The 144,179-nt window shown below is 40.3% G+C and overlaps 1 protein-coding gene across 1 annotated transcript; it reads left to right on the top strand.

Annotated features, from left to right (window-relative positions):
- Positions 1-30,632: 30,632 nt before the first annotated feature.
- Positions 30,633-138,694, top strand: LOC145440219 (uncharacterized). The gene is made up of 118 exons (XM_080317789.1): positions 30,633-30,843; positions 30,947-31,028; positions 35,209-35,287; positions 35,346-35,571; positions 36,468-36,641; positions 36,708-36,873; positions 37,829-37,950; positions 38,012-38,125; positions 38,180-38,254; positions 40,102-40,245; positions 43,009-43,152; positions 43,468-43,636; positions 43,692-43,798; positions 43,854-44,025; positions 45,232-45,360; positions 45,424-45,556; positions 46,022-46,162; positions 46,221-46,476; positions 46,534-46,728; positions 47,347-47,552; positions 47,655-47,793; positions 48,259-48,411; positions 48,473-48,622; positions 53,657-53,900; positions 54,578-54,808; positions 54,866-55,001; positions 55,413-55,986; positions 56,044-56,193; positions 56,577-56,697; positions 58,606-58,760; positions 58,822-58,951; positions 59,304-59,412; positions 60,147-60,272; positions 61,122-61,368; positions 64,198-64,420; positions 65,022-65,247; positions 66,141-66,303; positions 67,510-67,794; positions 68,919-69,158; positions 69,743-69,904; positions 69,964-70,132; positions 71,829-72,007; positions 72,236-72,621; positions 72,734-72,971; positions 75,267-75,497; positions 76,453-76,617; positions 77,354-77,513; positions 77,574-77,674; positions 78,877-79,041; positions 79,362-79,534; positions 80,000-80,193; positions 80,253-80,377; positions 81,558-81,719; positions 82,476-82,631; positions 85,072-85,251; positions 85,312-85,425; positions 86,890-87,030; positions 87,718-88,842; positions 88,906-89,032; positions 89,098-89,217; positions 89,668-89,809; positions 90,318-90,495; positions 91,517-91,762; positions 92,790-93,076; positions 94,228-94,345; positions 94,751-95,133; positions 96,254-97,359; positions 97,813-97,955; positions 98,408-98,902; positions 99,513-100,417; positions 100,878-101,123; positions 101,190-101,356; positions 102,261-102,382; positions 102,600-102,741; positions 103,601-103,811; positions 103,873-104,084; positions 104,375-104,580; positions 105,135-105,412; positions 105,775-105,897; positions 106,367-106,511; positions 107,041-107,310; positions 107,807-107,959; positions 108,015-108,203; positions 109,619-109,912; positions 110,816-110,949; positions 111,182-111,839; positions 114,228-114,445; positions 114,956-115,075; positions 115,705-115,830; positions 115,983-116,132; positions 118,232-118,417; positions 118,903-119,031; positions 119,692-119,841; positions 120,214-120,279; positions 120,630-120,779; positions 121,435-121,539; positions 122,156-122,332; positions 122,944-123,141; positions 123,574-123,724; positions 124,099-124,376; positions 125,124-125,363; positions 125,448-125,532; positions 128,921-129,063; positions 129,130-129,246; positions 129,994-130,233; positions 131,061-131,205; positions 131,265-131,425; positions 132,004-132,139; positions 132,301-132,521; positions 132,849-133,084; positions 133,712-133,838; positions 133,991-134,086; positions 134,547-134,669; positions 135,453-135,689; positions 136,381-136,584; positions 137,086-137,240; positions 137,301-137,470; positions 138,178-138,694. The coding sequence occupies exons 1-118, from the start codon at positions 30,771-30,773 to the stop codon at positions 138,291-138,293; spliced, it is 23,991 nt and encodes a 7,996-aa protein (XP_080173915.1). The 5' UTR covers positions 30,633-30,770; the 3' UTR covers positions 138,294-138,694.
- The last annotated feature ends 5,485 nt before the right edge of the window (positions 138,695-144,179 follow it).

The following is a 144,179-nucleotide window of genomic DNA, read 5'->3' as shown; positions in this document are numbered from 1 at the left end:
CCTAATACAGACTTTGATGCAACATAGGTTGCCCGGTTTCGCCCTCAATTAGGCTATAAATCAACACAATTTAATTAATTTCCAAAACTGATCAAATTTAGCCTGGCAGGACAGAACGACGCCTTGCTCTCTGTACTCACTACCAGCATCAGGATTAGTCTCAGGGTGACCTACCTTGAAAATAATTAATGGATGTCTTGTTCAATGTTTTTTTTGTTATTTTCAAACAAGTTTGGAGAAATTTGTCACCAATGTAAAAGACTCAACAACTGGAATGCAGATTCAAAATTGGCGTAAGATACACCTTATGTATACTATTAGATCAGGGGTGGGCAGCCTGCGGCCGTAGAAGGGAGCTTGAGCGGCCGTCGACGCCTAATTCAATTAGTATGTGTTGGCGGCCGTAGACAAGCAAATTGCAATTACGAATTCATTCCCGAATTTTCCAGAGATTTTAATTAATCTTGAAATTTTCTTCGCCCTCCGCGCAATTCAACAAGACTTCATTTTTCGATTTTAATGCAGTAGCGCCCTTCTTAACCTGAGCCGGAATGGGAATTGGCAAGAAATAAGAATTCGTTCGCGGCCTTAAAAATTTTCGCGCTCCGCGCGACAATATGCAGCCCCCGGCAACTATTCATAACATTGCCACTCGCGATTTCGATGCGTACAATAGGCCATTGTGAAAAGTAGAATAGTCCGGAGTTCACCGGGAATGGATATGGACAGTTTACCATAGGAATTTTGCGTCCAGATCGTTCATTGCGGCCATGCCCTGGAATGCGGCCTTACGCTACATAAGCAATTGAAATGCGGCCATGATTATCAAAAACGTTGCCCACCTCTGTATTAGATGATGTGCTCTTTTTGACATGACGATAAATGCAAGGGGCGTCAGGGGGGGCGCGAGTTTTTTGATCATCTCCAAGGGGGGCGCGTGTCAAAAAAGGTTGAGAACCACTGGTCTAATCGGTTTTCTAGACCGCTGAAAATATGTTGAGTTGTTCTACTTTCGCCTTTTCGAACAACCAGCTCGATTTGTGACAGACAAATTGAAATTATACGATCTATATAGCCTACATCTAAAATCGAAATTATTAATTATATATTAATTATTTAATTTTGACTGTAAGCAAGAAAACGATCGGAATATTTCAATATGAGCGATCAAAATTTACCAAAATACTATTTTAAATTTTCGCAATTAGAAAGGTATCAGTTAAATTCAAATCAGTCGGTATATATATTATATAGTCTGAATCTACAAAATAAGCCTATCCTTCATACCGTGAAAACTGGAAAATTTTTGTGCGGGAGGTTTTTGTTTAACCAGTCTTAACTTTTGGTAATTTTGCAATCAGGACACAGAAGTTCATCGTTTGCGACTACAGGGCACACAAAATTTTGAATTTTTGTTCTAGTCATAACCCAATGTGCGCACCTACAAAACTTACTCGACTTCGATAACTAAATTACCACGCTAATCAGTTAGTGGCAATCTTGAAACTTGCTGCAGTGTTAAATGACATCATCAAGATATACACTTCGAAAGCTAGTCGCTCATCTCGGTATTCAGCACAATCAAAATCAACATAGACCGATACCGGCTTTTGCGAAAAATCCGTTATTGGCTAGGCTGTGCGCACTGCGCAGCTATACAATACATACTCGACTTCGGTGACGAAATTACTAACCCAACTGTGTAGGAAGAGCCTTTAAATTTCGCACAGAGTTAGAGCGCATAATAGATACGAAATCTCGTCATTGCTCGCGCTATGGAAACACCTTCAAAATCTATAGAGCAACACAGGTTTTTGCGTACAATCTGATCCGTAGCTAGGCCTATAGGCTGGATGCAGGAGTAGTTAGTATGATCGGTCGTGAGCGGCTATTGAGGCTTATCGGTGCGGCGGTGATTCGCCTGGGGTTGTGTTGTGATTCGCCTTTTTAAACCCCCCTTTGCTGGTGAGTCGCCATGTGTTCTTATGGGCGCGGCGGTGTGTCGTACTTTCAAGCAGGGCATGGTATCTGGTATGGTATGGACAGGGCCGTAACAGCACTTCGTCAGGCCCCCCCCCCAAACTTTGGTCTTGGGCCCCCCATAGGGTTATAGACCGAACTTCTGGGGGGCTTCGCCCCCCAGACCCCCCTCCGGCGATACACTGTTTACCGCTATTCATCATATTCATTGGGAGGTTGTTTAGTGTATCAGCTTTTGCCGCCTAAGCGCGCGAGGCGCGAAAAATTTCCAGAATTCATGATTTCATCGGTCAGTATGATCAGGAATTGCATATTGCTATCAATTTTTATCCTCTCTCTGCTCACGTAATCAGATTTGCCGGTTGAGCCGAGTGAGGTGTGTTTGAAAAGGTAGGACCACTCAATAATAATTAAACATCTTCGGGCGTATACCCGTTGGCAGGAACGAAACAGCACCTCGTCAGGCCCCCCAAAACGTGGGGCTTGGGCTCCCATGGGGTAATAAAATGACCCCCCCCATCACGTTGTTCGCGTTTGTCACGAAATTATCTGTACTGTATTGTGTGCCAGCGCGAAGCGCGAAAATTTTCGATTATTTATGATACAAGTGGTCAATCAGATCGGCAATTGTATATATATTATGCTATCAATTTATTGTCCTCTCTACTCACGCTGAGTGAAGTGTCTTGAAAACGGGAGGGCCCGTGAATAATGATTAAACATCTTCGGGCGGGCGGACCCGTTGATATGACTTCGTAACATGATGTTATTTCGTGACTTCCAGTTTGCTATATCAAAAAATATAGAATCGCCCAAACGTAGGCTTCTAAAATAAGAGACGCACATGATTTCAAATTGGTATTTCTTCACTGGCATAAAATTTTTCCCAGCGGGATGGTATTTGTCTTGTGAGGTTCAGATTGCAAAGACAGGAACATTCGGCGCCAGTCATTTAGGCGCCTATGGACAATTGAACCTAAATATATTTTGTATAGGCCTAGCCTATATAACGAAGTGTTCGGTCTGCATAAAGGCATAGACCTTTTCGGCCAAGCTTTTCTCGCTGCCGATCGTTCTGACACACTTCTTGGAGTTAAATTTATATGGCCTGAAACTTGAATGTATGTCTTGTGGGTCGTGGCGCGGTAATGGCCCAATACCCAATAATATAGATAAATGGCTACTTGAATTCGCGCGCAGCGCGAAAAAATTTCGAAAAAATTGCATTAATTTTCAAAAAATACTCTATGATTTATGCTAATTCACGAAATAATTTTAGGCCCCCTTCGAGCTCGCCCCCCCCCCAATTGGGGGGTTTGGGGTGCGGCAGTTACGGTGCTGGGTATGGAAGCAGTGGTGGCCCTACGAACGGGGGGGGCTGGGCGAGACTTACCGGGTGCCCCTATAAGTATCTATCCGTAGCTTCTGGGGGGCTCCGCACCCCAGAACCCCCCTTCCCATCGGTTATTCTTATCTTTCTTTCACCACCGCAAAGGTTTGCCCAGGTGCTGGATTCGGCCATGTCTATTTTGCATGTGTGCAAGGATAGACTACATCAAAACTAAGTAATTCTACCGCATGCAGAGACGTGATCATTATCGGGATACGGGACTTTTTTAACAAATGCAGTGATTTGATGATGATGATTGACACGTCTGTACGGAATCATATTCTTGCTTGGTGCACGGATTTCCATGTTTATTCGTCATTCTCCTTGAAAAAAGCGCAAAATCCAAATAGGGGTGGGGGGCTTCGACCAGGGGGGCCCGGGCGACCACCCACCTCGCCCACCCCAAAAGCCACCACTGTATGGAAGTATGGTATGGTATGGAACGACATCTCCATACTTCCATACTTTGGTGTTTTATACATTTTATCGTGATATGTGCAAGCTTCAAGAAGCGTACGTTGCTCGCTGTTAACGGATTGTGATCGCTTTTGTTATGTGTGAACGTGAACTATTGAATGCTGTGTAGGATCAAATACACGCTTGTGCAACGGTTTTACGAGCACTTGGAATGACATGATTTTGTGATGTAATAATGACAACAGTAATGTTGATCCGATATTATATTGAGTCTAGACTAGGGTTGCCATACGTCCGGAATTTCCCGGACATGTCCGGAATTTCACTCAAAAATCTGCGTCCGGGAGGAATTTCTAAAATATGCCTAAATGTCCGGAATTTTGAAGGCTTGAACCAGGCTCAAAAGTTTTTCATAAATCAACATAAACAATACAATTTTCAAGCTGATTTATGCTATTTAAAATCCTCCTTCGCGCCGCGCGCGAGTTAATACAACGTATAATGATATTAGTATGGGCACCAGGCACCACCCTCACCGAAAAATGATATCAAAATAAATATAAAGAAAACATCATTTACTGAAATAAGTTTGATTGTAATTGCAATCATAAGCTAACGGTGTATTCCTAGAGTTGGTTAGGGCCGATTGGATGCTTCAGTCACAGACAGTGGTTCCAAATCGTGGGGTCGTTGCCTATATCTGGGGATCGCGATGATGTTGGACGTAATCAGCTTCCTAGGCCGCGAGTAAGTTTGGGCAAGCTGAATTTTTTTTAGTAATCAGCTTATCAAGTTTTGAGCTTTATTGCCACGGAATATTTTCAAGTTGGAAATGAGGCCGTGACCATAAATAGTTGGAAAACACCGGCGAAACCGGCTGGTGCATTTTATAGTAGCCTAATACATGGAATAATCAATATTATTGACAGAATTCATACATAATATTTAACAACCAAATGCATATACTAAGTGCACATCAAGTTAAATCGACTACCCTATGGTGGGCCCTAGATCAGTACTTTTTGGGCGGATGGGACAGAAAAATGTTGTTTAGGACCTGATTAAACACATAACCAGATATAGCCACACTGACCAAACAGTATAGCAGGGCTGTCAAACACAATCCCCACAGGCCAGACACAGCCCACCAGTCGATTTCATCCGGCGCGTGGAGAAATCTATTGTAGACCCTAGCAAGTAGCAATCACCAGAGATCACATTACATATGGCACAATTCATGACCTAAGTTACACTCCATTCTTGTGTATTATACAGTCGATGGGCAATGCGTGTCTAGTGTGACGTCATATTGACGGATAATGTGCTACACCTCATTTTAAAATCCGCTAGTGGGCGCTAAACAGTGTCCGGAATTTGCTTCACAAAAATATGGTAACCCTAGTCTAGACACGACGTCTCCGAGCATAGTCCATCATATGACGCAATAATTGGTAATGTTGGCTACTCCAACTACCTCATTCCTTGAGTGACGAGAGCTTACAAGCAATCATGATGCAACGTACTTAATGCTCAATGTGATTGATAATTACATTTCTTCTGAACATTATCCGCACATTTATACTATTTACATACCGTGATATCTTATTGGTCATATCTCAAACGCCCTCGCATTAGGATTATAGATCAGGGAGTGGGGTAGATCTAGTTTGAAATTCTCGCCACACTAACCCCAACCAAAAACTGTACTAATAATCACGCAGATCGCCTGCAGCTGGGATAATTTATGGGTGCGCCTATATTATAAATTATTTTGCGAGTATTTACTTCAAACTTGCATGTGCCTCATGCCAATGTACCGGAAATGCGATGATATTCTTATGGAGCAGGGGCGTGCAACGTCTCCAGTATAGGCGGGCCGGATATAGGAAAATTAAGTACTTGGCGGGCCGGATTACTGAAATCGTATTTCTCGAATGTATTTTATCGACAGCAATGTCACTTCAAAGCCATTTCTCGCCAATAATGAAAATACAGTGTGGATTTGAGAACAGCATTGTCATACAGGCGCCGCCATGTCTGCTTCTCTCTGATCAACTAACTCACAGTGCAATCCTCAATTAAGATTTCAAAGCGTTTGATAAGCCCCTTTACCCAAAATTTACCAATATATCAATTCATTAGGGTTGAGTACATCATAAATGCCGATAATGCAAGTCTTCTCGCTTCGAAGAACTTATCCGTAAGATCCACTCTCGCGCAGTGCGCAGACCTATATAATAACATGCAGTCACTAATATCTGATGTTCAGGCAAGTAGTGGGTAGAGCTGGGCACAATGATTCGAGTACTCGAATCTGAATCGAGTAATTATTTTATTGATTCGAGTCGAGTAGCAGAATACGATTTTTTCGAGTACTGAAATCATACGCTCCTCGCCACTGAAAGTTATTTTATCGACAAGTAATATATAGTTTTGGTACCATTTTGCATTGTGGAAGCCTTGAAACATTTATTGGCCGTATTGTAGCATACCGAACATAGTACAAAGCTACGAACGTTACTGGAAATAACACATTCCCAAAGTCATGATCCTCCCACAACATTTTCACAAAGTGAAATGAAATCGGTATGGTCGAAACAACACCAAAGTATAAGTAATGTGATGAATAACCGGCATTATATTCTTTGTTGTGGCGTAAAAGGTATACATTTGAACCTTGGAATCTCATATACTGTTATTACATCATAATAAGTGATACTCGAATACTCGACTCGACTCGAAGCATATTACGTGATTCAGAATCGAATCACTCAGGTACTCGATTTTGCCCAGCCCTAGTAGTGGGGAATCTCGGCAGAGTGGGGCCGCGGACCACATGATCACGTAAGACGGGAAACTGTCCGCGGGCCGGAAAAATCTCGTTGCGGGCCGTAGGTTGCCAGTCCCTTTTGTGGACATTAGTAGTATATTAGATCGGTCGTGAGGTGGCAGGGGTTCTTATGGGCCCGCTCGTGACCTGCCTCGTAACTCGTATTGGTGACCAGAGTTGGATCAATTGTAATTTGTAATTGAGCTGAATGTATTTAATTACATTTTTCAATGTAATTGTAATGTAATTGTAATTGAAGCATTTTTATTTTGTGTAATTGTAATTGTAATTTACAAAAAATTTGCTCAATTACAATTTCAATTACTAAGTTTATAAATAAACTAGGTGAGTATTGCGGGTCTATTGTATACCACCCGCTAGGCTCAGTTTGCAAGGACACGACTATTCGGCGTCTGGACACATCGATATCGAAGGTCTCCGATAATATGCGACACTCATTTTGTGCCTACATTTCACCGTCGACGATTTTTATGCGAGCTCAAACGCGAAAAGACTTTCTTCCGTAATTGCGAATAGACTCAATCGGGCAAATTAGGCGTTTTTTCATTTTCAGTAGGGGGTAGGCTACCAAGCAAGAAATCGCGTGACAATTAAACACGCGAAGCGTGAAGAAAAATTCGCTACTATTTTAGTTTATTGTAATGTACGACGATTTACTGATAATGTAACTGGACCCTGGATCTGCCAATGCGTCGGAACTGATATTTTAGTCATCAACATCCCAAGTGTCGCAGCCACAATTGTAATTTTTGGTTGGCATTGCAAGTTCACAATCTGAGCAATTCATTTACCATAATATAATGGGACATTACCTCGCGGGCCACGCGAAACCCTCTCGCGGGCCGCATTTGTGGGCCACCCCTGATATAGACAGGAACATTCGATAATTTCAGAGCCGGAGCCGGAGCAGTGGTTATAATGCGGCTCCGGAGCTGGAGCTTATGTATGAAAAAAGAGAGCTCCAGAGCCGTTTAAATTTCCGGCTGCTCCAAAACCCTGCTTACTATACACTACACACCCAGGGAGAACCGGGAAACCTCGACTTATCGTAATTAATGGTGATTGCGAACTTTTCGCCAATTGGTTTCTTTGGTAATTGGTCTACTGGATAAGCTCCTAGATATAGACTTCGTGTATCAGGATGGTTCTAGAGAATACCATTGATCTCAGACGTATTCATATTTCGACGACTTGTCTTTTTTGATTCAACTGTAGAAGATGTTGAAACTCCATCAAACATACCAAGGTCATGGAGGTTGGTAAAGGCTTCCAGATGCACAGTTCCTGTTTTATGAAGTTGATAACACCCCAAACCAATGTTCCCTCTAATTTTTCACGAGTCTGCGCAAACACGCCAACTCACTGCGCAGGCCCTTGGACAACTGTGCGCAACCAGCCTCCCATTGATTTCTATAAATCAAGCGCATTTATTCTTGGAAAAGGGTACCCAATAATCAATCGCGCCTAGCGCGAAAAAAAAATCCAAAAATATACACCATGATTTACGTTATTTAACGAACTTATTTTGGGCCCCCTTCGAGTTCGGCCCTCCAATTGGCGGGTTTGGGGTGTGGCAGTTACGGTCCCGAGTAAATTTTACGCAATGTTCATGCCACGCGGACAAGACTATTCGTTAGTTTATCACAGAATAACTTCGAGCTAGCCCATTGTTATTTATAACTTGGTTAAACCATGTTATTGCGCCATCCCCAGAAAATAATGCGCTATTGAAATGATATCTATATCGCTCACGCGAGTAGTGTAGTCGATCGGTCGTGACCACACCCCCTTTTGCATGGGGCTCTTATGGGCGGGGTGGTGACGGGCTGGGAAAGCGGGGGTGGTGAGCGGCTCTTATTTCTTATGGCGGGGGTGGTGAGCGGCTATTGCGTCTTATGGCGGGGGTGGCGAGCGGCTCTTATTTCTTATGGCGAGGGTCGTGAGCGGCTGGGAAACCCGGGGTGGCAAGCGGCTTTTATGTCTTATGGCGGCGGTGGTGAGCGGCTATTGCGTCTTATGGCGGGGGTGGTGAGCGGCTCTTATTTCTTATGGCGGGGGTCGTGAGCGGCTGGAAAACCGGGGGGTGGTGAGCGGCTATTGCGTCTTATGGCGGGGGTGGTGAGCGGCACTTATTTCTTATGGCGGGGGTGGCGAGTGGCTATTGTATCTTATGGCCCCTCTCGATCGGTAACCCTTTTCGATATAGGGCTCGCTCGTGACTTGCCGCGAAACTCGTGTTGGTGACCACACCCTTTCAGACCCCCTATCGCTCGTGATGCGGCATTGTTTCTTACGGGATCTGTGGTGACTCGCCATTGGTTCTTATGGGATCTCTGGTGATGTGTCGTTGTTTCTTATGGATGCGGTCGTGATTCGCACTTTCAACCATCTCTCGCGTGGTGTTGAATAGTCACCAACAATAACCGCACAAACGGAAACGTGGCTTGCAAGAGGATTAAGCAGTGCGTGCGACCTATATTTCGAATGACCTGCGCGCTGAATTGTTTCCGTGCAGTATCGATTATTACACTAGATCAGTCAGTGTGAAATAGTTTGCTAAATCTAGGAATCAGTCGCATGGTGTTACTTTAGTAATTAGTTTACCACAGAGCCGGCGTAGCCGGTGATTCGAATACCGACAAATTTTCACTTATTTCTGACCCAACCCTAATCCTCTGTGAAGTTGACGCTTATTCAAAAAGGTGTGAAATAATTGTAAAAGCCTAATCCGAAACCGATTATTTCGACTTTGGCGTAGTGCGCATTGAAATAGGATTGACAAACATGACTAGCAACTTCCCCACAGTCCCGTTTCGATATTATACACACATTGATTTGAAACAAGTAATGTAACATTACAACTCTATTCCCGATCCAGCTTTCCGTTTGTCAAAGAGACATTTTAACATCTTACCATACTCTAAAGAATTATTCACAACATTACCAATTGTTAAAAATCTAGTTTTCACTTACTTGATTATATCATAATGTCTCGGGCATAACCATTTTTAGTGACTTGGTGTTAAAGACATACCGATCGCTCACAAGGTGATATTTCGGTAATTAGTTTGTCACAGAGCCGTCGCAGACGGTGATTCGAAAACCAACAATTTGACACTTTTTGGTGGTTGCTATATGTTTTGACACTTCGAACAGCAGCTGACTTTAGTTGCACGATAAGAATTATGAGAATATTCAATCAATGTGTCAATTTGTCAACTTGAAATGAAACTTGCTACACCGCAGCTCAAGTTGATTCGTATCTGAATGTGTTAATTCGGTACAATTCTAATTATTTTGAGAAATCTTTTCGTGATCTTTTGATTCGACCGTAACCTGAATATTACTGACGCCGACTTTCAGCCACATCGAATTATTCGCACATTCCACGCCGCTGTTTTAACACTTATAGAATCAATACCAACTATCTCTAACCCGATAATATTCAATCATTTTGGTAATTTGTCAACTTTAAATCCATTCGTCAGATGTACTACAGGTAAACTGAGATAATCAAAAATGAAATATTTTGACTTGGTGTAGTGTGAATTGAAATAGGATTGACAAACATGACTACCAACTTTCAACCCACCCATATTTTGAAATTATACGCACATTGATTTGAAACAAGTAATGAAACCATACAACTGTATTCGCGAGTTGGTTTTCCGTTTGTCAGTTTCAGTAAATACTATCGCGATATTTTAATGTGTTACTACACAAAATAGAGTCAATTAATGAAATATTGCCCGTTGTTGAAAACATTTCCAACTTGACAACCGCTTGCACATAACGCGATCGAGTTGTAATGCGATGAGTTGAATCGGAATATTTCAATCTATTTGTCGAAACCTTGAACAAACTGTCTGATTATTTTTTGTTGCAATTGAGTTAACGGAAATAGTATTACGCATCGACATCTTACCATCTTACCATACTCCAAAGAGTCAACAAGGAAAAACCTTGCCAAGTAAATCCGTTTGTAACTCACCCAATCAACTCAAAAAGCATCAGTATGAAAACACCCAAGCATACACGAGTCCACACAATCACTAACACCTAAAGTCCGTAACAAGCTCGGCTGTATTCATACCCCTACGATGCGTCTTTTTTCAACTGTAAAAGTCGTTACTATTTTGCAAGACAAAGTAATTACTACTCGATATATTTTGTAAGACAAAAGTAATTCCTACTCGGTGCAGGCGACTTGAGGTTAACATAATATATTGAGTATACGAGATTTGAATGTCTGACCATCGTAGTTTCTTACAATCGAACGGTGGTGTTATATCGAAAATTATCGTGATGTAAACATAAGGATTGTCACATCGATTTGACATATGGGATTTTGTAATGGTCTATCATGACTTGATTATCAAATTATTTGCGTTAATTAGACCCGGCGTTGTGGTAAATGTCATGACAGCAACAAACTTTTCAGTACCAATGTTATTAACATATTAAGCTGTAAAACTATGTGTGTCTGAAATGTTCTTGATAGGAAAATTACTCCACCTTGGTAAAAATCACTCTGCGTATCGCGGATATCAGAAAATATTTCCAGTAACCAAGACTAAAGATGAAACGGTAATATCGGTAATATTACATTCAACAATCAGTACAATTATTAAAATCTATCGTTTGCGATAAACAGCACTAAAGATGCAATAATTCCAGTATTCATACATTGAACATCCGATACAAAATGCTTTATTATCCCGATTCCCAACGGGTAATTGAAACGACTAAGTGTAGAATCAGTATATCACAATATCGTTACTATTGAATCCAACGATTTATTGTCGGAATTTGTGACAGAGAATTGAAACATATGCACTTTACAGAGTATGAAAATATCACTTTGAGTATCGAGTACCGTTTGAAGCGTGCGATCAATACATAATTCCGTTCGCACTCTCTAAGACGTTGTGAAGTCTACAGATTTACACTTCAAGACTTTGATCAACACAGAAGCAATTTGGAATATCGTTACTGGACGGATCCTATTCTACTAGACATGAGTAATACACAAAACTCTAGCATTAACAAAATCGCAATAGGCGCTACACTGGAATCTACTAAATGTGATTGTATTGCTCAAAGTAGTGATCATAAATTATCATTTGAATAAGTAATTGTGATCATAAATTATCATTTGAATAAGTAATTGTAATCATAAAACCAAACTTGCCAAAGTCATTACCATAACAAAAGAATATTGTAGGTTGCTTGCTAAAGGTACGCCAGAAATATTTTTAGAACGCTCACGACCAAAGAAATCGGAAATTTCCCTCATTGTCATTCGTCAAAGTAAATGTTGTCACAATACTCAACCCGTAAAAGATCTTACTTGTATGTGATTGAATCGCCGGTAATTAACTCGCTTAATCAAACCATAAGGAAATTTCACTCACTCATCAGATATGAAACAGCGTCGCTTAATCGACGTAGAGCGTTTTTCTAAATGCAAAGCATACCTGACCAACAGAAAACAATTTTCACTCACCTTGTAATGAAACCAAGTGGTGGGCCTTCGTTCAATTTTTTGTTTGTGTCAAATACTTTGCAATAAACACACTGGAGTGGTTGAGCTTTACATCATCAAGCTGTCATCTGTAAATCGAGATCACATCCGACTTGTAACTGTATCGTTTACCTAACCGAGTTGTATGCACAGTTTCATATTTTTATCATTTAGTGATTGCTGAACATACCACTTCCGAAATACTGCGTTGATCTCAATTCCCTTTGTCGTGATAACCGAAGTACATTTGTTTCGAATTCGTAACAGCCGACTTTTCTATGACACGATAAATTTTGACAAGTTATGCTTAGAAGATTGGTTGCATATCGCGAAAAATAACATACTGCTCATATTGATACTGTTAATCGGTATTTTCACGCGAGTCGATTTTCAAATGAGTAAAATTTATTACATGAGTTTCTCCGCTTAATGTAAATGAAAACTCAGTCGTCTTTTAACATCACAAAGACATTGATAAAAAGTAAGCAATCAAACACAACACTTTGTACGACACTAATTATTGTTCCACACATCTCATTTCATACTAAGTGTATACGAAAGATATTACAGGAAAATATTCGCTCATGCTACAAACCTGTACGATGATTGGCGGTGTAAGTCCAGCACAATTGTGGTATCCATACGAGTTTAGTTAACACAATTTACGACACCGAGGTCGCCTCATCTTTCGTAAGACAACAAACCAAGGCTTCAGGATATGTCCATGTCATAACAATAAATCAGCTACTCCAACAACAGAGTACATATGTTTTCTAGCACGGTGCTTACATCTTACACACAATTCATCACATGGTTGTCATCACAACTAAAACATACTATCATACAAAATGGCCGTTATAGTCACCAACGATACATCGTACAAGTAGCAAGTCTCGAGAATCCAGTTATTCAAAAAACGTGAAAGTGTTTCTACGCCAAGTCGGTATGTTGACGAAAGCGTATATTGTAATATCATGATCGATTTACATTCGTTGGTCACAAAATGTCACTACTCTAAATAATTATTTTTCACTCAAAGCCTACTTGTCACCATTCGTTTCATCAAGCACGAGTTCAAGAAACCTGCTACGACATGAATTGTTATTTTTATGTTGTGTAAATAGGTAATAATTAATTTTAGTAACACTATATCAACATCATCGAGTTGCGCGAATAGATTTACATGTGGTCTTGTGGTTTTAATCGAAGTATACAGCACGGCCTAATGTAGAGTCATCTCTACTGTACAGCAACTCGGTAATCGAAATGTATTAAAATTTAAACAACGATCTTGTTTCGTCGCACCAAAAATATGTTCACTATCGCGATACTCTGCACAGGCCGTGTAAATCCTTTTCACACTCGTAATAGTATACCAACAGCTACCGGCGACAACGTTTAACAATACCAACGACACTAAAAAACGATACCTACCCAAGTAAAATTACCATTTTCACCTGGAGGTCGGTCGTTACCCGAGTAGAAATACCATTGTCCTTTGGAGATTTATCGTTTACCCAGTGTAATAATCCCCTTTTCACTTGGAAATCTATTTTTGCCCTGGATAACAAACCTTTTTCACTTGGAAATATATTTTTTCTCTCGGTAACAAACCTTTTTCACTTGGAAATATATTTTTTCTCTGGGTAACAAACCCCTTTTCCTTTGGAAATCTATTTTTTCTCTGGGTAACAAACCTTTTTCACTTGGAAATATATTTTTTCTCTGGTTAACAAACCTTTTTCACTTGGAAATATATTTTTTCTCTGGTTAACAATCCTTTTTCACTTGGAAATATATTTTTTCTCTGGGTAACAAACCTTTTTCACTTGGAAATATATTTTTTCTCTGGGTAACAAACCTTTTTCACTTGTAAATATATTTTTTCCTTGGCTAACAAACCTTTTTTCACTTGGAAATATATTTTTTCCTTGGCTAACAAACCTTTTTTCACTTGGAAATAAATTTTTTCTCTGGTTAACAAACCTTTTTCACTTGAAAATATATTTTTCCCTGGGTAACAAACCTTTTTTCTCTGAACAACAAACCATTCTCACTTGGTGGTCCGTCGTTTAACCGAGTAAAAATATCATTTTCCTTTGGAGATCCGGCGTTTACCCGGTGTAACAATACATTTTCACTTGGAAAAATACTTTTACCTAGAGTAACTAATCATTTTCTCCTGGTTTACAATCCCTTTTCATCTGGAAACTATCATTTAACTGAGTACCAATACCGTTTTCACTTGGAAATACATTTTTTCCCTGGGTAACAATACCATTTTCGTTTTGAAAACTGACAACCACACCGGTCAATTTGATATTTTTGTATATTGTTACAACAAACAGCGACGGAAATATACACAGACAATCGGTTTCAGAGTATACCACATCAGTCGTATCACATCAATATCATCGGTTAACCACATACAATATCCTCTTGTACACAGAAATGCATGTTTCGAAAATTGGACAATAGACTTCGATAGTTCTGTGATGTCCAGGTTCACGCTTTGGATTTTCCAGAGTCAAAATGTCTGAATAAAATACCTCCTCGACGATGGTTGGTATGTGGATAACGGTATTCGGAAAACGGTTGGATTTATGTCACCCATCGCGATAACAACTCCAGGTCGAGTTTTCCTCCGCATGTTTACTATATTGTGTCTTTATTGGTCATGTATGTCTCGACATTCAGTTTGAAATCGGAAACCCTGATAAAGTATGTAACCGGATCCGGATATCAACTCTGAATCGATAAACCAATGAACAATATTCAAAGTAAACATGTTACACCCTGTGTTTCCACGAAAAAATACCATCCAGACATACGTCGCGCTTGTTTGCCCACATCAGTATACGCGTAAATGGAGGTGTGTGACATTGCATGCAATGTGTTGGTATACAAACATCGATCCACAGACATTATCATAGCCGGTAGTTTTGATGTAGATCGAATGTCACCCGATAACAATACCAATAAGCCACATTGCAATGACTCTGAGTCAATCTGAAGCATGACATACAGACACACAAACACGGAACCGTAATATGGGTATTCGCACGACGACGAAAGTGAACTGTACAGTACATACCAATATTGCGTTCACAGTCAAATATGCGAACCGTGTACAATCATATAGCCAGATTTTTGTTGGATATGTACGAAACCGATAAATCGATACATTTCTTTTCCTTCTACGTCAATAATACAAGCGTCATTCCAATGCATCGCTCGAATGTAAGGTTCGTCGGGTGTAAAATCCATATCAAATAACACCAAAGTGTGCCTTCCGTGTTTTATCATTTCCACCATCGCATCTTGTCTGTGTCGTAACACTATGGTGCAGGGACTTGAAAAACGGTACATTCTAAAACGGATTGACATGACCAACCGAATCGATGTCAATAGCCTTGTGACGATGTCGTCTCAAAATGTTACCGATCTCTTGTGGCGATGACCGTTTCGAAATGTCGCCGAACGAGCTAGACCCTTACGAAAGTGTGTTTTATGATTGCGTGTGAAATCACGAGGTAGTGTTCTATTGTGGTGTACGATTGCAGTCTTCACAGAAACATACCTTATTGGATCACAATATCAGTCCGACATTTGCACGATATTTATCCGGAGTCGTTATGTGGGAGTAGCGACATCCATGCATCGTGATTTAGTGAAAGACTGATCGCAATCATTTCGAGCACCGTACTTCGATAGTTCACCTAGATCAAACGCTGCAGCAGAAAACTTCGGTGTCGACAACACGATGGATATTGACCGATGTATGGTATCTAATTGATCGGGGTGATCTTTCCGGACATAGGGTCATGACTATCTTGTAATGTTACAACGCGATAAAACCATCGAGTAAATCAGTGAACGGTATCGAAATATCGATGTAATAGCACAGACTCAGAGTCATTGCAATGTGGCTTATTGGTATTGTTATCGGGTGACATTCGATCTACATCAAAACTACCGGCTATGATAATGTCTGTGGATCGATGTTTGTATACCAACACATTGCATGCAATGTCACACACCTCCATTTACGCGTATACTGATGTGGGCAAACAAGCGCGACGTATGTCTGGATGGTATTTTTTCGTGGAAACACAGGGTGTAACATGTTTACTTTGAATATTGTTCATTGGTTTATCGATTCAGAGTTGATATCCGGATCCGGTTACATACTTTATCAGGGTTTCCGATTTCAAACTGAATGTCGAGACATACATGACCAATAAAGACACAATATAGTAAACATGCGGAGGAAAACTCGACCTGGAGTTGTTATCGCGATGGGTGACATAAATCCAACCGTTTTCCGAATACCGTTATCCACATACCAACCATCGTCGAGGAGGTATTTTATTCAGACATTTTGACTCTGGAAAATCCAAAGCGTGAACCTGGACATCACAGAACTATCGAAGTCTATTGTCCAATTTTCGAAACATGCATTTCTGTGTACAAGAGGATATTGTATGTGGTTAACCGATGATATTGATGTGATACGACTGATGTGGTATAATCTGAAACCGATTGTCTGTGTATATTTCCGTCGCTGTTTGTTGTAACAATATACAAAAATATCAAATTGACCGGTGTGGTTGTCAGTTTTCAAAACGAAAATGGTATTGTTACCCAGGGAAAAAATGTATTTCCAAGTGAAAACGGTATTGGTACTCAGTTAAATGATAGTTTCCAGATGAAAAGGGATTGTAAACCAGGAGAAAATGATTAGTTACTCTAGGTAAAAGTATTTTTCCAAGTGAAAATGTATTGTTACACCGGGTAAACGCCGGATCTCCAAAGGAAAATGATATTTTTACTCGGTTAAACGACGGACCACCAAGTGAGAATGGTTTGTTGTTCAGAGAAAAAAGGTTTGTTACCCAGGGAAAAATATATTTTCAAGTGAAAAAGGTTTGTTAACCAGAGAAAAAATTTATTTCCAAGTGAAAAAAGGTTTGTTAGCCAAGGAAAAAATATATTTCCAAGTGAAAAAAGGTTTGTTAGCCAAGGAAAAAATATATTTACAAGTGAAAAAGGTTTGTTACCCAGAGAAAAAATATATTTCCAAGTGAAAAAGGTTTGTTACCCAGAGAAAAAATATATTTCCAAGTGAAAAAGGATTGTTAACCAGAGAAAAAATATATTTCCAAGTGAAAAAGGTTTGTTAACCAGAGAAAAAATATATTTCCAAGTGAAAAAGGTTTGTTACCCAGAGAAAAAATAGATTTCCAAAGGAAAAGGGGTTTGTTACCCAGAGAAAAAATATATTTCCAAGTGAAAAAGGTTTGTTACCGAGAGAAAAAATATATTTCCAAGTGAAAAAGGTTTGTTATCCAGGGCAAAAATAGATTTCCAAGTGAAAAGGGGATTATTACACTGGGTAAACGATAAATCTCCAAAGGACAATGGTATTTCTACTCGGGTAACGACCGACCTCCAGGTGAAAATGGTAATTTTACTTGGGTAGGTATCGTTTTTTAGTGTCGTTGGTATTGTTAAACGTTGTCGCCGGTAGCTGTTGGTATACTATTACGAGTGTGAAAAGGATTTACACGGCCTGTGCAGAGTATCGCGATAGTGAACATATTTTTGGTGCGACGAAACAAGATCGTTGTTTAAATTTTAATACATTTCGATTACCGAGTTGCTGTACAGTAGAGATGACTCTACATTAGGCCGTGCTGTATACTTCGATTAAAACCACAAGACCACATGTAAATCTATTCGCGCAACTCGATGATGTTGATATAGTGTTACTAAAATTAATTATTACCTATTTACACAACATAAAAATAACAATTCATGTCGTAGCAGGTTTCTTGAACTCGTGCTTGATGAAACGAATGGTGACAAGTAGGCTTTGAGTGAAAAATAATTATTTAGAGTAGTGACATTTTGTGACCAACGAATGTAAATCGATCATGATATTACAATATACGCTTTCGTCAACATACCGACTTGGCGTAGAAACACTTTCACGTTTTTTGAATAACTGGATTCTCGAGACTTGCTACTTGTACGATGTATCGTTGGTGACTATAACGGCCATTTTGTATGATAGTATGTTTTAGTTGTGATGACAACCATGTGATGAATTGTGTGTAAGATGTAAGCACCGTGCTAGAAAACATATGTACTCTGTTGTTGGAGTAGCTGATTTATTGTTATGACATGGACATATCCTGAAGCCTTGGTTTGTTGTCTTACGAAAGATGAGGCGACCTCGGTGTCGTAAATTGTGTTAACTAAACTCGTATGGATACCACAATTGTGCTGGACTTACACCGCCAATCATCGTACAGGTTTGTAGCATGAGCGAATATTTTCCTGTAATATCTTTCGTATACACTTAGTATGAAATGAGATGTGTGGAACAATAATTAGTGTCGTACAAAGTGTTGTGTTTGATTGCTTACTTTTTATCAATGTCTTTGTGATGTTAAAAGACGACTGAGTTTTCATTTACATTAAGCGGAGAAACTCATGTAATAAATTTTACTCATTTGAAAATCGACTCGCGTGAAAATACCGATTAACAGTATCAATATGAGCAGTATGTTATTTTTCGCGATATGCAACCAATCTTCTAAGCATAACTTGTCAAAATTTATCGTGTCATAGAAAAGTCGGCTGTTACGAATTCGAAACAAATGTACTTCGGTTATCACGACAAAGGGAATTGAGATCAACGCAGTATTTCGGAAGTGGTATGTTCAGCAATCACTAAATGATAAAAATATGAAACTGTGCATACAACTCGGTTAGGTAAACGATACAGTTACAAGTCGGATGTGATCTCGATTTACAGATGACAGCTTGATGATGTAAAGCTCAACCACTCCAGTGTGTTTATTGCAAAGTATTTGACACAAACAAAAAATTGAACGAAGGCCCACCACTTGGTTTCATTACAAGGTGAGTGAAAATTGTTTTCTGTTGGTCAGGTATGCTTTGCATTTAGAAAAACGCTCTACGTCGATTAAGCGACGCTGTTTCATATCTGATGAGTGAGTGAAATTTCCTTATGGTTTGATTAAGCGAGTTAATTACCGGCGATTCAATCACATACAAGTAAGATCTTTTACGGGTTGAGTATTGTGACAACATTTACTTTGACGAATGACAATGAGGGAAATTTCCGATTTCTTTGGTCGTGAGCGTTCTAAAAATATTTCTGGCGTACCTTTAGCAAGCAACCTACAATATTCTTTTGTTATGGTAATGACTTTCGCAAGTTTGGTTTTATGATTACAATTACTTATTCAAATGATAATTTATGATCACAATTACTTATTCAAATGATAATTTATGATCACTACTTTGAGCAATACAATCACATTTAGTAGATTCCAGTGTAGCGCCTATTGCGATTTTGTTAATGCTAGAGTTTTGTGTATTACTCATGTCTAGTAGAATAGGATCCGTCCAGTAACGATATTCCAAATTGCTTCTGTGTTGATCAAAGTCTTGAAGTGTAAATCTGTAGACTTCACAACGTCTTAGAGAGTGCGAACGGAATTATGTATTGATCGCACGCTTCAAACGGTACTCGATACTCAAAGTGATATTTTCATACTCTGTAAAGTGCATATGTTTCAATTCTCTGTCACAAATTCCGACAATAAATCGTTGGATTCAATAGTAACGATATTGTGATATACTGATTCTACACTTAGTCGTTTCAATTACCCGTTGGGAATCGGGATAATAAAGCATTTTGTATCGGATGTTCAATGTATGAATACTGGAATTATTGCATCTTTAGTGCTGTTTATCGCAAACGATAGATTTTAATAATTGTACTGATTGTTGAATGTAATATTACCGATATTACCGTTTCATCTTTAGTCTTGGTTACTGGAAATATTTTCTGATATCCGCGATACGCAGAGTGATTTTTACCAAGGTGGAGTAATTTTCCTATCAAGAACATTTCAGACACACATAGTTTTACAGCTTAATATGTTAATAACATTGGTACTGAAAAGTTTGTTGCTGTCATGACATTTACCACAACGCCGGGTCTAATTAACGCAAATAATTTGATAATCAAGTCATGATAGACCATTACAAAATCCCATATGTCAAATCGATGTGACAATCCTTATGTTTACATCACGATAATTTTCGATATAACACCACCGTTCGATTGTAAGAAACTACGATGGTCAGACATTCAAATCTCGTATACTCAATATATTATGTTAACCTCAAGTCGCCTGCACCGAGTAGGAATTACTTTTGTCTTACAAAATATATCGAGTAGTAATTACTTTGTCTTGCAAAATAGTAACGACTTTTACAGTTGAAAAAAGACGCATCGTAGGGGTATGAATACAGCCGAGCTTGTTACGGACTTTAGGTGTTAGTGATTGTGTGGACTCGTGTATGCTTGGGTGTTTTCATACTGATGCTTTTTGAGTTGATTGGGTGAGTTACAAACGGATTTACTTGGCAAGGTTTTTCCTTGTTGACTCTTTGGAGTATGGTAAGATGGTAAGATGTCGATGCGTAATACTATTTCCGTTAACTCAATTGCAACAAAAAATAATCAGACAGTTTGTTCAAGGTTTCGACAAATAGATTGAAATATTCCGATTCAACTCATCGCATTACAACTCGATCGCGTTATGTGCAAGCGGTTGTCAAGTTGGAAATGTTTTCAACAACGGGCAATATTTCATTAATTGACTCTATTTTGTGTAGTAACACATTAAAATATCGCGATAGTATTTACTGAAACTGACAAACGGAAAACCAACTCGCGAATACAGTTGTATGGTTTCATTACTTGTTTCAAATCAATGTGCGTATAATTTCAAAATATGGGTGGGTTGAAAGTTGGTAGTCATGTTTGTCAATCCTATTTCAATTCACACTACACCAAGTCAAAATATTTCATTTTTGATTATCTCAGTTTACCTGTAGTACATCTGACGAATGGATTTAAAGTTGACAAATTACCAAAATGATTGAATATTATCGGGTTAGAGATAGTTGGTATTGATTCTATAAGTGTTAAAACAGCGGCGTGGAATGTGCGAATAATTCGATGTGGCTGAAAGTCGGCGTCAGTAATATTCAGGTTACGGTCGAATCAAAAGATCACGAAAAGATTTCTCAAAATAATTAGAATTGTACCGAATTAACACATTCAGATACGAATCAACTTGAGCTGCGGTGTAGCAAGTTTCATTTCAAGTTGACAAATTGACACATTGATTGAATATTCTCATAATTCTTATCGTGCAACTAAAGTCAGCTGCTGTTCGAAGTGTCAAAACATATAGCAACCACCAAAAAGTGTCAAATTGTTGGTTTTCGAATCACCGTCTGCGACGGCTCTGTGACAAACTAATTACCGAAATATCACCTTGTGAGCGATCGGTATGTCTTTAACACCAAGTCACTAAAAATGGTTATGCCCGAGACATTATGATATAATCAAGTAAGTGAAAACTAGATTTTTAACAATTGGTAATGTTGTGAATAATTCTTTAGAGTATGGTAAGATGTTAAAATGTCTCTTTGACAAACGGAAAGCTGGATCGGGAATAGAGTTGTAATGTTACATTACTTGTTTCAAATCAATGTGTGTATAATATCGAAACGGGACTGTGGGGAAGTTGCTAGTCATGTTTGTCAATCCTATTTCAATGCGCACTACGCCAAAGTCGAAATAATCGGTTTCGGATTAGGCTTTTACAATTATTTCACACCTTTTTGAATAAGCGTCAACTTCACAGAGGATTAGGGTTGGGTCAGAAATAAGTGAAAATTTGTCGGTATTCGAATCACCGGCTACGCCGGCTCTGTGGTAAACTAATTACTAAAGTAACACCATGCGACTGATTCCTAGATTTAGCAAACTATTTCACACTGACTGATCTAGTGTAATAATCGATACTGCACGGAAACAATTCAGCGCGCAGGTCATTCGAAATATAGGTCGCACGCACTGCTTAATCCTCTTGCAAGCCACGTTTCCGTTTGTGCGGTTATTGTTGGTGACTATTCAACACCACGCGAGAGATGGTTGAAAGTGCGAATCACGACCGCATCCATAAGAAACAACGACACATCACCAGAGATCCCATAAGAACCAATGGCGAGTCACCACAGATCCCGTAAGAAACAATGCCGCATCACGAGCGATAGGGGGTCTGAAAGGGTGTGGTCACCAACACGAGTTTCGCGGCAAGTCACGAGCGAGCCCTATATCGAAAAGGGTTACCGATCGAGAGGGGCCATAAGATACAATAGCCACTCGCCACCCCCGCCATAAGAAATAAGTGCCGCTCACCACCCCCGCCATAAGACGCAATAGCCGCTCACCACCCCCCGGTTTTCCAGCCGCTCACGACCCCCGCCATAAGAAATAAGAGCCGCTCACCACCCCCGCCATAAGACGCAATAGCCGCTCACCACCGCCGCCATAAGACATAAAAGCCGCTTGCCACCCCGGGTTTCGCAGCCGCTCACGACCCTCGCCATAAGAAATAAGTGCCGCTCGCCACCCCCGCCATAAGACGCAATAGCCGCTCACCACCCCCGCCATAAGAAATAAGAGCCGCTCACCACCCCCGCTTTCCCAGCCCGTCACCACCCCGCCCATAAGAGCCCCATGCAAAAGGGGGTGTGGTCACGACCGATCGACTACACTACTCACGCGTACGAGACCATACTAAAAAATCTCTTCCGAGAGGCGCTCGTGATTGTAAATTCTTATTCCTTCGCCGAGCGCAAAATTTACCTTTGCGGTCCGCACTTGTACGCCAGTTTCAGACTTCAGTGATAACACACTATTTGGCCCTGGCAATGTTCCATCTAATTTTTCACGAGTCTGCGCGCCTGCGTGGTCCATTGGAAAACAGTGCGCAACGACTAAAAAAAACATGACTTCGTATTTTTTGTGCGCAGCGTAGATTTTCTGTGCGCAGAGACCGTTTCAGCACTGCGCTGTGCGCATTTGCGCACGTGCGCAGCTTAGAGGGAACATTGCCACAAACTATTATCGGGCGTCAAATCGAACACAAAAAGAGTGTATCGATTAAGATAATCTTTACGTGGAATATTAAAAGGTACACCTCGCATTCCCAGCGACCCGTCTGAGAGAATATAGTGTCATATAACATTCGAGTCCGCCATGTTTATCAAAATCGAAATGAAATTCGCGTCCGTTAATTTGACGCCCATCCACGCTTAAAGAAAGATTTTGAACATCAAAGTGTTTAATGTTGAATGGAGTTTGTTCCGAACACCGGTAAATGTCGTGGTCTCGACTAAACCAATTACGATCTTCTTCAGCATGGCACTGCTAACTAACTCTCTATCAATTTTCGATGAACCCGCTGGGAATGTATGAGTCGACATTTGCAACCGTATCCACGGATACTCGGCAGTATTCTTTTGTAACACAGACTTGAGTGATAAGCTTACACTTTCAGCGATCTCCATCTGTTTGGCATACACTTCCATTTCGAGTAAAACAATTTTTACATTCTCCGCGTCACCAAGCAGACAGAAACTATATCCTCGTTACGTGTAAATTTTAATTTCATGTCGACATTACGCAACATACATCTAGCTAGAGCTAGACTGTTAAAAAAGACACATTCGAATTTTCCGACCAACTACAGCGGGATGCTGTTTTTGTAAGGTATTTTCGTTTAACATATCCAGCATTCGCTGCGCCAAGAACATCCATAGATCCAGCGACATCCTTATAAAAACCTTGACCTTGCATAAAACTCCCCGAGGCGCCGTGTGCATCATTCAACAACCGAGAGATATAAGCTTTTGTAGGCATGACAATTATCCGAATTTCTGATAACCTCATTTGAAATAGTTACCTCGACCAAGCCCACTTGCGCGTCACTTGCTAAATCAGTTCCATCGCGTTTAGTGAGCTTCAAACCTAATCTCAAGAATGTGTTTTGTAGATCCATCATACCGATCTGTCTTTGGCAATTGTACTTCCCTGACATTACAGAATGTATTAAAGCTTAAAATTAATACATATACTGGAATGGTCTCAACTGAGTGAATCCTGAACTATAACTACCATGTATGCCAGAGGTCTCAAACTCAAATGTGCTCGCGGGCCAATTTCCTAGTTTTGATGACGCCGCGGGCCGCAGCATCAATGATAGGGATATTTAGTGGCCTATTTGACGGGACCTTGCAGACAGGCATTCCACAGACATCATGGAAATGTAATTTACTATTGTACTATTAACGCTTTTTGACACGGAAAAAAATCACATTTTCAAATATTTGAATAAAATCGTTTTTGTGCCGGGCAGAATTTTTTTAATTAACGAGTTATAGACGTCATATGAGAGGATGCATTCATGACATCGTAAAACTGTCGGGTCATAATATTGCAACTAGTGGACCTATGACGAGCAACAACTTTATGTAGACTATTTTAAAATCTACTGAAGATTGATCTGAAATCACAGCATTTGAGCGGTGTAGCCTAATCCTATGGTTTTGATATCGTCTTTGTAATTATAGGCTATTGTTACTGTCATTGCCAAACACAAATTAAATAAGCATAAGATTTAGCCTTCGATATATCAATAACAACTTAAATACACTCATTATTGAGCCATAGTAATAATAGCATTGCTTCTTAACCTTTTTAGTGATCGTAGGCTACCCCTTGTGCTTCCAATAAGATTTCTCGTAGCCTCTGTCCATGTTCAACACAATTTCTGATGGTACCTATTTAAATCAGAAAGCCCATTCACATAATCGCGCGCAGCGCGAAGACTATTTTCCAGTTGAATAAATTGGCCAAGAAAATATTCCACAGCATATGGGCCTACAAATTCTACAATGCATCTCTTACTCCCTGATGTGGTGCTTCGTACCCCGATGGGGTCTACGGGCCCTGGTTAAGAACCCCTGGAATAGAAATGTCCAATCGGCGTAGAATTCGTTGGTGTTACAGCTGTAGAGCGTACTACCACCTTATACTCGCCACTGATAATTACATGGATGAAGAGAAAAAACAACATACAGCGTTTAACCAACTATATAGCCTACGTCACGGGGGTAACAGAATACCCATGGTTACCATACTGACCTGAATAAATATCTGTATACCCTAGGCAACGCAAGCTACGACCTTTTGATTTATTACTATTCCCCATGAAAGTTGCATAGATTGATGCGTCCGTAGGATTACCAAGTCACCATTCTGAGTCGCAAGTCCTTCTCCGATTTCAGCGTTTGACCCGACTCAACTCGAGTCATTTTTATTTAATCACCCAGTAAATCCGAAATCAAGTAATTTTACGAGAAGGTCGCACCCGACCAAATCACAATTTTCAGTCGCGAATCATCAACGGGTCATGTTTTATCATCATGAACTAGAAATGCGACGTAATAGCTGATCTTCTACCGCATGGTAGCTTTTAAAAGTGATGTGATAGTGATGTTTGTTGGGATTTCAATGATTTTTATAGTAGTTTTTGCGTGAACTTTAAGTTCTTATATCACTTAAATATATTGTTGATTACGTGAAATTCCAAAATGCCGTCGCGGGCCGCACAAAATCCTCTCGCGGGTCGCATGCGGCCCGCGGGCCGCGTGTTTGAGACCTCTGATGTATGCAAAGCGGTGACATTTTATACACGCGAAAAGTGAAGAAAATCCCCCTGTTGGTTGTCGAGTTAATGCCACTTTTCAAAATTCAGGGTTTATACATGGGTCATAAGGTCGCCATTGTAACTCGAAATTTCTACTACTTCATAGCTTGATTTCTTTTGTAAGGGACAAATGACTAATGAGTAGGGCAATTTTTTTTTGACATGTCAAAAAAAGTCAAAATTAGGTCAAAATTTGTCAAAATTGTTTACAAAGTCAAACATTTTTTGACCTCTGCATTTCGTTTGTATCGTAGATTTTGTGCTGTCGGTGAACTTATCATTTGATATTTTACAGCTTGTAGCCTACTTTATAGGCCTACCGTTGTAAACGGACCATCGTCTGCTCATCGTGAATCATAAATGGTCACATGAAACAAATAGTGACATGGTTTTATGGTCAACGTACCGCAATATCCTAGCTGAAGCAAGACTGCTTGGACATTGCATGGTTCTTATATCAAGAAGCGCAAGCTGAAAAATTGTGATATAGACAACATTTTCAGAATGAAGCAACACGGTTTGTCACTAGCAGTGTGCACGTGCACACAACTTGAGTGTTGTGTTGTCAGCCAACAAATTCTGCTGTTGAACGTTCTTTCTCCGTTCTTGGCAAGCTACGTAGTAAGGACAGACACTTTCTACCCGAGAATGTAGGAAAGGATCTTTCGTTGTACTACAACAAATTTTAATTATTTCCACCAGAATACGTAATGTAACTACTGGAATTCTTCATAGGGTCAGATTTCGTTAAAATACTAGTTTTTCATGTAAAAATCTGTCAGTTTTTGAGCCAAAAACGTTTTTTCAGGCCAATCTACTTTGTAAGGACAGACAGTTCCAACCAGAAATGAAGATAAGTAGTACAATTTTAACATTAAATGCGAAAACACCTAATTTGCATACGTGAGGTCAAAATTTGGTCAAATTTCAGTTTTTTTAGGTCAAAAAAGGTCAAAATTCAGATTTTTTAGGTCAAAATCTTCAGTTTTTTAGGTCAAAAAAAAAATTGCCCTACTAATGAGGGACCAATAACCGTGGTCCCGAATAGATTTGCTCAACAGACGATAACAACTGATGGAAAAATGTCGCCAAGAATTAGGGGGACACAAAATTGTGTCCCAATTTTTTTCGTACCCCAACTGCTACAAAAATGAGTACGGTTGTCTCCCAAAGTAGCGTAAAAGGTAATTATATATTAATGTTCAGTGATTCCATCGGGAGATAAACTAGGCTACTTGACGAAGGTTGCTGTACAGACTGCCTTGAAGGCTGATTGCTATCAAATTTCGCTTGAATGACGGATAAATCGCTATCACTGTTTGACGCGACAATGTCAACATCCCTGATCTGATCTACATGAATTCCTCGCTTGCATATCTCCTTATTATTGACAGACTCGCAATCAGACATGGGGTAATCGCGATTAGTAATCGTAATCGATTACGACGATTACAGCATTTTGAAGTAATCGTAATCGCAATCGATTACATTCGAAAAAAATCCGAAGTAATCGTAATCGTAATCGACTACTTCCCATATCTAATCGATTTTTTGTGAAAGAACGATTACTTTTTGTTTGTACAAGGACTATGACATAAACTGAATATTCGTGAAAAAGAATGAGATAATATACCATGTTAGCGATAGCACAAACGTCTGTTTTCAAACGCCACTGCTCATTATTACGTCAGAAGTATTAGCTCCGCTCGTCATTGCGTAAGAAGAATCCACACATAGTAAACAGACATGCGATGGACATTGTGGTGTGATTGTAAGAACGCCCCCCGTGGTGTATATTAGGTTATCAATATACTACAGAAGCCCCTACCTCGCATCAGGATATTGATCACCACTATGCCTATAGTTTCAAATAGTAACTTATGTATTGATGTTTGGTTGTGCTTAGTTAAACGCAGTTTACCGTTGCTGCTTGGCGAGCAGGAGGCCTACGTACGCACGTGCACCTGACGAAGATTCGGAATTTTGTACTCGTCGAATAAAACATTGCAGTTTCCACAACGAATTACAAATATACAGCTGCTGATATATATCATAACCGAGCCGTGCTCAGCCGTTTCTCGTAACAGCAGCTCGCAGTTTATGTATTAAGTTGAAGGCAGTATTTTTATGTTCACTATATATTATTCTCATATAACGACTTGAAACGGGCGTCAATCGTTATTTCACAGTTCGTCACTCAGCATTTGGACCTGCCGCCATAACCATTCGCTTATATAGCCTGACATGTTAGCGTGGGTTGTAGCTAGAATCAGAACCAAAACAGCAATTCGTCCCCCAGTCCAACCGTTGGTCAATTTTCAAAACTGAATTTCGTCAATAATATTGGTAATTGCATTATATTACTATTCCTTTATAACCTCTCTCAGCCCCGAGTGTCAGATTTACCTGTAGAGCTGGGGCACGTAATTCATAATTATAGCATCTGGTATGTTGTTATAATTACTTTATTGTATGTTGTTAATTCGCGACCTCCAGTCTGTTGTATAATCAAAAGATATTGTACTCGCCCAAACGTAGCAGACTAAAAGAAGACGAAGATAAAATTGACGAAATACTTCGTAATATACAAAAGAATATCGAGACAACGATACAAAAAAACGGGTGGTAATGAAAAGAGCCGGGAAGCCATAAGATAAAATGCGTAACCTAACTCGCACCTGCCTACCCACCTTGGAGTAGGTAAGGCCTTGTAAGGACGCACAAAATCCTCAAATGCACAGACTAAAAGAATATCTTTCGTGAGACGCACACACAAATTGTCACGGCTTTATTCTTTTGTAGATGCGCCGGGTGACATTTGCATTGTGGGCCCAGATTGGAAGGACAGGAGTTATTAGTCATGCCCACCCAGCACGGCTATTGGCAATGGACGAATACTCTAAGTTTCGACCAACGTAGCCTATTTCTTTGGTATCACATCCCGCGGAGTTGCGTGTTGCCGAAACTGCACATGTCTTTTGGTGTGTTGTGGGATCGTGGCGCGGTAATGACCGGGTCCGAAATGCCTGTTACCATAAAAGAGCCTATGCATGTTTTTCTTGAGGGGAAGAGGTATGCATTTCAAACCCAGCTATCTACTGGAGCAGGGTCACCAACCGTTTTGAAACAAAAAGCTACTTCTTGTGTAGTGTGTACTGGTCATTGCGACGACCGACGGGTTACCACTTACTCCCGCCGTTTATCCGTGCTCACTTTGTTTACAGAGAGCACTGGGCCGGATTTCCGCCCCTTACCAAGAACAAAAAACGCCCACTCGCCAGGACTCACACCAGCTCCTCGGGGCTCAGTTGCGTAGCTGCAGTGCGCGCCGAAGCGCCAGTCTCCGCGTCGAGACTCGGGAATATTAACTATAGATTCCCGTTGAGCCGCCGCGTGGGCGAAGACGAGCAATGCCCCGAGCGACTGCGTTCGAATGTTCCTTGGGATCGGCCGACCCATGTTCAACTGCTGCTCGTATGAAATCAGCTTCAACTTTCAAATCTCTCATTTGGACATTTGCGACAGCGACCGCGGGTGGCTCATTTGGTCCGCGTTGGTGACCCCTGTACTAGAGACATTTGAATCGCAAAGCTCGAAGAACATTTTCAAGAATTAATTAAATTCTCAAAAATACTCTATAATTTATGTTGGTTTACGAAATACTTTTGAGTCCCCTTCGAGCACGCTCGAATTTGGGGTGCGGCAGGTAAAGACCTGGCAATAATGCAAATCGTCCGTGCGATAAGTCATCCCCTATAAAGTTGGGCAATTGGTATATTATGACGTAATAAGCAAATGACCCATGATATATGAAGAGAGTTCATATCTCATTAAGCCTTTTCATCGCAATCCTTGTATTGTCTTCCAATATATCATTTAAGATTATAGTCCTAAGAAGCAAAACAAATGTAATCGTGAGTAATCGTGATTACATTTCTGATGTAATCGTAATCGTAATCGACTATACTTCCTGATTTTGCTGTAATCGTAATCGTAATCGTAATCGCGTGATTCTGAAGTAATCGTAATCGCAATCGATTACATTCATGAAGTAATCACCCCATGTCTGCTCGCAATATGCGATTGCTCGAATGAGGGCTGAAGAAAACGTCCTTCCTGACTTCGATTCACGACGACGAGCGCTAATAAATTTATTAAGCCCGTAAGGTGGTAGCATAGAATAAAAATCCAAACAACATTGTAACCACTAAGTATCAAGGTACGCCAAAACAACAGTCTGGTAATGCCAGGCATAGCATAGCGCAGCACACCATGTATGATATGGCACTATGGTATGGTGACGAACGAAATGTAGGTACAACATATGGAAATCTGTAAATAGTGTATGAAAGAAGAGTTTAGTGTAGCCTGGAAGAATGTTGGTATGGTGTGGCACCTGAAGGAAGAGGTATTCTAGTATGTAGTACGGCAAGGGATTAGTTTGTTTGATTAATTAGGAGTAAACTGAAATACAATGTAGGTTCATCAAGATATTAGCAAATGCAACGTCTTACCTCAAAAATTGACTGTGTGACTGTTAATAGCAATGTTTACTCTCCAACTTATAGCAAATTGTTACTGATAAAATGATAGAATTACAGCCGTAATGCTACAGCAATACCATTGACGTTCATGATCATAATCAGGACTTTGATGCATTGATATCGTGTATATATCCACATTGTTCCCTTATGTATCACACTATTATTGTGACATTTGAATTTGCTGTTATCGTGTTCAAAATCCGAGATTTTTTTTCAATGTTTCTGTACATCCTAATCTTTAATTGAAATTGGTAAATAGCCTACTTGCTTTCAGCTTTCAGTACCGTTGTTTACTATTGATAGTTATATATTTTGTGAAGCATAGCTCATCAGTATCAAAGCCTGCGACAACAAAGATACATTTGAAGCATGATTGACTGTACTTGCTGATATGAAAACCATGAAGAACACACTTGTCTCATTGGTGGTGTTTCTATTTGTGGGGGTCCTCACTTTTAAATCGGGTAACTAGCATTTTGAACTGTAGTTAATTGGACCATTCCTTATGTTGTATACCATCATTCTAGAGCACGACTAAAGTTAATGAAATAACACTTTAATTTTCAGTGCTGAGTGCCGAGTGTCCACCTGGTCAGTACACATCCGGAAATGCATCGTGCGAATGTCTTGAATGCCCGGCTGGTTATTCGTGAGTATCTTTTAAAGTTGAAACAGTCATAGTGTGCGATACACCTTTTGTAATAACACTTCTGACAAAAAGAACTGGCCCAGTAACATTAAGATGTAGCCTAATGTTTGGAATGAATTTTCTGCAACAGTGCTCAAACCACAACAGTGAATCAAAATGAATGTCTCAAGATTCAAACACATTTTATGGCTTTATGAGTAAATTAGAAGTGAAATGAATTTTCTGTAATCTCAACAAGATTGCTCTACCAACTTCTTCAGAATTTTTATCTATTCATGCTTGTTAGTCCCTAGTGCAAATTGATACAAGTGGGTTACACTTTTGATACCAACGCTATGTATAGGCGTACAAGTGTTTTCATAAAAAGAATGTGATTGTCGGTTTTGATGATAGGGATTAGCCTACAAATGTAACAGAAACCTAGGGAAATAAAGGTTTTCCAAGAATTAGCAATTTTGGAGTGTATGAAGTTGATATCGTTCCAAACACCTAGTGAAGTCCGAGGGTTGTTGAAGAAGACCCACTTCTAGACATTGCAGTGGTTTATGAAAGCAGGATTTGGATAAGGTGTGGTAGGCTATAACCAATGCATTTTTATTTTAATATACCAACCCTACATGTGCAGTCGTTGAATGATGTATGTGCGACCATATATTTTGTAATGAGGCAGTTCACATACTCTTACTGAAATTGGTATTTTTGCACATTGGCCTATTTGTGCTGCTTTTTACAGATATGATAGTCTTAGTGACAAAATATTTACAAGGAATATTGAGAATAGCTGAACGACTTGGAAATATCTGCTAAGAACTGTCAAACAGTCACATCCGGAAGTTCATTTATTTTGCTGGGAAAATATTAGAATAAGTTCCAGAGTAGACTGAGATATCACATACTGCAAGGGTCACTAACATGCATGCCACATGTGGCCGGGCCCTGGGGTCATATTTTGCGGCCAGTGATCTCATTTGAGATTTCTCGAAGAACGTCAAGTAAAGCATTTTGAAATGATGAAATTGAATCCAGTTTCAAGATGTTGTTGTTGTTTCAAAATAAGCTATTCTCATGTGCCCAACATCACTATTCGTCACTATCTGAACCGACTTCTACATTGGCGACAGCATTCTACTGAGGGAGAATCGGCTCAGAGACTGCCACTATCAAGACATTTCGAAAACGACTTAAGTATTCCCCACAAGATCCTGCTTTGTCGAGAGATAGTACTGTCTCTAGCTTGCCCCTCAACATCGATTCCTCAGTTGCCGGGAAGTGGTGACAGGTATCGTGCACAGCTCATTGTTCAAAATAACATGATAGCAAAGATCGTTTTTGTATTTCTTTTAAAAAATTGATTGTTCTTTTGTGGTGGGCTAACTATGACTGATGTAAAGTTTTAAAACGTGGTTGCTAAACTGTGTGGCCTATTTTGTTTCAATATTGAATTCTTGCGGCTTGTGGCCTCTACAAAATTTGAAAGGTGGCCCGGAATCCGTTTTGAGTTGACAATCCCTGATCTACTGGTGCATTTATAAGACGTTTTAAGCGACTGGTACATGAAAATATTTAGCTGCTTGTCCAATTTGCCAACCTTTGATAGGCCCACATTACTCAACAAGTGGTCAGGATGTCTGCAGAGTTTTATATCGATCGAGGTGGTCTACGAAGCGATTTCAGTTAAATTCCGAATGGAGTGATTCCATTTGTTTGCAAAAATCAACATCACCTGATGTTTGCTTACATTCGGAGATGTTTATTTTCAGAGAAACCATTAATGAATCTCCTTTGAATCCATCGAATGCCGATGATGATTGATCAGTTGTTTAATGAATAGTTGACCTCAATGATATTTACCCTATCATCACTAAGCAAATTAGCCATATTCCTACTGCTCTGTTTACATCTGCTTTGTGTAAGAGTCCTGGAACAAAATGACAACAATAGCACCCGTCTTCGGTCATTATCCATGTATTGTGTTGGTTTCGCATCTATTTGCCGGTTTGTTACGTTGCACATTACGACCACCATCCCTGTCTATTTTGGTTGAAACATCTAGATACGACGGATTGTCTATATTTCATTATTACGAAATTGTAATTAAGGCGTTTACATTTAGCTTCTGATTTTGAAGTTGCAAATTGTCAATATTCAGGACCAATCTGCGCCACCAACAGTCAAACTTTAGATAACAGTTACCAGTAGCCTAGGTAGTGCAAATAACTACAAAAATAGCACTTTCACTTTGAGTATTGCGAGTTTAAGTGATAGTTTATTGTCCAAATACTCATTTCCACTATTATGCAATAGCTCTTGGATCGGTTGTATGAATTTGCCTGGTCCTAATTTTTGGTGACATAACTGTGTAGCTATAAGTTGATTTTACTTTATACAATTTAGCTAAGATACCCTTTTTCATGAGGTTGGCCCAGAAATACATAATTTTGACTGAGAATAGTGAATTGTATGCTCTAAGACATTGTTATTGAATTGCTATTAGTATAACAGAAAAATCGAACAGCCAATTTTGTTTCTTGTATGAGTTCGCTATATGAGACTCTTGTAAATTTCATACCCAGAATTGGGGGATACGCTCATATTTGATGCCCATTCTAAGTTGGTCATGTCCAATAGTTATACTTAAAATGAGTCTTATTTTTATCTAACAGAAAATGGTACAGTAGGCCTACATCTGTTCACCATCTAATATGATACCACCATTTCACCCTATATTTTCCAGGTCAGCCATTCATTGTGCCACCCTAAGAGCATAACAATGGCTCAGTGTTGGATGGCTTTATTATGTATTATCAGTAAATCCCCATTCTTGAATATATTTCTCAATTGGAATATTGCCTTCTTGTTTTCTCAGCACTATTCATACCTTTGTATGTTTTTGTTTTGTTGTTAACTACAAGTTATATTTAGATGAAGTAACACTTTGAGTGTTTCACAAAAACTTGTGCTAGCTATTAGCAATATATCAAGGCTGATGATTTAATAGCTCTATCCTACACGGCAATTACGACGTCATTTTGAATAACAGCGTTCGTTATTTTTGATGTGATTTGCTTTGGAAACGTCTCAAGGCATTGTTTACTCTGACGCACTTAAGAAATGAAATTCCGTTGACACAGAATTTGTTTGACGCCCAGTCTTTCTCCAATATTGACAAAACTCGGGTTCTTGTTTGATCGTAGGAAAGTACGCCCCGTTACATGTGTAATTCACGGAATCTGTCGGTATATTGTGATGTTGAAGTCTACGTCAATTTGTAAACTGTTATCCGGTTGCGTGGTGTTTTTTATTGCTTTGAACTTGTGATTTTATTGCGACGTCATGTCGAAAATGACTTTCGCTGAGCGGGCAACGGATGGACAACATTTTCATCTCGCCCTGCCGCCAATTTTAGTTTTGCATAGCTCCTCTTTAATATCCCAGAAAATGCAATGAACACCGTACATCACCAGGCTGCTTTTGTAAATTGCTTTAGAACCAAATATAATGTGAACTAATATAGTACGGTATGTGAAACAGGAGTTTATTTACTCACTGATGTCAGCAGCATCACAAGACACCAAGACACAAGATGACAAAAATGCTTAATATTTTTTTTGCAGAATTTATTAGTAAAGTTTTGACTGCTACTGAATACCATAATAGGGGCAGTAACATTTGTAGTAAGCCTATAACGAAAACATTAACAATACCACGTATAACCTTATGATATGTCTATCTTCGATTTTAAATATATAGCCTACCTTTTCTGATTTAGAATTTTTATCGATCTCAATGTTTGATTTCTGTTTATAATGTTCAATTATAATATGCAATTACAGTAAGCATTGATAACAAAACTATCTTTAGTGGTATTAATTTTCAAAAACCATACTCCTTACTACTTAGAACTCCTTGTCCCGGACAACAGATCATTCAGTCCATATTACTCGGATTCTAAACGTAAAAAATGGACTTGACATTATATTTTTAAAACTTTCGTTAGGCGCTAGAATCAAATTGACTCATATTACATAGGGAAGTTGCGGGTAGCAATGTTGCTTGAAAAAGCGACAGAGCGGCCCAGCCACTAAAATGCATTGATTATAAAAAGTTTTGAGTAAAATTATATTAAGAAAGGACGCTACTCAACTTTCTTTATCGGTAATATTACAAACTTCCACAACAGTTGCGATGGCGGAAACAACACAGGCAAGAACCCGTGCCAACCGGGCAAATACAGCGATCTCGGCTCAGACAGCTGCACGGTAAAACACCAAACATCTTATAATTCATGACAAACTCTTGCATGATTTTCTATCTCAGCCTTGCCAAGCCGGCCAATATTCGAGCGCCGCTGCTTCTAGCAGCTGTTTGACCTGCGAGGCTGGATATTTTTGTCCGGCCGGAAGCTCTGTGCAGTACAGCTGTGGAGGAGGTACTTATTCTATCCCGGGATCGGACTATTGCGAGCTATGTCCGGCCGGAAAAAGTTGTGCAAACACATCCGCTATTCCCATCGATTGTGCAGATGGAGAATGGAGTGTTATTGGTAAGGATTCTTACTTTAAGCAGACTTGGGATAACTAGATAATTAGACAAGTTTATTGTAAAATGCCAGTAATCGAATTGTAATCTAATTCGTAAATTGTTCCCATGCATTAATTTTAACTCCCAATGTAATTTCTAGAATGAAAATGCTGCAGGAAAACTGCTTAGCCTATAGTGCGAAATGAGTCAAACTTTAACTCAGATTTGATAAGCAATATGAGCTAGGGTTGTAACCAAGTCACAATGTTTCGAGTCACAAGTAATTCACAATTTTATAGTTTTGACTCGAGTCAAGTCGAGTCATTTTCAGTTCATCACCAAGTCAAGTCCGAGTCCAAGTCAGCTAGTAGAAGGTCGAGTCCGAGCCAAAGTCATTATGTTAACTGTTCCGTTTCCCATTTAATATCATAATTTTCTGCAGTTTTAACAGTTTTTGGCCGTATTTTCCAATTCCGGATCCAATCAGGACTAATATACGAAATACCAATAATGGGGCCCTGTACTATTCTTCGAAGTTATGATGAAATATTTGTCTTGGCCGTCCTAGTGTTGAGTCAACACAAAAATGACTTGAGTCGAGTCATTTTGCGAACTTGAAATATTGACTCGAGTCGTTACAACCCTGCTATGAACTAAACTTAATTTTTGTTGTATTTCTTTCTAATTGGGAATTTAATTTAATTTCTTTGTGCATGTGCAGTAATTTTAGTTCCAATCTAATTTGAGAAAAAAACTGTAGCTAGAATTCTAATTCTCATCCAATTTGTAAGAGTCAAAAATTTCCTAGTCCGACTCTATTTCAAGGATGACTTATTTTGATAACATCAAAATATTTGAATCGTATATTCAATTCATATTCTCTTCCAAGAAGCTCATTAAAATATTTATTTCACACAGGTCGAGATACATGCAGGCCTTGCAGTGCCGGTTATGAATGCCCAGACAAGACAGGAGAAACAATTTGCCCGATCGGTACATTCAGTCCCGACCTTGATTCGGCATGTTACGATTGCCCGTCGGGGCAATACGCAGCCACCGCCGGGGCAGAAAATTGCCTGACTTGCCCGGCAGGTAACAACAGAATAGTTGCAATCAGAAAAAGTATCCGGGTATAATAAGTTTTTGCTTAACATACAGGGAGTCAGTGTAGCAACTCGGCAGTTCCACCGGTGCTTTGTCCGGAAGGTACATACTCTGATGCCGGTGCCGACAACTGCACCGCATGTACTGATGGGACGGTGTCATTGAGCGATCGTACCGGTTGCGACGATTGCCCCGCCGGTCATGAGTGTCCTTCTTCCAGGTGCAGTCATCTACTTATACCATTGTTAAATATTTTATAAGAGCATGAAACGAAACCAAAGTAAGTTATTGAATCAGTGCTGGCTGGTATTTTTGAGTGTGAGGTTGGCTTGTTGCTTGAGATGCGTTCTAGCCTTGGCTTAGGAACTAGAAACTTTCTGTCAGATTCATCATCATTTTACATTATCTCTGTGGGTGTTTTAGCTCAGTGGTTTTTAATATAGGAAATTTGGGCTGATTTTATGCGATAAGAGGGCAGTCCAGGAGGTGGGAAAAGCCATGGGCAATTGCGGAGCCGGAAAAGATGAACCGAGCTTCTAGTGAAGTTGAATTTTTTATATCATAGGTCATTGATGCTATCACAATAGGATTGAACTAGTTTAGGCTATATCTTACAAAATTTGGTTTTCATGGCGAGAGATTTTAACTGCATAACCTACCAGGGCCTAGGCTCATCTGCTGACTCATTCCCTCACTTGGCAGAGTTGGGTATGTAAAAATTTCTTTTTTAGCACCAAAATAGTAGAAGTAGTATACAAATAAAACTAGTTGAATAGCCTATGTTCTACGAGTACCGGTATATAAAAACTACTTGAGCACTTGTCAAGAGTAGAGTTACTTTGCTAATAATGACATGCTGCTTTTGGGAAGGCAATAAAGACATGTCAAGCTTGATAAGAACGCGATGAGTCAAAAAAGTTTGAGAACCACTGTTTTGGCTTAACTTAACTTACATTACTAAGATTACCAATCACTCCTGCTGCTTATAGTATTTAGGATGATTATTTGCGTATACGACATAGGTAGAAAAAAAAGGGAGCGTATATGTAAATAACAAATAATATTCTAATAATTAAATTGCAGTGATTGATCCATAATCTAAAATTGATGCCATAATGCCATATTGAAAATATACCAAAACATAGTTTTGCACAAACTACATACTTTGCTTCTAGTGTTGGACCCATACCGTGTCGTGCAGGATATTATTCTGCCTTGGGTGAAGCTACTTGCACGATTTGCTCAGCAGGTTATTACTGCGTGTCCCAGGCCAATCAGCAGGAGCCTTGCCCTTTGAGTAAGCGGCATGAATGTGACAAACTTATGACTGAGAATTTGACAATATTTTCTCAATTAAGATCAATATGCCGATGCAGTCGGGCAATTATCGTGCATGGATTGCCCTGCCGGGTTTTCCTGCACAAATGATACAAAAACAGCATGCCAAGGCGGACAGTACAGTGCAGAAGGAGGTTTGAAACCTTTGTAGCATTGTATCGCTTGTTCTCACATATGAATGGTTACAGATGCCGCTTGTTATAACTGTTCTGCGGGTAGATATTGTCCCGCTGCGGCCGGGACAGAATTTCAATGTTCCGAAGGTGAGACACGGCTGTATGACATTTATTTATTTATGTGCGATCGCTCATTTATGTCATTCTACATAATATCAAGCTTGCTATCGAGATGAAGAATTATCGAAATGAAATGATTTGATTCACAAAATTACTGGAGCAACTAAATTGATAATGCAATGTTATATTCTACTTCAGTTCTTTTGGCATTGTAACTGCTTCCAACTTGAAAAAAGTTTCATCGCCACATTTTAAAGTAAACTCGAACTTGACAAATGAAGCTCTTTTAATCAAGGTTAATGTATTCAAATGGAAAGGGAGTAAAGAAGGAATGGCTAGAATACACCAAAAAAGTGGGGTGTGAAAAGTAGGTCGTTCTCTAATAGTCGTCACCTGTAGCTAGTGAAGATTGGAGAAGGTAACTATACAAAGAAGAAACACAAGTCAAAAAGTAGTCAAAAAGTACCCCTAAACTTATAATAGTTACTACCGGCGGTGTTTGGATCGAGCTCTACCTTCGAGTCACTAGTTATCTCGAGTCATTTCATATTTTCACTTGAGTCAAGTCAAGTGTCAATTCACAATTCAGGTCAAGCTGTCTTTGCGAAATACAAAGCATGATTAAGTAATTACATCTTGCTAGTTCTGTTTTAAATCTAGAATGAGTCACCATTTTTCATCAATTGAGGAAGGAATATAGAGTTTCATATACATGCAATAAGGCGTTACAGGCCTATAGCTCACGCATGCGTAGAATCGCTTAACTACGTAAGTAACTGTTTACCCACCGTCTATAATTTCCTGCCAAAATAGGGAATAGAATAAGAAAGCTCAGATGGTTGAAACGAATTGATATAATGCACTACCAAACTACATATCCATGAGATAAAATTTAAGCCGGCCAATGGTTGACGAGTAATATAAACTTAGAAACTATATTCAAATTCAACTTATTTAATACAAGAGTTTTGCTTTATGGTATCACCGAGCACCGATGTCCAGTTTACAGAACAGAGATAGATACTTGGCTATTATATTGCTTTCCTACTATAGTTAATGACAACCTACGTTGTAAGCTCCAATCACTTTGCAGTCAATTTATATTTGTGATAGGACAACAGAGGTTCAGTGAAATGCAAAATCATTGAATGAATGAAATTGGTCGCTGTCACGGGTCACACCAGCGTATCGGGAACACATATGCAAAATACAGCGATTTTTATCGTCGATGATTAATTGATGATTTGAAATTAACTCGTAAATTTTGCTTTGAGTCACGAGTCAATCCTCATTTCTGAAACCACGAGTCAAGCCGAGTCATTTTTACAAAGTCAAGTCACATGATGATGTTCAGGTTTAATAGTGTTTGTCAATTTTAATCCGAAATACACTGACCGTTTTGACTGAATTCTCTATCTCTCTATCATCGATTTGTAGGCTATAAAATAGACTCAAATGAGAATTTCGAGCTAAAATCTTTTATTGTGCTCTGCTCTGATACATTCAAGCCCCAAAATTTGTGATGAAATTTTAGACACCGCTAAACAGCAATCGTTTACACTGTACAAACAGTGAGTGAGTAAAAATAAGTAAAACAAGTATGAGTATAATTTGGGCAATATGGCAAAATGTAATGCAGATAGTGTTTTGACTGCTTCATCTGACTCTGGCCCAACAGACTCAAATTTCACACTCACATGAATATGTCACAATCCTACCCCTAAGACTTCTGGGTCTCTGAGCTTCAGCATTTAAATGACTTGGATTTGAAAGAGGTAAGACATATTATGTATGATTAAAGGACAGAAAAGGCAGCTATGCTACTACCTTTGCCTTATCACTAGCATTAAGTAAAAACACCTTCAAAATTTCAGGAACATACAGCACAGGGAGGAGCGTAAATTGTATCACCTGTCCCGCTGGCTACGAATGCCCCGATTTTACATCTGCCATATCCTGTGGGACTGGCAATTATTCATTTGGTGGGCAAAGATTTTGCTCCGTTTGTGGGCTTTCTGGTAAGATTGTGCTCGGGTGTGCAATAAAATGAATCCTCAATACTTTTAGGCATTCAAATCCTGCCTTTCAGCATGGTACTCAATTGATTGCAAACTCATTGTCAGTTTGTCAATTGTTTGTAATATAGTTGTAGTACAAGGTTGTAGTTTGCTAAAATAAATGTTAGCTGTATGGAATTTGAGAAACTTGCCATCAGGATAGGATTATGGGCTAGATTTTGCAAAGAAGGACAGCAGTTAGTGTTACATTGAAAAATAGCTTAGTGAAGAAGATTGATGTTTAGGAATTTTATATGTCATCTTACTATAGCTTGGCTCCAATCATTATCGATAATGAATTTTTTCTGGCTTGTAATTGGCTTATTGCCGAGAGTGACCAGGCAAGTGCGGTGATTACATGGGGGTTAATTAAATGTAGAGAGAGGTGATGCTGATTCATTATGCTTTTGTGCAGCAGATGCAGTGGATATGGAGATTATTGGATTGTGCAGCCTCGAAAAGTCAGGTGTAAAACGACATGGTTGAGGTATTCCTTATTAAGCAAAGGTCGTTTCATATTTTTCAGAAATCGGCTGCTTGCAATAAGCCATTAGGCCACTCTATGTGTTTCAAGTGTTGTTGATGTCCAGCCTAATCATTCTGGTATTGTTTTCTAATTTTATGTGGACACTTGATTAACTCTCTCTCTCTCTCACTCTCTCAATAATTGATCCTGGTCTAATATACCGCAATTTACCTGGATTGATCCAGCATTGAGACATCATCTAATACATTACCGGGAAGTTTTATTTTGTGTTGGTCAAGACTTTGCTTTCTGTTAAGGGGGCACTTCTCTTTAAAAGTGATTTTTTTAGGTGTTCACGTTTGTAGTCATAAATTCCCAAAGGTAGATGCGAGCCCCATGATTCATACATTGCTGGAAAGGGCAGGAAATTTCCTTTCCAAATATGGTCTTTATGTTGTACCATGAGCATGTACCCCATCGGTACACTTACTCAAAAAAACATGAAAATATTGAACACGCGTATTAAAAATCCTAAAAACTCAAAAGTCTGTCAAGATTTTCCTTCAAATATTGTTGTAGTAATAGTACAGGTATATACCTACAAAATAATGGAGGGATTTTCAAAAAAAGGTTTTCTAACAAAATTTATTAAATTTTTGTCAGCGAACCCTAAATTTTCATTTTTTTCAAGATTCTTTCCCCTGTAAAAATTTTTCTGGACAAAATTTTGAGAAAACGCTCCATTATTTTATTATACGTACCCTAACCATCATTTGTGCAAAATTTCAGATGAATCGGACAAGCAGGTGCCGAGCAGATACAATTTTTGTGCAGAAAAAGTATATTTTGAGAAAAACGCGTTTAAAAAATTAAAACTACAATAACTTCGAAAAACAAGGATATGAACACTGATCATGACATCAATGGCCACATTAGTTGATTTGCATCACACATTGAACCATATATAACACAACCTGAGCATTAATAGCCGCCAGGCACATAGTCTGATGTGTCTAAGGACTCTTGAACTCTTTAAATTTTTCACAGCGAGAGAGCGTCGAGATGCAGTCTGTCTTTTTTTTCGCTTCAAACCAGTTCCATTTTTGTGAACGTGTTCACTGGCAAGTTTAGGCTTTCAAGAACACTCAAGTATACACTGCATCCAATATTCCAGTTCAGTACGGACATAGCTACAGCACGTTTTACTGCCATAGTTCATAAGTACCTTTTCTTCAGGCACCTTGGCCCTATGGTCGCAACGAATGACTCATTTTGGGTTTTGGTGAATCCACCAATGCATCTTTCCATTTCAAAGATTCTTCTAAAACTCTAAATTTCCTTGATCGACTCATTCTAGGCATATTGATAGCTAGAAATGAAAACCAATCCAAAACAGTTATCAAAAAACAATACATACTACCCAATATTGTCAGTCAGCAGTTAATGAATAAAAAAAGATGAAATAGGACAACACACAACCCCCATCTGGACCATTTCCTTGGTACTGAATCAATGAAGCAGCCAAGTATATGAAAGCAGACATGCTAGAACACTTATTTATAAGCAAACAATAAATACTACCCAATATTGTCAGTTATCAGTCAACAAATCAAAAAAGAAATGAAAAAAACAGCCTCAACTCGCCTGCTTACTGAATCTGGGAAGCAGCCAAGTTTATGAAGGCAGACTGGCTAGAACTATACTAGAACACTCATTTCGAGCTCTACAGCATAGATTTCACCAGATGGCGCTATTTCTCCCAGCAAAGGCGAATGTTGGATTAGAATGAACACGACTGCAGCAAAAATTGGGCTGTAATTCTTTTTTTTTTATAAAATGGTCCCCAAAAGAAACTAGTTTTGGATAAGAAGGAGTTGGAATATCATAAAAATAATGACATATTTGGAAAGAGCGTGAAATTTCCGTTCTAGATCGATGAAGAAAAAAAAAACACAAAAAAATTATTTCTAAAGAGAAGTGCCCCCTTAAATAGCTAGCTATCGATTGTTGAATTTTAGTGACTGCTAGCGTTAGTATCATACAGCTTATGTTTTTAACAATCCAGATAGAAAGATAAATGTATTTAGCAGACCATTGTCCTAAGACAGCGCAAACATTGTAGCCTGTGCAGCATTTTATTCCATCATAATTGGAATCAATTCACTAATCAGAATTTTGTAGTTCTACAGATAAGTGAAATACTAGCACACTTCCGTTTCTGACGGCGGAATAGTAAAATTTATTTTAAATATTTCCAGATACGTTCATCGGATGCACTCTTGCGGTAGGCTCAACAACATGTCAGTACGGGGAATATGACAATGCCGGCACATGCGAACCTTGTGTACCTGGGCAGTATTGTCCAGATCCCAGCGCTACTAGCCCGCTCGACTGTCAACAAGGTGATTCTCTCAATGATCTTTTGTGCATACTTGGATGGTTAACAGAGGTTAAAAATTAATGTATCAATTGCATAAAATGGATTGACATATTGTATGATGCAATTCTTGATCGGATAATCAACAAATCAAAATGCCTGTCAAGCTTGCTTGAAAACCAGTAGAACTTTGCTGGTTATATAAACCATGTTAGATGCAAGGATAACGTCAAGCATTTGGCTGTGGGCGTATGTCTTCGTGTTACAGTTGAAGTCAGATATGATAACACTACTCAATCCTAATTGGCTTTTCATTTCCTGTGATTTTTCCCTTTTACAGGCTTTTATAGCGACATGTCCGGAGCGATTTCCTGCACAAGATGCCCACCCGGTTATGAATGCCCCACGAAAACCGCCTTAGGACCTCAATGCTCTAATGGTACTTATTCCAGCGGAGGAGCCACCAGTTGCAGTACTTGCGCAGAAGGATTTTACTGCCCTTACACAGAGTAATATGGAATAGTATTATTTCATTGTCTCTTCAATAACACTGTTTGCATTCAGTCGAAGCGCCGTTATACCATGCCCACCAGGCACATACTCGGAACAGAATAGCCCCGAATGCGAACCCTGTCCGGCAGGAAGCGAATGCCCATCTGCCAATGCGCCACGTAACGTTTTGCTGTTACTAATACCTATGAGATTGTTGCATATTGAATGTTGCAGCTGATCCGTGCCCGGATGGTAGTTACAGTCAAGGAGGCGCTGTTGCTTGTACTGAATGTCCCGCTGGTTTTGCGTGTCCGTCCACTGATACAAGATCAGACTCCTACAAATGTGTTACTGGTAGCTATTCGGTCGCTGGCCAAAGCTCGTGCGAACCGTGCCCGGAAGGAAAGTAAGTCTCATAGTGGACTCTCTCTGGAAAGTATTTTTTGTATCAGAAGCACCTCAATTTGGTGCTTAGCAACAGACTTGGACAGCTAGAAAAATTTCATCTTTTCCGAATTAGATTAGAATTAGGATTAGATCCACACAAGTTTTTCCAAAGTAGATCAGAATTAGAATTAGAGCTACACAATTTTTTCCAAATTGGCTTGGAATTAGCATTAGAATCGCTGAATTCGCAATCTCTTGGAAATTGAATGAAATTGTGATTAGAAAATAAATGCAGCAAAAATCAGTTCAAATCAAATTGCATTCCCATAACCATGACAATAGTTAACGTCTGTACACCAAGCTAGGCAGTGTCACCGCAATCGCAGCCAGCGATCTGATTTGTGATTTTGGAAGAACGTGAAGTAAAGCATTTTGAAATTCTAAAATTGATTTCAGTTTCCAATTATTGTTGTTATTGCAAAATAAGCTACTACTAAGTACAGCGTTGTACTAACGTAAAGTTTTAAAAAGTAGGATGTTGTTCGCAGTCTACAAGCTACTATGCTAGCAGGCTAGCTTGTTATTCGTCACATTATCTACTATGACTGTACGGTGCATATAATACAATGACGGCTTGGCACTTGATTTCCCTTCGCGTGAGATATATTCTTGTTAATTCGCTGCAAAATGCCGCGGACAAAGGGGCATTTTTAGGAAAACAATAAATTAGATTAGAATTGAAAATGCAGCATAGAAACATTTCACAAATTAGATTAAAATTAGATTACTGGCATTTTGCTCTAATTTAGGGGAATTAGACTACTAGAATTTTCTAGTTGTCCAAGTCTGCTTAGCAAACCGTAAATGAGCATTGAAAATTTATTGCAGCCCATTTGGCACTTGGTGAATTTGCCATTAGGTGTCAGGGTTAGGTTTCAGGGTCTGGTAACTTTGAATTAAGATTACGGACTGCCGAGTGCCGATTCCCAAAGTCCTGAAATCACCGGTAACCGGTCATACACTATATATTTACTATATGGTGCCTAATTCTAAAAATTCATGTTACTTGCAAAGTATGCATACTTTTCGGGGACCAGTAAGGAACTCCTTACAGACTAGACGTTGTCCACGACTGAGATAGACGACATTTTGGAATAAAATTCATATACAAACCTTATTCTAGTAGTTACGGCTGATATGTGTACACTTCAAACTATTTCAATAGATTCTGCCCGTCTACCGACGATGACACAATGTTCGACTGCCCAGATGGATATACATCCGCTGGAAATCGCTCCATATGTCTCCAATGCCCGGCAGGTTATGAATGTCCAGATAAAGTGGATGAAGAAGGGTATTGAGCATTAAGTTAGACATGGACATGTTGTGTGTTTGACGTATATGTTCTTTGTTCAAGGACACCTTGCAACCCTGGTTCTTATTCATTTGGAGGTCAAATCGCTTGTACAGAATGTCCTCAAGGCCATCAGTGCGCGTCAGCGATAGCAGCGCCTGTTCCATGCGCCCCAGGATATTACGCTGATACCCAAGTATGTAACAAATGCATTAGTGTGTGATTGTTTCATTTGATTTCAATTCATGAATAGAGGCTTGGAAAATTTGGTTTCAATATATAAATCTGCCTGCTTTTTTCGTAGTTTACCATAGAGTAGAGTTACCTATTGTTAATTTTTCTGTTGTTACCTGTGAATTATCGAGCAACGTAAACTCGAACCTATGTATTCTCACCATTGATGAATCTTTTCTTATAATATTGCCGTCATGCCTAATGAATGTCACATTATCAAGTCATAAATCTTTTGTCAATCGCAATCAATCGTTTCATTTCAATACTTCATAATGTTGCAGTGTACTTGAAAGGTTTAATAGTTTCCGATCAGTCTAGTAATTCAAGTCTTATCTGAAGCAACAATAGCATTTAAAATATTGGAGTCCATTCTTAGGTAGCCGACATGTAAAAGGTCGTGAAGTCTTTACGACATCACTATTTACAGGGCAATGCGAATTGCACCGCGTGTCCGGCCGGATCAGAGTGTTCCAACCCTACTATAGCACCAGTATTATGCACGGACGGCACGTTTTCGCTCAACTCGTCGGTGATTTGCCAGCCCTGCAGTCCCGGATATACATGCTCGGTAAAACACTTTTTAAAATCTCAAGTTGTAACCGTTCAGTATCTATTTCCTTCTTCAGAATGGCGCTGAAATTCCAAATCCTCCGGACGATGTTTGCGAACCCGGAAATTGGTGTGATGGTAAAGATGCGTTCCCTTGCCCAGCTGGAACTTATAATGACAGAGAAGGTGGAACCAGTCAGCTAGATTGCATTCCATGCCATGCCGGGTATTACTGCTTAGGCAGAGGCGCGACTTCCGGTAATTCAACCGAGTGTCCAGCCGGATATTACTGTCTCGAAGGAACGACTAGACCACGAGTATATCCATGCCCAGGTATAGCGGAAACTCACCCACTCTATTGGACAGTATTACTTTATTTCTCATTTTTAGGCGGTACTTACAACGACAGTACTGGCGTGGGCAGTGAGAACGATTGTACGATATGTCCGGCTGGTTTTTACTGCACTGAGGGATCTTCAGTTCCCGAGCCGTGTGAGCCTGGATTCTACTGTGTGGCTGGTCAAACGACTGCGTTTCGCAACCCTTGTCCCGGTGGTACTTTCACCGGTAGCAATGGATTGACTAGTAAGATTGATGGTTTTGTTTCTTTGTAAAATTTGATTTTGGTTTTAATAACTTAGAAACTCAAGATAGCACAGGAATTTTCCAACTTCTAGATTTGGGTCCTTCTTAACACTCAATTGTGATGTTGTGAAAGAATATTTGTCGGTATTTGTTGTATAAAAGTATTAGCCAGTGTATTTGTTCAAATAGAATTATGTATAGTTGCATGTAAGAATGTTGGAGATTTAGACCAGGGGTCTGCGAGTGTGCGATCTTTTTGACAAGCATGACAGGTATTAAAAATACAGTGAAATTAGTTGGCCATAATTTTTAAGTAATTGAAATGTAATATGATTTAGAAACGTAAGAATGTATAGTTCTACTTGGGTCAAATAATTGAGAAGCAGTTGTAAATGTTATTCCAGGTATTTATCGTATTAGTTATTGTAATTGCAGACGTACGAATGTAATTATTTATTATTGTGATGTAATTGATTGTAAAATCGTGTAATTCGTCACATTCTGCTATTAATGGAACTAGACAATATGTGCCTTGGTACTACAAAATAGTGGGTATAATTGGCTACTGATCGCCACTGGATATGAGAGAGCGTCATTCATGGCATCTTTTTATTTTAGACGCGACAGAATGTGAGACGTGTCCCGTTGGACATTATTGTCCTTACGGTAGTGCTAACACGCCGTCCATCACTCCATTGGAATGCCCGCCCGGGAGTTATAACCCCCAAAACCGGAGTATCGATTTATTGAGTTGTGTTGAATGCGACCCTGGAAGATCATGCAACGTATCTGGCCTTGAGAGCCCAAATGGGGATTGTGATCAGGTGAAATGATGATAATATTATATAAATTTTAATTGGGCCAACTTTATTAAAGAGTCTTGTGAATTTTGCATTTTCCCAAAACTCATCAATTTCATGTTACAGGGTCATTACTGTCCACTGGGGACCGCATATCCGTCCACTTACCCTTGTCAACCAGGTCGATATACGGATTTGACCAATCTCACCAGGTCGGATGAGTGTTATCCTTGCCCAGCCGGGTCCTATTGTACGCTGGGAACAGGTAATGTAATGGAACTGTTTGATTGCCCGTGTAAGAGCGTTAGAAGGTCGTCAGTATTGCAATGTCTCAAATAGATGTTGCTCACAGCCTGTCTTCATTCATTCCGAACAAATCAGAATTATTTTCACACATCCTGTATTATACATTCTGGTGGCAATAGTGTTAGATCTCAAGATATTTTCATGTCATAAAGCTTCGAGATTTCGGTTTTCTGTAATTGAAATTGTCTTCCTTCGCATAGGCTGTGTTTTCTGAACACTCACTATCATATTTGGCATGAAATTTTGCCAGCTCGATTGTTATATTGTTCTTAGCAGGACAGGAAGGGCGCTAGTTAGAATTCACCATATCACAATGCTCCATTGACATACTATAATGGTTTTGTTATGCTTTTCTGTTTGATATATGGATCCGTGATTAACCATCCGGTCTCCTGAATGACTCTTCGAGACCCTCCTGTTGCAGCGAATCCATATCCATGCCAGCCGGGTCATTACTGTCCAATGTTCACCCCATTTCCAACACGTTACGCTTGTCCACCGGGCACCTACTCGAACCGTACGGACAACGAGAAATTAACAGATTGCACAATATGCGATCCTGGATTTTATTGCTCAGGTATAATTGGCGATGAATCTTTAAGTCGAAGTCAGCTTACAATTCAGATTTTTTGTTTCAGGAGGAGAGTCGGGTGTCACTGGATTTTGTCCACCTGGTTATTATTGCCCAAGCGGCACTGTGGCTTCAGACCAATTCCCTTGTGATAACACAACGTATAATCCTACGTTTGGAAAAGATGCTCAGGATGATTGCAAGCCATGCACGCAAGGTATGTCAATTAAAAATCCCTGAGCAACATATTTTTAAGTGCAACGTTCATTTTCATTTAGTATAATGTCTCAAATATAGAGCCTTCTACAGCAGCTCTAACTTTAGTTTAAAAATTTGACTGACCACTTGTAAATGCCATAAATGTGCTTGAAACTCTGCTTAAACTTAAACACAAGCTCAGTGGGTCATATGCAACAACGTTGAATGCAGTCAATTTTCAACGTGTAGGCCTACTCTGCCAAACATCATTCTAGGGGTTCCATGGACTAATTTAAGGGGTGAAAGGTCTTTGTTTAAGCTAGATCTATAAAATTACATCGTCCATATTTATAAGATCTGTCATTGTGTTCACTGTTCAGTTTTGAGTTCAATCTGGTTCAACCTCCTTTTTTCTGCTCTGCTCGAGTGACATTGAATGGCTCGCATTCATAATATAGTAATTTTCAGTCGTAACAGTTTCTGGCCCTATTTTCCAAGTATCAGGACTGATAGACGAAATACGAATAGTGCGAAAACTTTACACTATTCTTCAAAGTTACAATGGAATGTCTGTCTGGGCCGTTCTAGTCTCGAGTCATACGACTTAGTTCGAGTCATGCACATTGCACAGTGACTCAGTACAATTCGAGTCAATACAAAGATTGACTTGTGTCAAGTCATTTTACTCATTTGAAAAAACGATTTGAGGCAAGTCGAGTCATCTAAAAGTCGCGACTTATGTCGAGTCATGACCAGACATGGGGTAATCGCGATTAGTAATTGTAATCGATTACGACGATTACAGCATTTTCAAGTAATCGTAATCACAATTGATTACATTCGAAAAAAATCCGAAGTAATCGTAATCGTAATCGACTACTTCACATATCTAATCGATTTCTTAGTGAAAACACGATTACTTTTTAATTGTACAAGAACTATGACATAATCCGAACATTTGTGAACAAGGAAGAGTGGTTACACCAGGTTCATTGATAGCACAGAATTCTGATTTTCAAACGTCACTGCCCATTATTACGTCAGAAGTGTTAGCTTTGCTCGTCATTGCGTAAGAAGAATCCGCACATAGTAAATAGACGTTCGATGTACATTTTACATTGTAGATATACGCCTGCCTTGCTGTATATCAGCTTATCATATACACTCCAGAGTCCAAACGCCACTACCTCGCAGCAGGATAATCATCACCAGTCTGCCTAGTTCCAAATAGTGACTGTGTATAAAGTATATTGATGTCTGGTTATGCTTAGTTTAACGCGGCTTGACCGTTGTTGCTTGTCTGGCAGTAGGCCTATCTGTATACAAAGTACACCGGAGAGAGATTTGAAACGTTGTACTCGTCAAATGAAAGAAACACTTTGATTTCCACAATGAATCATTAAAAACCAACAGCTGCTGATAACGGAGCCGTTGTTTGCAGTATCTGTATTAAGTGGAAGGCAGTATGTTCATGTTCACTTATCTTCTTCTCATGTAACTCTACCTGAAACGGGCGTCAATAGTTATTTTGCAATTCTTTACTCAGAATTTGGACCTGTCGCCATAGCCATCCGCTTATACACCATGTTAGCATTGCCTGTAGCTAGAATCCGGACCAAAACAGCAATTGGTCACCCACTCAAAACGTTGGTCTTGGGCCCCATATAGGGTGGTCGATTTCCAGGTTGATGACTGAATTCCATTATATTACCGTTCATTTGTAATCCTCTCTCAATTCCCGATGGTTAAATTTACCAGTAGAGCTGGGGGCATGTAATTCATAATTATAATATCAAAATATCTTGTAGTCACCCAAACGTAGCAGACTAAAACTTTTGTGAGACGCACACACAAATTGTCATATTTTCATTCCTTTGTGGGTGCACACTGTGGCATTTATGTTGTGGCGCTCAGATTGGAAGGACAGGACTATTCGTCACGCCCATCCAGCGCGCCTATTGACAGGGGACAAATACCCAAAGTTTCGGCCTAGGTCTTTCTTTGGTAGCATACTTCGTGGAGATTAGGGCTGTTCAAAAATAACTTTTTTTCCTGAATCTTGCTGGTTACTTGATTAAATCGTTAGGTTGCCTTAAAAAACGACGCATACCAAATTTGAATTCATTCCGACAAATATTCGCGGGTTACGTAGAGTTTGAAAATTTTGGATTTGCCCAAAAACGCAAAAAAAATATTTTCTCAAATTTTTTTGCCAACCCCATGAAATTGTTGGGCTGTCTTCAAAAACTATGCAAAACAAATTTGACTCAATTCCAAGCTGTAGAACCGGAGTTATTTCAGTTTTTATTCGATAATTATGGGATTATCCTTGATTGGTGGATAATCCAAGAATTATCACCGAAAAACTGGAATAACTCCGCTTCTACGGCGTGGAATTGAGTCAAATTTGTTTTGCATAGTTTTTGAAGACAGCCCAACAATTTCATGGGGTTGGCAAAAAAATTTGAGAAAAATTTTTTTTTGCGTTTTTGGGCAAATCCAAAATTTTCAAACTCTACGTAACCCGCGAATATTTGTCGGAATGAATTCAAATTTGGTATGCGTCGTTTTTTAAGGCAACCTAACGATTTAATCAAGTAACCAGCAAGATTCAGGAAAAAAAGTTATTTTTGAACAGCCCTAGTGGAGATTCATGTTGACCGAAACTGCGTATGTCTTTTGGTGTGTCGTGGCGCGGTAATGACTGGCAACAAAATGCATATTCCTATTGATTAGGCATGTTTTTTTTTTCTGAGAGCGAGACGTATGCATTTCTAATTCAAGTTATCTAGAGACATGAAATGGCGAAGCGCAAAGAACATTTTCAAATTAATTAAATCTCTCGAATATACCGTAAGGGTTGCATTTGAAACAATATTAAATTTAAAAACATGTTTGAAACAAGACCGTTGTTCAAAACATGTTTTTTCAATTTTATTTTTTCAATTTTAAGCCATGACGTACCAAACATTCAATTGTGATGTCATACTGGATCGACACTAACAATTGAAAATGTTTGGTAAATATTGCTCATTTGACGAAATATCTGTAGTATTGCCGTTAAGCCGACTATTTAAGGGGTCCATTCCAACTAGCGTTGGGACCCCGGGAAATCCCGATCCCGGGATCCCGGGATTTGAAGCAATCCCCATCCCGGGATTACTCCGAATGAAATCCCGGGATTTGTAAAGAGCATTTTTCAAGGCTTACGTAGCGCCATATCTCTTATTTTGGTAATAAAGCAATGTCACAAACTCTGCTGATTGTCTAAAACAATTTACAATTATTTGATATTAAAGCCAGCTATGGCATAACAATGTACTACGCCAGGGGCGGGCAACTTCTCCAGTCGGCGGGCCGGATATAGGAAAATTAAGTACTTGGCGGGCCGGATTGCTGAATCGATACATTATTCGCCAATTTATCCACATATACAAGGAATAAATCGTATTTAATGAATGTATTTGAACGACGGCAATGTCAGATCAAAGACATTTCTCGCCGATAATGGCCAAGGCAATGTGGATTTGAGAATAACATTGTCATGCAGGCGCCGCCATATCTGTTTCTCTCTGACCAATCAACACACGGTGAAATCCCTAATTAAGATTTCAAGGCGTTCGATAAGCCCGGTAACCCTAATTTACCAAGCCATCATTTCATTAGGGTTGAGTAGGTGACGAGATAGCGTCGTTGTTCAACTGTGTGGCCTAATAAATCTCGATATTGAATTCATGCGGCCTGCGTCCTCTACGAAATTTGAAAAGTGGCCTGCGACCCATTTTGAGTTGGCTACCCCTGGCATAACCGGTGCCTTACAAAAGCCTAGAAGTGTGCCGTGCTACAAGTCGGCGGTTACGGAATCAAAAATAGGAAATATCAGCCTGGTGTAAATGACCATTGTAGCCTCGCCTCAATGAACTTCTTAACCAGTTAACTTCTGTGGACGAGTTAATATTTATTCAATTACCCAAAGTGAGTGAATTCGTCGGGCCTTCAAGGCTTATGGCCATCACTTGTCAAGATGTCGCAAACGTGACTTGGTGATCGAGCACAGCAAGTATCCGTAAGTGTGTGGAAGAAGAGCTTATGGCAATGAAACGCAGCATTGGACGTTTTTCGATCACGTTTGACGAATCAACTTCTACAATCTACACGAAACAGGCGGTACATGAATTTAAACGCTCATTATCCGGGTGGCCTTCGGTCGCTGGGTTTCATTAATATTCACGGGAGCATGTTTTTTCGTCAATACTACAAGGAATAAATGTTGTGTGTGTAGCTTGTATGGGTATTTTACTACTTTGCTAATCCCGGGAAATCCCGGGATTGAGAAGCGCAAATCCCGGGAAATCCCGATCCCGGGATTTCAAATTTGATCCCGAAGTCCCAACCCTAATTCCAACCATCCCATATCGATATACGTCGGCTATATCATGTGGTAGTAGTCCGTAGGTTCATACAACAAACATACAACATACTTAAAAAATAATTTTGATTTAAAAAAAAAGGCATTTGTTTAAAACGCCGTTTGTTTTAAATGCAACCCAACCTGCAATGTATGTTGATTTACTAAAAACCTTTTAGTCACCTTCGAGCTCGCTCTCAAGCTACTGAGGAGCTTGGGTTGCGGCAGTTACGGACCTGGCAAGAATGCAAATCGTTGGGTGCGATAACTCGTCCCCTATAAAGTTGGGCATTTGGTACATTATGACGTAACAAGCTAATGACGTATTATCTATAAATAAAATTGTGTTCTCATTACGCCTTTTCATCGGAATCCTGTTGTTGTCATTCAATATATCTTCTAAGATTAGTTCTAAGAAGCAAAATACATGTAATCGTGAGTAATCGTGATTACTTTTCCATTGTAATCGTAATCGACTACTTACTGATTTTGGTGTAATCGTAATCGTAATCGCGTGATTCAGAAGTAATCGTAATCGCAATCGATTACATTCATGAAGTAATCACCCCATGTCTGGTCATGACTCTAGTCATTGCCCCCTGCGAACAGACTATGTATTTCAGCTCATCGTGATTTTCTTGTCAGGTCATTACTGCGAGAAAGGCACCGTGAATCCTGTGGAATGCCCCCTCGGCACGTACATGCCATATGGTGCTACCAATGCATCTGACGATACCAGCGTGGTCGGGCAGCCCGCCGGCCGAGAAAGCGATTGTATTGAGTGCCCGGCCGGATCTTTGTGCATGAATGGTGACGTCACAACCACGGGGTGTGGTTTGGGAAAATTTTCCATGCCCGGCAACTCTGAGTGTGAAATCTGTTTGGCGGGGTAAGGATGTTTTGTGCGTACTGAGATTGTAATCTACGACTTACATGCATGCCACTTCCTCATGTCTACCATAATATCAGGTAAATAGATAGATTAGGTTAGGATTCAGAAATAAAAAAAATGGTTAGCTGATAATTGTAGTCCTGAATATTTTTCGTAATTTTCCTAGCAATTAGTTACAAAACTGTGATTTGGGGCTACTGTTCCTACGTATGAGACCATCCTTTCCAGAAAAGCGTAGCTTTTGCTATAAATAGCCAATGTGAGTTAAGAACCCAGTTACACTTATTCTTGATGACTGCTATCTTTGGATATTCAAACTGTCATCTATTTACATTTTCACATACTCTCAAGTTTTTAATTATTTAGATATTGTTTGAAATCTTAGTGCTTGTAGTGTCTATTTGAGTGGTAGACAGTAGACACTACCTATTTTGTACTATACAAAACTTCATGTTTGGGGAGTGTTAGCATTGTTCACTTATTTGTCACTTATTTGTCCCCTAACAAACATTTATTGTTGAAATAACCCCTATTCTATTGCACAATTGCTATATCTGCCTCATGCAATTCATCTTTTTTGACATAAGTGAAAAATTCATTAGTATTTGCTTGTGTCTAATTAGATTTGGCTGTATTGAGCGGCTGCACTCTGCTCATTCCTTTATGTCTCACAGATATTATTGTGACAACAACACCACCTCTTACGATGACATGATCAACAACAAAAAATGCCCCGCCGGTTATTACTGCCGCGCTGGCTTACAATCGGAATCCAATAAGGAGGACTGCACGAAAGCACATTACTGTCCCGAGGAAACGCCCGTTGAGGTACCCTGCCCCACTGGAACCTACAACCCTGATACTACCAAAGGCAATATTACAGATTGCTTGCCTTGCACTGCCGGGTAATATTATGGTTTGAATGTCACGGATCTGTGCGTCATTGTGTGATTTTTCTGCAGATATTTTTGTTTGGAAAGATCTTGGAGCACATCGGGCAATTGCGATCCTGGCTATTTCTGCCCTACTGAGATACCGAACGTGTTTCCTGATACGATGGCCGAACTGCCCTTGATTGGATCTTATGGACCCCGTCAGGTAATTTTGTACATCACACCATTTGGTTTTTCAAACTAACCAGCAATGGAGAAATCATATAACAACATAATATGTGACCACCATAGGCCTACTTAAGATACACCATGTGCAATTGTCGACTCATATCAGCGGAAATGAAGTCAAAAATGGGTTTGACTCTTTAAAAAACACAATACGGTATTCTACTATTGTTGTGAACGACTAAAACTGGTTATACGTATTAGACTCAATAACACAATATTTTAATGTTGATAAGAGATGACAGAAAATCATTGCTGCTCTGTGTAAGATGCAGTGCTTGAAGAAAATTTAGTTTATAGCACGGGTTCCCAACCAGTGGGCGGTGGCCCCTAGGGTTGAAGTTGAATTTCAATAACCCCTAGCTTACTATGTTTATCGTATATATTTCAGATCGCGTGTCCAGGCGGAACATATCGAGACACACCTAACGCTGAAGTAGTAGAAGACTGTGCAATATGCCCTGCGGGCTGGTATTGCCCATCAGGGTCGGTGAATCCGTTGGAATGCACTCAAGGGTATTACTGCGTCGAGGGCCGCGAAGTACCGGAACCTTGCCGAAAAGGCACGTACGGAAACTCCGCTGGTCTCACATCGCCAGACAACTGCACTTTGTGCGACTGCGGGTATTACTGCGACAGCGAAGGAATGGTGGTGCCCCGAGGGCAATGTGACGCAGGGTACTTGTGTTACTCGGGTTCGAATCAGTCAGACCCCATCGACGGGACTACCGGGGAATTGTGCCCGAGAGGAGGTTATTGCGAGCAAGGAAGGTGTAATCAAACGGCTTGTCCGCCTGGGACTTACAGCAACTCCGCGGGACAAACTAACGCTAGAGATTGCAAGCAGTGCGATGCAGGGTTTTACTGTTCCGCGGCATCCAGCCCGGAACCGGATGGGCCTTGTGCCGCTGGGTACTTTTGTACGACAGGGTCTAGCACGCCGTTCCAGAACCCATGCGCAAACGGTATTGGAAAGTCTTTCCATTCCAGCGAATAAGATTTTATTTGGAAATCTTTTCTAGGCACTTACTGCCCAGTGGGGTCGTTTGAACAGACGGAATGCCCGCTGGGTACCTACCAGCCGGAAGGGACTTCGGAAACGTGCTTGCCTTGTGAGCCAGGGTTCACCTGTCCTTATACGGGAATGGCGACTGGCATACCATGTCCCGCGGGTAAGTTTCGTTCATTCGATTTGATCAGGTAATCTGAAAGACGCTGGCCAGTTCATTTCAATTAATTAATATGTATTCAGGTGAAATAGGTAGCTGTGGAGAGGAAGTAAAGGAAGTACTGTTTACTACATGCTATGCTACATAGTAATTTTCTATTGCTGCTTGATTTCAATGATTTTACTCAAAACCTATAACGCGGAAATTTAAGTCGTGTAAAATTAAAGCCGACAGTAAGTTGGGCAATTATAAAACTCATTCCCGATTATTTGAAAAAAGTTGAACTACAGTATTAGTAACCACTGCTGGCTGCTGCGACTGTTTATAGCTGATAGACAACACACGGTGCATCTGCATAGTCGTTAATGAACTAACCTTACTTGTAGGAAGCTACTGTCCATCTCCATATCTGAACGCTACATTCTCGTACAACAAAACAGTGGTTGCCTACATCGGAACGTACAACGAACGAGGCGATCTTTGCCCCCTTGGAACTTATAATCCTGCGTGAGTCATCTTTCAATTTTTCCATTTATATCAAGCCAATATTCATTGTTGATGCAAAGTACAATCAAATTACCATAAATATGCCTTGCCCGTTGTGATGTGGGCGAGTAGAATTTTTTGTTAAAAAATTTTCACTCTGATCATTTTAGCTGCGAGCAGAAGGTCGAGTCCGAGTCATAGTCTTATGATTTGAGTCCGAGACCAAGTCATTGTGTTAGCTGTCCAGATTCGAGTTGAAGCATTCTTAAACCCACTTTTTACAACTCTGCTTGGTGATATCGAACGCTTTCCATTCATAATATAATTGAACAGTATATTCATATGGAAATGAACCCGAATATTTTCAGCTGACACTCGTCAGGGGTAATCGTGAGCAACTACTGTCAGCCGAAAATATTCGGGTTCATTTCTATTTGAATATACAGTAGGGCTCTTCAAAAATGACTTTTTTTCTCAAATCGTACTGGCTACCTGATAAAATTGTTAGGTTACCTAATTTAAGCCTACACACAAAATTTGGTTCAATTCCAGCAAGCAACCACTTTGCTACAGGAGAAGTAAGTTTCTATTTAATATATGAAAATAAATAATAAAAAATTTGAAAATTTTCTGTTCACTCCATGAAAGTGTTAGGCTGTCTATAGAAACGATGCTCACCAAATTTGGTTCAATTCCAACCAGTGGAAGCGGAGTTATTGCCGTCGAAAAATTTGGATTTGAATAAAATAGTATTCACGGTGAGCACAATTATAATAAATAAACAAAGAATCGGTCACCGTAAATACTATTTTATTCAAATCCCAATTTTTCGACAGCAATAACTCCGCTTCCACTGGTTGGAATTGAACGAAATTTGGTGAGCATCGTTTCTATAGACAGCCTAACACTTTCATGGAGTGAACAGAAAATTTTCAAATTTTTTATTATTTAATTTTATATAATAAATATAAACTTTCTTCTCCTGTAGCAAAGCGGTTACTGGCTGGAATTAAACCAAATTTTGTGTGTAGGCTTAAATTAGGTAACCTAACAATTTTATCAAGTAGCCAGTACGATTTGAGAAAAAAAGTCATTTTTGAAGTCCCTCCAAGAAGCTATTCATAATATACTAATTTTCCACACCTTTAACAGTTTCTGGTCGTGTCTTCAAGTACGAGTACTACTAGTGGAAATACTAATAGTGTGGTAACTTTATTATTCTTTGAAACTACATTGATGTGTCGGTATTAGCCGTGCGAGTCTCGAGTCATATGACATAGTACGAGTCATGCTCAATGACTTGAATACTAGTAGAGTCAATACACAGAAAATGACTCGAGTCAAGTCGAGTCACCAAAAAAACGTTATAATTTACCTCAAATATAAAAGTGTCTTATACACATGATACACGGAGATACATTTCGAAACCTATCATGCAATAACGTCTGCATTAAATTCTGTATGTCTTGGATAGTATCTGTTGATTTCAAGAAGATTTCGTACACACATGACAGGACTTCCAGGTTTTGTAGCCTTTTGGCTAAACCTAATACATTGGTCAGTTCTACTTTTAATTAAGGAATAAGTCTTCTTATCATGCTGCCTGTAGTACTTTTGTGTTTTTTTGTATACTCTTTCGCCTCATCATTTAACAAATCATTCTCTGTTCTTGCAAATGTGTGTTGGTGTGAAAAAGAAATAGATAAACGTCTTCTTGCGGTAGGACAGGATTTTGGATGCTAACGTGACTGAAATTTTTGCAAATCAGATAAGATAGAAAATCACAATTTTTCCCGGAGTAATTTAGTGGATCGAGTTGATTTCAGCAACAAAATTCAGATTTTGATTTGATCAATATTCTGATTTAATGGGCCGCATAAAGTACACGTAGCAGTGTAATTTGTTCAACTTTGCCATTCTATTTTACAGCACAAACCAAAAAGACATCAACGGTTGCGAACCATGTCCACGCGGCCAGTATTGCAATCAATTGGGCGCAACGGAACCCACTGGCAATTGCTCGGCCGGTTATATATGCTATAACGGATCAAGATTGAGCGAACCATCACAACAAGGCGATGAAGGTATGGTAAAAAGGAGGGGTTTTTACTCAACAGAGCATAAACAATTACATATCCCGTATAGCTGTGAGTACGTCCGAAGGCGAAAGATGCTATGCCGGCATGTACTGTCCTGAACGTGCTACCGCTATGCTGCCCTGTCCTGTCGGGACATTCTATCCAAATGTTGGAGCAGGCAGCGAGGATGAATGCGAGTATGTATGCCGCGACTTTTAATAAAAAAAACAGTGAATTTCTTGACAGTACTTGAGTACTTCAAAAAGAACTTAGAAATTATGGTTTTAATAATAGTCTTCAGTACTCTTTCATTAGTTGCTTGAATTAATTAACTTGTACGTACAAGCTATCTCTGACTATGTTTTAAAATAATATGCGATGAATATCTATCTCAAAATTTCAAAAATTCCTGGCATGACCATGGCAAAATTGCTAATGGCACTACAATTAAATGGGAGTTTTAAATCTGCATCACTCAAGAAGCCTCCCGGTGCTAGCATATCCAATCGATGAATCGACTTCCATTACCTTGTGCTACTTGCAATGCAGGCCTTGTTCCGCCGGAAAGTACTGCAACAGTACTGGCCTTACCACCTTCACCGGCGTTTGCGATCCAGCATTCTACTGCGTGGGAGGAGCCTCTTCACCACGGCCTCTGGTAATTATTTTCGCAAATTTAGTATTGTGGGATATTTTGCAGCAGACATAGCTCTCGATTATATTGTTGGGCTTGGAATTTATATTAACTACCCTATATTGCTCGATACAAGTAATCTTAATGAATCAACAATGTTTAGGGTAAAGTAGCATATTTTACTTCTCTTTGGGTTGCGAACTAGGATGTTGGATAGTTTCCTATGTGAAACACAGCAAATAGAAAATGGGAAGCAGTTTGGAAGAACTATACATGGGTAATTTATCTCCAATTTGATGATCTGAAGATGAAAGTGAAGTATTTTTATCGGGAGATAATTGGCATCATTGATAGCACGGTTTAGCGCAGAATTTGCCTGGTACCCTTGGCTAATTCCAAGTTATTTACTTACAATTTACCCATGTTTAATATAGACCGATAGCACATCAAAAGTATTCTAACCCCAGGAGTTATGCAATACTTCTCTTCTGACTGACTCTGTAAAGAGGAAATGTGGTGCTTATAACCCTGTCAGTTATCATGCCGTGATTGTGTAACGAAACTCCATGAACATCAATATATTTTGTAACTGTTTTCAATCCAGGCCGGTTACCAACCTACCATAGACTTTTTACGAATTCCCATTGCTCTGCTGTCTTGCGATATTTTCAAGTAGTAGAAATGCATGCATAAGCTCAGGACATTTATCAATTAATGGCATCCTTTTGGCTACTATTTACCAGTCAATTCATTCACAGGATCTAGTCACCGACGGGGGAAGCATATGCCCAATTAACAGTTACTGCAGTTGCGAGCCAGACGGCTGTGCCGCGCCCACCCCTTGTTTAACCGGACTCTACGCCAACGAGACTGGATTGACTGAGGTAAGTTATCTTGCTGCATAACTTATATACCGATAGATTAGGATCACAGTAGTAAGCACTGCTATTGAATTAGATGTAGAACCAATGCAGTGAGTTTCTACTAAATTACAAGTAGAAGAAATGATTTTCAAGATATGTTAAAATTACTTTAAGTAGTGGTGTCGAATGATATGATCTGAAGAATTCTCAAATATGTATAGTTTCAACCAGTTCCTTTGCTTCATAGTTTTAGCAAATAATCGGATGTGACTGCATTCGATATTGCAAGAAGAATATTTGCGGTGGATGAAAAACAACCGCAGGGTGACGATAAGCGCCTGCTACCCGGGCAGTCTGGGTTCGGTTCTGCGTCGGAGATTCAGCTAGGCTTCTTTTCCTCCACGTCTCCACTCACAGGCAATGGAAAGAGCCGCGGAATAAAATCGAAAAAGAACTGTGATATCGGGCACTAGGTCCAGGTGGCTGCTAGTTTAAAGACCGTAAATTGTCATTTGGCTTCCTCTTATCTAATAAGATGAGAATATAATTTGAAGATTCTAAAAAATAGTTGCAATATTCGAAATATATTCAGTAATCATGATGCGAGGACTATTTCAAGCGGTTCTTATGACAATTTCTACTCATTAAAGTGATGCTAACTAAACTCCAAACTACTTTTCCATACCTGAATCCTAAAAAGTAAGTAGTTTTGCCTAGAAACAATTCAACTGAGAGCAGTCTAAAATATAATAACTTGATTAAGAAGTACAAGTGGAAAAATATACTCGAGTACTCCCAAAAGGGGATAAGAGCTTCGTTACTCACCATCTCTGTAAATAGCACTCCTTGCATGAGCTGTGAATTTTACAGTGTGTCAACTGCGAACCGGGGTACTTTTGCGTGATGAACCGAAGCCCGGAGCTTTGCTCGGCCGGACATTACTGCATAGGCACGCAAGGCGACAATCCCGACCCGTCGAAGCGGCAGTTGGAAGACGTTGAAAAGCCGTGTCCCGTAGGAACTTATAGTAATGTGACTGGCCTGTCGGCAGAAGCGGATTGCAGGCCGTGCGATCCCGGATACTTTTGTGACGAAACAGGTCTAACTGGACCGCGAGGTGGGTATTCACATGGAGGTATTTTTTTCTAGATCAGGACTGGATTGTAATTTTCAAATTTATGAAAATGAATGTATAGGTTTTGTTACTTTACATCAGTGGTTCCCAATGTGTGGTACGCGAAGGTGTTCCAGGTGGTACGTGAGTAGATTCTGTTTTTTTTTCTCAACCGACCGGAGTTATTAGCTCAGGTGGGGTTGAACACAAAGATTGTTCTCCAATAAACCTCTGACTTAGCGTGGCTTCCTCGTACTCGACGCTAGCTTCTCACGCTATTCCCCAGCTGCTAATTTTCCCTTCTACGTGTGAGTCAAGGATTTTCATCCCTGATGACTAGCAAGTCAAAGAAACGGAATCGACTTCTTGCGCCCATGCGTGACTTTCGATGCGCTGTTAGCATTGTTTCCTATATGGTGTCGACACAAGCAAATCTCACGGCTCAGTGACATTGGTCTACGTCACACTTTCCCGTTTGGTCAAAGGCATTTTGACGGTAATTTTTGACCAGCTTGCCGAGCATTAAATTTGATAAAATGGGTATCAATGGGAAGCTGCTGCGATACTGATTGTAAAAATATAAATTTTATTCTGCTCGTGGTCCTGGAACCCCCCAAAATCAGCCTCGAAGCGAATGTTGCATTGTAACGGAGTTTTGTGTTGTGACGCAACCATGCCGTCTGAGCAGATCAGGAGCAAGTGCGCACAAGAGTCAGAGTGTGAATGCTCAATCGGTTGCGCAACAATGGCCAATACGCTTGCTGTTTGAGCTGCTCCTCACCTGCTCACAGATGGCATGGTTGCGTCACAATACCGAACTCCGTTATAATGCAACATTCCAGGCTGATTTGGGGGGATTCCAGGACCAAGAGCAGAATAAAATTTATATTTTCGCAATCAGTACCGCGGCATCTTTCAATTGATATCCCTTTTATCACATTCAATGCTCAGCAAGCGGGTAAAAAATTACCGTCAAATTGCCTTTGATCAAAATGAAAGTGTGACGTCGTAAACCAATCTCACTGAGCCGTGAGATTTGCTTGAGTCCACACCATATAGGACACTATGCTGTCCGCACCATAGTGGACACTGTCCTGTGAGCAAATGTGTGCCACGCATCGACCAGCTAGTGAAAAATAAACAAATGTAGTCATCGCATTAAATAAATTGACTTTTGTTGCTTGTTGTTATTTCATTATGTTGTTCTTCTTGTAACTGGTGGTGAAAAAACAATTCCATGCATCCCATCAACCTTGGCTGATAATACCTAGTTTATTAGAATTTGGTATTACAGCTCTCATAGGTCAAATACACGATTGTGACATCATAAATACCACATTTGGCGCGTGTAACAAATGTAGGTGGTACGCGAGCACTGCATAAAACCTCGAAATAGTACGTGGGTGGAAAAAGGTTGGGAACCACTGCTTTACATGATCACAACTCAACCTCACCTCTTTCTGCGGTTCATCACATATTTGCAGTATCTTTAGAGAGAAATTATTTATTTCCATTTGCATTCCAACCACAGTGTTGCTCATACTTTCGCTACAACTATGAACTCCGTCTCTTCTGTATATCGTTATAGTTGTTCTATTTTATTGCACTTGTGTGCAGTACCCAACTTTAGGGATGGCACAATCCTATAATTGGTACTCTAAGAATTGTTATAATAATATATTCTTTATTCACAGTAAAACTGGTAAATACGCACACAATCTGGGCAGGAACCTGATTGAAGCCTACAATTTTAAAATTTCAGTAATACAGTCTAACGGATTGCGGTAGATTAAGAAATTAAGAGTCCAGATGTAAATCAGTTCAGTGGTATATTCAAGCTCTTCTCAATATCATTGTCATTGCAAATAATTCAAATTTAGATTTATGATGGTTGAAGCTACATGAAGTGAAGAGTAACGACTATTGTGTAACTCTGTAGGTCGTAATATATATAACCAGAGAGGCATCTTGAGAGAAGCTTTATAAGCACATTACATATTTCTTACATTAGCATCAGGTGTATTGATGTTGGACATGGACATGATTTTTTTTACGGTGTCTTAAATTTAGAACGAAACATTCATCCGCTTTGGATGAATATTTCAAATTCGAACAGTCCGAGTGTGGAACCTCGAAATCTGTGATATGTACAGATATGTCATCGCTATTGTCGTTTTGGCTTTCATGAAGGAAATTTGAGTGTACAATTCAATAGTATATTCATATTGAAATGAACCTGATTTTTCGAAGTTTCATGCCGGTGATATTTTCATTTTTTAGCCGAAAATACCCGGGTTCATTTCAATATGAATATACTATTGAATTTTATATTGAAGTTCCATACCGCCAAGAATCTCTTGAAATTTGAGTAATAGGGAAGTATTTAATTCCCATTACACTGATCAATATATCAAGTCGAAGCAAATAAAACATACATATCTCATGAATTCTTTCTATCATCATTACAATGAATTGCTTCATGATTATTCTGTAATACCGATCACAGTTAGATAATAAGATACTGATATCACGTTAAACATGTAGCACATCGCAGGTAAACCGACACTTATACAATACCTCTCCGCTATGACACTTGTTACACTTACAACGTTGTCTGAATGTTTAGGCCCCCTTCCAAGTGTATCACAGTCGTATTGCGGTACACAAGAGAAAGGGCTTTGAAAAAAGGTTAAAATCATTGTACTTTGTCAAATTGCTGGAGATATCCGTGAGAGAACCAAATTAAAACACTTCATTTTCTTGTAAATAAATTCACACACTCGTGTCTCGCAGAAATCTGTTCCTAGTTCAACCATTCTGCTGCCAATTTAGGTCGGATCGCTGCAGGATTTTACTCTAACGGTACAGCCGGTTCGATCAATCCGTTCTCATGCGCCGTCGTTGACTCGTTCGACACCGTCTATGACTGTGGACCATGTCCGGCTGGATCGTATTGTATCGAGGGATCGCCGGCTCCAGTAAGGTGCCCCAGAGGAACATTTTCTGACGAGGGACAGCTCAAATCTCAAGATCAATGCAACACGTGTACTCCTGGGTATGTGTGGAGACTAATTTTACCTGAAATAGCTAATATGCGGCTTTGATCTTCATATGGACCCACAAAAGCTTTGGAGATGACATGCAGTTGGTAAAAGTAGTCAGTAATTCTACTCAAACGGCAGCACAGCTGATATTGTAAATCTCAAACATAAGTCGAGGTAGTAATTTCTAATACAGACATCGACTGATTCAAGTAAAAATTGGAGAAAAAATTGGGTCTGTGGTGTAAGCAGAGAAGCAGCGTTTGAGTATTCTATAATGTAAAAGAAATTTGCTACGTTCCACCTCTGATATGACCAAACTATTTTTGATACACAATTTTGACGTCTAAAAATCCAATGATCCAATGATGTTCTTCCATATGTAAAACTGCATGCCGGATGAAACAGAATCCTACTTTAAAATCAAAGGGCGAATACGGTTTTGTAACATCTCAAATACAACTCTAACTGAAATAGTATATCAAATCATCGTCATATTTACAGGGACTCAAAAGGCGAGTAGACATCATTTTTAGTCCCAGTGCTTTTATAAAGATACAAACAGCTCGATTTACATTTTATTTTTACACACCAAAAATCTTTCTCTGCACACAGATATTTTTGCGATGAGCTGGGAAGAACAACGGAGACCGGCGAATGCGACCCGGGTTATTATTGCACCGGCGGTTCCCAAGTATCCGCCCCCAACGCCAGCACAGGATGGGGTGATATATGCCCATTTGGGCATTTTTGTCCGGCAGGAGCAGAGGTTCCGATTGCGTGCGAATCCGGGACCTATGCTGACGTATTGGGACTTTCCGCTTGCAAAATATGCCCGGAGGTAATATTATCCATAGGCCTGGGCACAATGATTTAAGTAATTGAGTCTGAGTATTGAGCATCATGATTCAAGTCGAAAAGCGAGAGATAATTTTTGGAAATATATTTCCCTTTCGATAAGAATTTTATTATCAAAGAAAATTATAGTTTTGATATTTTTTCCCAACTGTGCTGTAAACCTCAATTGAAACCTGAACTGTAACCAGGTTACAAGGTTCCGAGTCACAAGTCAATCTCAATTTATAGTTTTAACTTGAGTCGTTTTCAATTCTCCACCGACTTAAGTCCGATTCCAAGTCAGCTAGTTTGAAGGTCGAGTCCGAGTCATAGTGTTTTGAGTCGAGTGTGGATCAACCCACTTTTTTCAACTATGATCGAGTGATATAGAATGGCTCGCATTCATAATATAGCAATTTTCCCCAGTAGTGACAGTTTCTGTCCCTATTCTCCTAGTATCAGGACTGATAGACGAAATTGTAATAGCTTCGTGACTTTACTTTAATCAAAGTTAAAATGAAATGTCTGTCTTGGCCGGTTATTACTCGAGTCATTACAAACCGGCTTGAAACCGTTGATTGTTAGCGGATATGAATTTCTGTGAAGTAGTGATCAATACCGTTACAAATCGCAAAAAATAGGAATGGTCCAAATTCCCCAAGTTATAATTTTTTGAGGTGGATAACTGGCATTATTTCTTTATAGTTGCATAAAAGACATAAATTTCATTCCGTCTTATTGGTACTTTATGCCATGTTTATAACTAATACTCAATTCTCGACTTGACTAGAAGCCAGATACTTGATTGGAAATCTAATCACTCAGGCACTCGATTCTGCCCAGCCCTGGTTGTCGATGCTTGTGTCTAAAATGTATTTACACACCTTGTTCTTCCAGGGATTTTACTGTGTTGCAAATGCAACTGCTGGCGAGCCGTGTCCAGCCGGAAATTATTGTCCTAATGGGACAGAGTCGAGAAATCAATTTCGCTGCCCGGCAGGAACATACAGCGGTATCACAGAAGCAAAAAGCTTGAGTGACTGTACTGCTTGTCGGCCCGGTAAAATCTTGTTAATCTTCTAATGAGTTGGATGTGACTTGGTATAAATCCTAGCGAATCCTCATACTATTTTCAGAGCAGTATTTGTTATTTAGCTAAAGGATTGTGAATTTATGTGTATTGCTCTTTACTACTGTTTCGACGCGACACTTCGTTGTCAATGAGTGCCGATTTAGCAGGCGTCAAATCCTGTCTGCACTAAAATCTGCTACCGCGGACTCGGCAAACCTTGCGTATCAGTCTTGTATTCAATGTAACACAATCAAGCTCTCTAAATTGAAACAAGGCTTAGGTTGAAACACGAAGACGCGTAAGCAAGATTCGCAATAGTGCTTGCTCGTCCGTTGCTCGATGGAAAGGAGCGCCGAGACAACGGTAACGAGGGCAATTTATACACTAGCGAAGAGATAATTAAAGAGTAATCAAAATCACTGAAAATCGTACAAATCACTAAAATCGCAAAATTACAATGATTGGAAAAACCGAATACAAATAAGGACAGTTACATTGGCGAACTGATTCCTCTAAAAACGTACTCAAATATAAAGACTAGCAAATAACAAGCGCAATTGAAAACAACTGCGGTCTGCGAGACTAGCCCCGCATGGGACTTGTCAATAGTTCAGCGAAAACTGATTATTTTCGCATTCCTTTTGTACATAAAAAGTCATACTGCAAACTCATTGACGTTTGTTAGCTTGATTGTGTTACGGTTTTTATTTCTCGAATGTTACGCATTGATGACAGTACGACTGTCCTGAAGTCTGCTTGTAAGTTCTCTGAAAATTAGTCTGATTTAAAATGATTATCCGTCTTAAAGCTGTTTAAAATTCTGATGCCAACTTTCCAAATTTGTTTACTATGACAAGTGTGCTTGAACAAGTATACGATAATAATTTGATCTGATCTTGATAAATTTATTATATTCCTATATTGATTATAAATAATTAATCAGTTCGCAGAGTTTTACATACAAAAACCGGCTGTATCCAATTTGTGTCCATGCTCTGCTATCTCAGAATTGAACCTCAATACATTTAATTGCTTCACTAGGCCTTTCAGCATGGTTCTGTGTTCGTCGCTTTGCGATCCTGTAACATTCGAAGTTCATAAAACGACAAATCAAACCAATTAACAAATGCATGATCTACAATTATTTTTGGTGTCGACGTGTTCCGTATGAGTTGATCATCTTTTCATTCCCAGGTCAATACTGCACGACTGGCTCCAGTGAGCCGACCGGCAACTGCTCTGCCGGTTTTTATTGCACTTTAAGCGCCACCGTGGCCGAACCGTACAATGCAACGGATGGTGGGGGACGATGTACTGCCGGATTTTATTGCCCATCAGGGGCAGCCGCACCGATACCCTGTACTGCCGGGTGGTATTGTGATATAGATGGATTGAGCGAACCCGCTAATGAATGCGACGAGGGGTTTTATTGCTCCGGTGGTAGCGCTAAAGCTAATCCTGATGGAAGTGACTCAACAGGTATAGAATTTGATTGAGGGATTTATTTCAGTGGTTCTCAATCTCACTATCATGAATATCAGGTGATGTGACGAAAGTAATCATTTATGATTACTAGAGCTGGCACAGTTCTTGAATTCGAACTGAGCAGATCATTAATTGCAACAATTTGAGTCGATTGAGTCACGAGTCAATCTCACTTTTATAGTTTTGACTCGAGTAAAGTCGAGTCATTTTCAATTCACCGCCAAGTCAAGTCCAAGTACAAGTCAGCTAGTACAGTGTTTTGACTCAAGTTCGAGTCCAAGTCATATATAATATAGTAATTTTCCTTCAGTCTTAACAGTTTCTGGCCCTATTTTCCAAGTATCACGACTGATAGACGAAATACCAATCATGTGGTAACTTTACTATTCTTCGAATTTACAATGAAATGTCTGTCTTGGCCGTCCTAGTGTCACGACTTGGTAAGAGTGATGCACAATGACTCGAGTACATGTCGAGTCAATACAAAAATTGACTCGAGTCGAGTCATTTTACGCATTTGTAAAAAGGTCAACTCAACGGAAAGTAGACACGGAAACCAGTTTTGCGAGCACCTACCACCTCAGAAAAAATGACCTATTTTTGTAAATTCACCAACGATCACAGTTGGCTGGATAAATTTCCTGATTATATGTCCTCTTTTTCGAATCCGTAAATATGGGGAGCGAAAATTTGTGTCAAGATTGATATGGGGGCGATGAGTCGAAAAAAGGTTGATAACCGCTGATTTAAATACTTCAGTCTGATGCGGAGACTTTGAGACATCTGAAATATGTTGCACAAAGCTGTGCACGTTGGCATAAGTGACATTTCTGTCAAACAGTGATTGACCAAGAAAATTCTCATAAAAGCATGTGATATGGATATGATCGAAAAATACCAAATTGCCTTCAAAGTAGTGTAAATGGTATTATGTTATTTGTGGTCGCATCAAAGTTACATATTCGAAATTTCAAATCCATACTGTTGTGATTTCATATATTAGTGTTACTCTAATACTTCTAGTTCAATCCCGTTGAAGCAAATTATATACAAATTATGTGACTCTTAATATCATCCGATATGTGCTATTGAGTTTTGCATCATATCTTTTTACTTAGGTGGGCCTTGTCCTCCTGGCCGGTATTGCCCGAAAGGATCTGACTTCGGTGAAGCTTGTCCGCCTGGGACCTACGTCGACACTTGGGAAAGCAAAAATATATCGGACTGCAATGAATGCGATCCTGGGAAATACTGCAGTGGCCACAATCTAACTGAAGTATCTGGGAATTGTTCCGTTGGATATTATTGCCCAGGCGGCCAAAGCACATCTACACCGACGGAGTACATTTGTAGCAGCGGTAAGGTTTTTGGTAGAAAAGAAGATAGCCTACTTATATGTTATCACTAGGACACTGTAATTTCATGTCATTTTTACCGACTCAACCTCATTTTCCGTTTAGCCCTGATTTATTGGCAGATTTAAGTATGCAATGCCATCTGTGTAGTTTGTATGACAATAATTACCTCTTCCGACCAATTATCCTGGAAATTTACAGTTTGCTGTGAGATGATGTAGTATAATATAAGTTTGGAAAGTTTGAGGTAATATGCATGTCGATAGCTCTCTCATGCCGATATTAACAATATTTTATAAATTTAACTTTAAAGACAAATATTGCACAAAGCTATACACAGATTTATTTCAGAAGAATTGAATTCGGTATCACCAATTTCAACAGTGTGACACTTTGGAAGAACTCATTTCAGCATTACTTTATTAATTCATGTTCATGTGTGCAATATTTTCCGGATTAGGCGTTTGGTTTTGCATTTGAGGCAGAAAATGAGATTGGGAACACTCAGTTATCGTATTTGTCTAGATAAATTGTTCATTTGTGCTTTTCCAGTATATATGTGATATGCCGAATTTTCTCTACGTAAGGTTATTTTTGCCCGTCCGGATCATCGCAAGAGCTGCCTTGCGGAAATGGAACGTATCAAGCCTTATCACAGCAGGGAGAATGCGAGATTTGCCCAGAGGGATATTACTGCGATGCCACACCTGGACCCGTCATAACGTTCAACAACACAGAGTGTGTGAAAGGTACATACTCTTTTTGCTAATGGAGATATGGCGATTGATTGGCAATTTCTGACTTTCAGGGTATTACTGTCCGCCCGGCACTGCTTTTCGATACGAGAATCCCTGTCCCCCTGGGAGATATAACAACAAAACTGGAGCAAAATCTGAAGACGAATGTAATTCCTGTTTCGGTGGTTATTATTGCAATGAATACGGAATGGAGGAACCGATCAATTTGTGCTCGCAAGGGTATGAAATGTCATTTATATGATGATAATTGACTGGCTTTGAAGTACATACAAGCTGGTGGATTATACTTGCATTCTTATGCTAATCAGTAGGGCGATTTTTTTTGGACGTGTCAAAAAAAGTCAAAATTAGGTCAAAATTTTAGCGTTAGGTCAAAATTTGTCAAAATTGTTTACAAAGTCAAACATTTTTTGACCTCTGAATTTCGTTTATATCGTAGATTTTGCGCTGTCGGTGAACTTATCACTTGATATTTTACAGCTTGTAGCCTACTTTATAGGCCTACCGTTGTAAACGACCCATCGTCTGCTCAGTGTGAATCATAAACGATCAAATGAAACAAATAGTGACATGGTTTTATGATCAACGTACCGCAATATCCTAACTGAAGCAAGACTGCTTGGACATTGCATGATTCTTAAATCAAGAAGCGCAAGCTGAAAAATTGTGATATAGACAACATTGTCTGAATGAAGCAACACGGTATGTCCCCAGCAGTGTGCACACAACTTCAGTGTTGTCAGCCAACAGCTGCTGCTGTTTAACGTTCTTTCCCCATTCTTGGCGAGCTACTTAGTAAGGACAAACACTTTCTACCCGAGAATGTAGGAAAGTAAGCTATCTTTCGTTCGTTGTACTACAACAAATTTTAATTATTTCCACCATAATACGTAATGCAATTACTGGAATTCTTCATAGGGCCAGATTTCGTTAAAATACTAGTTTTTTCATGGGCTTCTTGGAGGTACAGAGCTTCAATATACAATTGAATAGTAATTCATATTGAAATGAACCCGAATATTTTCGACTGGCACTCGTCAGGGGTAATCGTCAGCAACTAGTAGAGAATTGGAAAGAACATGGTATATCAACAATCGTATCACAAAATATGACGTCACCAGCACGAAAGAGAGAGCGTTCAATGTACTATTTTTAGGTGGTACACGAACTCCTTTTGTTGACAGAGTTTTGGTTGGTGTATTTTGATAAAAGTCGACTCCAAGTCACACAAATGACGTCATATTTTGTGATACGATTGTTGATATACCATGTTCTTTCTAATTCTCTACTAGTTGCTGACGATTACCCCTGACGAGTGTCAGCCGAAAATATTCCGGTTCATTTCAATATGAATATACTATTCAATAGTTTTTTCATGTAAAATTTGCTAGTTTTTATGCCCAAAACGTTTTTTCAGGCCAATCTACTTTGTAAGTACAGACAGTTCCAACCAGAAATGAAGATAAGTAGTACAATTTTGACATTATGTGCGAAAACACCTAATTTGCATATGTAAGGTCAAAATTTGGTCAAATCTCAGTTTTTTTAGGTCAAAAAAAGTCAAAATTTAGATTTTTTAGGTCATAAATCTTCCGTTTTTTAGGTCAAAAAAAATCGCCCTACTAATCAGTAATGAGCGGTTTCAATAATAATAATAACAAATTCAAATCATGATGTCATTTGTATCATGCTCAAATTCCACTCCTTATCTAGAAAAGATTCCAGTTGATTCAAAGTCTATAGATAATGGGTCGCCAACTTAAAACGAGTCGCAGGCCACTTTTCAAATTTCGTAGAGGCCGCAAGAACGTAATATTGAGACAAAATAGGCCACAGTTGTACTACTCGAATATAACATTCGAGCTTCAGAGAATGGATCCATAAAAAATACAATTTGGGAGTATGTCTCGTTCAGGTATTTCTGCAACAGCGAAGCAACATCGGCAACGCCGTCTGAAACCTCTACAACAGGAGAATGTCCTTTGGGATTTTACTGTCCCGAGGGCACAATAAGTCCTTACCCATGCCCACCGGGGTCATATGGATCAAACGGGAAACTTGGCTCCCGGGATGAATGCCAGGAATGTGACATTGGTGAGTCGCGTTCATGTCTAAAATAAGCTCAATGCATTTATTGCTGACGAACACTCCTGAAGAGTGTCAGCCGGAAATATTTTTGATCATTTCAATATGAATATACTACTCAACTGTATATCGAAGTTCTGTACCTCCAAGAAGCTCTTTGAAAGTCTAAAAGTTGTTCGTTACTGACAACGTCCGTCCGTTATTGTGCTTTTACTAAAGTTTTCGTATCATTTCCAGGTCAATACTGCGCGGAATATAACATGACCGGAACATCAGGCTCTTGTGATGCTGGGTATTTCTGCCCTGCCAATTCCACCAGTCGCCAGCAAGAGGAGTGCGGCGCCGGTAAATACTGTGCAGCAGGAACCACGGAAAGAAAGGATTGTCCGGTGGGAAGTTATTCCAATGCGACAAACTTGAAGAGCGATACGGAATGCTTGCCGTGTACGGCCGGGATGTATTGTGATGCCCCAGGGCTGGAAGAGCCAGCCGGACAGTGTGCGGGCGGATTTTATTGTCCGGAAGGCAGTACCACTGCGACACCCAACACCACGTACTGTCAAGGGAATTTTCGATGTCCAAACGGATCTGCGGCTCCGAGGCCGTGTGAAGACGGGACTTATGTGAGTAAAGTGGTTTTTATGTTTACATTTTTAAAATTAGTGAAGATGGCGCATGTCCGAGTAAACCACTCATGTCGTTTTGATTTTAAAATCATTTCCCGCTCGTTTTCAGGTGGATTGGGACAAAGCTGAATTTTGCCCGCCCTGTGAGGAAGGATTTAAATGCACTTCGGCTGGCGGTATAGTGGCGTGCCCGTACGGACATTACTGCCCTGCCGGGACTGGCGACGATGAAATCGCTTGCCCAAAAGGCACTTACAATCCAGACACGGGATCGGCCAATATATCTCAGTGCTTGGCTTGTGATGCCGGAAAGTATTGCGAGACCTCAGGCGCTAGCACGTGGACAGGTGAATTGAAAATAGGGGCGAATATACTTTCTTATGCACACCGAGAAGTGTTACCCATGATCATCACCAATCAGTGCTCCGCATGAATGTGTTACCATTTATATCAGTGGTTCTTAACCTTGCCTCCAGCGCCCCCCAAGGGGCGCTGGCGATTTGGAAGGGGGCGGAAACGCTCAGGGGGGCGGTATGGGGGGCGCTGGAGAAAAATGGCTTCGCAGTAGAGGATGTGGTGGTAGGACATATCCCTAATGAGTATTCAGAGCAAATTAACACCGAAAACTTCGACATATAGGTTTAAATGTCCATGGGCGCCTAAATGACTGGCACCGAATGTTCCTGTCTTGGCAATCTGAAGCCCAGAAGACGAATTCCATCTGGCAGGGAAAAATTACATGCCAGTGAAGAAATCCCAATTTGAAATCGTGTGCGTCTTTTAGTTTAGTACGATTGGGCGACAGGGATATCTAAAGCTAGATATTCCTGTTGGGCGATATCCCTGTTGGGCGATTCTATATTTTTTGATATAGCAGACAGGAGGTCACGAAATAACATCATGCAACGAAGTCATACCAACGGGTTCGCCCGCCCTAATATGTTTAATTATTAGTTACGGGCCCTACAGTTTCCAAGACACCTCACAATGTTCGCTCTACGTTTTGACGAGTCTGCGCACACTCAACAACTCACTGTGCAGACCCTTGGACAACAGTGCGTAACGACTAAAAAAAGGTCATAACTTCGGATGTGTTGTGCGCAGCATAGATTTTCTGCGCGCAGAGACCGTGTAAGCACTGCGCACGTGCACAGCTTAGAGGGAACATTGCACCTCACTCAGCTCTAACGGTAAATCTGGTAACGTGAGCAGAGAGGACAAGAAATTGATTGCAATATATATGCAATTCCCGATCTTACTGACCGATTTTATCATGAATTATCGAAAGTTTTCGCGCTTCGCACTGGCTCGCTAAACAGTGCAGCTGATTTCGTGGCTAAAGCGAACAACGTGATGGGGGGGGCGGTCGGTTTATCACCCTATTGGAGCCCAAGACCAAGTTTTTTCGGGGGGCCTTACGAAGTGCCGTTTCGTTCCTGCCAACGGGTATACGCCCGAAGATGTATAATTATTATTGAGGGGTCCTACCTTTTCAATCACACATCACTCAGCTCTACCGGTAAATCTGTTTACGTGAGTGGAGAGAGGATAAAAATTGATATCAATATACATGCAATTCCCGATCGTATTGACCAATTTAATCATTAATTATTGAAATTTTTCGCGCTTAGCGCGTCTAGGCGAGAATAGCTGGCTCAGTAAACGGACACCCAATGTAGATGACTAGTATCAGCAAATAGCGGATAGCCGAAGGAGGGTCTGGGGGCGAAGTCCCCCGGAAGTCTGGCTTATCACCCGATGGGGGGCCCAAGACCAACGTTTTTTTTTGGGGGGGGGGGGGGCTGACGAAGTGCTGTTACGGCCCTGGTAACGAATTAATCGTACCTACGGGCACGCCCGAATATGTTAAATTAATCATTACGTGCCCTTTATTTACCCATACAACAGCTCACTCAGCGCTACTGGTAAATCTGATTACGTGGGCTGAGAGGATAAAAAGTTTATAGCGACTTATATATGTAATTACCACCCATTCATTCATGCATTATATAAAATTTTGGTACCTAGGACGACAGGGCCACACAAACTTTGCCTACCATCGAAATCACGCTACGGCGTTCTTGGGGGCGAAGCCCTCAGAAGTTTGGTTAATCACGCTATAGGTGCACAAGGCAATCGTTTTTAGGGGGGTTGACGAAGTGCTGTTACGGCCCTCCTTCTTAGTCATTGTCTTTATTACATTCCTTACAATATGAGGTTGGGGGGCGCTGGAGCTCGATAATTTTTGAAAGGGGGCGCTGGACGAAAAAAGGTTAAGAACCACTGATTTATATGATCTCATGTGGCAATCAACTGTGCAGTCCATGAAACTCGATATCTGCATGTTAGCGATTCGATTTTTATTGTTGGTTTAAGTTAGGTGGTTGGGTAGGGTATGATAGAAGCATCCATAACCCTTATTACCAGCCCTAATCCTACGACGTCTTAATCCCGGCCCAACAGTAACGTAATCCTCAACCCAAACCGAACCCTATCCATAAATGTAGATATGTTGATGGGAAACATCAATTGGTGATTGATGTCGCTTATCTACTTCTCAATGTGGATAAGAAACCATGTTATATCCTGAAAAAGTGTTGCGATTATAATGATCTGTATCCACCCTTCCCATTATAATGCAGGTGATTGTGACCCGGGCTATTACTGCGTGTCTGGAATGGACAGACCAAGGCCAGACGGGGACAACTCCACTGCTATCGACGGTTGGTGCTTTGATGGTGTCCAGCGTGGTTACGGGGGTCGTTGCCCACCTGGGTCATACTGTGTCGGAGGCTCATCATTCCCTGAACTTTGCCCCGCCGGAAATTATTCTGCGGGTTACGGATCGGACAGTTGTGAGCCTTGTCAAGCTGGTAAGTTGGCTTGTATACTGTGCTTTATTATTTAACAGGGGGTGTGAGATTTAATGTGAACGCACACCGATTTACCAACTGAATAAAATAATGATTGACTCAGACCATTGGTAATCAATATATTACTGCCTAATGCCTATGCAATGATGGCCCTGTGAACATGTACTTGTATACTACTTGTACAGTAGTACTGTTCCATATCTTGCTTGCTAGGCAACTAAATGGTCAGGTTGCCCTAAAAAACAATGGTCACCAAATTTGGATCTATTCCAATCGGTAATCGGGAAGCTACTACGGTATAGTTTTAAAATTTTGAATTTAATATAAAATATTTCAGAAATAAAATTTCAAATTTTACTGGCTACCCCATGAAATTGATATGTTGTCTACAAAAACGATGCAAAACAAATTTAACTCAATTCCAACTGGTAGAAGCGAAGTTATTGCAGTTGGAAATTTTGAATTTGAAAAATAGCATTAACGGTGTGTAATCACAGAATTATCAACGGAAAACTCAAATTACTTCACTTTTACAGCTTGGAATTGAATCAAATTTGTTTATTTTCAAGGGGTCCACAAAAGGCCAGCGTTGAAACTACAACCATAAAACTGCATAGTCCTTATTTATAAGATCTGTGATGATCTGTTTTTATTTATTAACTAGACCAGATGGAAATGGGGCAGTGATTACCGCTGGTTGAGACTGCTGACCTTTCCTTTAATAACCAGTTTTCCTAAATTCCTGCTAAAAGTATGCTTCCACTCAACTAAATCTACTTCTCTCAAGTACTAACTTGAGTCATTTCCTTTGATTTTGAACTCTCACTTGAAGAAATGTTTACATGTCTTACAAATTACCGCTTCTATTTGAAGTTAAGTAGATAGTTACTCTTCAGCACGTCTGCCAGTAACTTAATTGATATTTCGTAAACACTTGTGTTTTTGTCGTTTTCAGGCTACTTTTGTGAAGAAGGTACATCAAATTTTACCAAGTCATTTTGTCCCGCCGGACATTACTGTCCCGAAAGCACGTCCAGTCAATATCAATATCCGTGCCCTGCCGGGACTTACAATAACGGAACCCACAAGACTTCTGAGAACGACTGTGTAAATTGTGACGGTATGAAAATATTTTCTCTGTCATGTTACTAGAATATTTATTATTAATTTCGTCTAACTGTGTTGAAATGCTTGGCATAGCGCAATTTTCAGATAATAATCCATGATTAGTTGAATAAGGATATCCCAATTTAATTCGTAAACACATGTCAATAATTCGTTAGCACGATTTGTTTTCTTGGTAAATTAATCTTTGAATGGAGTAAGCAGCCTGCTGCAGTAATTTGGATCAGTTGTTATTGTCAATTTGGTGTAGTTGCAACGATTTCGAGTGCTCAAATTCGAATTTAATATTAATTGCAATGATTTGAGTCGAGTAGTGAGGGGTAAGTTTTTAAGTAAGTGCCGATAACATTCTGCTCTTTCCACTTCAAATGATATTGTAGGAAATATAGGTTCAATCATTCATTAATTGCTCTTGTCACCGCATCCAAAACATTTGGAATATTGCGTGGATTTCTGTGAAATCATGATTAACGTTGTATGCAATGCAATACGCAAGGAAATAGGTGTGGTCGAAAAATTACCAAATTTTATTTAGAACTTTATTTTCTTTGTGGTTGCATAAAAATTTTAAATTTGAACTTTCCATATGGTCCACACTCATTGTAATTAGCCTGATTCGCGATTCAGAATTCAATAACTCTAAGTACCAAGCTCTAGTGTTAAGTGATGCTAAATTGTTGCATTAAAATATGTTTTCGAATCAACTAATTTCGTATTGCTCTACTATCAAGGTGGAATGTATTGTCCGAGCAATGGCACTGTCCAACCCACGCTGCCATGCCGTGAAGGTTATTTCTGCCCAGAAGGATCGGTCAGCTCTACTGAATTCGGCTGCGCAAGCGGACACTATTGTCCCGAAGGCAGCCCCAATCAAATTCCATGCACAGCTGGGTAGGTGTTGCTGTACGATTGCTTTGTTTTGAATTCTTGTATTTTGATATTGGAGTTCAGGTATTATTGCGACGCACCGCTGCTTGATAACGTAACTGCGGAGTGTGATGCTGGGTTTTACTGTGAGGTCGGATCTTCCAAAGCAAACGGCAGCGATTCGGGTAATGGTTCATTCACACTCATACTGTGCCTAGTACTTGCTGGTGTTGCTGGATTGTCCTGCAACGTAAAGGAAGTGAATTTTACCTTTCTTCCACATTCTATCTGGATTTTTATGTAAATAGTTGACTATTTTAGCACCGCAATTTGTATCTTCAGTGAAAACTCTAATGATAGAGAAGGCGTGACTTCTGAGGAAGGGGGGGGGGGGGGGGGGGCAAAAAAAGTGTTCCTAGGGTATTTAACATTGCAAAGACCCACAAACAGAATAACAATAATATTCGCGCTACGTAGGCCTACGTAGTACCAGGCCAAATACAGACCTAAAGCAACCCATATCGGCACATTGCCCTAGTTTGCCTTAGTCATAGTGTTTTGACTCGAGTCTGAGTCCCAGTCGTTATGTTCACTGTTCAATTTTGAGATCAATCCAGTTCAACCTGTGTTTCTACAACTCTGCTCGAGTGATATAGAATGGCTCGCATTTATATTATCGTAATTTTCCTCAGTCCTAATCCTAACAGTCTCTGGCTCTATTATCCAAGTATCAGGACTGATAGACGAAATACCAATAATGTGATGACTTAAGCATTCTTTCAAGTTACAATTAAATGTCGGTCTTCGCCGTCCTAGTCTCGAGTCATATGACTTGATTTGAGTCTTGTAAAATGACTTGAGTACAAGTCGAGTCAATACACAAATTGACTCGAGTCGAGCTGAATCATTTTACGCATTTGAGAATATGACCCGAGTCATTAAAACCCTGATGTAATATCATGTGAAATCTTATCTGCTTCTCAAAAAAATTGCACACACGCCTCCTGTGTATAATAAGATGCATCACCGCAACTTCTTTCCCAACTAATGATACATATTAGACATTTGTATAATAAGTAATTAGGTATTTCACAAATCTGTATGCTATTACGCTTTCTGTTTGCTTACTCTCGATTTTTGCCCTTCTTTCCCCCTCAACTATTGACATCGTTTTTGTTGATGTACAATGAACTCCTTACAATATGTTTTGATACAAAGATTTTGTGTCTGGTTATTGGTTGACTAGATGTTATTTTGATCCCCTTGCCACAACCAGGTTCCATATCATTATTCACTTTAGTTGTTTCTTTGTATTGCACACACATTGCCATACCGAATAAGCATTATTCTGCTTCTGATTCTCATACAAATATTGACTCATTTTTAGGTGGAATTTGTCCTGAGGGACATTTCTGCGTGAGAGGAACTTCTTCACCTCAACCATGCCCTGCTGGTACATATCGCAATGAAACAGGAGGTGTATCAGAAGATGACTGCGTAGCATGCGACCCCGGGTATTATTGTTCGGAAAATGGTGCCAATACCCCCAAAGGTAGTTTAGTTTACCCTATTTTCTTTCTTGTGTTACAATATTGAATATCTTACGAATTGTGCTGTATTTTGTAACCTGTAAAATCTGCTGTGACTTGGTTTAATTTGGTTACACCATTCCTATTGGCACACACATCGCATTAGTGGCTACTTTGATCACCTATATAGGTGAAGAAATGTGTAACTTCAACGCCCAATGAAATTTATTATCTGACCAGAGTATCGTTAGTACTTCATTAGTTGTAAATCAAATAAACATGCAATATCAAGTCTCCTTAAGCTGTTTCAAAGCATTTCTATGCAACACGGCCTGACTTTTAGATCTCTGCGATCCTGGATTTTACTGTGACGGTACGACGAAAGATATCACCACTGCCACGCCTCCGTCCTACAAATGTCCGAGAGGCCACTATTGTCATGCCGGGTCTGTTGAAGCCGTTCGGTGCGATTCCGGGTATTATCAAGACGAAGAGGCACAGGCAACTTGCAAAGAGGTTCGTTCTGGGCGATAGTATTCGGTACAAAACTAGAGTGTGCCTTTCAATATTATTTCGGTGCAACAAGATCATGCATTTTTGACCATCTTGACATTCTAAGACCTTTATCTGAATTTGGTGTGCTCCAAATTTCTAAATTTTTGCAAGTACCAATTTTACTCATACGTATTATCATCAGAAGACAGAGAGAATCTTTATTTCTTAACTGTACAAATCTATAGCACATATCACAAAAATGCAATCGATTGAAATATGATATGCAGATAAGTCCGATTAAAGCTTAGCCACCCAGTCCATGAGAAACTTACTACAGAAGTGGTTGCACTCCAAACTTGAAATTAATTATGAAAAATACAAACGTAGAAAAATGATGATCAACGGCATCATAGAAACTAGTAGAAATTCTTTTGATAGCATAAGCAACCACAATTTAGCGGAAGCTAACCTAATATCTCATTCCAGTGCCCAGAGGGATACTACTGCAATAACTTCATGGCTCCCGTGGTCGTCTACAACGAATCCTCGGCGTGTCCGATGGGACATTTCTGTCCAAACGGAACAAAATTTGATAACGAATTCCCATGTCCGGCTGGCACATTCCGAAACGTGACGGGGGGAACTAACCAAGATGCGTGCTTTCCGTGCATCGGTGGAATGTTAGTATACACGGGTACGAGTTCGAAGCATGTTCTCATCATTGACTGTCTCAAAACAGGTACTGTGACACTCCTGGATTGCCTGAGCCAAGAGGTGATTGTGAACCGGGGTACTATTGCAAGTCTGGGGCGTCGTCTTCGGCCCCAGCCGCATTCGGTGATGAACGGGGTCCCTGCATTCCGGGTGAGTTTTGAAAGTTTCTGCACTCTGAAGCTTGAAATTGAATGTTTAATTTTATAAATTGAATTGTATCTTAATTTAAAACTGTTGGAATCTCTTTGAGAACGAGGTGTGTTTAGAAAGAGTAGCTGTGGTTGCATCCAAATTCCAGGATTAGACATAATTTCTGCAAATTTCTGTGTTCTCTGTATATGTTCTGAAGTTTTGGCTAAGGCAGTGGCTCTAGAAGTGTTGATTTGGGGTGACCGCAAGCTTCATAGCTAATGACCACTTCATAAGATTAAAAAACGATTGACATTCTGTAATTTTGAGGGGTTGCCCCTAATTTATGAGTTGCTTGCCCGCAAAATCAGCAACACAAATTTCAACTCTCTTATTAGAAAAATGATGTTTTATTCAATGCCTATAACTATTACCATAGAGATATACAGATACGTCATAGTATATTAATAAGGCCAATGCGATAACAAGATGTATCTCTAATTACCGCATGATCTGGCTGAATATTCACTCACATAAATGCGACCTGACAGTAATTAATTTTATAACCGGGATATTATTCCAGGTATTAAATTAATCACACTTCCATTTACTCTGTATTGATGTATTTTTTCTCGGGCAAGCTTTTGATTAAGATACGAAAGATTAGATCATCTCTCATAAAATAAAGTTCGGCGTAGTAAAATCTGTGCATGACCAAGCAGATGATTCCTTGTTGCTCAGGCTGGGTAAAATGATTCGAGTATTTAATGTATCAACGAGAATTGAGTTCCGATACTATTTTCCACTGAGGAAGCCTTGAAATTTTGATGGGCCATATCGCAGCATGCGAAACACGCATTGCAAAGCTACGCATGTTAGCGGGGATCATATTTCCGTGAACTAGTTACCAATCAACAGCAATGTCAAGAAGTGCACCGACATAGGTATGGTCGAAACTATTCTAAATTAATACTTAAGGTCATGTAAAACTGGCATTGCCGTCTCTGTGGTTGCATGAAAGGCGCATATTTGATTCCACACTATTCGTTCTTTTATGACATTTTAATGTGAGATACTAGATTAATGGTACTCAACTTGAGTAGAAACCAGATACTCGTTACTATGCATCCATATGCGTGAAGGCTCGAGTGATCGTTTTGAGCACATCTCTGCAGTCCTACGATAATTCTCTGTTTTATAGGTTTCTATTGCGAGAGTAGGACCACGTCTCCAACTCCGTGCGTGACCGGTACCTACAATCCAATGCCTGGCTCGACCAATTCTTCTGCCTGCTTGCAGTGCACCCTAGGAAACTACTGTCCTTTCGAAAACATGACGTCGGACGGATTTGTTTGCAAAGAAGGTACCGTTAGCATGAAATCATGGCTGTAACGACGCGAACCGCAATTTCCCATTGACTCGGTTCATTTTCTTCATAATGGCTTGAGTCGATTTGTGCGTTGACTCGACGCCACGACTCGGGTCCCTGACTTGAATTCGAACTTGTGTCGGTGGTAAATTGAAAATTACTCGCCTTGACTTGAGTCAAAACTATGAAAATAAAATTGGATTGTTACTTGGAACCTCGTGACTTGGTAACAGACCTGTATGAAATCAATTACTTGTATTTTTAAGCTGTCCGAGTTGTATCCTAAATTATCTCATAATTGTTACAGTAGTTTGTTTGGTTTACCTTGTTGCTTCTTGGATTCATACACGGCACTAATGTTGTTATGGAAGAGTAGCCACGAGAACCACATACATGGCTTACTATAATAAGAAGTGGTCAAAGAAGTCATTCATACTGCCAAGTAGAAGTGCAAGTAACGCCTTAGATATCTGCTAATTTCAGCAGAGGTAGTAATTTTTAGACCACACCAACTTCAAGTTGAAGCATAATAATGATAATTTATGATAATTGGTAATTTAAATAAGTGGATTGCGACTTGGCGTCACAGACATTTGTTTCTCAATGCCTCTCTGAATTTTCCAAATTTTCAAGACTTTGCCTGTGTTTACTTTTTCTGACAAATTTTTACTCAAGCGAAATCAAGGCTGAATATAAATATTTATAATTGCATCAGTGTTCAACTATGCCCCCTTTTTTTTATCTCTTTAGGTTATTACTGTCCGCTTGGATCTACGAGTGAAACAGAAGTAGAATGCGAAGCGGGTTTCTTCTGCGAGGCCGGAATGCGGCCGCAAGAGTGTCCGCCGGGCACTTGGAGCAACAGGACTGGCCTGGCCTCGGAAACGAATTGCACAGACTGCCCAGGTAACCAAGCCGTTGCAATCAGAGGTTGTTTGAGTCAGTGGTTCTCAACCTTCTTTTATCTCGCGAACCGGTGAACCTTCAAAAATTAACGAACACTAAATTTAATGACGAAAACGTATTGGCTACAAATCAATTGTAATCTTGGAGACTTCATTTAATGCTACCTTTTATATGTTGGATTGTTTTGCGTGATTTGATTGAAGTTTTTTGAAGGCTTAGCTCACGAAGTCAGCTGCTAAAGAGCACTAAATTGATTGTGATCATTTGGTATCCTTCAGAAGAAAGGCTACTTTGCCGTTTGCTATGGCTCTGTGATGTTGCCAATTCTTGCACTGTCTGAATTGAACAAAGTTGTTTCAAAAGTATCTGTAGCTTTAACAAATTGTCCGAAACGAGATGTAGGCTACTTAAAACAATTGTAGGGGAGAGTGGGCCACCAAATCTTACAAAGCTATAACTTGGCCAAACTTGGTCTAATATTGCTAAATTTCGGTATGTACGATCATTAGTTATATGGCTAACTATTCCTGGTAGAATTAAGCTAAAATACCCATGTATTTGGAAGTGACATCAAATTTTGTAACAATACATCATTTTTGTAAATGAAAAATAGGCTACGAGGTATTGGGCGGGGGGTGGTGAGGTATGGGCCACTGTCTGTATTGAATCAATAAATACCATTCATATCCCGCAAACCTCAACTCTTGTCACAGTTACCAACAGTTTGTATATACTGATATAAAGCTGTGCTGGAAGTGGACAATCCATATATTTCAATTCCCGTATTGATCGTAAGCCATAAAGCATAACGAAACAAGATATCTATAAATATGTAACATGAAAATCAGTACTAAATCATGCTTCTTTCGCCTCAACTAACCCATCAAATCCAAATGTCACAGCTCTATCTCTTATTTAAGTGGTAGTGTCAAACCATGATACATATTTGAGCATATGATGACATACTGTGCTAACAAACTTTTTTCTTCTTCATTAAAGACAGTACTGGAAAACGATTTTGAAATCTTTTTTTATATGTGAGACTCATCCCCTGTTTTTCCATATACCTGCTTAATGTAGCTCTACCAATTTTGTACTGACGGCATGCTTCTCTTTTTGATACCTCCCACGCTTTAACGTTTCATATTGCCAAGCTTAGATCTGATTTTGAAAACTTGCCTTTTTATGGGTCTCATGATTTACTTTCAAGTGATTGTATATGGGAGGGATAAGACCAACACCTTCTGTATTCTAGAGATAAATATATTTAATAGGATCCATCAAATATTGATTTCAGGTATATGTTATGCTGGCCCATACCACAACCTATTGAGGTATGGGCCGGCCCATACCCCAATCTTCTAAAAGGCCCATACCTCAAACACTCCATCTTGGGGATTCTTACCATAATTTCAAGATCCGAGAGATTGACAAAGCATTAAAACTATACTCTATAGATAGCATATTTCTATAGCTTTCACACCATAAATAAGTCTAATCCAAATATGCACATATGTGGACTCAAACCCAAATTCCCTATTTTCAAATAAATTTACTTTAGACCGCAAAAATTATATATCTCTAGCTAAGTCTAAAACTCCGCTGGCCTCATGGCTGTGAGTAACATGGGTGAGTCTGAAGCCTTTTTCTAACAATCACACAGCTTGTCAAGCAAATGTGATGTCACAGTCACCAGATATGGTAGTGGCCCACACCTCAACAGTGGCCCATACCTACCCACTCTCCCCTACTATTCTGACCTATGCTAAAAGTAGACCATGAACGCTCTAATGCGACACCATGCAGTAAAATATGTCGCAAACTACTACGTTAATTTTAACTGATGTTTATTTCGATGAATATTGGATGTGTCCTACTTCTTGCATTTTTGAATTGAGATAAAAATTTTGAATATATTGGGCGGGTAGACTATATTTTGAATCTGGATTACTCATACGACGTACGTAGGTTACGTAATCATGGTGCATAAATGAACTAGAATTCAAAGTAAAGGCATTTTCGGTTCAGTTTATATAGACTATAGTTTTCGTCCACACATTAACATTAATAAATAGATTTTGTGGTACAATTTCCGTGGAACTTATCACAGCCTGCTCAGAATCACGTCACGGGCCGCACAATGCCCAAGTCTGAGTTTATTGTCTGAGTTATTGCAATACAAAGGTATTTTAAACTACTTTTATCCCAAAACTACTTTCTACTTTCTAATATTGTAAATTTCTACTCAATTACATGTAGATTTCCAATTAGGCCCAAGTAAAGGAGTATTTATGATCGGGATTTACCTAAAATCTCAAAACTTGTAGGTAGAAGTGCAATTTAATAACCACTTGAGTAACTAATGCAGATGGGCAAAGCCCTTTTAGTACTCTGATAGCGAAATTTATTTCCACCACTTAATCAATATTTTCATGACTAGCCGGATTTTACTGCCCTGATTTCGGTCAAACCAGTGTCGATGAGCCATGTCTTGGAGGATATTACTGCCTCGAAGGACAGAGCAGCAGTTACGATAATGTATGCCCGTACGGTGTTCGCTGCCCGAACGGTAGCGAAATATACAGAGAATGCGCCGATGGAACGTACACCAACACGGAAGGTCAGTGGATTGCGTTTACGACCCGCTGTGAAATCGTGACCATCTCTTTTTGTTTGTTAGGTCAGTCGTCTTGCGAACTGTGTCCGGAGCGCTTTTATTGTATGCCTTCACCTCCCGATGATTTCACAAACATACTCGATTGCCCGGAAGGGTATTACTGCCCCAACGGCACAGGTGGGTAGATGGCGAATCTATTTATGTGTTTAAGTTGCATTATGATGTTGAATTTTTTGTTTCCACTTGGTGAACTGAAAAATTCGCATTTTATGTTGCATTGTTTTGGGAACAGCAAATATTCACTTACACTTGAACTAGTTGGAGAAAAATACCACTAATCCAATTTTAATCTAATTTGCGGTTTCCCTGAAACTGCCCAATGATAACTGTATAGTGTAGAACGATGCAAGCTTTCGGTACAGAGATTTACCATTCTTGTGCTTATTTGAATAAACTCTGATTTTATATTAACTGGACTTTGGTCGTATTTCATTCTAATTTTGCTTCCATTAAATTCCCATTTTTTTGCGAAATCAGTAATATAATTTGGAAAAAACAGTGTGGCTATAATTCTATGAAAATCCTATTTGGATTTGGAAATTTGTCTAGTCTTCCATGTCATACTCCCAGTCACATATGTACGACACTGGGTGGTTTGTTGCCACTTTCAGGTAAGGTATGTGAAGCCTGAAGCTTGAAGTGGTACATTTTACTGGTCCTTACTTTATGACGATCCCTTGATAGGAATTTTGCTACCATCTATTCGTGCACTGCTTATTCCACAAACCAAGGATCGTTTTTGGTAGATTTACTTTGCATACAGCTCTGTTATAGTCATTCACTTAAGTTTCCTATGAAGTTTGGGTAGTCGATTCCAAACGTCTGATTTGTGACACTTCGGCTTTCTGCTAATAATTGTCTGTCAGGCGGAATGTGTGAGAGTTATTAAAGGGTTACGCAATGAAGACAGAATGTCGCAACCGTAGAATATTTAAACAGATAAGGGCGAACGCACGATAACAGTAAATAAAGCTTTTAAAAGTAATACTGCTTGCCTTTTATCAAGAGTTACAGGTGCGATAAAGTAAATAGTAATAAATGCAGTGATAAATAAAGTAAATAAAATTCAATTCAAAACCAAATTGCGATTTCTGATGCAACAATGTCGGGTTTAGAATCACCATCATTACATACCTATCCTCGCAACAAAAATATAACGTAACATAGCAATGGGCAGCGTAAAACAGTAGTGGAGAATCGTAAATAATAAATAAACGGTATCAAAGTATTTTTCTGTATTACAATGTAGTGATTGATCATTGCAGATAACCAAGGATAGACAAGTGCAAGAATCCCGTCTGGTGACATAGGTTTTGTGTTATTAACTTTGATGAATTTGAATTCCAATGCTCATTAGCAAAATGCATATATATCTGTGGATAAAACAGAAAACATAACCTGCAAATAATGAAAATGGCAGTTGTGCACACGACGGAGATATACATTTTTAGTCGTGAATTTCCATGCATATCAAATATCAAGCAATTAATCGCGATGTAGTTAGATGCGTCATTATATTGTATGGAATTTTTAATGGCAATTGCGATTAATTGATTACTACTGTTCTTTTCATATCGGTAGGACGTGACTGGAAACCGTGCCCCGCCGGTACATACAGCAACGTGACGGGACTGTCGGATGCACTCGAATGCCTACCGTGCGAAGCTGGTAAATACTGCGATGGTACCATACTGACCGCTCCAAACGGAGATTGCGACGAAGGTATGATAGGTCCATTTCTAGCAGTATTCAATTTATCATTGTCACGTGCTGTTAGTGATTAATTAGAGGTGGCTACTTCCGCAAGATGTATCTCCGTCACTAACTCAACATTAGAGTTAGGTGCAATCTTGTGAAGTTGGATTTAGGGCTATTTTGCTGAGTAGTTATGACCAAATATTCATAAAACCGATGCAAGCATATCCGAAAACTTTTTCCGTTCCGTTATAACTCCCATGAAATAATTTACAGTCAGACAGATGCAATACAGCACAGTCACAGCTAGTGGAAGAATTCACGTTATTTTCACTTCCTAGTATCATTTTATAGTGTCACTAACTTTAATTAAAGCTAGTTCTTTAAATCTGTGTTCTATAGTGGTGAGAGCAAGTCAAACTCAGTGGTGAAGGTTTTCGTTAGTCAAACAGATGCGTGATCTATTCTTTATACAGTTCATGCTTGAAAAATCTGATTCGCAGCTGCAAATCCACAGTAATGAATTTGGCTTTGGTAAAATCTGATATGAAACACTGAGACAAATGAGGTCTAGTTAAGTCAGAAAAGCTCCTGGCTAATACATTGTTAAGCAAAACACATCGTCCAATACAAAAGAGTAGAAGTAATCCCTTTCAGATGACATCCGTGTGCTACAAAACCGTATGGCAATTAATTCCCAATTTCGATTAACAGGTTACTTTTGCACTGTCGGGGTCAACATTAGGGCCCCCGCCAACGGGACCACGTCCGGAGAAAACTGCACTTGTTCCGCAAATCAAAACACCGGCTGGGGCGGGATATGCCCGAGGGGCTTCTACTGTCGCGGGGGGTCAACATCACCAGTGCCTTGCGAAAATGGAACTTATGCTGACGAACAGGGCCTGTCCGAGTGTAAAGTTTGTAAGGCCGGATTTTATTGTCCGCCTCAAAGCGAAACTTATTCGGACAAGCCGTGTCCGAGCGGTCATTACTGCCCCGCCGGGACTGAAATCGGGGAAAAGTACCCTTGTCGACCTGGGTATTTCAACCCTAATATACAATCTGAATCGGAAGATTTCTGCGAACTATGCTTACCGGGAGAATACTGTACCACAAGCGGAATGTCGTCCACAGATGGTAACTGCTCGGAAGGGTATTACTGTGTTTCGGGCAGTGATGTGCCCATGCCTTCAAACCCGTCGATGGGTGGCGAATGTCAACCTGGATTTTACTGCCCGTCCGGGGCTAGCTCACCATATTCATGCCCAGTCGGGTGGTATTGCCAAAACAGCAAATTGCCTGCCCCAGAAGGTGAATGCGCCGCTGGATATTATTGCGTCATGAATGCCACTCGACCACAGCCTGACGGTAGTGACCCGACTGGTTACCCATGCCCTGAAGGAAATTTCTGCACCAAAGGGACTGACTCAATAACCCCATGCCCCATCGGAACTTACAGCAATACACTTGGACTGCGCTCCGAGTCGGAATGTAATAACTGTTCGGCTAGGATGTTTTGTAACACAACTGCCGCGTTGGACACGGCCGGGCTTTGCGCGGCTGGGTATTACTGCCCGGGCAGTAATATACAAGCGGACCCGCCTGAAAATGCATGCCCGGCGGGCTACGCCTGCCCAGTGGGGTCGGACCTGCCTACTCCTTGCGATTCCGGGTACTATCAGGACGAAGAAGCCCAGTCTGAGTGTAAATTATGCCCGGCTGGTTGCGTGTGTAACGCCACGTTTGGCCCGGTAACCAGTTCATGTGCGGTTTTGTGTCCAGAAGGTCATTACTGTCCTAATGGAACTAGATATGCGGAAGAGTTTAGGTGTCCAAAAGGTAATTTTTATTTATTCAGTGGCAAGGCTTATTTCTAATATGCACACATAATTTCACGTTCAGGCACATATTTTAACGGTACTGGATTACAATCGGAAGACGACTGTTTACAGTGTCTTGCCACTTTTGCTTGTGACACGGAAGGCTTGGACTACCCTACCACCAAGTGCAGCGCAGGGTATTATTGCAGGTAAGATATTAGTGGGTTTTAAACAGTTGCAGATCGATATTAAGAGATTGTCTGCTGTTTTCAAGGTCATCTTCAGACTCGACAACTCCAAATCTTGCTGCAGAACTAGCCAACGAGTGCCCTCCAGGGTTTTATTGTCCGGAAGGCACTGCTGAACCGATGGGGTGCCCGATAGGAACATTCAGGTATGTTCAATGTTCATACAAGCCCTGATTAGGATCTTTCAAAATGTTGCAAGCGAATGAATTTTGGCAATTTACCCCCGTACCTAGAAGCCTTGTTGGGAATTATTTTACTTGGTGCCTATGAAAAACTAGAATGCATTATTCACGAGTGTATTCATAATAAAATATACCATCATATTTGGCGGCAATGGTTCGGAACCACATAAAATACAACATTTTTGCATGAGAACAGATGGCACTGCCTATTATGACATCGAAAAGTACAAATGCCTTTACTCATAAAATAACTCAGGCCCATCCAAAAACTTTGTCTGACTCCAACAATTTCATAACTCTATGGTAATTTTTGTTTAAAAACTTTTACAGCACATGTAATTTATAGGCAATAGCTACTCCTAAAATATGAAATACCGTACGACGCTAGCAATTAATATTAATACTCAAATTTAGCTCCGCGTTTGGTTTGATGAACGAAACCGAATGCACCCAGTGTACGGCGGGATACTTTTGCGATTCGACCAATCTTACGTCCTACGTCGGGCCTTGCAGTCCTGGATTCTACTGCCCGGTCGGGTCTTCCAGTGCGGAAGAGGTATAGTGTCTATAACATTGTTTCAAAATGGTATGCATTGCTGGCGATATGACACCATCTTTTTTTATTGTTATATTTTTATGAGAAAATACTAGTACTAAAGTGGAAAGTCATTTTTGGATAGCCATTTATGATGTCATTAGTAATTTTGTGTCTTCCACAATGAAACTTCTTTCAATGTCAACGGTAGTCAAATTTGATAAGTACTAGAAGTTTGTAACACCTAAACCAAATCTACATTTTATTACTATAAACGTGATTACATGAGCACCATGCGGACTTTCACTTTCAGAGTTTTATTTTTATTTAAAATTATGTTTAATGATAGCAAGTGAAGTTTTGTATTTTTGGGAAAAAACTCAATCTTGAAAATTATGCCTGCTGCAAATAGGAATTTTATTCAGTTAGGTGAGATTCCTATTTTTATAATTCATCTCATGCTAATTTACATATATATATGCAACCGTGCCGATGGCATATTTAATTTTTCTCTTTGCTTTAAATGCAGATCGAATGTGACCCTGGATCGTACTGCCCCGGCGGTACTGGCACTCCTCGGCCATGTCCAGTATCAACTTTTTCCAACGCCGCCGGCCTGAGCTTGGCGAGCCAATGCTTGAATTGCACGGCAGGGTTTTACTGCGAAGACAGAGGTCTGACTAACGTCACCGGCGCTTGTCTGGAAGGTACTGATTATACAATTCCATTGAGAGAGAGAGAGAGAGTCTTTATTTTCATCCGATCAAAATACATAACAACAGACGGCAATAATGGTGGTACAGAAAATATGCATGCACAGTATTCGGTATTGGATAGGAATGACTGGCACGACCTTGAGGGTCTACTAGTCTGATCACACCAGCATCAAACAGTTACACTTGGATGATTGGTTGGCACAGAAGTATTATGCTCTTCGTCGGCTGATCTAAAAAACCTTGTAAACCACGATAGGTAGTGTGTGACCTAGTTTATCATCTCGTGGCCAGGCAAGTGTCTCAATAACAAGACCAACACCATGACATAAGTAATTGCAATAATGCAGCATCTTAGAGGTACGGAAATTCAATACACAATTGATTAATATATTCATATTGAAATGAACCCGAATATTTTCGACTGACACTCGTCAGGGGTAATCATTAGCAACTAGTAGAGAATTGGAAAAAAACATTGTTTATCAACAATCGTATCACAATATCGAGGCGAAGAGAGCGCTTAAGATCAATGTACTATTTTTAATTGGTAGCCTGCACAACAACAATAGTAATTATTTTTTTAATGATCAAGTAGATTGTCTACCTGTATTACCGAAGCGTTGTTTTTTAACCCATACCTTCTACTGTGCCCGTTTACAAAGCCAGAACGCTTGCTTTGAAGATGTCAAATTCTTCATTTTTATAAGGAAAATCTTCATCAAAATTTGCTTCTCAAATAAATTGGTGTTCCAAACAGACATGGTATGAGAAATGTAAACATTGCCAACACTGTGTATCAATTACTTTGCTTCTACACTTAAGGCGATCAAGAACTCAATCAGATTATCAGATAATATCATATTCACAGTGCAGATGCCTTTGAATAAGTGCTGTTTGCTGCCCGGAAAATTAGTAATTAATAGTCAACTATTCACTGTTTTCAAGTGAACAGATTGACTAATGCAAAATTTGGCGATCGAGTGTGATTTTGAGCACTATTTTCCGCACACAGGTTTTTATTGTCCGTCGGGAAGCTCGTCTGCCACGGAGGTAACATGTCCGATAGGCACTTACTGCCCTGGTCAGTCTACCGATCCCAGAGTTTGCAAAGACGGCTTCTACGCGCCGACGCAGCAAATGGCATCTTGCGAACTATGCCCGGAAGGATTTTACTGTTTGTCGTCCGATGTTATCCCGGGCGATTCCGACTCTGTGAAAACGCCGTGCGCTGCCGGATATTTTTGTCCTAACGGGACTGGTATGTATTTTCAGGAAAATATTCGTTCGTTGTGATTTACTGGTTTTGTAGGTTGTCTCGATTTGCAGAAATGCATCCCTGAATTTAGGTTCCAATCTTCAATTTGTATTCTGTTACCTTGAACTGGTGTGTGACGATGATAATACAAGACGCTCTTTTCGATTAATCAGTCGCTTATTCTATCAAAGTCTTTCAACACGGCGCTATCAAGCATGATTTCCCTTCTATTTGTATATAAAAGAGTAGAGATTTGGGCAATTTCTTGACTGTTCTATTTCTACCGTCTTTCATACGTGGTGCCAAGATAATCATCGACTCCCAGTCATTTTGTCACAGTATCGGATATTGCTTGGCCACATGGCCAGTCACAGCGATTCCAGTACGGTAGCTGAAACATAATCTAGTCTTAATTGTAATGACTCGAGTCAAGTAGCAAGTGACGATTTTCAGCAAGTGCCCCACTTTCCACCAAAAATTTTATTGTTTTATCATCAATGAGAATTAAAGTTTTTATACTTTTTCCCCATCCTGGGAGCCTTGAAACCTGGAATAGTGGTATCAAAGCACCCAAATCATGCGGTATTAATCCATGCACGTTAGTGGAAATGACTTTCCTATAAAGACGTGATATACAAGCAAAATTTCCAGAAAGTGCAATGACGTAGATAGGCATGTCCAAATAAATACCAAATTATATTGAATGTGGTGCAGAACTGGCTAAATTTTGTTGCAGTATCATATAAGGTACATATTTTACCTTTCTACATCATCCATACTGTTATGGTGATGAGATCAGTGATAGTCAAATGCTCCACTCGATTTGGCGAGGGAGTTAGCGTAGTGGTGACAATAAGTGTCTTCTACCCGGGCGGCCCTCAATGTTGTCAAGCCACATACAGAACCCTGCCTGATGTTAAACATTGATATTGCGCAGAAATGACACAAACGTTTTATCACTATCTGGAATTTAGATGCTGCGACTTTGTCATTTTGCGCACTAACTTAGTATTGTCATCCATTTCAACAGGACCTAACCAACAACCGTGTCCCCAAGGCACGTACTCTACCGCCACCGAGTTGTCATCGGTAGAACAATGCACTCCTTGCGATGGTGGAAAATTTTGTGAAGGTGTCGGAAAGACAAGCGTGACGAGAGATTGCGACCCTGGTTATTATTGCGAGTCGGGAGTGTGGAATGCGCAGCCTGTCACTGAAGACGGCGTTTGTAATATAACGTTTGGCTCGCCGTTTCCCTCCCTTGGAAATATATGCCCGCCTGGATTTTATTGTGAAGCGGGTAGCAGCAGTGCGCGAGTAAGTTAAGTCGAAATTATTTCTTTTCCTGAAATTGATATAGCTTTAGCCCACCTAGGAAGGAGTCGGAGGTGGTGGAGTAGTCAACGTTTCTGTTTAATTAGAAGCAGAAGAAACGTCGTGAATTCCTACTCAATTAGAAGTAGAAGTAGCGAATTGGAAAGAACGCCATATATCAACAATCATATCACCAAATATGACGTCACATGCATGGAATTTATAATAATCAAGATGTTCAAATTATGAAAAGTAAGTTTTTCCCCCTAAAAAATGCCTATTAGAATTGAAAGTAATCGCTATATTTAGATACTTGGAGATTTGAAAGGTGCCATGTAATTAGCTGTAGCTACAGCCGGCATCAATTTTCACAGAATCCAAGACACAACTGATGACAATCGCTATATGACTTGTGGCGCAAAAATACTGGACAAAATGCCATTGGCATATTCTATCGTCTTGATTAGGGCAAGTTTTTGTTGTCGTTCAATCCGTAGAAAGTTGCATTTATTTTTGAAAAAAGTTGAAAAGTTGCAGAAGCTGCATTTTGACCACATTTTGCTCGGTTGACTAAAAAAAGGTCAATTTTCCGGCTCGGCTCCCGAAATACCCGTAAAAGCGTTACTTTGGTGCTGATTTACGGTGTTTCAGTCGAATTTGGCCGTGTATTTCACCAAAATCGAAAATACTATCATGAAAAATCAAGAAAGCTGCAAAAAGTTGCATGGAAAAAATGGACAAAAGTTGCAAAAAGTTGCACTATAAGATTCCTTCAAACAGCTTAAAACAGCATTCTACATATCTTACGAGTATTTAGGAAGCTGCCGGAAGCTGTAAAAAAAAGTTGCAAAAGCTGCAAAAACTTGCCCTCGGCTTTAATGACTGTAGATTGTTTCGACCACAAAAACTTAACCAAACCCTATTTTGCTCCGAACAAATAGAAATCTTGAAAAGTGTGTAGTTAAGCTTCAAAAACTGCTGAAGTAAAGTCTGAGTAGTGGAATAGTATTGAGTAACTAGTGCCAATTCAGAAAAAAACATGCAAGGCTATTACCAACCTACAAGACTATTCCCACATCGGCTCGAGTGGCATCATTGGCTGCTTCTTATCTTTTCTGTCTTCTGAATTTAATGGCCCTGGAATCGTTTCTCAGCCTTGCGATCCTGGATTCTACATGGACGAGTATGGAGCCTCAGCGTGTTTTGTATGCCCAGCCGGATATTATTGTCTGACCAGCACCGTCAACTTTACGGCAAACCCCTGTCCCATAGGTGAGTGCGATTTAGAAATTGTAACCCGATATTAGTTGGATTGACAGACATGTGTATTTCTGTTTTTTCGACTGATGTAGTCAATTTACTTCTAATCAGTAATTTTAAAGTTTATAGTATTATTCCAATCTGAAATTTAAAAAAATTGATATTTCAGTATATGAATATCGTTTATGTTACAGTTGTTCACATGATATAGTCTATTTCTCGGTCTTGCTATAGAGTATTTATAAGTATTATATCTATAGTTTTCAAGTGATGCATTAGCAACAAGGAACTCAGTCGAAACTCGGCTATATGAACATATTTTATTGTGATATTGAATTCCTGTAGTTCTAGACTAGAAGCCTCTACAAATGAAACATTGTCCGTAATTATTATTGACAAAGCATTTTGCTCAAATAGGTCACTACTGTCCAAACGGTACGACATATGACACACAGTATTCTTGCCCCGTCGGGACCTACAACAACCTGACAACACGCGGAGATCTGAGCGACTGCCTGCCATGTCCTCGGGGACGATACTGTAGCACCCGGGGCACTGTGGACCCAGAACCTTATGAATGTGAAGGAGGTTATTACTGTACCGGCGGTGCCACCACACCTCAGGACGGAGAAATTTGTGAAATCGGACATTACTGTCCGGAGGGAACCACTGAACAAATTTTATGTCCCGCGGGAAGGTATTGTGAACGACCGCAACTTTCTGACACCAGCGGTCCGTGCCAGGCTGGGTTTTACTGTCCCAATGGCTCGATCGTGTCCAATCAAGAAGACTGCCCTGTGGTATGTGACTTTTTGTTGCCATTTTCTACATTATGCGGTGTGCCATAATTGTGCCTGAATGTTTTGCACCATCTTGTAATCCCTCATGAGGTAGGATGACGTATAAAGAAGGCCAATAAAAGGTAGCTCGGGTTCTCACTTGAAAACACGCCATGGCTAAGTATCTGGACCAAAGAGTTCTTCTATGTTGAAGAGAGCCTTAGTCATTATTCAATGTAGCGAGAAACTTTACTTACTACTACTGCCAACTACAGCCAACTTGTCTGACATCAAACACAAATAACCTGCTTAAAATTTCTGTCCTTAACATAGCGTCCCACTTCTTATTTATTTGTTGGGTTTATCAGGGTCATGATTATTTGAGGTGAGTGTTCTGAAATTGTAAAATGCAGTCATTGGTTGTTGTAATGACTATAAGACACATCTCCTACTGGAATTGAGCATGAGCATAACTTGAAGGCCCTTGGTTACATAGATAGCTTGTGAATCAAGTACTAGGCTTTTCGTCGAGTCGACTGTTCAATTATTACTCACTATCTAACCTGCTTAAAATTTCTGTCCTTAACATAGCGTCCCACTTCTTATTTATTTGTTGGGTTTATCAGGGTCATGATTATTTGAGGTGAGTGTTCTGAAATTGTAAAATGCAGTCATTGGTTGTTGTAATGACTATAAGACACATCTCCTACTGGAATTGAGCATGAGCATAACTTGAAGGCCCTTGGTTACATAGATAGCTTGTGAATCAAGTACTAGGCTTTTCGTCGAGTCGACTGTTCAATTATTACTCACTATCACGTCATAACAGCATGAAGGATGCAGAAGGTTTAAATATGTATCTTTTATGCAACCAGAAAGAAGAAAATGCCAGTTCTAATATACGTTAGAGATAATTCGTAATTTTTCGCCTTTTTCATTGATCAAGATACACAGATATGTTATTTCACGAATGTGTGTAGCTTTGAACTACATATTTTGTAATGCTGTGATACAGGAAATCGAGGTTTCAAGGCTTCCATGGGTGAAAATACTGTCGAAAGCATAATTTTCGTCGATAAATTAAGTCTTAGTGGTAAACGTATAATTTCAGTACGGTTAATCGATTTTTACTTCTTTTCAGGGATTTTACTGCGAACAAGCCACTCCTGTCCCAGTAGCATGCCCGGCTGGCACGTTCGGGTCAAGCCCCGGACTGGCGTCCCGGTCACTGTGCAGCGACTGCACGGGCGGCAGCTTCTGCGCGTCGGAAGGACGCGACTCGGTCACAAACGATTGCGACCCTGGCTACTTCTGCCCTGGAGGAAACACAGCCCCCGCAAACGCAACACGGGAATGCTGGCAGGGATACCACTGCCCCGCCGGGTCATCACAACCATTACCTTGTTATGCAGGATTTTTCCAAAATTTGACTGGACAGGCATCGTGTCAGTCTTGTCCCGAGGGATATTACTGCCCGCCTTCTGTTGCGGTGGTTACACCCACATTGTGTCCAGAAGGGTCATATTGCCCCATCGAAACAGGCATTGATAACGGCGAACTTTGCCCCCCGGGCACTTATAATAACCAAACCGGACGGTCCACTCAGTCCGAGTGCTTATCCTGCCACCCTAAATACTACTGCGCTGGATTTGGAAACACGGAAGGCACAGGGGGTAATAGCTTGTGTTTACCCGGATATTATTGTGACGGCGGGGCAATGAATGCGACCCAACACTCATGCCCCCAAGGGACTTATTGTGTTGAAGGTAGCGCCTTTCCGACACCATGCCGGGCCGGTACTACTTTGGCTTCAGAAAATAATGTCCAAGAAAGTGATTGTGATTCGTGCGACCCTGGATTTTATTGCCCTCAAAACTCTACTTCCACTGGGGAAAAATTACCATGCGACCCAGGGTATGTATGTTCTGGTGGTGCTTACGTTCCAAACCCCGTGGACAATATCACGGGTTATGAATGCCCGCCCGGGCATCGGTGCCCTGGCGGTGTGCCAGTCGAAATTCAATGTGACCCGGGCACGTACCAGCCGTTACCTGGACAAGATGCCTGCTGGGATTGTGAAGCTGGAACGTACTGTCCTGACGTGCAAATGACAGATTTTGTGATTTGTCCAGAAGGGAAATATTGTTTGGAAAGGGTTTCTTTTACCAGCGACTGTCTGATTGGCACCTACTCTAATCTTACTGGCTTGAAAAGTGCTGCAGAATGTTTGGGATGTCCAGCGGGCAGGTGGGTTCAATTTGGTATTTACTTTCGAGTAATGTTTAAATTTCGCTGAAAACTGATGCCCATGTTCATTAGTGCTCTGCAAATGTGACTTTTATCTAAATTCTTTTCGTTACCAACTTCGGTTGCTTGGCTAAGTATGTAACGATACGACTTAACTAGTCCCAAAAATATTATATGCTGCAATTTTATGAGGAAAAAAACTGCCGTAAGTGTGTATTTGAACAGAATTCAATTGTTTTTCGAGTTATATTCATGTTGGTACCATCAGAAAAGGTTGATTTATTGTTGGTGTTCATTTATAGTTGACATTTTGCACTAGTAAACAACTCATGTATCTCTGACACGAATGATACTATTGAAACAGTCGTGAATTAGGTTGTTTATAATGAACTCTATTCAATTTTTTACGTATTCCAGTAGTAAAGTAAACCTGAAGTTAATTTTACTTTTAAGATACTGCGATCTTCCGGGACTTACGGATCCGTCAAGTTATTTGTGCACAGCTGGGTATATATGCAACGCAAACTCTACCTCTACGAGCCCTGCCGATGACGGCGTAAACGGACCCTGCCCTGTGGGACACTATTGCCCTCAAGGTATGACAACATATTATGATTCGTGCTTATGTATAGATATATTTTTGATATACATGTAAAAAAATACTTGGACGTTGTGGAAAACTTTTTCCTTCGAGGTATAAGAGTACGATTGAAGATGTCCTACACTTGTACAATGTCCTCGTTCAAGACTAAATGCATGATGGTTATTGCATTCTGGAATAATACCATAATATTACCTTTTTCCTTCATGCACACTTTTTCAAGAGATTCATTCCGTATTCCCTACCTCAGTTTGTGTCCATATGACATATCTGCCTATTGGAGTGAATAGATCATTCTTGACTATTCTCTGACATAATGTTTACCATTCTATTTAGTACTGCAATAGTAGTAGGCCTACCTGAGTAAAGGTACATATATACTACTATAAGCCCTGTGTATCTGTTCTCTTTCTCTTTTGGTAGATAAGTATTTTTTCATTAATTTAGGAACGCCAAGTCCAGTCGAGTGTCCAATAGGCACTATACGATCAGTGGTTGGTGCCGCGTCAGAAGATGATTGTAGCCCATGCCCACCGGGACGATACTGCAGTGAACCGGGGCGCTCGACTCCAAATGGTGACTGTTTGGAAGGGTATTATTGCCCCGACAACGCAAAGATAACCAGTCCGCAGCCTACCGGGTATCAGTGCCCTGCCGGAAGCTCTTGCGGCAATGGCACCGCAGATCCAAGTCCATGTGATGCCGGGACGTACCAACCCAACGTGAAAGAAACCGTGTGTTTACCGTGCGAAATTGGACACTTTTGCCCAAGCAATTCGTCCACCCCGGTGGATTGTCCAGCTGGAAATTACTGCCCCGCCGGATCGCCCTATCCTATATCTTGCAAAAATGGATTTTACGGTAACGGGACTGGACTGCAAGCGCCCGACGATTGCAGCCCGTGCATTACTGGATCTTATTGCACGAATGGTGTTATGACAGGTAAGCATAATTATTAGATTGAATCCACAATTCAGGATACAGAACTTTAGAAAATTACATGAACCAATAACTCAATATATATTGACTGAATAGATAATATTAACATATGATATATTATATAATAATATATATAATATATTCACTAAAAGCTGCTGATGAGAGTCAGTCGAAGAGCTTTTAGTGAATAAATTAACAATATCAAGTAATTGTATTGTGCACTTAGGATTGCGTTGTGGAAGTTATGATATAATGAATTACAAGCTGTAGTACAAGGGTCAAAGGTATGTTATGGAAATGTGCACTTATTATTCTCAAACCATATCGTTCATTGTAAATTATCTGCTCTTCATAATGTTCAAACGTTTTAAATTGATTGCCAAATGTATTTCTACTGTTCAGAAGTGCTCAACTACGTGTAGCCTACTTACGCTGCATACTGATGTGGTTATTTTTTTTAGACAGTTTTCAGTTTTTTAGGTAAAACTATTCCTAGAATACTGACTTCTACTTATCATTGAGTAGAAATATCCAGCGTTTTTACTAGTTGTACTCAAACATCATCATTGTTTACTTCGACCATATGTAATTCATCCGTGTCCTTATTTCGCAGCCCCATGCGCGGCCGGGTATCACTGCATCAGCGGCAGCCCCACCCCGACTCCAGACGGGACATCCCCAGAAGTGGGGGGTCCCTGCCCGTTCGGATACTACTGCCTCGAAGGAACCATCGACCCACTTACCTGCCCCGACGATCTCGTGATTAGCAACACTGGGGCAAGCTCTGTAAACAACTGCACCACATGCCCCGCCGGTTACACCTGCCTCAATTCTACTATACCCCTTGAATGTGAGGCGGGACACTACTGCCCCGCCAGCACCGCGATGACGCCATGTCCAGTTGGTACTTATTCTAATATCACAAGGGCCACTAGTGTTGGCGATTGTGACCCATGCACTCCGGGATACTGGTGCTCAGAAGAAGGCACTGTTGACCCGACTCTGTATCCATGTCCAGTTGGACACTACTGTCCGCTTGGCACTGGCGGGACTCCGAATGAAACATCGGTCCTGGAACCAGTCCCGTGTCCCCCTGGGACTTACAGAAGCGACGTAGGTGCCGGGTCACTCGGCGAATGCTATGAATGCCCCGCCGGATATTACTGCCCCAATTCTACGACCGTGTGTTATAACTGTACCGATTCAGCTATTACTGGGCAAGTTTGCGATTCAGGCATGTTCTGCCCGGCAGGTTCAGCTACGTATCAATGGTGCGAGGCTGGTTTTTATTGTAATGAGACTAAAGATAAGGTCGAGTGCCCTGCCGGATATTACTGCCCGGAACGATCGCCTAGTCCTACCCCCTGTCCGGACGGTAGTTATTGTGATGTTGGGGCAGTGAGACCGACTAAATGTCCGTTGGGTTACTTTGAAATCGATGGTTCTGAAAGGAGGTCATTTGTGGATACTTGTTCTGCGTGTGCTGCTGGATCTTATGGTGCTGCGGAAGATAGAATGGTATTTTTTCTCTCACTATTGTTATGCTGATTGCATGTTTACAATATTTTTGTTTAAATCATGCTTCACTTTACATGATGCTTCTTGCAAACAAGCAATTTAGATTGGTCACTATTCTGCAGAAATGTGTGTCTTATGCAACGCGCTAGCAAAGTGAAACCAAATTTGATGTGTGTATTGTTCTTATGTGTGCAATGTAATATAATATATTAAATGATTATCAGTATGCTAGCGAATTAACTGATAACATTACTTGCTTTTCGCTTAGATTATAATTATCCTGTCATCTTCTCAGCTTGAAATATCAGCGAATAATGAAATCTGATTTGGAGCGTTTCACATCAAAGTTTAATCGAATATAAATAACCAGTTGTTTGTAACCGCCATTGCATCAATAGTATCTTTCGACTGTATATTTTCTTCGATTGATTAGCTGTAATCTCGAAAATTATTTATTCAGACCTGTACTACGTGTCGAGCCGGGGTGATATGCAAGGAAGCAGCCACAACAGATAACCCAGAGCCTGAGAACGCCACTATGAATGCTACCAATTCCTTCCCGTGCCCGCCCGGTTATTACTGTCCCAGCGGCGCTATTGTACCGATCGCTTGCCCCGTCGGAACTTACAACCCTAACGAATACGGAGAAAGCCTTGCGGCACAATTCTGCATACCGTGCCCTGTGAATTACTTCACCAACTTGCCGGTAATTAAGATTTTTTGTCAAGTCACTTGCGATTGTAGCATCACAAAATGTTGTTATTATGTCCAGGGGCAAATCGCGTGTCAAACTTGCGGTGGTCAAGCTACGCAGCCTCTGACCGGGCAGTCCTCCTGTCAGTGTTCGGGTAGTGGCAGGGAATTCCAGCCCAGTGATCAGAACTGTCCGTGCGCGTCTGGATATCAAGTTAGCCTCGAGAGAAATGGGGATTGTGTCAGGTATCGTATATATTTCTGTCTCACAATCTTTCGGAAGAAGGAGCGGAGCTCCGAAAGCTCGTGTAATAAATAAAATTATTACGTTGCAAGTGGACGCTAAATAGGGTGTGAAAGCAACCAAGATCCTAATATTATCTATATCGTCTGCTATCGGTTCAAAGAATTATTCAATCTTTCGGATGTCATTCTAATTTGTTATATAATCTAATGAAGTGGATGTGTCGATTCTTTTGATGAAAAAGATGTCGCAAAAAGGGGTTATTCATTAGTTTCTTCGACTATTCACTAGTTTAGGTTTTGTGCCTCGGCAGAAGAGGGCAATATTTTGATGATTGGGACATGAATAAAATAGTGACTATTCAATCCAAAAGACAGTGGTGAGAATATTCTAGTCATTAATTTGACGGCCTGCTTATTCCGTGTATAAGATTCCATGCTAGGATCCATTATCTTTCAAGTAACTTTTAATATGAAATCTTGAAGGTGGCTTGAAGGTGGACGGTTTGGGGGCAGTGTTTTATAACCTTAACGTTTAGCACAATCAATTTATGCACAAAAATTCTTTATTATGATATGCAAACAATAATATGGGGTCCGAGGCCAGCATTTTTTTGGGAAATGTTATAGTACCGTTACAGTCATATTTATTGATCGCTAGTACTTATAATTCTCTATATACATATCTTTCGAAAATTTTGTTCAGGATCAGTTTTATCAATATAGGATCTGTAAGCATCAAATTTTAAGAAAGGGGTCCGTAACTAGAAAAAAGTGGCCAACCACTGTTCTGCACTTGCAGTACGTACAGTTAGAACACCGTTAAATCGGTTAAACTGTACTAAACAGAATGGCGACAACCGTTTATTCGTGGAACAGGCACAAGAATTATGGATTTACATTTCAGATACATTTACCCGTTGTGTCCGGCTGGTACGTCTAGAACGCAGGAAGGCTCCTGTTACACGGACGCGCAATGGGAGGAACATTGCAGGAATGATGTGTGTCAAACACCATCAGACTACCAAGGTATGACATCACGTATTGCTGACTTTGTCAATAGGTCAACTAATTTTACTAGGTAATAGCAGTAGGGTTATGTCTGGTATGAATTTCCTGAATTTTTCAATGTAATGTGAGCTCCTCTTCGACTAATGTGATTTAACGGGCTTCATAAGGTAGCGGCCGAGAAATATTTATAATTACTAACTCACAAATTGGTTGTGACATTCGATTTTCATTTTAGGTGTAGATAAAGTTGTGGGAGCTTGCAAATGCATTGTCGAGGACTTGGACACTGTCTGCGATGCGCAGTGCCGTGCCAGACAGCCGAATTTGATCGAATTCTGCTGTCCAGACCCTCTGGTATCAACTGAAACCCAAATACGGTTTGTTAGCTATTTGTGTATTAATGATGATTAATTTAATAGCAATATCAATAATTGTGCCGATGTAAATTTCTGTCATCTTTCGTTATTACGTCAGTACAAACTGACCCATTGACTGCAAAGTTTGACTATTCTCATTCGGTAACACATATTGGAGGTATACTAAACTCCCTTGGCACATACTAAACGATCATGTTTATTGTTCATATGTATTTTGTTAATTTCAACATTTCTTGAATGTGATAGGAGACATCCATGAGTAAATAAAATTTACTGTTATTATCATTTTATTACTAAAAATATCATATCATCACAGCTGAACACATAATATATGTGTCAGGTATTAGGACTCGTTGCTTATGCTCATAAAAATGTCTGAAACTGACGTAGCTGTAGAGGTAAATTATATTTACCGTACATTTATACATACTAAATGTACTTCAATTTGAAAAGTGATTTTACGGCAATTCACATGGGATCAAAGTTGTCATTGTTGGTACAAAGGTAAAAGTAGCTTCGTAAATTTCTAGTCGAGTGCAGCTAGAAGTAACGATTCCCAGTTTCTGTGCTTAGTTTTCCCTAAAATCCTACTAAGTAGAATTGGAAGTAACTTAAAATCAATCAAGTAACTATCGCAAGCATACAAAACCAACCAAGTACTCCAAAAAAGGTGCTGACCTCCTATGCTGCAATTTTTTGCTCTGGTTCCTATATAATGCGCAATTGCACATGGCTGAATTTGGGGTCGCTGATATGTGATCTAGGTCCTGGCATTTGAGTGCAATTTCAAAACTATGCTAGTTATCTTGCTTACGTTAGCAAGCCACAAAGATACGTTACCGGTACCTTTCATTCTTAGGGTATTGGGATCAGACGGCAATTACACATATTATTCCACCGACGAATTGAATATCATCAACTCCGAAAATGCAATTTCAATCAAACAATGCTCATCCGGCACTGCGTCTTGTTCCGGTCTGTATATCACAGAAAGTATTGGGGCAGGATTTATCGGCGCTTACGACCCAGATCCTACTCTAATCAATGACACTTTATCGACTAACAGCAAGGTATTTCTACTACTGTATTTATTGTGCGCTTGATACTTATCGATTAAATCGTGATTTTTAGGACCCATCCACGGTGTCCCGCAAACGACGCTCCATTGATGAATACGCCATGTACCCCGGTCCACGAGTTCGTCCGCCCTCTCTGCGGTACGACTTTGATCCGATTTCGAATAGGATGGTTGGACGCCGGCTTCTGCAAACCACCGTTTCCGTGTATTCGGGAATTCTGAATCCTGTCACCTGCGTAGATTTTGGAAATGTTGTTTTATTCAGGTTGGCCAATAAATTTTTTCCAGCCTTACGTATTAAGTTGAAAATACCTAATTTTACCTGAAGCTGATGTACACATAGTACACAGCTAATAGCAAACTATCTATTTTGAAATGGAACTATAAATGTGAAATTTCAATTTTTCATCTTTAGACCATATTCTTAATTGCATTTTAAATATAAATCATCTGTAGGTATCTCTTTATTCATATAAATCTATTAATAATATAATGTAAGCCTGCTGGAGTGATGATAACTCAGCGTTAACCTCTGTCTTTTTATTTCACCTGTAGCGTTTCCAACGCCAACTATCCCGTGTACGACCAGAATAACTTGTACAACACCAATCAGAATTTCGACTTTGGCGGATTCCGAGATTTGGAAAACCAGATGGCGCTTACAGGGAGCACCACGACGCTGTTCGCGTATCAGTTCAATTCGCCCGGCGTTTACGCTTTTATGTTGAGTTCCGATAACACCAAGAAATTCTACGTGTCAGGTTGGTTTGTTTAATATATTTTATCGGGTAGACGAGAGACGAAAGTTGTGTTGTGCATTGATGTTCTTTGTTTTATCTGTGATGGTGAGGCTCGGTGGATTGCATTATTGACGCGGATTGTCAACGTTTTTACTGCAATAGAATCAAAAATCGCTTTTTCCAAGGCTTTTTGGCGGTTCGAAAAGGAGTATCATGTGATAGTACAAGCTTGCAATAGTATGTCTCTATTCCTGACTATTCCTGACTGATACTGCTGCTAATTTGAATTCTGTCCATTAATTTGATATACAAAAGCTATAATATTGACCAGGAACCTATTAATTCAGTAATGTCAGACTTGAGTATGTCACTTGGAGATGTTTTTTTTCTATATTACATCGTAAGATCCTGATGACACACCTCACCTCAAAAGAAGTATGGATTGTGGGTTAACTATCAAAATGAAGCACTTCCTAATCTGGTGTCAACAATTTGTAAATCAGTATTTTCTACATGTTGACGCCTACTTTCTCATAGGCCTGATCTAATTTATAATTTCACTTCTTTGTATTCAGTGATGAATGAAGGTGGGACGTGTACCGAACAAGGTCCCTACTTCCCGCCTACTCCATTGTACTTTGTCCAAAACGGCCTGACGTTAGACTCGACAATATTGCTCGAGCCCGACTGGTTTATGATTGCAATGCTGCTGCTCGTCTCCATATTTGTGGTGTCCATTCTGGTGGTCGCGTTGACGCTGTTCCGTAAATACGGATGGGCGAAAAATTCCTTCTTATCGGCGTATTACAGGGCTGTCGGGTTCGCGTTCAATCTGGATACTTATTCGTCCAAGGTGAGTGTCATTAATTCTGTGTAGTTCCTCCGAACAATGTATCAATTCCACGTCTCTAGTTATATTCAAACAGTGATGGTCAAATTAGTCATCATTGGTCTTCTGGTAAAAGAAGTAGAAGTAACGCCATTACTTTCTATTTAATTATGTAGTTTCACCTAAATGAATTTTGAAACTGTTCTGTACAACAATATGGACTTTTGCCCCATATTTAATATCTTGTGTATCCGCTGGCTTTCGGATATCTAGTGATCAAATGGCATTGGAAGAGTGCAGGATGATTTCTGTGAAATTAGGTGCGAGAAACGTCTTGGCAATGCCTTCATTTACGCGTCTGAGGAATTGCACATTTTGTTTTCAAGGGCTCCACCGTGCACTCGATCAAGAAGTATCATCCGAACACAAGTGCCAGCAACAATACCGCCGTGGCCGTATCAGAATTTGATGAGATGCGTGACGATGAATTCTGGGATCATGAAAGACAGGTAAGTCTGTTAAACGTTCCGAATAGTCTTACGAATACAGCAGAACTAGACCTGGTCTGCAGGATAGACTTGATGGTTTTGCGGAATGAGTTTTAGTTTATTTGTTTTTATCTGATTTGTAAAGAAATTCAAAAACTTGCTACCTTATTTATATAGCAGAATTCTGGTCAATCCATCAAACATTTCTTTGAATTTTCAAGAATCCACCAGAGACGCAGGCTTCTACCCTGTCAACAATCTACTTAAAAGACTTCCCCATCAATTTCGTTTCATGGAATTACTGTGAACAGCTAAAATTGACATTACTATAGTGTAGACTGTAAAATGGGAATATCTAACGCACTTAAACTTTTAAGAGGGTCAAATTTCACGTGTTTCTTTCATATTACACTGTGCATAATAACAATCTCGCTATTAGTTCTATTTATTCTCATTTCTGTGAGTTACGTTCAATTCTGCCCTTGTTCAGGTCGACATGGAACAGTTTAGCAGCCAGCAATTTTACGGCATTCTGACGAAACAATCAAACGACGTCACCAGCTCCGTGTCGAAACAGAAAGACGAAGTGAAAAGTTTGTACCAGAAAGTCGCCCAGCAAACGCAATCCTTGAAAGGCAAGTACCGTATTGTTTTTTTCCTCCATATAGACGAGTTATTCGGCAATGTGTATATAAAAAAACAGGGTTGTAACCAAGTCACAAGTTTCCGAGTCAGAAATCAATCTCTATTTTTTAGTTTTGACTCGAGTCCAGTCGAGTGATTTTCAATTCAGTACCGACTCCAAGTCAGTGAGTAGAGGGTCGAGTCCGCGTCGTAGTGTTGTGACATGAGTCCGAGTCCAAGTCATTATGTTCACTGTTCAGTTTTGAGCTCAATCCGTGATTTTCCTCGGTCCTTACAGTTTATGGGCCTATTTTCCGAGTATCGGGACTGATAGTCGAAATACCAATCATGTGGTGACTTAACTATTCTTCAAAGTTACAATGAAATGTCTGTGTTGGCTGTCCTAGTCTCAAGTCATATGATTTGGTTTGAGTCATGCACAATGACCCTTCACCGTATTTGCGATTTGGATTTGAACTTGTCTAATTCAGAATTGAATATAATCCAGGCACAACACTAATCTGTATGCAACTCACACAGATTTATGGGCCGCCAAGCTCAACTTGCAAGGCCGCTCGTCTCTCGCTACTGACGAAGAACTGGCCGAATATGAGCGGAAGAAGGAAGAACTCGATATCGAGCTGGAAAGGAGGAAGCTTCTGGGAGAGAAATATCTGAGCGTTTTGCAACAACAGCGAGACGTGTTCGTCACAGATGAGCAGGATAGACGCAATCATCAAGTGAATTTCGACGCTTTCGTTATCAACGCTCGAAGGATATTGGATCACGCCGCCAAGTCCCTGGAGCAAGGTATGATAGGCAGTTTTATCATTTTCAGCCACTGAAGACACACAATGTACAACATGATAGGCAAGACACAATGTGATGTAATGAACAGATAGGATGACTCTGAACACTGACTAGAACTTATGCCCCATCACATAACAGACGTGTACCACGACCAGCTTACAAAAATTTAGACTCAAAATTATAGCCTCTGGTGAATTGGAAATTGAGATATATACATATACATAGATAGAAATAACATCAATTCCTGGCACGTGACATTCAGGTCTGTGCAGGTCATAAAACGAATGCGTGTAGAGTACATGCAGGAATAGCATTTTATATGTGTGTTATTGATGGCACATCGTTAGCACAGCATGGCTCATACGCGAGAAATCTTTATTCAAAACTATTTCTTGGAAACTGTTCTGTATTTTCCCCTTGCGATTGTTGTATGGCTTTGCAAGAATGACGAAGCTTTATTGCAGACACATCTATCTTGTAATCAATATTGTTTCAGGTACAGCCGATGTGAAGGACATTCAGTTTGAAGTGACAGGCAAAGCAGGCCTGATCATCAGCAAAATGAAGGAATCTGTCGGCAAAGAGTGCAAGCGCGTCGGCGCTTGGGGCGTGCTCAAATCTGGCACTGGGGCTCAACTGATCGAACCAGGTAAACTGTAGGAAACTCTGACACTGCTCGCTGGTACTCAAGCTGTATTTTTCAGGATCGCGAAAGCCTTTGAAACACGGAGATATCTTCGCTCCAGACGGCACCGTTGTTGTGAGCGAGTCCGTTTGCTTCCGTGATGAAACGCTAGGCATCACGGTTCCTGCTAAAAACATGGAGATGTTGCTCGCCAACGGCCAGACTATGGTGATTCCAAAAGGACAGTGCTTTGTTCATCCCAAGACAGGTACTGATGGTGCTGTTAACCTTCGATTTGTCAGCTATTCCGTTTGATTGTATTGAAGGTGGAAATAAGCAGTTGTGAAGATGATCGAATTTTTTTAGGTACTCCAGTCACAATTTTGCATGCCTTTCCCTTCAAGTTTTTTACAGACACATGAATCGACAAAATATTTATTTCATCACATAAACTGGAGCTTTAACAAATCTTGGGTTATGATTTTAATTTGGTTGTAATTCTAGCACATGTGTCTTTGAGGGTCGTACACCATCAAGTCTAAATTCAAACAGTTTCTGCTACCGTGTGTTTTGGAATTGCATGATTGATTTTAAACACAGTGACCGTACCAGTATTCCGAGCTGAAACGCGCCTACTTCTTGATTTCCCTTTTTTGTATCATTTTATAGGCTCTTTCTTATTGAGTGTGCATTGGGGCTCTTCAAAAATGACTTTTTTTCTCAAATCGGACTGGCTACTTGATAAAATTAATTTAAGCCTACACACCAAATTTGGTTCAATTCCAACCAGTAGCCGCATTGCTACAGGAGAAGAAAGTTTCTATTTATTATATAAAAATAAATAACAAAAATTTGAAAATTTTCTGTTCACCACATGAAAGTGTTAGGTTGTCTATAGAAACGAAGTTCATCAAATTTGGTTCAATTTCAACCGGTAACAGCGGAGTTATTGCCGTCGAAAAATTTGGATTATGAATAAAATAGTATTTACGGTGACGAATTCTTTAATTATTTATTATAGTGGTGCTCACCGTAAATACTATTTTATTCAAATCCGCATTTTTGGACGGCAATAACTCCGCTTCCACTGTTTGGAATTGAACGAAATCTGCTGAATATCGTTTCTGTAGACAAGTTTACACTTCTATGGGGCGAACAGAAAATTTTCTAATTTTTTGTTATTTATTTTTCCATAATAAATAAAAACTTTCTTCTCCTGTAGCAATGCGGTTACTGGTTGGAATCGAACCAAATTTGGTGTGCAGGCTTAAATTAGGTAACCTAACAATTTTATCAAGTAGCCAGTACGATTTGAGAAAAAAAGTCATTTTTGAAGAGCCCTAGTGTGCATTCCTTTATTTAACACGACCTTTCACTTTATTACTATATGTGTAGGCCAAAGTGGGGCAGTGATTAATGATCTTTGCCTGTGATTTCTTCTCATTGTATCACAATTCGGAGGAAAATTATCATAAACGATGGCTACGATCACCAATTTGGATTTGACTGAAATCCCTGCGTTTCGGTGGATTTTGAATTGAAACGAATGTGTTCCCAAGCTTTGGATTGGATCGGTCTGTTACCTTTTCTTTACAGGCAAACTACACTGTCTTCGTATTGGTAGTAGTGATTAGTCGTGTTTGAAGTTTAATCAATCAGCTGAACAGTAAGTGAATTCTACAGGAAACGTTCTACCGATGCAAGGCAACTTGTGTTACGATCCTGTGACATCCAAAATCGTGTCTGCCGTGGATACTTCCTCCGGTGACGTGACAAAATCTGACGAGCTCCTCATTCCGTACATTCCGTATCCGAAGAATGATTCCACCGGCGCACCGCTGCGTACCAAATTACCGCAGTTAGAAAGACGGGCCGATCTCAGACTGGGCGCTCCCATGATAGATTCTGCGACGGGTTTGACAGTTCCGATATGCGGCGTTACCGTTCATCCGACTTCTGGAGATTTGTATCCAGTTGGTGCGTTTGTACTTAGTTTCGGCATGTGTTTCTGCTTGCTATTTGAGACCGTTTTGCTCCCTGTAAACTTATTAATTAGTAGGTTTACTGGATAATCCCGAGCAGGTATCAAGGCAGCTACTCGAACTCATCGTGATTTTAGCGTGGCCAAATAATTTATTTTTAAACTGCTCCTGTAAGTAGCTTATGAAAAATTGTTCTCAAACTTTGCGTGTAACGCATGCAGAATGCAGACCATGGATACTTTGAAAAGAGACAAATCTCAGATCTGAAATCGTCAATAATACTTCGGATAGTACCTACCTATAATGATACTTCAAATTTCATATTATGAATAAGCTATGTCAAGATTTCGGCCACACTTGTAATTGATTCCTCAAATATGCTTGACATAAATATAATGTCTAAGCTTCGAAAGAGGCGGCATATTGAGGATTCAGTTTGAGTTGAAGGGATTCAATGCTAAGAAGTAACATAACATTCAAGATGCTGCCGGTGACACATGGATTTCAGTGCACATGCTAGCATTAGGTGTACTTGTACGACAAGATAACGTAATAGTGAAGCGTCCGGCTTCTTGATCGATAGGTTGTAGGTTCGATCGCCGGCCAGGTCAGACCAAAGACCTGATTAGTAACACTGGTATCCATGTCTTCCCTGCTTGTGCTCATGCATTACTGGGATAGCAGGATAGAGATGGTGCATTACTTAGAAAGCCGTACAAGGCTATATCTGCACCTTCCTTGTCCAGCGGCATATGCACATCATGCACTCATCGTATGCATATGCACAGATCGTGTGTATGTGTATCATGAGTTGGTTTATATGCCGCAAAAACATTAAGGACAAAAATAAACTACGTCCTTTCCTTTCCTCATTACATAACATCTCCATCATTACCAGGTGGATCGTTCACAAGTCCCATCACAAATCTACCGACTGCGATAGAGCTTGGATCGCTTATGATCGACACCGATTCTGAAAGACCTCTGCCAATACTAGCTGTTGGGTTTGACTCCGAAGGAAATGTGATACCAGTAAGTGGAATTCATTGGCAATTCATATGATTTTGATTTGAATGAGATCTGGAAAAATTAAGGACCCAGTTGAAAATGACCTCGATAAAATATCAAGCTATACATGCATTACCTATTTCTGCAAAAATAAAAACAGCCATCGTATGTGCTCAAGTAGACATAAAGTAACTTCGCCCCTTTAGGAATCACAACTTTGATTTTCAATTTTCAAAATAATCATCCTGCTTATCAGATCGGAGGTACCACCGTCGCAGATTCACAGTCAAGCGCACAAATTCCAATCCTTCTATCTGACACCTTCAAAGAACCTTTAAGTGGCAAAGACGCGCACGTTTCCGGAGTGCGATCTCTACCAGTGCCTGGATCGCGCGATCAAGACATCGTACCGACGGCCGGGGGAAACAGAGCCGTACTAAACGCCAGCGTGCTGTCTTCCGAGCTCAAGACAGCCGACACATTGAAAATGTATCTGGAAGCGTTAATCAGCCGTGAAGCGTCAGATCAAGGCACTGCGTTCAGCGTGCGGCCTGAAATCTCTCACTTGGAAACAGCGATGAAAGAGCTAGACGCGGCACGCAGCAGAAAAATGGCGGATGTTCTACGCAAGTCACATGACTTACTACGTGCTGAAGAACGTGCCGATGTATTAGCTGCTACCGGTGGCTGTGCCGGTATGATGGAATTTGAGGCGACCGGGCAGCTTCTGCCTATTCTGGTCGGGACGGAGATGAAAGACCCGGCCGGGTCTGATTTGAAAGTACCAATACTGGGAATTGATAAGGCGAAATTGAGTGGGAATATAGTTCCTCTAGCGGGCAGTATGGAAGACCCGGCTGGGAAAGGATTGGTGCCAATTGCGATTGGGTCGCAGGGTGTAGATGCCGCAACAGGTATTTTTGTTGTTTAAATTGATTCCTGTTGACTAATGCCGGGCGCGATGAGTAGAGTCTCGCAATGAGAGATAATTATTTCTAGTACAGTGTGAAATTATACACTCCTTGCCACTAAGAAGAGTTAATTTAATAACAAAAATTATTCTTTCGATAGTATTTGCAACTGTGGGAACCTTGTAACCTCAATTGGTCGTATCTCGGCATATGAAACATGCAGTATAAAGCTACACACGGTACTGGAAATAATATATCTGTCAAGTTTTGAACAACCCACTGCATTACCACAAAGTGCAATTTAATAGGCATGGTCGAAAAAATACCAAATTATATTTAACCGGCTGTATAACTAGCATTATATTCTCTGTGGTGGCCTAAAAGGTACACATTTGCACTTTCCACGTCTTTCATAATGTTACAACGCTATAATAAGTGATATTCAAATATTCGACTGGACTAGACTGATGATGTTAAAAATGATGATCTTGGCAACAGCAGGTGATATAACTATGGAGACTGGTCTATAACTGGCGTTGAAGAATATAAAGTCCTTTTAGGTGTATCTCACGTCAAATTCATTTTGAAGTCATCTCCTAGCCCAGTGGTTCTCAACCGCCGGTCCGCGGACCGCGACGACATTCCTGCCGGTCCGCCAGGTATATTACAATTCTATACCTTAAATTCAAGATGCAATGTGAAAGGCTTGTCCATTGGTAAAATAAATAAAACATCAAATCTTAAACTGATGCAGAACTTTGTGAGGTAACATTAGGGCTGGTAACATGTTTGTCTTCATTTAAAGTTCAAGACGTGTCATTTGACAACATGAAAGCGACAAATACAGAACAGGTACGAGCTGACTCATCGCTAAACAGCGCAGTTTGCGCGATTATTCGATTTTGATTCATTCATTTTGTGCAGGACCATATCTGAGGCACCCCAAACCGCCCAATTAAAGAGGGGCTGAACTTTAAAAGACCCCAAAATTATTTTGCAAATTAACATACTTCATAGCGTATTCTTTTGAAACTTTTTCCAACATTTTTCAATTTCTTTTCGCGCTTTGCGCGATTTAGTGTAACTAAATGTCTTGTTTATTAGGTGCCCTTCTCCGAGAAATATGCATGATTTATAGAAATAGGCATTTCGACGTCAGCCATTACCGCTCCACGACGTACCAACTCATGATGAAGTTTAGGCTAACATGGGATTCGAAAGATGTGCCAAAAATTCGGCAGCGAGAAAACCGATTCAGTCATGAATGGTCGAAAATTTACGCTATTGGCGCGATGAAGCAACATAAACTCTCTGCTTACACTGAGCATAATGAATGTGCTGACAAGTACAGGTGAAACATCCACCCCGCTGTATATTCTGGGGGAGAAACCCCTGAAGTTTGTCTTGTCGGGTTTGTCTTGTTGGGGCCTAAGACCAACGTTTTTGGGGAAGGGCTGACGAGGTGCTTTTTCGGCACGGATTGGCGGATGACCGGTATAGTTGCTGTATGGTGTTTTCTTGCTGCACGCATTGTATTCGTAGTTGCCAGAGTAGCCTATGCCTCCGGTGGCAGTGGGCCATAAGCAAGGTAGCACGACACGGTGCTATAGGTTCGACTCCGAAACGCTGCTTCTCTCGATATTGTCAAAGAGAATAATATTATTCGAGTTGGCGTGGTCGGTTAAACCCACGGCATTCGGCGCGAAAGACTATAAACGACTCTCGGCAGTAGCACGTTTATCTGGACAAGGCTATTTCACCTCGATTCAGCAGACTGATTACCATAACATCACATAGATGCCATCATGAAGATAATTAATTACGATCAAAACAAGCTAAATGTCACTCGCTAGCACCATATAATCGCAAAAAAACGGTTGCATACTCTAAATTTTAGCTTCATTTCAGTCTTGGAAGTTCACCGGTCCGCCAGGACATTTTTTGAAATTTTACCGGTCCGCGAGGTGAAAAAGGTTGAGAACCACTGTCCTAGACTTTTTCTTATTGAAATGAACTTTGAGTGATTTTTCTGTATATATGCGTATATGGTTGACACTATTAGGGAATCCAATGGTTATAAAACCAATGGGATTACTTGCAGATTGAGACATGCATTGTTTATGTTAGTTTACATTCTTATGGAAGGGGGATTATCTGTATGCCCGGTCATATCATAATTACTGCCTAATTTATTTCCGAGTACTCATCACTCACCTCAAATATTATAATACAAGTCAATTGGTCGATAAAGTAACTAGTTCTCTGCCACTGTGCTCCGATTAAGTTAACTGAGCTGGAGTCCATATTATAAACATGTAATTCCAGTAACCTGTTAATCATTGTGAACATATTTGTCTGTTACATATCCTAACCTGAACAATCCTGTTTTAGCGAAAATTGGAAAAGTCGCGGGTGCCAAACTGGACCATGACACCGGCGTGGTCGTGCCGATCTTGCAGACCGGCAATCTGGTGCACAAGCGGCAGAGAAAGCCGGCCCCTGGATCGCTGGCGATGTTGGAGGAAGAAAATGCGGCCAAACGCGGATTCTGGAGACGGCAGAGGCAGCGCGAAGGCGAATTGAACAGCAGGCTTGCAAACCTGATGCAGGTGGGACTGACTTAGATCTATCGTTATTACACAACTTATCCACAAGATAATTTTAGACCAATTTTAAACCATGTTCGAATAGCAATGACTCCAACTGAATCCTGTTTGCTGTTAACAAATTCATATTGAGACAGTTCTTCGGCAATTTTCATCAAGAAAGTATTTTCCTGAATGTTTACACCAAACATAATGTCTCAAAGTTACCACTTGATATACTCTGTCTCAGACATACGTGAATTGATTGTTGATCATACAATACCCTGTAAATAATCTATGAAAAGTCACTGGTCTCCACTTAACTTTAGTGTTTCTATAAACTCGATCTGTGTACCATCATCCCTCAAAGAAGGACATTTATCTGCATTTGTAATATGCAGTCACCTGGCAAACATTATTCTGACAGACTCATACTCTGACTTCATTGACACAAGTCGTAATCACGCTAATAGACAATATACTTATCTTGTCTAATGTGTATCATTTAATTTTGACCCGCAATGCAACTTCTAGGACCTGTCTGCTCATGGAGACTCGTCGAACGCCGATAAAGTGGACGAACATCTGGAAGCGATCTCAAATTCCTGTTATCAATTGTCCGGCGCTTTAGACAGGGAATGCGAACGTAGACAAGTATGTCGACATATCCTATTTGAACCATTGAAAATGAGAATCTATTTTTCCTTAGTACTGTCAATTTTCGCAAAGGTAATATATAGTGACCAAACCTGGAATTTACAGTATATGACTCTATCTTACACCGGCTCTAGTTCTAATATTCAAGCCAGCGCTAGATGTCTTTATTAGCCTTTATTTCAATCCTTTTAAACAAGGTATACATGGATATATAGCAGGCACTTTGAATGGGTGCCACTTTGAGCTTATATCATATGTGATTTTATTGACTTTAGCAAATAAAGACCTTACTGTTTACATCTTATGGCCAGATTTCTGCAACAAAAATCTAAAAAGTCTTCGACAGATTTGTTTTGGCCTCTTGCTGCATGATCGTCAGCAAATAAAGTGAAAATCCTCATCAATCCACGTCACATCTATAGTTGAACGTGATACTTGCGTTTTACGTGTATGAGTAATTCACTGACGTGCAAATTCTAAACCAAATTTTAATGATCAGAAATTTGGATTCAAGTACCAAACCAGAATCCTGTCTAATTGCAGCTTCAGTAATTTCGTTGCATTCTGTGATTTACGAACCGCTAAAACTAATAGACGCAGTTTCAGAACAGGTGTTCTACTTGTAGATGGCTAAGGACGACCTCACCGCCATTTTACCGCCGGACGTTTTGTACATACTCTGTGAAAATGACGGGCCGGAAAAAACAGCCGAAGAAACGTTGCATTTGGATTATAAGAAACTTGTGGAAATGGTAATTGCGTGTGTCTGTCTTCCGTGTGTAAGACATACCAATACAGACTGTCTAGTAGTGACGGAGTTGATGCCGTCTTGTCATTTAAAACTTTAGTAATTCCTGTCTTTAAATCATATCTAATGTTATGAACATTACTCGCTACTAACCAGGTGCGAAACTTTATTGGCAAGCTGCAAATGGAAGAGACCAGGAAAGACGAGCGACTATCGGATGCCGCCAAAAATCAAGACCCGATAACGACGGCCACAGCGAAAGAGGCCATCATGATAAGATACGAACAGGCGCAGAAGAAGATTCAGGTAAATATTGACGATAAAAACACATCCATGAACGCAAAACAAATTTAGACCGATTCGCAGGCCACAGAATGGCGATTGGAACCATAATATCCTACATTTGAATTCGGATTTGACTCGGATCCAAGTTTTGTCCGATATCCGTTCTCCCATGCATCGGGATTGTAAAAAGTTGCTCCTCTCCCGCCTGTCCTCATTCCTCGCCAAAATGTCTGTCATTTCCCCTCAACAATTTGACTTCCGAAACAAACACCAAACCGCTCATGCCCTCCTAACAGTGGCCGAACAGTACTATGATATCTCAGAGAAGCGAAATGTGGGATGTAGCATTTTTCTCGACCTAAAAAAAGCGTTTGACTGCGTAGATCATAAAATTCTCATCTCGAAATTGGCGCGTTACGGACTTCGGGGCCCACAACTTGAGCTCATGAAAGGTTACCTCACTGGACGCCAACAAATGGTTGCGATCTCAGACACCTTGTCCTCTCCTCACCCGGTGACCTGTGGTGTGCCCCAGGGCTCAGTACTTGGATCGGTCCTTTTCACCTTATATGTCAACGACATTTTTGAAACCTCATTGAACACCACACTGTTCGCTGATGATACTCGCCTCCTCTCTTCCGCATCTTCGACGGCAGAGCTGGATGCCCTGACTGGTGACCAAATGCCCGAAGTCCATGAGTGGACGGCCCAGAACAACCTTTGCATAAACGCCTCGAAATCGCAATTGCTGACAGTAAATTCAAAAAATAACCTAACCGTTAATAGCGCTGGTCAGCCCGTTTCCAACACAGATAATGCCAAATATCTCGGAGTTTTACTGGACTCGAACATGTCCTGGAAGAGTCATATTCAGTCCCTAGAAACTAAATTATCACCGAAGTGCGGCCTGTTCTACAGCCTTGGGCGCTTCATGCCAGCATGGGTTCTTCTGATACTCTTTAAATCCTTAATCCAATCGAAGTTACATTATGGCATCCTCTGTTGGGGGGCTGCCAGTAAAACTGCACTCAAGCCACTGCAGAAACTACAGCATAAAGTACTCCGAATCATAGCTAGGGCTCCAAAGGGGCCTGGCTGCCCATCCAATAAGTCGCTGCTGAAGAGATTTGGCGTCCTAAACATAGAAGATATGCGGAAACTAGAAATCGCCAAGTTTATGTATCAGTTTCACTGCGGTCGTTGCCCCGAATATTTCAATGACTTCTTTACCTCTGAATCAAAAGCGCACAAGTACAACACACGCGCGTCCACGTCATCCAAATATCATATGATCGACCGAAAAGATCATCGCTCCATCAAATATGCCGGACCTGATGTGTGGAACAGTATCCCGCCGGCCATCCGACAGTCGACGAGCATGTCCACATTCAAGTCGAAATACAAGCAATTGCTACTAAATAAATACAGTCCATCCTCAAGATTACCGGACCACGACTGACCTATCGATCTCGCTTCCCATGACATGCCGCCCTATTTCTTGTCGCATTCTTTTTCTATACTATCTTCTTTACTTTCATTCAGTGTGCATGCCTCCTCTTTACATCGCCTAGGCCAAGGTGGGTGTCAGATTCCATAGACTACTCCTTGTCGCTTCGACATCTTCCTGTCTTTTCATTGTATCGCATTTTTTGTGGTGTATTGAACTGATAAAATTGCTAATAAACCAATGATGATGATGATGATGATGAATTCGGGATATATATACGAATCTGATTTACATTTCCTAATATTACTATCAATTTATTGATAGGAATTATTTCAAATTTAAGTTGGGATGAAATCAGGAGATTTTATTATTGAGCTCTGTTGTGCACCTAATCTTGAACGCTCTCTCATTCGAAATTTCATGCTGGTGACGTCATATTTTGTAATACGATTGTTGATATACATTCTCTACTAGTTGCTGACGATTACCCCTGACGAGTGTCAGCCGAAAATATTCGGGTTCATTTCAATATGAATATACTATTTAATTGTATATTGAAGTTCTGTACCTCCAAGAAGCTCTTCGAATCTTTCTACAAGAACTAAATTCGCATTTTCAAATTCCTATCATCAGTAGACTTGACAGATGTATGAATATTCCTTCGTAATTATAGAGCGAACTTTCAAGCCATCTCGAAAACCGCATCGAAAAATCGAGCATCGACTTGGCGACTTTGGAATATTTGAGGAAGATATCGGAACTGTTGACCGTCGAAGCTCGGGAATTGTTGAAGGGAACTTTGATTGTCAGCGGCGATTATGAGGTCGTCGCTTCTGGCGTGTATGGAGACGACATTAACGTAAGAATATCGTGAAAAAGAAGTGACGTATTTTCTAATAGTAGATTGAAGTTCTTATTCCTAAACGCAAGAGTTTTCATAAGCACATGGCTTTAGTTATATCAACTCATTGTCAGTGTGCAAATTACATGTATTTTTATAAGTCTGCAGGTTGTACTATACATCGCCCAATCAAAAAGTTATCACTGTTGCAATTTTTTTCACATGTTGCCGAGACGTGTCCAGTATTAAAGTTCTTTGACTTCTTCAGAGTTCTCTAGTAGAATTTATCTTCTTGTACTGCTTAGTCAAGTGGAAATGCTTACAGACAACTTACACTGCAACTTTTGAAGCATAACTACCTAGTTTTATGCACTTTATATTTTGTATTGTAAAATGTAGAATTTTCGGCATATCTCAGAAATCCCCATGATATTACTTTCACTTCTATTTGAATAGCAGTGCTTACTACTTTGACCACATCTGAACGTGCCATTTTTATGTAGGTATCGACTCAAAGCGAACTGGTACCCTTGCTGAAACAACTCATCGCTCTGCTCGAGAGCGGTATTCACTTCCAGCTTGCTCCGGAAATGCTGAGTGCCTTGCAACAGACACATTCCTCGCAGCAGCAGGTTTGTTTACAACCCTGCTTAAGAGAAGACTAATGTACCAGCATTGGCACCATTATTGTTTCTGCGTAAAAGATGGGCAGGAATGGAATATTTCCGACTCTTCTATTCTTCACCCTTAACCATAGTATTCCACTCCTTCCATCTAAATAGTTTTGTTTTTCGGTATATGTGTTTGAATTAACCTGATTTTGCTGCACAGGTTTGGGTTCAGCGCGATTATACGTGGTATTTTTTGGTGTAATTTTGAATTAATGTTACCATAAAACAGAAGGGCTCAAGATATGTTTTCCTTTGCTCACGTCCACTGTGTTTTAACATCTTTCATCCTATTTTCCCGATCACGCAGATCAAATTCCCACCAAACCACAGAAATGTATTATTGAGTAGTATATTCTTTTTGAATTGAACCCGAATATGAATAATATGAATAATAATAAGAATATACCATTGAATTGTATTTTGATGTTCTGTATGTCAAATAATCTCTGGAAATTTATCACCAGTAGTTTAAATTTTATGCCATTGAGAGTCTTGAATCAGGGTTCATTTGTGCTTCAAAATTTATAGGTTTTGCCACGCAAACCGATTATTATATTCTAGCGGTATCAGTGCTCACCACGTTTGTCCCTAATTGAGTATGAAAATTTTATTTCCAACCAGGTCAAGATTCTGGAAGCAATCCGCGAAACTGCAATGCAACAACAAAGACAAATGGAAGAACGACAGGCTGCCCTGGCCCGGTCCCAACCTCTGGGGCGAGACGCCGGCCCTACGGTCTTACAGATATCTGTTGACAAAGACGGTTATCAAGTACGAATTTTAGTAGTCGAATTGGTTCAACCAATAAGCCCAGCTGGTCACTGATGCCAATTTACTAGACGTTTAAACAATGATATCAACACAAGCAATAATGTTGATGAGGAATCAGCCAATCTCAAAAAATGGCATTTTAATAACCATATTCTGTGATTGTGACATGGCACCCATACAGCCTAATTGCCTGTGATAATTACATCCATTCATAAGTTTATTGGTGTATTTGTGATTTCCTTGGTAAAATTTAGGTTTCTGAATGTGAGTAGCCTATTTTTCTTCCAAAACTGAATATGTAGATGAGGTAGAGGTAATCTAAGAGATCACGTCTGTCGATATTGCTGATGCATTCTCATATTGCTTCATCAGGGTGATAAGGGAAGCCATTCATCGGCCAGCACTCCACAGATAACAAGAAAGAAAGCGGACGGAAAGGTTTGATTATTTATTTTATGTGAGCTTGGTTTGCTTTGGAATTTTTCTGCCTTCAACTATACACATTTGCTAGAAAGATTCATTCCTACCAACCCCATCGATTATTGCCAATTCTGTTGTCGTATTGTGTGCTATCTGCTGCTATTTCAGCGTTGCAAATAAAATTGAACTCATGACTGATTAGTTGTTGAGCGTTGCATTCAAGTGTCTTTCTGCATAGAATTGTTTGTAAAGGAAATCGCATAACACTATCATTCAATTCCAACTGTTTTTTGTATATGAAACCCGACATTCCTATGTAAACTGTCGTTTTTTCATGTTATTTCTACATCAATGTCTTACTTAAACAGAAACAAACAACGCGGCGCTCTTCGAAGGCAAGCACGACCTTGCAATCAGAAAAAAGCGCATCCGCACGTGAATTGATAGAAAAACAGACGTTGGAAATTGCCCGTCTTGAAGCACAGCTCCGCGCCGAAGAGATAGCAAAGATCAATAAGGTAAGTATCGAATATGTACAAACAATGTATGGAGACGTTACACAACTTACACTCGGATAGTGATTTATAGAAATTGTGATTTTTACTAGTTCCAGTTGAAGTCTTATTACGAGATTTATGGTTGTTTTGTTGCAAATGCTTCTCATATAATCATATGTTGTTTGGTATGACCATGTTCAAGTATAAATACAAGCAGTTTATACAGGATAAATACTATCGTGCGCATTGATTTTGACACACCAACTTTGCCTGTACCCTGTGTTTTAACATGTCCCTTCATTGCTTGCCAATTAGTTTATTATCGTTATTTTGTTACCTACTACATATATTTATAGGTTGGGAGTTTTACTAACTGATTTCAAGTTATTATTACTCCTTTTTACTGCAAAATAATGCTAAAAAAGATTATGATGAATAAATGTGCCATTTATCTGCGACCTTTACCAATTCAATCTACTTTGAACCACCAGACACCTGACAGACACCAGACACAACATAAAGTAATTTTAAATGCATTTTCTAATTAGTGGTTTCGATGGAATAAAAATGATCATCATTTCTAAGCGGTGTTGTGGATTTGTTCTTTTTATATCATGGCATGCGTATTCGATAACTTTTGGCTCAAGGTCAACATGGCAAATTTGATTTTGTGAAGGTGATTTCCGAAGTCGAAGAGAAGAAGAAAGTCGAAACGGAGAAAATTCAGAAGGAATTGACTGCAAAACTCAAAACTTGCAAAACGGACGAAGAAAAAGAAAAGGTTTCTCGATACCTTTCCTGTAAATGTGTCTTGCCAAGGATATTCAAATTGATCGCTAACACTACTCGATGGGAATTTTACCTTATAACAACAATGTTTGTCAAGTTTTTCAAAACTCATTTCATTGTCATTATGGGGAGTTAACGATGATATTGCCAGTCAAAACAATGCAGATATAAAAAACACATCCATTATTTGACTTACTTCTGACAATAAATATTTTCGCTCAAAAAACGGTTCACAAAGAAGTGGTCTAAAACTAAATCCATTTTAGTTAAACACTGGAAATAGATGAAACTTACTGGGGAAAGGACTGCACCACTCCATGTTTAATTAAGAAAACATTATAATTAGTAACTAGAGACAGATCATCATGAAGTGCAAGTTACAGTAGTGTAATAGCTGCAATCAAATTTCAATAGCGTCTGATGAAGCCAGTAACTGGAGGTCAAAAGGTCGGTAATTCTGAAAATGCCCTGTGATCCATCTGAGGCCAGGCTGGTTGAGACTTTCTGGTAACTGCTACTGCTTGAATCTTAATCTTGTTTATCAGGAGTTTTACAGATTCAAAATACCTCATACTAAATTCCGACTCTGTTTTTTTTCCGTTTCCCAGATCATGCTGGAATACGCCGAGAAAATGCGCAACGTGGAAGAAACGTTTGAGAAGGAAAAACAACGCCAACTCGCCGAAGTCCAAAAGGCTCTCGCAGCCGAGAGAAAGAGAAGAAAGAAGGCGCTTCATATGAAACAAGTACGAGAAGCGCAGGAAGCCGGCTTGGATCCGGACAAGGTACGCTTTCTTTTTAAGAAAGATTTTTCCTGTAGCAAGCCGTTCTTCGGCAGCCTTTTTAGCGAATTGATATTTGAACATTAACACATTGGGCCCATACAGTAGTCACACGTATTTACTAGGCCACATACAATGCACCGATCCCGAATTGTAGGATCCAATAGCTGGTGTTTGTTGTGAATGGGACAAAAATACAATAGGCTACCACAGGAATTCCTCCATCCTTTCAAACTTTTAAATCCATAAAATGTGTTTCGCCACGTGTTAATAATGATGATAAATGTAATATGCTTCCATGAACATCTTTCTTAGCGACGTCCCGATTATCATGTCAAAATACCCTGCAACCTAGAACCTCTCAGTTTCTGATCGGATTTCATTCGCTAGTACATCCTATTAGTTCCCTATTTGTTAGCTTGTACGCATGATTATATTACTATTGTAGGCATAAATGTGATTTACAAAAGTTACTAGAAACTGTGACGTCATACTGTGTCTTTACGATGCCACAAACATCAGATATTTCAATAGCAACAAAAATAATAGCCCGACCAACGAATGAATCTTACAAGCTCCGGTATCGAACTTCATCACCCTCGCATCATTTTCAGATTGTGCCCGACATTCTGGATGAAGACGACGACCAAGTCAGCCGGGATCTCAAACTGCTGGCGCTGCAGCAGGACAAACTTATCGCCGAGCTTTTGAAAGCGTACAAGGACGAAGAGGGTGACGATCCGGAAGGCAAGAAACGTCGGTTGGACGAGGAAATGGAAGCCAGAATCCGGGCGTTGAACAATTCGCGAGCGGTGAGTTGTCTTATGCTTAAACGTAATAACGAAATACATCATTAAGACTCTGCATCATGCAGACTTGCAAAACCAGATAATTCTATTTTTCCAATTGGACTAATTATACCGGTAATCTAATTCTAATCGAATTTGTTGAATGTTTTTTTGCTGCAATTCTAATTCTAACCTCTTCTAATGTGATCACCTCTGATTATAGTATGATGCGGCTTGAAAAAAAATTGCATAACCATTTTTCGCCAATCATTCTCATGAATATAATACACTTCATTCCGTTGCTAACCCTTTAGTCCTCGAGAGCTATAGGATCACTAGTGTCTACTTATTTCATCTTTGTAGATAGATTGAATCAGTGCATGTTAATTGCCGTGCAGCTTTGATCTTAAGTGAAGTGTTTGCTAGTTATAATGCCGATATTGTGTTTCAATCTAGGCGTCTTTAATCGCACAAGACGACATAGGAGAGCTGCTCGAATCTGAGAAAGGAGAGAACGACCGTTTCAATAACATGCGTGCCAACATGCAGAAGAAAATGAAAATGCGCAGGGCCCGACGAAAGTCGAAGCCCAGTTTGCTGAGCGAAGGTATTGTAAACTTGAATACGCTGTTAGTTTACGTTCGATCTTGAACAGGGACATCTCAGAGTCGTGAGGTCCTATGTCATTGGAGAATTTCACTGCCTTTGTTCTTACGAAAGTGTGGCGTGTGGCGGGAAATTTCAAGCGGTTTCGCGTAAATTTATGAAAGCCTGGAATAATTTTGTTACCCCGAAAGTAATTTCTTATATTGGTTAATCAATGTTAACAGACGAGTCTTGCATCTGGAATTGTGTTCTACTCGGAATCGAGTGTTTTAATGCATCAGGCTGAAGACTGTTGAACAGTCAGATATGGATATGGACGGATATGGACAATGCGCGTATTGAATCCCTGATGTGTTCATTCCTTTTTACTTTTAGAAGCAGCCAAGTCTATGAGCTCAGAAGAAGCCGAGACAATCTCTGCTGAATTGGAAAAGCTGGATCAAGCCCAAAGCGACCGTATCGATGCCGCAGTGTTATCCGCTCTGGATCAAGCCGAACGGGAAAAGAGAGAAACGCACAGGTTGGAAGAAGTGGAGCGTATGCTCTCACAAAATGGAGATTTGGACCAGGACCAACGCGACAGGATCATGGCCGAGTATAAGGAAACTTCGCAGAATATAGAACGGCAGATTTCGGAGCAAAGAAACAATCAGGTACGCGGAAATCTCGGCGAAAAAAGTGAGGCGATATTGTGTCAACTAAAATTTTCCTGTTGGTGACCATAGCTGTTTGCCATGAAGCTGTTTTAAAGTTGCTCAATGTACGGCTATTAGATTGATCGCGTGATCTCTAGCTGTTCTTTAATCATATTATTTGAAGTAGAAATAGTGCTTTCCAAGATCTGTATAAACTACTTCAATAGGCAGTAAAAAATGAAAGCTCTAACAAGTAGGCTAATCGAATAACTAGATTTGGTCGGGGAGTCGCGAACTTTTTGCTGGTAATCAGATGTGAATGCCTTGGTGCTTGTGCTGTGCATCTCTGTGGCAAATAAAAAATGTCTAGTGAGACTACGCGCAGGTAGAATCCACGAAAATTTATTCAACTACCATCATACACGACTTATTTCGCTAAAACGACCTATTGAAAATTATACACAAACGATACCCCATGGGGGAAATTATTCATGAAGATAGACGCTTTCTTGCACCAAACACATAAATACCTATAACCCACTGCAGACACACTAACCCAGCAATTTTACATTGTTACCGCTAAAGTATACGGCAAAATAGCCTACACTACCATCCCATCTGATGCCCGTCAATGAGTCAACACCAAACTAACACCTAGATTCTTTGAACCCCGACAGGACATCCTTGATAACTGTAGACCCACTGACATCAACCGCATTACTGTATCATTCGATTATGAAATAACGTCTCTACACGTAATTTCAGAGGCAAATTCTCATTGCCAAACTCGAGGCTCGCAAGAAACTCAAGGAAGAGCTGGCGAAGGAAAAGGCCGTCGCGAAACAAGTGAAAGAATCCACTCTGCAGACCAGCACGATACCAGACGGCACCGACAAGGGGAGCAAGGATAAAATCGTCGGAACATTCAAGAGTGTGGAAGACCGGGAAGGCGACAAATCTTCTCAGATGGCGTCTGTTTCCGATAAAGAGCTGAGTGACTCTCAGGTACGGATATCTGAATAATATATCCATATTGACACTAACTGCAGTAATTTTACTGATGATGCAACCTTACCTTTTCCTCGCTAGATCGAAAAGCTGGCGAAACTCGAACAAAAACATCTGAAAGAGAAAGAGAAAATGGAATCTTTACTGGAACAAGAAATGAAGGAAGGTTAGCTATTTGTTGTGTTCTGGTTCAAAAACTACATGTAAGCAGGATAAGGCCAATGCAAACACATTTAGTTAAGTGGCCAATGCACAATGTTTGTATTTCTTCATACTAACTTGCTAGAAAGTTAGCGTTTATCTGAATTTTTGTTGATAGTTCACTAACCATAGTGTAGAGCAGTGGTTCTCAACCTTTTTCACCTCGCGGACCGGTAAATTTTTTTAAAATGTCTGGGGGACCGGTGCACTTCGAAAATTGAAATGAAGCCAAAATGTAAAGTATGCAATCGTTTTTTGCAATTATATGGTGCTAGAGAGTGACATTTAAAGGGTTTTGATCGTAATTAATTATCTTCATGATAGCATCCATGTGATGTTATGGTAGTCAGTCTGCTGACTCGAGGTAAAATTGCCTTATCCAGATAAACGTGCTACCGCCCGAGAGTCGTTTACAGTTTTTCGCGCCGAAGGCCGTGGGTTTAACCAACCACGCCAACTCGAACCAAGCACCAAGTCGAACCTATAGCACCTTGCCGTGCTACCTTGCTCATTGCCCACTTCCATCAGACGCATACGCTACTCTGGCAACTACGAATGCAATGTGTGCCGCAGGAAAACACCTTGCAGCAACTATACCGGTCATCCGGAAATCCGGGCCGCAAAAGCACTTCGTTAGTCCACCCCCAAAAACGTCGGTTTTGGTCCCCCACAGGAAGATAAGCCAAACCTCCGGGGGATTCACCCCCAGACCCAACAGTTCGGTAGATGTTTTCCAATGTACTTGTGAGCACATTCATTCTACTCGGTGTAAGCAGAGAGTTTATGTAGCTTAATCGCAGAGGTGGTCAGTAACGAAGTACTTCTACTTTTTGGAAGTACTCAAGTACTTATCTTCTACTTCTGGTACTTACTGAAGTAGATCTGATTTTCGCTACTTCTACTTCGTAATATTTTGTGATCTACTTACTTACTTCTCGCTATTTTCAGTTTGTCAAGTAGAAGTAGTTCAATCTTTCAATCAGGAAGACAGCCTGAGGAATTTCGGGGCTGTTTTCAAGGAGTATCAACATTTAATTTTCATAAGAATTGAGTAAAGCCCAGAATTTTCGTCGCGCTTCGCGCGCAGTGAATACGGAGTTACCAGTACGATTTCACGGAAGAATCGATGAATATAATTTCGGTAGCGGGCTGGCGTGGTTCCGTTCACACAGGGACATCTAGAATTAGATATCTAGATATCCCTGCGTTCACACCACATTGTCCCCCTTCGCCCATATGAAATAATTCATCACGGTATATATGGCTCATCAAAACGTTTGAAACCGATGTTTTGCAATGTAGCATTTACTTATCATATCGAAATCTAGCATGTCCATGGCGCGTCCTAACCTGGCAAAGTGGACTCTGACATTTTTTGTTAGTTTTAGAGCTGATTTAACATACCACCTTTGACCTTTGAAACTTTCTGGGCCAAAGGCATGAAAAACGTGTTCCGCTTTTAGAAGTAGTATTTATGTCTCATTTTCAATTCCCGGTATCATATACTTTGAGTTATAATTAATATCAGTTATTTTGTCTGGATAACAGACATGTTGAAGTATAAAAGCAACTGTACTAATGCCTTTAATTTCCGGAAATAGAGCTACACAATATCGCATTTTTACGGTCCACCATATTTTTCATTAACGTTCACTAAGAGAGAGAGAGATCAGATTTATTTTCGCCTGCACCATCGAGATGCTTTGACGATGGAGATGCGATACGACCTTTAAGCAAGGTCATCTAGTCTGCACCACCGCATTTTTTTCCTCCATGCTATCCGTGGATGCTGAGCGCCTAGCTGGATAGCCGCGGATACCAGTTTTCTAGTCTTTGGTCTGACCCGGCCGGGGATTGAACCCACGACCTACCGATCGAGAAGCTTGAGGCATAACCATTACACCATCTCGCTCGTGCTAAGTGTCGCGCAATCGCGCAAAGTATAGCACCGTATCCTATACAACTTCTCCGTATTGCTCTCCGACTAAACTACGGACCTTATAATATGGGGGATGGCACCATACCATGCTATTTTCTAAAACGTGCTGTTCGAGAAAACAGAGGATAAGTATCGCATTTCCATATCAATCCTATCATTTCTTTCCATGATGTGGACGGATGCTTATGCTATCGAAAATTGGATACCTGCTGGTATGCACCAATACGAATCAAGCTCGTCACCTTTCGCATAGCTCAATTTGCACCTTTTTACAATCCATGTGAACAAATTAGGATCGTTTTCACAACTACTTACTTACTTGAGTACTTTTAGAGTCAGTCAATTCTACTTCTACTTCAAGTAGTTTTAGGGTGCTTATGGAAGAAGTACTTCTACTTGTACTTGAGTAGATTTTTTCGTCGCTACTTCTACTTCTACTTGAGTGGCTTTCTTGGCTACTTTGACCACCTCTGCTTAATCGCGGCAATACCGAATATTATCGATCATTCATGACTGAATCGGTTTTCTCGCTGCCGAATTTTTGGCACACCCTTCGGAGTTCCATGTTAGCCTATACTTCATTAGGGGTTGGTACGTCGCGGCTGGGTAATGGCTGATGCCGGAAGGGCACCTAATAAGCAAGACATTTAGTGACACTAAATCGCAAAGCGCGAAAAGAAATTGAAAAATATTGGAAAAAGTTTCAGAAAAATACGCTATGATTTAGGTTCATTTCGAAATAATTTTGGGCACTTTTCAAGCTCGACCCCTCTCCAATCGGGCGGTTTTGGGTTCCCCAGTTACGGTCCGACACAAAATGAATGAATCAAAAACGAATGATCGCGCAAACTGCGCTGTTTAGCGATGAGTCAGCTCGTACCTGCCGAACTTGCCGCTCGTCAAATAACACGTCTTGAACTTTAAGTCAAATCGAACACGTTTCCAGCCCAAATGTTACCTCACGAACTTCTGAATTATTTTAAAATTTGATGTTTTATTTATTCTATCAATGGACAAGAATTCAACATTACATCTTGAAATTGAAGTATAAAATTGTAATATACCTCGCGGACCGGCAGGAATGTCGTCGCGGACCGGCGGTTGAGAACCACTGGTGTAGAGTTTACTTTGAAATAAGAATCCTGTGTAGGAATTTGGGGTGATTCGGAATATTTGCCGTAAGCAATCTGTTGGGCCCTATTATTCAAATTCTCATGCCTGTGACATCGTACTTAGTGATACGACTGTTGATGTACAATCGTGTTTCCAATTCTCTACTGAATGCTGACGAGTGTCAGCCGAAGATATTTGGGATTATTTCAATATAGGCCCTACTACATATAATATTGATTTGGATATTGAAGTTCTGTGCCTCCAAGAATCTCATCAAGTGTACTTATCGTATCTCATATAGAACAAGACAAAATCGAAAAGCAACTGAACGAACAAGCCAGCCTGCAAGAAGCTGCTGCGATTGCCAGAGCCAATTCGGAAGCCGACAGCAAAAATCTCAATGAGAAGCAAACGGAAAAACTCATCAAGCAGTACAAGAAACAAGTACGTAAATCACTTTGTTTTCCGCGAATGAAAATTTTTTCAAACGCTTCCCATACGTCGCTCCAGGCCGAAGCTCTCAACAAGTCTTTGACGTCAGAAAGGAAGCGTCAGATGGAAACGTTGCAAGCCAAAATGAGACAGAGGCGGAAAAAGAAGGAAGAACAATTGGCGGCTGAACAAAATGTAGGACCATGTGTCTTTTTGGATATTCCTTGTGATTTTACCGTGAAGTAGGCCTACATGTACTATTTACATTGGTAAAATGATCTGGATTTTATTGAATGAAATCAGCTGAAGACGCTTGAGTTGCTGAATTCAAACGAGTCCAAGTCTAGTGCTTGTCCTAAATCCAATTAATTGTAGCGATGTTATGAATCCAGCGAAACGTTCAGATATGAGCCAAATCCAAAAGTATTTATCTTGAAGAAAGATCCAATTGCATCCACTACGACACTTGGGTGTCGGCTGAATATCAAACCAACGTTGAGTCTGAAAATTACATGCAAAAAATAATCTTAATGGAGGATTAGGTAAAAATTCAATCAAATATCAAAATCCAAAGCGTTCTCTGTGCAGGAATTGTCTATAATTGTGATTTATAGCGTTGATGGAACCAATCCATATTTTTAATCCTTATCAAAGGCACGATCGAATCTGCTACTAACCTTCAAGCCTAGGCGAGATGTGGTCAGTAATCAGAAGTATAGGTTTGTAATTGGAAAAATGCAAATGTTATTAAAATTATTGCCAATTCATGAATAGCCCCATATTTTGCAGAATTCGTGTAACAATGTGATCGAATTTTTCTTGACATGGTTGTTTTTATCGATTTTTACAATTGAAATCATTTATTGGACACAAATCTCCCGTATCTGCACCAGTGTCTCTTTTTTTCATTGATTTTCATGGGCAGTGTTACCTCAATTCCAGGCCCGTACCGAGAGAGAACTGTTATCCCTGAGAAAAGAGAGGGCGGGCCATGAGCTCGATCAATCTTCAGTGGTCGAGAGAAAAGTCCTCGAAGAACTGGCGGCCGGTAAGACCGACGGCACGTCGTTGGAGCAATTTGTCCAGGAGGTTTTGCTGCCCCGTCATTTGAAGGAGTCGGCCGAGCTGCAGCAGATGATGGAGAGAGAATTGGAAGCGTACAGAAACGAAGCAGAGGCAAAGGTATTCGTCATGATTCCCCTTTTCTCTGATTTCTTTCCACAGTAGATTCATGGAAATTATTATATGTTATGTTTTCATAGGATATTCGGCTCTATAACGCTTGATTAATCAAGATGCTTGCCAGCCCAGTTATAAACCTACCTTGCTTTTTATCACGTTTTTTAACTATCCCAGTCCACCCTTAATAGCACGGGTTTACAGATATCAGTTCCCAGTGTCAGCGTAATATCAATTTCAACATTTCAAAACACCATAAGACTGTCATACAATAGAAAGATAGGAAGATGTCAGAACGACTTGGAGTAGTCTTTGAAATCAGACACCCACCTAGGCCTGTAGGCGTTGTAAAGAAGAGGCAGGCACACTGGATGGAAAGAAATTAGGGATAACATAAAACAAATAGTGATGAAAATGAATGACGCATATGTCGATAGCCATGGTTGTTATATCAGATAAAGGTCCGGTAATCTTGGGCGCTGACTAGTATAGTAGTGGTATAACATAGGCCAGTATTTTAAAATGGTATATAAAGTTAGCAGTTGCAGTTGCAATAGGTTAACAACGGTCACTTCCTTCAGCTAAATAAGAATATAATCAAGAGATTAAATATGACATTATATGCTATTCTGCCTAATTATTAACTCTGATAATGTACAAATAACTCAATGAATGACATGAAGGTAGGAAGGAAAATAGCTATATAAGGACACAATGGCAGTATCCCCACAAACGCAGTGTTCTTCCATATATAGATATCTATATCATATAAATAAATGTATAAATATTGAATATATGAATAAAATATATATTAAATAATGTATTTTCAGGGCGAGGCAGACCGGTACGAGGCAAAAGAACTCCTGCTTGCAAGACAACTGAAAGAAATCAACGAACTTTTGCTCAGCAATGCCGGAGAACCTGCCAGTAAAGTTATGAAACTGAAAAAGCAACTAGAATCGAAACATGACGACGGTAAAATTATCTCATCGAAATTCAACTTGCGGATTGAAATCGATTTTTGCTTTTGACAGAACTGAAAAAATTTGATGCCGAGTCCGAAAAATACATCGCATCGGTGACGGCCTTGGCCGTAGCTCCGCTGGCAATTACCCACGCCCAAAAACGGCTGGAACTCCGAGAAAAACATCTTCGCGAGCTCGCCGACACCCTTCGAGGCTTGGATCCCGAAGAGGTTTGTGACCTTTGACCTCGCGTATCTGACAGTTCAACGCAAATACACAGTTATGCTCGAATATTTTTCAAAAGATTTTGCCTCATGTGTTGGATGATTTTTTCGAACATTATAAATATGCTCGCTCTCATTTTACAAGATCCTAGTCAAAGGGATATATCAACTTCCGCCCATCCTAAAGTAACCCCAACTAAGAAATGTTAATGCACTACCATAAGACAACCATGAATGATAGGGCCTATATTTGAATAAAGATTTTAAAAAAGATGACTTATCAACATATTAACACTGTTACCCCACTTAGCCCTGACATCGCTTCCATTCTATGTTTCCTACTATTATTTAATTATATTAACATTTTTCAAAACATATCATGTAGAGACAGTGTACTTGCTTAATGCGGATGTTAACTGACTAGCTCACCTCTGAAGTCATATCAGTCACTCCAATCTGATACCGTAAACTGTCCAGTGTGCATGCATTGTTGTCTTTCTGTATCATAATTTTTGCTGTCCATTTGTTGTGTATTTTGGTTGAATGGAAATAAAGTCTGTCTCTTTTTTTCTGTCTCAATGCAGATGCTGGTCAAGAAATACGCAGATGAGGCTACGCGTACGGCCGCTGAAGCAGAACGCTTCCGGCAGTCCAAGGCGGCGGAGATGAATCGAAACTTGGAGCGGATGAAGCAGGAACGGAGAAGAAAAGAGGCCCAAGGTAAATTTTGGATATAAATAACAACTATAATACATAGAAATATATGCTGATGTTAGATTGTAGTTGGAAAAAGCCTTGTTTATTATATCATCATACAGAGAAATACTTGACAATATATAAAATAAAGATACCCCGTTACAAATCTGTACGACGATTTTCAGTGAATCAAAAAATGAACGACGAAATCGCGTCGTTGGAGAGGGAACTCTCTTCGGCTTCAATGCAGGAGAAGAAGAATTTGGAAGCGTCTCTGCAAGCCGAATCCAAGGCGGCGGCCGACAGAAGCCTGACCGAAGAGGAGAGAATCAAGCAGATGAACGTGGAGAGCGAGGAAAGAGAGAGGCTGCTGAAGGAACATCGTGAAAATACGGACAAACTGAATGTACACAGTCCACACCGTTTGAATTTCTTATTGGCATTCTATGCAGTTGGATTAGGTCCACAAGTCAGAGATAAGCATCGATTTTGGTTTGTTTCATGGGGTAGCCGGTGAAATGTGAGAAGGACAATTTTTTTTTTAATAACTTTGCTTTTACATATAAGAATTGAGCACAATTTGATGAGCAGAATTTTTTAGCCGTAAGCCAAACTAACAATTTTACCAACTAGCCAATTACCCCACTGTATATATGAAATACTGTTGTACCATTTTCTGCTAGAATAACATTTCAAGATATGATCTTACTCAATATTTTCAACCCACTTTCAGTCCCAGCTGAAGCAGAATCAGAGCAAGGCCCGGGCCGATTTGCAGCGTCGCTTGGCAGAGAGAAGGCAGAAAAAGAAGGACGACAAAATGGCAGAGATCAAGGAGGACTTCCACAAGGAAAAGGAAAAGTTGGAAGTGGAACAGGCTACAAAAATGGACGCTCTCGTTAAGGAAAGCGAGACCGCCCTGAAATCAACGGAAGATAATTTGAAGGTCAAGCAAGAGGAAGCGGTCAGGTAACTGCCTGGTTGTTGAGACAGATATTTTTTATTGTGGGCACTACGCGAAATGGAGTTTATCGCTGCGGCAAACAGAATTCCCAGTGACAACAAGCAACGGACTCAGATTTGGAGACAATTTGACTTATTCACCGCTTCAAAAAATAAATGCAATCATCGATTTTCCATCGGAGTATGCAATATCTATGAGCATAATGTGGAGATGCATGATCGAAATTTTCAAGTGGGGCATGGTTGCCGGCTTGACCTTTTCGTCGCCAAAATCGTGTCTACTGGCCGTGAATCAAAAGCAGACTTGCATAGTAGCAATATGGAATATGGGCTAAGAGTCAAAACATAGACCTGCCGCGACAGAACCTTTTCTTCTTCGTTTTCCTTTCTGTGGAACAACATTCCAGCTTTTATCATATTGTCAAACTCACCAGATGTCTTCATGTGTAACATGAAAACTGTTTTATTTACACATGCATCCCAACCATGGTAGTGTTCATTCTTTCACTACATTTATGCACTCCATCTTTTATGCATATCTTTATGCTTGTTATATTTTATTGGCCTTGCACACAGCACCCTAGTGTAGGGATGATATACAGTATTGCTATACGCTGCATCATTCCTGTTTAGGAATTCCAGCAAAGTGATGGATCCTGATAAATATGCGGGCATCGAACAGGAAACGGCAATCCCTTTTGCACCTGGGCATGCGCTGGAAGATTGGAGCTCTCTCATGATGGCTTCTCCTTTTTTCCAAGTTTGTGCTATTGTTGGTTTTGCCACAAGGACTTTGCGTTTAGTATGTAGTTCTGTAGTTTATTTGTTTGTGCTCTATGCTCTATGTTCAGTTTAAATTTTGTATGGAAAGCCTCTGTTGATTCTATGTTAAGAAACAAAATTCTTGTGCAGGAATTGAAATCGGTGGAAGAAGTCTTGAAGAAGCACTTCGACGAAAAGTCTCAAATCGTCAGGAGCTCCATATCGACCCCGTTCATTGATATCCAGGTAGGCCTTTAACAGCCTATTTGATGTGTTGATTTGGTATCAACCCTTTCATTTGCATCCCTGGGGTGAATTCCGTACACTATATAATATGTTCATTTAGTATGAACCCCTTTTATTGATATCCGCTTGCGTATTCAAAGCACTGTAAAACGTGTTGATTTGATATCAACACCTTTCATTGATATCCAATTGTGTCTTTCACACAACCTATTCTCATTGTAATGTGTGGATTTGGTGTCTACCCCATTCATCGCTGTCTAGTTGTGTATAACACAGCATCTTTGGTATTATTTCAAAAAGTAACACATGCATTGATGTCCACAAGGCGTTTTAATGCATTTAAGATATTAGTTTGAAATGAGTCCTATTCCTTCATTTGTACACATGTATTTTACACCACTTGTGGTGTTTCGCGGTCTTTCGCCATTTCTACGGCACATTATTATATCTCGTTTCACAGGACGCTCAGTGGATGCTTGGCAGTAAGCTGCAGGCCGTAGATCTCAACAGCATATCTACGAGCGAATTTGTCGTTTACCGATTTGGCGTTTTTATCACCAAACTCATGCAACAGGTTTTGGACGTGGGTGCATTTTAAATTTCGGCGTTTTTATCTATGACATGATGATTGGTTGTCTGCTCAAAAAGCTTCAGTTTTAATACACTTCTATTATAATTATTTTATTTCAATGCATAGTTAATTTCAGTACGTTTGACATGTTATGTTTGTGCAGTTACATTGGTATCCTTTGACTCTTTTTAGGGGCACTAATAACCAGCACCAATCATTATTTGCTGATGTGGCTCGTTTTAGTATTTATATTGTACATTCTGTGATCTACCACTTTTGTGGCAATCTGCTCTCTGGATGGTAATCGTACAGTCAGCATTGTAATCAAGTCTCAAGGTTCCGAGTCATAAGTCTCTTTTATAATTTTGACTCAAGTCAAGTCGAGTCAAATCGTAGTCCGAGTTGGGGAGCAGAGGGTCGAGTCCTAGTAATAGTGTTGAGACTTGAGTCCGAGTCCAAGTCATAGTTTTCGCTATCACAGCTATTCACTATCAAGTTTAAGTAAGTTTCAGCTCATTTTTTGAGACACTTGAGTGATATCGCAGGCCTCGCATTCATAATATGCTCGTTTTTCTTGCTCATGTTCATTCAAGGAGATACAAGATAGGTTCCAGGCCTATTTTTCAAGTGTTGGTCCTGATACACGAGGCTTCATTTAAATCACATAGAATTACTCGAGTCAATACACAAGGTGACTGAAGTCTATTTTTAAGAGAATTACAACCCTGGTAGAACGTAACACGACAATAAATCAAAATTTCTGGAAAACAAAATTATGCGACGTGTCTTATTCAGATTTCTGAGGTACGGTTGCTTCTGGCCTCTCAATTGCCGAACAACAACTACCATCGCAACGCGTTCCGACATTCCATCTTCTACCAACGTGCGCCGACCGCTACCTTGTTCATTCGACGCGAGCGTCTGTCTTCTGTCGGTGACCTGGTCATGGTGATCGTACATTCGATGGCTCATATCGCCGCCAACCAGATGGAAGATGATAGCGACCCTTATTTCCTGAGAGCATTCTACAAGGTACAGCTAAATGGCAATATAATCTAGTATATAAGTTCATTTTCCCATGCTGGTGCTGATGATATTACCCACAATTCCGTTTCTGAAAGTATAAGATCGACCATTTTTAGAAAGCATTGAATCATTCGTTCATGTGCAACGGCGATGAGCAATAAAGTACTCTTTTTCAGAGAACCGAAGTAGATTTTGAATAAATACACTACTTACTCTAACAGTTATGCTTTAAGACTACTTCAACTTATAGATATTGGTTTTTCCAGCGAAACTACCTACTTTTTTACACTGTGGATTCCGAATGGTAATTTTAGCCTCACTTTTACGAGTAAAATGGCGATAAGAACATTGTGAAATAGCCCCTGTGTTATGGTAACTCAATATATTTTCAAAGACTGCTCCTAATTGTGGGGTCATTAGGCATTTTGCGTTAGTGGTAAAGATACATATTGGAATTTTAAAAGTAGCTGTCTGTGAATCACTGCTAAAAATATGTGATTCATTGACTAAATATTATGGATGGTGTGAACGTGAGGTAATCGAGTAATGTCTCTCTCTGGCTGGATCTGGCCAGCGGGCGGTATGGTTTACACGTCTGCTCTATCTAGATAAATACAACTATGACTGTGTCGTTCTGTGTCGATATGTACACTACAGTGCTGAGACAGAGCTCATACCCGATACGTTTTGACCGTAGGGTATGAAGACCGCTTGCGAAGATTTGTTCTTTGCCCGCGCAAGAGCTGTAAAAGGTGTCGCCGCCAAGCACACGATTGCAAACAGCGGGTCTTCGCTACGACCGATCGAAACGGTAAAGTCTGTCGACGTAAAGACTGAAATTTTGGAAGATCTTATGGACGTGAAAGTGGTTATCCCGTCGTCGATGCATTTCACGAAAGATGTAAGTGGTGATTTCATGTGGCTGACGAATGCTATTATATCGGTTTGGCTTTCGGATGTGTATATCAGATTATGTTTAGTAAGTGCTTTCAAATCAATCTATCGCAACGCCGTGGTAATCAGTTTGGAATGTTGCGATAAAATTGTCAATTATCCAAGCCTTGAAAATTTTATCTAATAAGGTCCCACAATAGGAAATAGGTCACATGAAGCTTCGGTAACTTGGTAGTTGGATAATTATGATATTTCGTTACTAATCGGAGTACTAGAATCCGAGTCAAGTATTGATTTTTATGATTCAAGCGAGCAGTTTGAGTCAATTTGTTCGAGTACTGAGTCTGTACGCCTCTGAATCTGTACGTGTGCCCAGGTACGCGATTTCACCCAGCATTCATAATTACCGGAAAATGCAGACGATTTACACTGTATTTACTTGGATCTCCTTATGCTGTATGATATGTTCCTCATTACCGAGAATTTCACCGGGCAAATTTCTTTACAGAGTATCAGTCGACGTATATCTCGCTATCAAGAATTCGGCGACAAGCAGAAAATACAGAACGTGATTTTGTCCAAGCAAACCGATCCAACCGACAAGGAATTGGTGGCGGCCAGACTGAGAAAACTGCGCGGCAGAATCACGGAACCTGCGCAATCGTAAGTCCAGCACTCCTATTGCGACACTCCTTATCTTCACGCCTGTATGTTTATGTTCAGTGTTACGGTCGTACCCCAAGAAGGTACGGACGTTAGTCAGCAGAACGCGCAGCAAGCATTGCAATCGAAAGCAATCCGGGCAAGCAACACGGCCGATGAAATCGATGAAATGCTGGTGGAGAATTCGAGTAACTTGTCTCGACTTGTCGAAGGGATGGAAGATGAAGGAAGTATGTTGCAATACTTTTTATGTTCCGACTTGTTGTTTGGATTGTGATTTGGGTCGAATCTAACTGGTTTAAAGCAGAGATTGGGCGACCTGTTTCCCTATGCGGACTGGTTTCAAAATGTCAATATTTTAGCAGACCAGTCTAAAAATGAAAATTTATTGCAGCTGTTGCACTATTGAGTTTTCTATTGAATGTGAGCATTGGGCTTGTTTTGACGCCTTAAGACACTCCCATGTAGAAATTGCACAACTTAATGACACCACGGTAGGAGTTTCCTTCTCGTTGCTGCTATTCCAGTAAATCCATTCATGCATTAGTACTATCATGCAAGCGGCAATATTAATGTATTCGATAAAGACTTTCATCCAAAACGTTGGTAGAGTGCTGGACTAATGTAAAATGACTCATGATACTACGAATAGATGCCATACTGTGCTACAATGGCTATTTTACCTGTTTTATTTTTCACTTTCATTTAAATTTGTGGCGGTACGGTTAAAGTTAATGGTTGTGATAGCCAATTTGTCATTTTAATGAGAAAATGTAATTGCACGCATCGTTGGGGTCAAACAATGAATTCTATCTTGTGGTGACACTGACAATATTTTAGACTGTACTCAGCAGCTACCTAGCCAGTGGTCTACGTCAAATGTTCATAAAAATGTTTACATTTTAACTGCAGCTCACTCTCTCCTCTCTTTTCGCAGTCATGGATGAAAGCCTGCTTGGGGAAGCCAAAGCGAGAGAATTGCACCGTCTCAAGCTGCAGCAAGACCACTTCATTTCCCATGCGAAGCAGTTGACAGACGTAGTGAAGAAATGAATAGCAATCAATTTCACTTGATGTTTCCATTTTCTGTGCATAGTAGATTCATAAGTTTGCTTGCAAATTGTACCTTCGATGCTGTAGTAGTTGAATTATCGCAGTATATTTTTAGCCTGCAGTACACTTTATATGCTATACGTCACTGTTACTTTATTTGCACTTCATACCTTTCACCAATAGATGCTCCGTAGAAGCTGTGCTTTATCATTGATATCCACTGTTCTTCGCTTCCCTGTGCTATGTTATCGTATTCTTATTGTATCAATTCCAGTCATGTAGTAAACTGTCTATTGTATAGGTGCGTAGAAAAGCTTGAAGAGGATCATTTTCGTCCGAGACATTTCTTGTGTCGTGCGTGCAGAAATTATGGATATTGACTAAACTGTAAACGATCGCAATATGCGTGTGTATTTTGTGTGATTTGTTAGCCCGTCTGTAGCGAAGGCATTCTCATTACCAGATTTAGACATGGCCTTCAGCACGGTATGAAATGAATTCAGGATTTGGATTGTAAAACAACAAATCCGCTTTGAGTGCTGCAGAAAATGACGCCGTGTCCAATAGCCCTAGTATATCGAGTCTGAATTCCTTGCGGATATAGCGTATTACAAATATACCTAACAGGCAGTGGAATGTACGCCTACGATAGGGTTGCGGTAACCATATTTTGGATATGTGAAAAGAGGACACTTTTTCAAAATTTCCCGACATAAAATTCGGGAAAAATGGTGAATTTTCCCCGACTTTGCGGTCGGTTGACTAAAAAAAGAAGGTCAACTTTCCGGCTCAGCTCCCGAAATAGCCGCCGGAGCGTTACTTCAGTGTTGATTTACTGTATCACACTCGAATTTTATCCCATATTCAAACAAAATTCTCAAGAAAGAGGACAAAATCTCAAAAAAGTGGACATTTGGGCGTCCTCCGAGGACACTTTCAAAAAAGTCAAAAAGTGGTCGCATCCTCTTAAAAGAGGACGTATGCTAACCCTAGCCTACGATAGGGTTACCACTTACCATATTTCAGCAACCCAAATTCCGGACACTCTTTAGCGCCCACTAGTGTATTTCAAAATGAGTTATGACGTCACACTAGCAAAGCTAGACCAGAGGTGTTCACGATCCGGTTCAGGAGTATGCGGCTGTGTGTTGTGTAACCGGGACCGAAATCACATGTTTTCAGCCCCCTCTCGCCTAAATATACAATGATTTTAAGCCCACACTATACGGTAATCGATGCAACTTCTGGGGGGTGCTTGCTATATGAATCTGGTCGTTAAATTATTTGAATAAATTCTGTCAATAATATTGGTCGTTCCATATATTACTATATAGATACTACTCTCCGCTCACATGATCAGAGTTGGTGGAGGAAGAATACAGGGAGCGTAATTGCACATCGTTAGGTCATGTTCATGTCCTACCGATAAGATTGCTTCTCAGCCTTATGCCGGTGCGCACCACGGAGCTTTATAATCTCCCCACATCCAGTGGTTTCCAACCTTTCATGGTCGCAACTCCATCTCCAATTTGAAAATGTTCTGTGGCCCAGATCAAAATTTGGCGAACTGATTACTAAAAGAAGTCAGCACCTTTGCCAGACTTACTCGCGGTCTATTTTGGAAGTTGATAACGTTCAACATATTCGCAAACCCTAGAATAAAGGCAAAGGACCCGACATGTCCGGGAAATTCCGGACGTATGGCACCCCTAGCATACGATCGCTTCTGGCGTTAGATCTCTTGGTCTGACAGCGCCGCGATGCATACGGTGCAGTTGCCTGAGGTAGAAATATTGATCTGTTACGTTATAGGTTAGTTCAATAACGCAGTAGATTTGCGAAGAGTTTCATAATTCATGAGTATCGAATGCTTGCCTTACTGGTGGCGCGATATCCGAAGACGTAGGCCCCATTCTTAGCGAAAAAGGTGTGTATTCGCACCCTCTAACACCCGTGTTAGATGAGTGTAAATATACACCCGTCGTTAACGAAACCAGAGCATACCTCAGACCAGTGACGTGGGGTGAGGTTCGTGGTTGGTAAGGCACTGCCCCCCACCCCCTTCTCCTCACACACACGTATGGTAGGCTACCTGATATAGACGCACATTGCACAAAGATGTTAATAACAACAGCAGCAAGAGAGAGCGGGTAGGTAAGAACTATAGAATGTAAACGTTTACATTCTATATAAGAACATTTTCTCTGCACCCTGTATCAGCAAAACTTGATATATCAAATTTAAATGGTTTGACATATGTCAGATTGTGAAAAATCAGGATGAGGATAAGGTTCATAAGTGGGGATGCAGATTCCAATAACATAAGATTTGCAAATACCTAAACCTAAACGGTTAGTTGATTGAGTTGACGACCTGTTTCTTATCACATTAGCAATTTACACACACAGGATATTTAAACTACTACTCCTCGTCATCTGTTCCATGTAAGCGTTGTCTTAAAAAAAATGGATGCTGGTCCTGCTACAAGTCGGCAGATATGTAATCATAATATGGAATCTCGACGTGGTGTAAATGAGTATTGCTGTTGGAAACACCATAAAGATCACAGTCAACGACAGCGCAGGCTTTGTAAGTAGCTATCACACACGACAATATGGATGGAAAATAGAAAACAGCGACGCGACGTTAGTGGGAATGTATTTGCTCCGCATTACGCATTGGTCGTCGCTTCTATATACAATTCATACAACACTGTCGGTTTCCGAAATTGATAGCGCGTAGCACAGTGCTGCGATTGCCCGATTGTTAGCGAATAGGGGAGGGAGAGAGAGAGAGAGGGAGATATGATGTTCTTTTTCGCCTGCACCATCGAGATGCTTTGACGACGGAGTTGCGATACGGCCCCATGAGGTCATCTAGTCTGCGCCCCCGTTTTTTTTTCTCCTCCATGCTATCCGTGACTGCTGAGCGCCTAGCAGGATAGCTGCGGATACCAATTTTCGAGTCTTTGGTATGACCCGGCCGGGGATCGAACCCTCGACCTACCGCTCGAGAAGCCGGACGCATAACCATTACACTATCTCGCTCGGTTGTGCCTCGCCTGGCCATTGTTTCTCCGCGATTCCATTGTGAGCAATAATGCCGAATTTAACATTCCTTGGCGATTTTAAGGGGGTTCTGGTGCCCTGACATTATTAATATTCAGATTTTCAGAATCAGTGCGACAATAGCATTTTATTGATACCAGTTATTTTAAATTTTAAGCTGTATATCATGAATTGCATTGCCGCAGGTGAGGCCCGAACCGCTCGTGCCTCACCTGTGCCTCACCTCTCCTTTCGCGCCGTATTTTTTAATAGTAAATTTGCAAATTGGTGATGTTGGGTGAAAAATGTCCAAGTTTAGTTATTCATGAACATCGAAAAAATATATATCAATAATCATGGAGGGTTTTCTCTAACTCACCCTGACGACAGGTGATGTACTGCCTCCCCTGCCTTCATTGACCACACGTCACTGCCTCAGACTTACACCGCGACATAAGTCAAACACAACATTTTCATCCAAATGATGCTCGCACTTAGTGTATAGGCACGTTCATAGGCGCCGAATTACGGGGTGGCGGGTTGGCGCAGCCACCCCATGACATAATTATGGGGTGGCAGCCACCCCATACAAAATGCTTAATCGTCACCATCGGAGCCCCATTGTGCTATACGTAAGTTGAGGAATTACTGATTAGATACACGCTTTCTCGTTTGCTGTCATCTCTAGGCGACTAATTCTTGTCTGCTTTATACACTTGTATTCCCTCGAAGACACTTATCAGTGTTTGATTTGTTACTCTTACTGCGCATTGTGCAGTGCACGGCGTTGAATTATTTTGTCAAATATTGATGCAACAAGAGATCCTCGGTGGCGGAAATTCTGAATTTATTTGATTAGTTTGAGCAGGAACCTTCTATGTTCCTACCAACTTCGCTGGACGGACTCTATCGGGCGCAACCATATCGCGGATCGAATTTCAAACCATCGGGATTTGTATTTCTATTGATAAGGTTGCGGCATGCGCCCATATTGCTCTTGCTGCAATAACACCTGGATAATTAAAATCGCACCATTTTGCGATCAAATTCGACTGGCTGATCGGGACTAACGTATGCCGTAGGCCCCTGGCTAATATTAACCAGCGCGTTGTCGGTATTAAAACCCTAGGTGCGTAGCCAGTGAGTTTCTCATTTAAAGCTAGAAATCCAGTCCTTTTGAAATGCCAATTCACTGATTCGTATTATCGATGCTGGGCCATTCCATACACAGACAAACGATGTTCACATCACTACCTCTTCAAATCTCCTGACATTTGGTACACGCAGAGATGAGCTTATTCCAAACAGGATGAACTTTATTTTATCAAAATTGGATTTTGGGGTCAAAAGTTACGTCACTTTGAAAATTTACAATTTTCTGCTCATTTCGGGTCTGTTTTTCTCAGGTTTTATTAATGAAATATTCAAAAAGGTGTAGCTAGATGTTGGACGACAGTTGAGATACGGCACTTGGATTTATCTGAAGTTTGTCTGATCGTCTATATTTCCAAGTGAAATTTAATACCCTGGAGGTTAGGGTCAAAGGGTAAATTGAGGGGGAAATCTAAAATCAGTCAGCGTTACACGATTTAGACAGCGGATTGCTCTAAAACATATTAAAATATTTTGGAAAAAACGATCTTAAATGAAAGTTTGCTTCAAGGAGAATTCGTTCATACCTGTTTGATTTTGGTTTTGAAACTGTAAAGTGATGAAATTGTAGTTTTAAGAGCACACTTCATTTGTACATGGAAATGCAGTACTAGTAGGGCGTGTTCGGACATCGAGTCTGGGGTGTGTGCGGGCAACAGGTCTGGGGTGTGTGCGGACTGTCTTGCCATTCAGACATCGTATCTGGGGTGAGTTCGGACTGTTTTGCCCCTAGGACATCGTGTCTGGGGTGTGTTCGGGACATCATGTCTTAGGTGCGTTTGGAAAGTTTTGCAACTCGGATATCGTGTCTAGGCTGTGGTCGTAATGTGTTGCCATTCGGACATCGTATCTAGGGCGTGAGTAGTGTAGTAGATCGGTCGTGACCTGGCAGGGGCTCTTATGGGCGCGGTCGCATGCGGCTGGGAAAACTCGTGGTGGCATGCGGCTTTTTAGACCCCCCCCCTTCCGCTGGTGAGGTGCCATGTGTTATGGGTGCGGTCGCATGCGGCTCTTATGTCTTATGGGCCCGCTCGCATGCGGCTTGGGAAACTCGTGTTGGCATGCGGCTTTTCAGACCCCCCCCTCTCGGCGATGAGTCGCCATGTGTTCTTATGGGTGCGGTCGCATGCGGCTATTGCGTCTTATGGCCCCTCTCGCACGGTAACTCTTTTCAGTATAGGTATCGCTGGCACGCGGCTGGGAAATTCGTGTTGGCATGCGGCTCTTATGTCTTATGGGTGAGTTGGCATGCGGTTATTGCGTCTTATGGCGGGGCTGGCATGCGGCTATTGTGTCTTATGGCGGCGGCGGCAAGCGGCTCTTATGTCTTATGGCGGGGGTGGCAAGCGGCTATTGTGTCTTGTGGTGGCACGATAACCCTTTCGGTATAAGCTGCGGCGGTGAATCGTATCGAAATACTCGTGTTGGTGAGTCGTATTTTCAGGTATAGGCGTCGTTGGTGATGTGCCATGTATTCTTACGGGCTCTCTGGTGACGTACCATGTATTTTTATGGGATCTCTGGTGATGTGCAATTGTTTCTTATGGGTGCGGTCGTGAATCGTACTTTCGGGTATATGCATCTCTCGCACGGTGTTGAATATGTATCAGGTTGGTAAATAGTCACGTGATTGGTCCTTAGTTAATGTGTATATCGCAAATTATTAAATATGACCGAATCCAGGTAA

Source organism: Botryllus schlosseri, chromosome 6 (genome assembly GCF_051294905.1).
Source record: "Botryllus schlosseri isolate E-star chromosome 6, Bs_hap1, whole genome shotgun sequence".
Taxonomy (NCBI): Eukaryota; Metazoa; Chordata; class Ascidiacea; order Stolidobranchia; family Styelidae; genus Botryllus; species Botryllus schlosseri.
This window is presented reverse-complemented; position numbering and strand designations above follow the sequence as displayed.

Coding starts and splice junctions, on each gene's coding strand:
- LOC145440219 (XM_080317789.1), top strand. CDS start 30,771: ATGAAAACCATGAAGAACACACTTGTCTCATTGGTGGTGTTTCTATTT. Junction 82,632..85,071: donor GAATTGCACAGACTGCCCAG/GTAACCAAGCCG, acceptor TTTCATGACTAG/CCGGATTTTACTGCCCTGAT. Junction 119,032..119,691: donor CACATTCCTCGCAGCAGCAG/GTTTGTTTACAA, acceptor ATTTCCAACCAG/GTCAAGATTCTGGAAGCAAT.